The following is a 144,179-nucleotide window of genomic DNA, read 5'->3' on the forward strand; positions in this document are numbered from 1 at the left end:
GGCACATTGGAAGATTCCTGGCTCCGAGGTGTATATTCTGCACAAGTGGCGGAATTGGTAGATCTTACTAGGGCATGCCATGTTTCTGCGAGACTGAGAGTCACAATCTATACAGACAGACAATATGGATTTCGAATTGTTCATGATTTTGGTCAATTGTGGTTGCAAAGAGGTTTCCTGACCTCTACTGGTACACCAGTGAGAAATGGCGACAAGATAAAAGAGTTGTTGTACGTAATACAGTTACCTGAAGAAATTGCCCTGGTAAAATAAAGTGCACATCAGAAGGCACAGGATTTGATTTCATTTCATTGGGAAATGGATATTCAGATCAAGTCGCAAGGTTTTGCGTATTGAACTGTATATCGTTTAAAGACAAGTGGGAATTGATACCTGAAGAAGACAATACCTGCACAAGTTTTGCATTAAAAGTAATTGATATTTTGGAAGAACATTGCAAGATAATACAGACAAAGAAGAAAAACGACTTTGGGTTAAATTAAAATGTGTCCTAAAACCTGATGAAATTTGGATTTCTGAGGAGGGTCAGATGGTTTATTGTCTCAGATGGCAAGGTACTACCATGGCCAGGCACATATTGGAAAGGATGCCATGGTCAGACTATTCAAGATTGATTGGTTTAATCCTAAATTCAGGCAAGCAGCAGAGGCAGTATGTCATCGATGCATAGTTTGCCAGCAACTGACCGTGGGAAAAGGGACAGTGGTGAATCTGAGCCACATTGGAAGAGCAGGAGGTCCATTCAGCAGAATGCTATTGGATTTTATTGAGATGCCCACGTGTGGAGGTTTGAAGTACGTGTCAGTGATTGTGTGTGTCTTTAGTCACTGGATTGAAGCATACCCCAAAAGAAGAAATGACAGCCTCACAGTAGCAAAGCTGTTGCTTAGGGAGTTAATACCACGTTTCGGATTTCCGATCTCTTTAGAATCAGATAGAGGAACTCACTTCAATAATGAAGTGATTAAACTCTTATGTGCAGCACTAAACATTGAGCAGAAGTTACATTGTAGTTATCGCCCTGAAGCATCAGGACTAGTGGAACAGATGAATGGTACCTTGAAATCAAGAATTGCCAAGATGTGTGCCGCTACAAATCTGAAATGGCCAGACGCATTACCTTTGGTGTTGATGTTAATGAGAAACACACCTGACAGGAAGACAGGGCTGTCGACCCCTCGAAATACTCATGTGTAGAGCAATGAGATTGCCAGCTGATCCAGCCAATGCACTTGTCTATATTACAGATGATATGGTGTTGGACTACTGCAAGGGTCTGGCTGATGTGGTTCGCTCTTGCTCTCAGCAGGTGCAGGCCACCACCCTGACACCCATCCATGACCCAGATCACACTCTCAGAGCCGGAGACTGGGTCATCATCAAAAAGCACGTCCGCAAGACCTGTTTGGAACCGCGTTGGAAGGGTTCCTACCAGGTAGTGCTAACGTCTATGACAGCTGTGAAGTGTGCAGGACTCCCGAACTGGATACATGCAAGTCATATAAAGAGAGTGGTGTGTCCACCAGAGAATGAATAAGTGTTGTTGAGAGCACCAACAACAACGAAACATGTTGCCACACTTGAACCAGAACAGGAGCCAACTGAACCTGAAATTGAAACTGAGCTTGTGGAAGATGGGTCTATCACCTCTGTAAGAGATGAAAGTGAAGAGTTACGCGCAAGAATCTATCTCAGCGGACATAGCAGGAGAGCCTAACGCAGCAGAGGTTCTCCCAGAAGTAGACGGTGCTGAAAAGCAGACAGAGCAAGGGCCAGACCAAGAGGGTGAAATAGTTGAGACAGATCAAAGTCAAGGTGATTCGACTCCTCCTGAGCCCGATGCAGGTCCATCAAGAGAAAACACCATAGAGAAAGAAAAGGAGAAGAATCCAATCTTGAGAAGAATATTGACGGAAGGGACAAGGAAAGGAGATAATTGGCCTGAATCACAGATTTGGAAGAAAAAGGAATTGGTTATAAACGAAACAATAGAAGAAGAAGTGGATTCTATGAGAGAGCAAGAACTGAGTGAAGGAGAATCTGGTGGTGAACAAAGGTTGAAATGAAAGAGAATAGCAAGTCGAAGATACTCAGATCCTGAGTGGGCATATGCAGCTACCAATGAATGGTAACACGAGTTTATGTCTTTTCGTTTTGGTAGAGAAGTTCTGAGTCAGTATTTTGATGTAACCTGAAGGTGATTGAAGAACTGAATTGTTGAGCTGATCTGAAAAACTTAAGAAGAGACACTTGAAATAAAACTGAAAGAGACTTTGATAACCTGATATGACAATTCAAAACCCGGATGTGACAAGCTGCTAATCAGTTTTGACAAAGGAAAAAGGGGTTCCTGGATGTGAAACTGAATTGTGAAAAGAGAATTGTTCTTCATTTTATTTTTTTATTGCACTTATCCAAGAGTTACTTCTGCTTTCTGATTCTTTACAGATCATGGCTGAGCTAAATAACCAAGTTGGAACTATTAGGTATTGTAGATATCTGAGTGTCGGAGTGTCAGTTATGTGTGGAATAATGTTTATAATAATGATTGTGGGAATGTCTATTCATGATATGAAAAAGGATACTATTGCTTCTGTTCTTGAAACTACTACACTAACAGCTATAGAGAGGTTTAAGCTAGATGAGAAATACTTGCATGTATATACTAATGCTCAAGGAGAGCTTTCTTCTAATGTTTTCTACGCTTGTTGAGTGAGTATGTTGAGACGATGGATGCAAGGAATTGTCTTGTGTGTACACAAATTCCTTCATCATTAAAGGAAGGAGTTACATACCATAGTCTCCCTCTAACTTATGGCATAAGCTGCAGTTTGCTACTAAGAAGGTTCTATAACCAAGAGTATATACAATACTTTTATTTGAACTATAACTTAGGCCCTCATTACGACCTTGGCAGGCGGCTGAAGCCGCACGCCAAGATCGGACCACCGGGCAGCCGCCAATTCAGCCGCACCCCGCTGCGGCCATTTGGAGATCCCCGCTGGGCCGGCAGGCGGAAACCTAGTTTCCGCCAGCGGGGATCTCGGCCGCAACACAGGAGCCGGCGGTGTTGCGGCTGTGCGACGGGTGCAGTTGCACCCGTCGCGCTTTTCACTGTCTGCATAGCATAGCAGACAGTGAAAAGCTGCATGGGGCCCTGTCATTTGGGGCCCCTGCACTGCCCATGCCACTGCCAGGGGACCGTGACTCCCCGTACCACCAGCCTTTTCCTGGCAGTTCAAACCATCAGGAAAAGGCTGGCGGGCGGGGGACTCGTAATCCCCTGGGCAGCGCTGCTAGCAGCGCTGGCCTGGCAGGTTACAACCGCACGGGCCATTGTGGCGGGAAACCGCCGGCACCGGCGGTGCGACTGCGGCGCTTCCGCCACAGTCGTAATGACCTGGGCAGCACCGCTAGCCTGTTGGCGGTGCTTCCGTCATAACAGCCCTGGCGGTCTTGGACCACCAGATTTGTAATGACCCCCTTAGTGTTTTCATTTGTTCCTATTATTAGATATCTGAGTAAAATAGCTAAAGAGCATGATATAGTACTAGTTAGAGATTTCTTTGAGCCGACATTAACTTTTGGATCCGCATGCGCGCACAAGAACAATCTAACATGCTTGCTTACACCTTTATAAAAGAGCTTTATAGGGCATACTGATGATAGACAGTAGAAAGGCTTTGAAGGAGAAATTAGAGAAAGGATTGGAGAAAAGAACTTATACAAATGATTATGTTTACACTGCTATTAAAACCCAAGGGAAATTGGCTCTGGATGCATTACATGTAGGGAAGCTTTGTATATATAGGCCAAAATCATGCACTGACACTTTATTTGTGGGAACGAGTGAATGTAGGCATGTGTTTTTGTTTCAGAGTAAATGGACTTTCATCCTGAATGGTCAGGACCCTGCGATTCCTGGGATCTATTATATTTGTGGACTTAATGCTTGTTACTGTCTTCCTAGAGGATGGTATGGGACGTGCTATTTGGGGATAGTTTTCCCTAAAATATATCAGATAGATGACTTAAAGACGTTTCTGAAAATGACTGAATTACATCATAAGCGACAGAGGAGGGAAACCTCTTCTGCAATTGTGGGAGATATTTTTGGTGCAGTAATTCCTTCTGAGGGGGTTATTTTGAATGCAATCAAGAAATGGAAGTTGTCTACTATTGTGTATAACATGCTGACGAATTTTACAGGGGCAATACTCCTGTTAGATACTGAACTAGCTGCGGATAGAGTTATGATACTTCAAAATAGGCTTGCTTCAGACATACTTTTAGCAAAAGATGACGGAGTCTGTAGGATGATTAATGCTAGACATTGTTGTTCATTCATACCTAATAATGATAACGAGATAAGGGACTTTCTCACTAACTTAACTAATTCAAGTAAGGACTTAAAGGAATTGAAGGAACCAGGGGTTTGGGAGACTGTTGGAAAAGGATTTGCTTCGGTGGGCAACTGGTTTAGTCAAATTTGGAATGAGGCATTATTAAAAATTGTACCGGGAATATTAATTGTGATTCCTTGTATATTAGGATTATGGAGTATATGCAAATTATGGCAAAATTTTAAATTGAGGAGATCTAAAAATAATCGGAGGAAGGAAGAACAAAACAGGGGAAGAATCTATAGGGGAAATTTCAGAAGAAGGCAAAATACAACTGAGACAGAATTATGAAATGTTGACAAAGAAAGGTGTGATGACATATTTAGTCATCAGAGGAAGGAGTGCTGATGCAAATATGCTAATTAGAAAATTATTAATGATGTTTATGGGTTTTGATTAATGAAAAGCTCACAGAGAAATTAATTGTAGAGAAAATAAAGTGTACGTTTGAAATTGTGACCATGGGGAGTGGCAGCCATTTACACGAAGTTGTGCTAAAACAACTAAAGATGTGTGAATTAATGAAAATATATAAGAATAATGTAGTAATATGTCATATTGAAATGTATAACCTATGTCTTATATTGATTTGTAGAGTTAACTTAGCCGTGACTAAGGCTTATCTTTTTTCCAGGCCTCACGAGAAGGGCTGAATCACTAACGCGCTGTAGAGAAGCTGATGCATGACCTGTCCTTGAGCCACCCGATGTTAAAGTTGCTTAGCTAGAATTTTCTGCAATGTACCAGCGGATAGGAGATGATTAAGACAATTTGATACAATTATGTGTAGAGTTGGCTAAATGTACTTCCCAGGACTTGAACAATGGAAGCACTGACATGCAACATTTTCAATACCTGAAGAGCCGGATGATGAGAACATCGTATAGTGGACCAATCCGCGTCTTGTGAAATAACTAATATTAAAATGTATAGATTTAGTAAACTAATATTGTAGGTTAAAGTCATATCTGCTGACTGACTGACTGACCAATTTGGAATTAGGGGGATGGACTGGGAGACCCTAATAAAAAGTCATGACAAGGGGCTAAGATTTCAGAATGTAGGCAGATGCGGGAGAAATATGAGTGAAATGTTGATGACGTCAGGAGACACTGTTTGAGATTCTGTCATTGGGCTCATACTCTGAGGGCCTGGTGTGTTGCTGATCCACTTATGACCTGAAGATGAAGACTGACTTTGTTGCTGATCCATTCTGTGGATAGGTAGCTATGAAAATGTGACTGACTAACTTGTGCCTTTTCTTCTAGGTACCAACTGCGCTGTTTTATAGATTTTCACTTAGAAAGATGTTTTTCCAAATTCATGTTTTCCTAAATTGTTTTGCATGAAGCCCCACATGCTAATGCTAATCTTGGTTAGGTAGGCTTCCTAGGGGTGACGTTGACAGTAACAATTGACTGACAAACTAATTGCTGAACTCTGCTATTGATGTTGCGTAATCATTTACAGGCTTATGTTAAAGCATTCAAGCACATGATTTCTTAAGTTTTGATTAGATCTTGTTATTGATGTCCATTAATAATTGAATTCTGAGCTGGTTGAATAAAGTTTGATCAAAAAGATGATTTAGTATTGTAATCAATAGGGAAATAAAATTGTTTAACTCTTTACCGAGTTGTGGTTATTCATGAATAGATGGTTTTAGACATTGTCGATAATTATCAATGGTTTGTTATGCTTATTATTGATACTAGTGGCCACTACATAATTAGGATATTCCATGCGATTCAAAAGGTTCATCGACCTATACGCGCCCCCTTGTAAGTTTACTTGCTGAGGACCAGGCGCGCTAACAGTATCTAAGCATAAACATTTCAGGTGAGCAACAGTCAGCTTTGCTGGAGTATCTGACAGATACTCTGCACGACAAGAGCCTACCCTGCCAGTCAAGACCACCTCTAGCTGCCACTGCAGACTGTTTGAAGTCCCTTTAACTCTTGAGGCTAGTGCTATATTCCACAAATTCACTTCAGCAATTTTAGGCTTCTTTGACAACTCTGTTAAGTTTGAAAACGATACATTTTCAACAAGCTTGCTAATATTAAGTTTTAGAATATAGAAATTCGACAATAATATATTTTTAGCAAACCAAATCTCCTGCAATATTTATTGAGAAAATTCTCAGCAAAAACGCACAGTTGTAGGACCATTACAAACTTTACAAAGTGCAAATGCTATGAATTTCCTATAACTCTGATGCCCGATATTTATTTCTACAGAGCACTATTTAAAATCCACCTTCTCAGGCTATTTTGCCCAATAATTAGCAGAAATTGATCTGCCACTATGGTCAATTTGATGTAATTAAGGGGTGAAATAGCTGGAGACACTGTTGGGTCAGGCAGTTATTTTGGAGCTTGATCCAGGATTTGGACAAGAGGTACAATGTGTAAATGTAAGACATATAGGTGTGAGCCTGCACTGTAAGTTTGATTAATATATGTGTATAACTACATTTATAATAATATCCATTTATATAGCACACAATACAAAGTGAATTGTTTGTCAATAAATAATAAGTGTTTAGTAATACCAAAATTAACCCATTGCATCAACCATTGAGTTACATAAGATTGATTTAAAACATTCAAAGATTCATACTTCTGCCTTCGAGTTTACATGGGGTGAACACATTGCTCCTTTAGCTATTTACCAGGATTTCAATTTGCAACCTCCAGGTATATGTAACAAGATAATTAAACCACTAGGCTATCTTATATGAAATAGAAATCTGTAACCAAGACATTAACCACTCTAAAACTAGGTGGAGTTGCGGAAACAGAAGGTATCTAAGGGGACCAGTATCGCAGGATCTGGTCCTGAAGGATAAGGACTGGGTGGGGGGTGGGGGTACAGAAGAAGCCCACCTAGAAGGACCAGGAACAGGGCTCAGACCTAGAGGAGAGCCAGTTCAGAATTAGAGCTAAGTGGGGGGAGGGGTCAGAACCAGAAAAAGGAAGACCATGAGACTGAGTAGTAGGACCTGAGCGAGGAGAAGGGTATAGCGGTGGAAAAAGAGGACTTGGACCATGAGGAGAACAGGAACACCATTGTTGTAATGGATATATGATGAAATTTGTTTTTCACCCTGGCTCATCCTTGTCACCATGGCGCTCAACAGAATACTGGAAGCCCTAGGGTTGTGGTGACAGTTAGTCCTGAGCATGCGAGGAAGCTTCACGAATGTGACTGACACATAACATAGTACATTGAGCAACTCAGAATATTTGGCAGTATATTACTACAATGGGTCGAAGAGCACCGGCTAAGTGGCATCACAGGCACAGTGAAGTTGAAACCAGTGTTTCTAGCTGCAGCATTGCTTTTTTTTTTAAAGAAACACCAGGACGCACATTGGGTGGCTGTTAAAAGGAACGGCCAATGTTAAAACTGAAAGTACAGCTGAGAAGGTATCAGAAATCGGCAGTGTTTCAGGAAGTACAGCCGTGTGTGTATGGGCATCAGCAATTTGTTTTGTGATTGTGTTCTTGCTGTTATGACCCCATGCTATGAAGGCAGTACTTCACAACTCATCCTGTGAGCTCAGCGGATACATGTAAGGTATTTATGCGGCTGGCTTACTAGTGTGTAGTGAAAGCAGGTAGCATTTTAACTGCCATCCCAGTTTGGATTTGGGGGTGGATGCGGCCCAACCAGCTGAGCTGAGGCAGCTCATCTTTATAATCACACAAGTGCATGCCTTCAGAGCATGTGCATTTGATTCAGTGCATACCGGTTGTAATAAGCGCATTTTTATTCAGCGCCTACCTCTGAGTGTATGAGGGGGAGTACAGTGTTATTGCAGCAGTGGCAGCCATGAAATAAAAAAATACATTTACCTCAGACTTTGCGAGAGGCCTGCAATGGGCATCTACAGCAGCATCTACTGTACTGTGTCTCAGTTGGCAGGCTCCGCCCATAAGGTGGAGTTCAGGACATAAACACAAATGATGAACAGCTGTATTTTAGGCAAAAAAGAAAGAAGGTAAAAGAGGACTACATAAGTGCAGTAACTCAGGAGTTTTGAATGCTAGATTACTCTGCAAGTGTTGAGTTTTAGAAAAAGGATTTATACGTGCATTTTGAGATATATCCAGTTGTACATATATACTTGTGCAATTATTTTTTACATGTATAAAGTTGCTTGAGTATTACAGCACAGGACCACATTTACATGGCAGCTAATCAAACTGTAGCACCTCTTTCAATGCAATGTTTCTACCACTGGCAGGGGCACCTGCAATAGAATGGGAAGAGTGGATTGGAAACTTTGAAAAGTATCTGGAAGTCATAAATGGACTTAGGTATCCACCCTCTTGGAAGAAAGCATTGTCATTAAATGCTTTGGGAAACGAGGGACAACAAGTCTTTAAATGTGTGCTGGAATTGATGGGTGCAGATGGGAAAGCTATCGAAAATCCATATGTGGAAGTAAAGAGGAGACTGGAAAACTGTTATGAGAAACAGATCAGCATACTTATGCAGCTACATAAATTGTACATTCAGTCACAGAAAGTGCACGAGTCAGTGGATCGATTGGTAACAAGAATGAGAGAGCTAGCTATTAAATGTGATTTTGGCACAATGACTGATCCAATGATCAGAGTCCAATTGACTGTACAATGTTAAAATAAGAGAACGCTAGAGAGCCTCTGGGCAGCAAAAAACCCAACATTGCAGGAGGCAACTGCCATCTCAAAAATTGTTAAAGAATCTGATATGTGCATGAAAGAAATGCAACAGTTAGAAAATAAGCATGATGAAGGTGTTAACATGGTAAACAAGAAAGAAGGTCATACAACAGTCGAGCCCAAAGGAAAACAGTGTATAGAAGGGAAACATATTGTGATAAAAGATAAAAATCACAGTGGTTGTCAAACAGGGTTTAAAGAGTGCTACAGATGCGGGAGCCCGGTCATGCAGCAGAGTACAAAGGGTGTTTCTCTCAGAACAAAGATGGTCCGAAGTGTTGAAGAAAGGACATCTAGCAAGAGTGTGTAAGGATTTTTCTAAAAATAGACTGGCATGTGTATAGGAGGATGACAATACAAAAGATATAGGGGGTTATTCCAACTTTGGAGGAGGTGGTAATCCGTCCCAAAAGTGACGGTAAAGTGACGGATTTACCACCAGCCGTATTACAAGTCCATTATATCCTATGGAACTCGTAATACGTCTGGTGGTATATCCGTCACTTTACCGTCACTTTTGGGACGGATTAACACTCCTCCAAAGTTGGAATAACCCCCATAGTACTTTGCATCGAAGATAATGATGGAGGGACGATACATAGGCTGAGGGCAAAATTCACAGTAAAAGAAGTGCAAATAGAATTACTGGTTGATCCTGGATCAATGTATACCATCATCCCTAAAGATGTGTTAGAAGAAAAATGCCGTTACAAAGTTAAAACATAGTGATATACAACCTAAAGGGTATAGTGGTACGACCATACTCATAGAGGGGTCTGTCAAGCCACATTTTGAATTCAAGGGAAGAAAAGCAGTTGGGAAGATATATGTATCACAAGAAAGTCCATCTATTTTAGGCTGGATACAGCAATGTGATTTTCATGTGGTTTTAAACCCCAGGTCGGGTGAACAAGTATTGGTTGTAGAAAACAATGAGGGGGTTGAAGGTTATTTTGGAAAAATGCTCACATGCATTTAAGGGCAAGATTGGCATAATAAAGGGTTTTGTACATGAGATAAAATTAAAAGAGGATGCAAAACCTGTGAAACATGGGGTAATGAGAATTCCTATTGCAATTCAGAAGGATATAAAGGAAATGTTTAAAGACATGCAGAGAGAAGATATCATCGAACAGGTGGAAGTGTCAGGGTGGCTTTCCCTAACATTGGTTACAAAAACAAAGGGATTGAAAACTGAGAATCTGATGTGACTTGAGATCTTTGAATCAGTATATTGTGAAGGATAGTTTCCCTATGCCTAATATTTTGAAAACGATTATGAAGCTTAAGATTAACAATGCAAAACATTTCACTAGACTGAATTTGAAGTCAGCATACCACCAAATAAGGCTGCATCCCAAGTCCAAGAAATAAACAGCAATTATTACTATGGGTGGAGTGTTCCAATTTAAGAACCTACCGTTTGGACTGGCATCAGCTGCAAGCGTCTTTCAGAGTATGTGGAACAAATTATTTGATTATGTGCCTGATGTTCGGTTCTTTCAAGATGACATTTTAATTACTGGAGCATCGAGAGAAGATCATAATAGAACTGTAATTAAAGTTCTGAAGGTACTCAGTGAATCTAGATTAATGTTACCTAAAAGAAAATATTTTTTTCATTTATGGGCTTATTATATTATAATGCAACATTTGTGGATAATTTTGCTGAGAGAATGGAGGCTTTGAGAGAGTTGTAGAGAAAGGGGAAAGAGTTTGAGTGGAAAGAGAGACAGGGAAGTGCATTTGTAAAACATTAGAGTGAAATGGCAAAGTTAGGAATGTTAACTCCATATGCGCCAAAACACAAAAGCATTTTGACCATTGATGCGAGTGCACATGGCATTGAAACAATTTTGTCTCAAGTGAAGGATGGAGAGGAGAAACTTGTGACTTTTGCTTCAAGGTCCTTTATCAAAACACAACAAAACTATGCAGGAATTGAAAGAGAGGCTTTGGCAACAGCATGGGGGGGGTTGAATATTTTTGCACATATTTGTGGGGAGTGCATTTCATGTTGTGGACTGATCATAAACTTCTGATAACGGTACTGAGACCAGGGTGTACTGACAAAGTATCAATTTGCTTCTAGGTTGCAGGAATACAGGTATGAAGTGAAGTATGTAGCAGGATGGAAAAATGTGCAGGCAGATTGTTTCTCCAGACTGCTATTGAATGTTGAAGATGCTGAAGAAAAAGAAAGAGAAAAAGTTGGTATGGTAGCAGATGTAGTGGATGCGTTTGAAGGGGAGTTTGAGTCAATTTCTCAGGAGGAATGGCAGGCAACAGCACAAAAGGATGAGACATTCAAGTATTTGGTGGAGTGCATTTGTGAGGGCTGGAAGCGAGAAGGGGATGTCAGACCTTAACTATGGAATTTTGTTAAGATACAGGAGAAACTCAGCAGAGTGGTGCATGATACCTTAGTATTGAGAGGTGAGAAGAATGTGCCTCCAGAAGGATTGAGGAAGCACATGTTAGCACATGAAGGACATTTGGGACAATCTTTTACAAACAAATGTTAAAGGAGAAGTTTAGGTGGCCTGGAATAGATGGAGAGGTGAAAGGTGGGGTAGAAATGTTGTGCAGAGAAACTGAGAAATGATTGAAGGTAGGAGAGGAGGGAATGGGTTTATTGAGTAATGTTGGAGCTGCGTGGATGAAGGTATGTCTGGACAGCAGAGGCTCCATGGACTATTTAGTTGCGAGTAGAAGATTTGCTATGGCCATGGAGGGTGCATTTTTAAGGTGGCTGAATTCATGAGGAATGTGAAGATAGAAAGTGTTAAAATGTAAGAACAAATTTGTATGAGAGAAGGTTGTCAGGAATATTTATAAGACAATTGTACGCAACTTACGTCCAATGCTATGCAGAATGTCTTGAAAAAACATAGGGGATCATTCTAACCCTGGCGGTCCGAGACCGCCAGGGCTAAAATGACGGAAGCACCGCCAACAGGCTGGCGGTGCTTCCCTGCCCATTCTGACCGCGGCGGTAAAGCCGGCTGACCCCCTTACCGCCAGCCTGTTTCTGGCGGTTTACACCGCCAGGAAGAGGCTGGCGGTAACGGGCGTCTAGGGGCCCCTGGGGGCCCCTGCACTGCCCATGCCACTGGCATGGGCAGTGCAGGGGCCCCCTAACAGGGCCCCAGCCTGTTTTTCACTGTCTGCCTAGCAGACAGTGAAAAGCGCGACGGGTGCAACTGCACCCGTCGCACACCTGCAACACCGCCGGCTCCATTCGGAGCCGGCTTCAGTGTTGCAGGCCGCCTTCCCGCTGGGCCGGCGGGCGCTAACAATGTTAGCGCCCGCCGGCCCAGCGGGAAGGTCGGAATGGCCCCAGCGGTCTTTTGACCGCGGGGTGGCCAAATGGCGGTTCCCGCCTGGCGGGCGGCGACTGCCGCCCGCCGGGGTCAGAATGACCCCCATAGTACAAAACATGTATGAACATTACTATATAATTGTAGGAGACTGGCCTGGTTTGTAGTGGGTACCTAAGGTACTTAAACCTTATACCAGGTCCATTTACCTTTATTAGTGAAATGTAGGCAGTGTTCTAGCAGCTTAGGCTGTCTAGAGGTAGCTGTAGCAGAGCAGCTTAAGCTGAACTAGGAGACATGCAAAGCTCCTGCAATATCACTATAGTTACACAATACTTATACACAATAAAAGACTATACTCAGTGTTACCAAAAATAAAGGTACTTTATTTTAGTGACACAAGGCCAAAAATATCTTAGAGGCAATACTCCTACTGGAGGTAAGAGTTATACACAATATATACACTAGTAACCAAAATCAGGTAAGTAAACAGTTATGTAATAGTGCAAACAGTAGAAAATACAATAGATTGCAATGGGCTTATTCGCAACACAAACCCTATACTAAAATAGTGGAATGTGAATGTCGAATTCCCCCCTAGGCAAGTTTAGTGTGTAGAGGAGCACTGGGAGTGTAAGAGAACACCAAAGGTAATTAAAATACCCCACCCAGAGCCCAGGAAAGCAGGGGTAAAGTACAGCAAGTTTCCTCAGGGCACACTACAAGTTGAGATAAAGAATTTTGCAAGAACCAAGCAAGACTGCAAGCAAAGAACGATGGATTCCTGGACCTAAAGACCTGTGGAGAGAGGAGACCAAGTCCAGAAGTCAAAGAAGAGTCCAGGAAGGACAGGATCCCCTGCCAACCTAGAAGAAGGTGCAAAAGTAGATTCTCTGGTCAGAAGAATAGTACAAAAGAGCACCAAAGAAGATGGGTGTGGGTTTGTGCTTGGTGCAGGAGATGTCCCACGTCGAGTTGTTGGATGCAGGCTGTTTGTGTTGCTGTATTCCGCCAACAAGCCTAGGTTCAAGCAACTACAGGGTTTGCATCAAAAAGGAGCTACCTGGACCCAGGAGGGACCTGGAGGTCTCAACTCGGACTGAGGAGATAGAGGCAGCTCTCAGCACTTCAGAGAGCCCCCAGAAGACCAGGCAGCACCCACGGAAGTCCCAGAACACGGGGAGAAAGAAGATGGAAAGTGCGGTCATCACAGCACTACACTGGAAGGTCCCACATCACTGGAGAACAACTCAGGGAGCGGTGTGTCGCAGGATGGAGTGCTGGGGACCTAGGCTACACTGTAAATGAAGACATTTTGGAAGAAGTGCACAGAACCCCAGGGAGCTGCAGAAGACGTGGTACACAGGGGTGCTGTCGTAGCATAGAGAGGCAAGCTCTTACCTCCACCAAAGGTGGACAGCTGGACCTTTGGACAGTCTGGGCCACTTTGGTCCACCACCTGTGTTCCAGGGAGCACGCTCGTTGTCAGGAGAGGAGTCCCAGAGTACTGGTTGTCATCATAGAAGAGTGCCTGCAGAAGCAGGGAAATGACTCCGTCACTCCACGGGATATTCCTTCAGTTCTTCTGGTGCAGGGTGAAGACAGGCAGTCCTCAGAGCATGCACACCTTGAAAACTGTTGCAAATGCTGGCTGGAACTGAAGTTGCAGGTCACAGGAGTCATCCTGGATACTTTGTTGCAGTTACAACGGTTCCTAGAGCACTCTGCGGTTGGTCTGATGGTCAGAAGCTGAAGCAGAGGATGCAGAGGAATCCTGGAGGAATCTTGCAAACCGAATCTGAGGAAACACCCAGAGGAGAGACCCTAAATAGCTCCGAGAGGGGGGATTGGCTACCTACCCAGGTATGCACCTATCAGGAGGGGTCTCTGACATCAGCTTTTGGCACTGGCCACTCAGAGGTCTCCAGAGGGTCCCCAAACCTTGGAATCAAAGATGGCTATCTCCAGGGACTCTCTGGAGAAGCTCTGGACACCACCCCTGTGGTGGTGATTGACAGGGGAGTGATCACTCCCCTTTCCTTTGTCCAGTTTCGCACCAGAGCAGGTACTGGGGGTCCCTGAACCGGTGTAGACTGGATTATGCAAGGAGGGCACCGTTTGTGCCCTGCAAAGCATTTCCAGAGGCTCTGGGAGGATCCCCTTCCCGTGCCTGTAACACCTATTTCCACTGGGAGAGATTGTAACACCCCTCTCCTAAAGGAAATGCATTGTTCTGCCTTCCTGGGGTTGAACTGCTCAATCCCCAGGAGGGATGAAATCTGTCTGTGAGGTGGCAGCAGCTGGGGCTCCAGTGGAAACCTCAGAGAGCTGGTTTGGCAGTACTGAGGGTCCATGGGAGAGCCCCCAGGGTGCATGGGATTGGCCCCCCAATACCATATTTGGAAGTGTGAGAGGTTAATGCTTGGCATGTGGTCTTGAAGAATGGACGGAAGAGGAATAAAAGAAGAGTGGCTTTGTATTGCAAGAAGGTTGATAAAAGCAAGTGGAAGTGGAAAGGAAACAGTGAAAGAGAGCGGAGTTGTAGTGGATTCATGTCAATGAATGATGCAGGGATAAGAAGGGGAGGAGCAATTCATCAAGAATGTGTAAGAGGAATAGAAAATGAAATTAAAGTTAGAGGAGTTGATGAAGACGGAATGGAGACAAGCAAACGACGAAACAGACAGCAACAGATGCCAGTTAAAATTTCTGATTTTATAATCAATTGATGAAATGATTTTGGTTTGGAAGAAATGTTATGCCAATAAATATGATTAAGGAGATAGGATATATTTGTATTTATTCTTTTTTAAAGTTATCTCGTAAAGTTCAAAATGGTTATGTAGTGTAAACTACCACAGTATATTTTATTTAGAATTAGTAATGTTTCTTTAATATGTATTTCATTTCCTATTATGTAATCATTTCTGTGTGGTAAAGAAAGGGGATATGTTGTAATGGATATATGTTGTAATGGGCTTTTCACCCTGTCTAGCTCATCCTTGTTGCCATGGTACTCAACAGAATCCTGGCAGCCCTAGGGTTCTCGAGAGTCTTATGGTAACAGTTAATCCTGAGCAGGTGAGGGAGCTTCACGCGTGTGGCTGAGACATAATATAGTAAATTGATCAACTAAGAATATTTTGAAGTTTATTACTACAGCCATCATGCTGAGGAGGAGGGGGTGGTGCTGCAGTGCAAGAAATCCTAGCTATTACTTCAAACTAAATAGTGGATTTCACGCCTTAGGCCAATGGATCGACGCAACATCGGTTTGAGGGGATGTCATTAATGAATGTCATAGTAATAAAAAATAATCAAGGTATTTAATAATCTGAACACTAAACAATAACCACACTAGTTTATTAAGAAGGTTTATGAATTTATTTCCCTGTATTAACAATGCTGATGTCACAAGAATAACTCTCAAACATAAATGATAAGCATATAGAATCGATAATGGCTGATTAGAACGCCTTATATATCTGAGTTTAATCAAAGCAAGCAATCAAGTTATATCAAGTATTATAACACTGATTAACAACACCAATATTTGCAACAGCGATATATTATACATAAGGGCAAAAGATCAAAGAATGTCAATATAAATCACTAGCATGTAAAGATAAATTCCCTCACTATCCACAAATTAGCATTAACATGTTGGACTTCATGCCAAAATAATTTAGAAACACAAATTTAGAAAACCACACTAACTTGGGTTATTATAAAATAAATTATTGTCATCATGTAGCAATTAATCTGTAACTTCCAGCTGGTACCTGTAAAGCAAGAGACACATATAACAATACAATACAATACATTACCCATAGAACAACAACATGCAGTCTACTTCAGCAAGGGGACCCCATCAGGTAAGTTTCATAGGGTTTGGTCTACATCGACAGCTAGCCCCACATCGCTAATATGACTCGAACCTCCACTAAGAACTCCCTCAATACGCATGAATGAAGAAGGAAAAAGAATAATCTCTCCAGAACAGGTGACAGAATATTATAATAACTCTTGAAAAGTTTGTGATTGGTCAGTACATGGGGTATTATACAATTCAACCAATAAAACTACTATTAGATAACTAATAGTTTGCTGACAACATTATTAGCTAAACACAATTATAACAGTTTCTTCACCTCTTCCGTCTCGTTTTGTGGCTCCATTGTTCCATCTCATCGAACTTCTCATCTCAGGAAGAAACGTCTTACTTAGTATCATCTACTTCCATCCTCGAGGAAGAAACCACCCATTAGTGAGAATTTTAAACAATAGGACAGTCAAACTTGTGCAATGACTTAATAAATCTGACCTTGTAAGACATAACGCAGCAACCCACTAGGGGAGCTGTTTACACCTCTATAAGCTAATAATCACACTCTTTTAGGTAAGCATTGAACAACGAAAAATAACTGCAATTTTAACTGAAGTTTTGCTTAGACAGAGACCAAAATGAATTATGGTGACCATTAACAAAAGTCACCCGTTTTCACATGTTAGTTCATCAATGATTAGTACATTATTGATTACGAAGAGATCATTAAAAACTCCCACTCCTGCAGTGGTGAAGGATCATAGGTGGGGATGACCCAGAAGGAGAAGGACCAGGAGATTAGTGATGATTATTATGAGTAGAAAGGCCAGAAGAAGGATGAGGAAGTGGACTAAATACCCTATTCAGAACCAGAAGACTGAAATGTAGAACCAGGAGGAGGCCTAAAATAAAGAAAGGAAAAAAAGGTAGACCAGAAGGATAAGAACCTAGACCATGAGGAGGAGGACTAGGAGGTGTCTAAGCAAGATAAACTAAAGGAGGTGGAAAAACAGTAGGAAGAAGTGAAGGTATTCAGTGATTATTATGAGGTGATAAAGGTCCCAAAAGGGGAGAATGACCAGGTCTAGTTTAGCACCACGACTCAGAAGAGGACAAAGAAGAGGCGGTAAGGATGCTGTGTACTAGGAGCAGGAGAACCAGGGAGGAGTAGGAGGGCAGGACATAAAAGAGCAGGGTGACCGGGAAGATTAGGGCCTGAAGGACCAGGACCAGTGGAGGCAAATCCATCAGGATGAGAACCATGAGGACTGGGAGGACCAGGACTTGAAGGATTAAAACCACAATTAAAATTAGAATCAGAAATCAGAGGACCAGTTCAGGTGTAGGAAGAGGATCAAGAGGCTGAGCCATGTGATCATGATCAGGTGGAAGTGTGGCAATAAGAGAACGTCTAAAAGAAGGAGGAATATAATGTAGACCACAAGAAAAGGGAGGAACACCTGGGCTAGTAGGAGGAGAAGCAGGATGAGGAGGAGAATGACCAGAGCTCAGAGAAGGACCAAGAGCATGAGGATGACCAGAACAAAGAAAAGGTAGACTAGAACCCAGAAGAGGAACAAGAGGAAACCCAGGAGGGGGTGACCAGGAGTAGAAGGAGGAGGCACCGGATCAGATCGGACAGGCCTAGGAGGTGGGGTAGGACAAGGAGGATGAGTACAGAAGTTTAATATTCAGTGGGAGGAGAGGAAGAATCAGGAGAGGCAGAAGGACCAGGAAGAAAAGGACTGGGAGTAAAAGATCCAGAAGGGGAGGAAGACAAGGGCTTGGAGGAGAGCCAAGAAGAGGGGACCAAGAATGCTGAGAGGGAGGGACAGGAGGAAGTGGACTAGGAGGATAATTTGTAGGACATGGACCAGGGTTACTAGAATGACCAGGAGGTGTAGGAACAGGAGAATTAACAAGGACCAGGAGGACTATGAGGGTTAGGTTGTGAAAGGTCAGGAGAACAGGAAGATTTACCATAGAAGAACAAGGACCAGTGGTGCTGAGTTAATGCAGATGAGGACAAAGAGCAGGGCCAAAATGACCAGAACCTGCAGATCAAGAAGCAAGAGGTGCAAGATCAAGAGGACAAGTTTAGGTCCAAGAAGAGTAGCAGGACGTTGAGGATCTGGGTCATACTCTGGTAAACAGAGTATCTGATATTAATAGTTGCTTTTTGTTTACAACACCATACCACACTCCATCTGTTTTAAGCACTGCAAATAACAGATGCTTCTGTTATCCAATTTAATGGGATTGTATTTATCAGTATTAGAAGGATGAAAGACAGTACCTTTCTTTTGAGACTTCAAATTTATGACCTATAGCTCAACCCAGATCTCAGTACCAAGCCACATTGCTGGTTATGAGAAAATATTTTTAAATTATATCTCTCAGGTGAAGCACTCTAGTAAACCATCAACATAAGTGTGTGATAATGCAGTTTTAAATTAGAGTGTTTAAATACCACTAACACTAAGGCCCTTGTTACAATTTGTCAGGTAATAGTTGATATTGATCATACTTGATAAAATCTCACGCCACTAAGTCATAATTTGTTGGCTGTGATAAATACCGACCAATTACGAGTGGTTCCCACAATAATGGGAAATAACATGCAGATGTTGGCCCTTATCGCACGAAATACTAGTGTCCCATTATATCCAGACCATATTCCCCGACAAATATTAACAGGTTTGACCGACAGAAATGCATCCAGGGTTAGATATTTCACTAGACAAGTAACTTTTACTTACATTGTTGGGTGTCACTGCCCTGTCGATAAACCAGTAAGAAGTATGAACAAACAATTTAGCTAGGCAACCAGAAACCTAAAATGAAAATAAACAGCTGGTGATATTTCTTAACAAGAACTGGCCAACCTGGGCATGTGCTCTAAAACAGACACCAAAATCGTGATGTTTTCAGTAGAAAAGGTGTGTTTCTCCTAGGCTGCCTTTCAGGTCACTTCTAAAGTAATGTGGCACAGAAAGGTCAATGGTGCTGAAAAAATAAATTATGTTGACAGGGGTGTAGCTTTTTCAGCGCAGGGAGGGCTAGGGGTGTCACATATCCCTAAAAATGTGTTCTGTAGTAAATAACTGAGTCCAAGTCCTTAAAGTCGGTTATAATGAAGAGTCTGTCCAATGTCTCCTGGGATTTCTACATGCCCAAACTGACAAAAAAACACACACACACAATCTGTCTGTATTGTGAAGACTTTAAAGTTTTTGATTAGTTTGAAAAATGTTGTGTTTTAAGTACCCCTAACGAACTGTCCTCTGCCACTTAAGTCCTCATGTCTTGCTTCTCATGTAATGTTTTATATCCCTGCTTGATTGTTGGGAAATCTGAAGCTCACCCGCCCGCCAATCTTAGTGACCAAGCTATGCCTACGGATATTGATCAGCCTTGGTATAGGAGAAAATAACTATCGATTGAGGGAGAAAACCCCTGAATCAATTTATATTCCAAGGACTCGTGAAAACCAAGCAAGCACTTCAAGCTTTGAAAGCAGTCTTTCCCAAGTTAGAGTCACCATACACATCTGAACTCTTGCCTGAAATATAGAAATCTTTCTACAGTTCAAGTAGCAACCGAGTTCTCCTTAAGTCAACATTGCTAATGATCATCAACCAAAGACTTATAAAAAGCTAGAAAAAAAGATAAAGTTTTCCTCTTTCATATGAAAGAGACAAATGACGTGGAAAAAGTAAGATTTCTGAGGCTGATCGGCTGATATTATCTGTCACCCACCCTGTATGGTGTTTGAGAGACAAGGAACGGTAGTGTACAAGTCTTCTAGACAAAAACAAAACACAATAAAAAGTGGTTACCCCACAAGCCCCACAACAACAAGTGAGCCACAAAATGGAGGGTACGCGCAGAGAGAGACTCGCTCTAGTCTCTCCCCGGGCACATTCGGGAGAGTAGGAAGTGACGCCGGCAGGACAGGATAGACTGCAGGTAAGTGGGGGAGGGCCTAGGGGTGTGTGTTTAAAAGGGGTGTGGGGGGGATTTGCCTCTTTCCACGCCGACTATCGATCGAGACAGAATTTGGCATCGGGAAGGGGTCTTTAGTGAGGCAAGTGTCTTTTTCTACCAGCTCGAGACGTTGGGCCTTGCCGGATAGCTTTGCTGCGGCATTTCGCTGCTATTGTTTCAGTGCCATGGCAACAAGCCACGACGCTAAAGCGGTGAGGGCCGCGCTTCGTACCATTGGCGAAGCCGGCCGAGCCGACCTACTCAGGCCTGGCATTCTCTACCAGGCCTGGGTCGGCATGGTGCGGCCGACGCGTGCCAGATCGTGCCGGATAGCGGCAGTTGTAGCCACATGTTCTTCGCCTGAAAGGGGGAAGTGGGGGGCCCCAAAAGTGTAAAAAAGCTCCGGGGGGGCAGGCGCAAGGTGCTTCCAGCCCCCCCCAAGACCCTGTGGAGCAGGGTACTAAGCAGGCAGTTGAGGGGACGGTGGGGGAGACAGGTCCTGAGATTTCAGGGGAAGAGCCCCCTGGGGACCACCAAGACCTGCTACTTTTGGAAGGGCCTGAACTGGGCACAGTACACAGGGAATAATCTTTGCCTGGGCCCAGCACTGAGTGGGCCCCTTTAGATTTGTCTTGTCCCAGGGGAGGCACAGAACAGTTTATGGGCCCCGGGCCCCCATTAAACAAAAGAGGCAAGTGTGCGGCCAAAGTAAAAGGTGGGCCTGTCCAGGTCAAGACAGGGAACGGACAGGCTAAAAAGGCCAAAGCAAGGGCAGGGCTGGGGCCAGCAGGACCCGAGCTGGGGGGGGGGGGAAAGGACGGTTGGGACCTGGCTGAGGCTTGGTATTTGGAGACCAGGATAAAAGAACAATGCCGCATTGTAGCAGAGACTGAAGCAAGGTGGGCCCAGCTGTGCAGAGACAGGGATGAGGCAGGGGCACGAGACAGGCAGCTTAAGAGAACAGCTGAAGGTAATGTCGGGATGGGGCCCCCTCCTACTGGAATGAGGGTTGGCAGTTGGGTCTAGGTGCCACAGGTAGAGGACGGGAGGGGCCAGGTGGCTTGTGCGGCCGGAGGGTTGATCGGCGCAGAAAGTTCCAGTGGCGCACATGGGCACGTTGGGAAAGGACGGACAATGTCAGCATCTGAGGCTGCCAGAAAGAAGGTGACACCAACGGGGCGCAACACGGCCGCTGCACGTTGGTCCGAAGCACAAGAGGGTCTTTGGCGGCCTTCTCTACACCGCTGGATCGTGGGTTGCGCAGAGATGGTATGCGCCGTGAGGGCCCGGAGGAAGTCTCGGCGAATAATTCCCGAATGAAGGGTGGTGTTGCCAACAGGTGTGAGATGGATGACGAAGATGTTTTTGACCTCGGTTATGAGGAGCATGTGGATGAGTGGGAGGAAGGAGAGATTCGTAAGGCGGAGGTGAGCGTTGTCAAGGGGAGGGGTGAGGGCGCAAGTGCGGCACAACCCCTTCTTCTGCTTCTATTTTACAGGATCCTATGTCTGGTGATGGGCCACTGGAGGTGCAGCAGGGGCTGGCACGTGGTGGAGGGTCGAGGAAGGTTGCACAGCCTTTGGGGGCACAAGGCAAGGGGCAATGGTGGTTGGTTTGGGGGGACAGTGCTGGTTTCAGTGGTTCATGCATGCATAAATCCATAGGGGTGGACGATTTCTTGGTTTATGAGACAGCTAATGAAGGGGTAGTGCAGGGTGGTGACACGACAAAAGCCAAGGAGGCCAGCATAACAACAGGTAACGAAACAGGTATTCAGACATCGGGGGAGGTCACTGGGTCCTAAGACAAAGAAGGGGGGTGAACACAAGAAGCGGCTTCGATACATGGGTTTGGCCATGCTTTTGGGCTCACATGTATCGGAAAAAACAAAAGCTAGAATTTGGAAACACAACTATGTGGACGTTTTTAAGCTCCTACATAGGGACATACAGGCCAAAGAGGGATCCAAGGAAGAGGAGTGGGAGCTAGCGTGTAGGCTGAGAGTCCCAATCACGATGGATAATTGTATGTCAGCCTTTTTGATTTTTGCCAGCATATACCGCGAGAAGTTCCCAGATAGGGCCATAGTGCTTCTTGAGTATGTGGATATTATACGGAAGGCCCAGATGCATTTTGGAGGTTTTGCATGGCTGAGCTATGACGAAGAATTCAGGGCTAGGGTGAGCGTCAATCCAGATAAACCATGGGGTAACGTAGACCCTGAAATGTGGATGCAGTGGATGGCGTCAGCTCAATCCACGGCGTCTACACATACTGCAAGTGGCTGCCCGTAGTTTACAAGCCTTTTCAGGCCCGTCCCGCCCAGGGAGGGTGTATTGCTACATGCACTACGTGCAAGGTGAACAGTGGTGCAGGGTAAGGGCAATTAAATATACTATGGACCATTGGCCTCTGCTTCCATTTTACATTGGCTCACGACTCCATTTTGTTGAGTCTGGTTCTGTGCGTAAAGCACTGTTCTGTGTTTTTCCACAAGCTTTTGCAAACTGCAGGGTGGGGTGTTTTTCTCCTCAACTTCGCTCCATCTGCCTGGTACGAAGGGCACTATTTACATTCCGCAAGCTATCAGTTAGGTCAACAGGGGGATGCACCTGTACTCAAGAAGGAATGCAAGCTTCACCTTGGAGCCCTCTTCTGGGAACCTGGCCCGTTCCGAGGAGACGTCTCGAAGGGTGAACAAGGTACAATTGCACAATTTGTAAAGGAGGGGGCCTTTTTCTAGAAAGGACTCCTGGGCGTTAGTAAATACTATAAAGGTCAGGAGCCCTGATGGACTGGTTTAGGAACTCTCTTCTGGGTTGGACGCAACGCCAGGAGTCCCGAAGGAGACTACCTGTGCCAGTCGATTTGGGTTCCCCGGCTTTGTGTGCGGCGGAGGGATGCAGAATCTCTTTTCGGTGAAGCCTTTCAATGTATAAGCATTGAAGCATATTGTGTGTGTGTGTGTGTGTGTGTGTGTAATATGCACTTATTCTTGCAGTTTTTTTCGTGTTATTTTTCATTATATCACAGAGTGTTTATAGTCTCACAGTTATTCTCATGTTATTTTTTCATGATATGTTAGTTTGGTCAGTTTTGCTATATAAGAACTTGCCCCATAAATAAACTTGATTATTCTACTTACTAAGGTGTGCGAGAGTGATTGTTTCACATTGTGCCCTAAACTATCCTGAAGTGCATAGTTCTGTTATTCTGAAGAGTGAAGCAACACATTTTGGCGCAATCGATTGCAGGATTCGAAAAAAAGAAATGTTTAACAAGATCAAGGCGAGCTCAAAAGCAAGTTCTCATGTATCAAATCCAGACATAGAAATACTGGGGTAGGAAACTGCCCGGTATAAAATGTTAGCTCAGGAATGTTCACGTTGTGCTGGTTTGAGTGAAAATTGGTATGCGTGTATGTTGAATGCAGAACCTGAAAATGGCTTAACATGTTTACAAAAAGTGTTGGTGGACAAGGGAAAAGAGATTTGTACGTTAGGGAGGTGAGGCTGGATTTTGCTCTCTGTGTACAGAAAGTTGCAGAAAAATGTTTACTGTTACAGAAAGACCACGAGCAAATGGAGAAGGAGTTAGTAGAAGCCCGAAATTCCTCTACCATGTTAGGTTGTCAAAATAAATTGTTAAGTGATAAGCTTGAAATGTACCAGCTGGTTGCAGAGAGGATGGCAGTTAGCGTCGCTCAATATAAACACAAAAGACGAAGAGGGAAAGTCAATAAAAAGAAGGTACATTTAGCCATCTCTCAGGCAGGGTTAGCCTTTGACCCTGAATTTTCGGACGGAAACATCTGGGACACATCTGATTATTCAGATGAGTCCAGGGGTGATAATTGTCCAGATGTTAGTCAGGAAAAAACAGAGCACAGGAATGTTGTCCGTGCGCAGGCAATATATTGACAAAAGTTACAGCATAACCCAACTAACCCTGGAGGGGTGATGCTGGATGCTCTGGAGGACTACACACAGCAAGAACTAAGTGATTTGATAGACAGATTTCGACAAAGGTCAGGTGAAACATTGCTTACGTGGATGGTGCAAGTGCATGATATGGGGGGTCCAATTAGATCATGGCGACGCCCCGAGGCCTTGTATCTTAAGTACGGACCCAGTTATCCAAAATGAGTTTAGAACTTATCCAGGGAATGGTCCCATGACCAATTTGTTGTAGTTAGCGGCACACAGGTGTGGCCAGAAGTATCCGACAGAGTCAGATTGGCTGCCGAATGATAAACCTTGGTATACTTTGTGAGATGCAACACAGAGATTGAAGGAGGAAGGGATGAAAACAGCCATCTTTCTGGGTAATGCTCATAATTTGATGAATTAAATTCTAAATGTGTCTGTGTGAAACCGGCTCCTCCTACATACAAGCATGTCATTGTGACTTTGTTGATTAATCAGACTGGTAACCCACTGTCTCAGGTGGTAGAAGCCGTGCGTGTGTTAAGTGATTTAGGCAAGTGGATTAAGCCAGAGAGGAATTCGCAGTCTGAGAATCGTACTGATAACAACAGGGTGTCAAGGCGGACATGTTTCTGGCCTTGCTGAATGATGGGGTAGCCAGGGATGACATTGATGGGATAACCACCAAGGATATGTGGGATATGTACCGCAAACGCGGTTTGGATAAGAAGGAGGGAAGCAGGAAAGGGAACAAGAAAGATAACAAACAGGTGAACCAGAGAAAGGCAGGATTGGAGGAGCGCGAGGATGAAGAGGGAGAGAGAGAGAGAGCCCCGCAGCAGAGAAAGATCCCTAGATGATGGAGATTGGGAGCAAGAGCACAGAGGCTCAGAGGGAACCCGGAGCAGAGAGAGAGACCGGGAACTCACAGGTCCAGAGAGAACTCGAGGCAGAGAGTGGGAGAGGGAGCTAGCAAGCTCAGAGAGATTGCGAGGCAGAGACACGGAGGAGGAGCTCCCTGAGAATTACCGTAGACTGTGTCCAGATCTGATTTGGTCAGACTCTGATGTGCAAAAATAGACTAGGAAATAGGTCAAACTCCGGTGCAGGGATGGGCTCGCAAAGATAACAGACCACATGTTAAAGTAGAAATTGTTTGGAAATGTGGAAATGATCAGAAAGTTCGAGCCCTTGTTGACACCGGAGCGGAGGCCTCTTTAATTCATGGAAACTCAAGAAAATTCAAGGGACAGTACTTCACCATTACGGGATTGGGCGGAAAAGAAACCCCAGCAGTGTAGATAGTGGTTCCCATGAAAACAGGGGCACTCCCAAAGAGAGAATACACTGTCTTGATCATGCCCATTCCTGACTACATTATTGGGATTGACATTTTGAAAGGGATGACCCTATATTTGGAATATGGATGTTATCAATTTGGTTCCAAGAGATTTATATCAATAGCCGCCGTGAGGGTGGGGCTGTTGAAGATTCCTCCAGTAACACTTCCCCAGGCCACTAAGGTGTTTCAAATGAAACAGTACAGAATACCGGGAGGACATGAAGAGATTAGCCAAACTATACATGACTTGTTGGAGGCCGGGTGGTAATTCCCATCACCACTGCGTGGAATAATGCCCTCTGGCCAGTTCGTAAAAGTGACAACAGTTGGAGGATTTGCATTGATTATCGCCAGTTGAATAAATAGACCCCTACGCTGACTGCGGCGGTCCCAGACACCATTACCTTGATTGAAAACACACAGAAACACAGTGGGACCTGGTATGCGACAATTGACATTGCCAATGCTTTTTTCACTATACCAATAGCCCCTGAGAGCCAGCCCCAGCTGGCATTCCAGTGGGGGGGGGGCGCCAGTACACCTTTTGTAGGTTGCCCATGGGGTATTTACAAAGCCCCACCATCTGTCACCGGCTGGTGGCAGTGCGTATTTGGATGAAGTACCAGTGGTTCCCGGAGTGCAAATTTCCCACTACATAGATGATGTGATGATGCAGGGAGAGACACAAGAACAGGTGCAGATTCAGCTAGACAGGGTGGTGGAACATTTGCAGAATAAAGGGTGGGGGATTAATCCTGAGAAAGTGCAGGGACCGTCTCAGAGCGTGAAATTTTTGGGCATTCAGTGGAATCAGAGACACAGTGAAGTGTTGCCCAAAGTGAAACAAAAAATTAAGGAATTTGCAGTGCCGCGAAATCGGAAGGAAGCACAGTATTTTATTGGACTATTTGGGTATTGGAGACAACACATACCCCATTTGCCCCATTGTACAAAGTTACACGAAAGAAGAACAAGTTTGAATGGGGAGAGCAGGAGCAGCGCGCGTTTGAATTAGCGAAAGACGCCATTCAGCGTGCTTTGGATTTGTGGCCGATTCGGGAGGGAGACATCGAGCTGAATGTGACAGTCCAGGGGCAGCATGCTAATTGGAGTTTATGGCAAAAACAAGGAAGAAAGAGAGTACCACTGGGATTCTGGACAAAGAAGTTACCTGAGGAAGCAGAGCAGTACACTCCCTTTGAGAAGCAGCTGCTGGCTTGCTATTGGGCTCTGGTGGATATCGAGCAAATGACATTGGGACATAATGTGATTTTAAGACCTGAAATCCCCCATCATGCAGTGGGTGATGAGTTCTCCTAAGACTCACGGAACTGGGCATGTGCAAGAAGCCAGCATTATAAAATGGAAATGGTATGTCGAGGACAGAGCACGAGTGGGTCCAAAAGGAACTGCTGTTTTGCATGAGCAGGTAGCGCAGGCTTCCGTGAAGAATTCAGAAATGTTGCACAATGTACCTCCAGTGTGTGAATCTCCGGTAGGATGGGGCCAGCCGTTCGCCGACTTATCTGCAGATGATAAAAAACATGTGTGGTTCACAGATGGCTCAGCAAAATATGTGGGAGTGAAAAGGCACTGGAAAGCAGTGTCCTATAATCCTGTTACAAAGAAGCTTTTAACAAGTACAGGACAGGGAAAAAGTAGCCAGTTTGCAGAGCTTTACGCTGTGTATCAAGCTTTGAAACAAGAGCTACCTGGAAAATGTCACATTTATACAGATTCCTGGTCTACCGCCAATGGGTTAGCTACTTGGCTTCCCACGTGGCATGCACATCAGTACAAAATCCATAACAAGGAGGTATGGGGGAAGGAGCTATGGCAGGAGATCTGGGAAATGTTACCTCAAAGCACCGTGACTGTCTATTATGTGGACGCTCATTGTCCGACTGATTCTTTAGACCGATGGTTCAATTGTCTTGCAGACGATCGAGCCAAGATTCAAGAGGCTGAAGTGGAGGTGCAGAATTCTGATTTGGTAGGAATGGCTAAATGGGCACACCAGAAATGCGGACATCTTGGAGAAAAAGCTACTCACAGGTGGGCAGAGATTAGAGGGATGCATCTTCCCCAAGATTTAATTAAAACAGCAATCATTGAATGTCCCATTTGTCAGCATACACAGCACAGACCGGTCCCACAGGAGGTGAGAGGCCAGCTAGGCAGAGTAAATTGCCAGGACAGATATGGCAGATTGATTACATTGGACCGATGTCAGTGAGCAGAGGGTGTCAGTATGCCTGCACAGTGGTGGATACTTACTCTGGTTATCTCATAGCCTTTCCCTGCAAGCGTGCAACTCAGCAGAGCACCCTGAAAACATTAGATCTGTTGATTCTGTACTATGGAGTGCCGCTCCAAATTCAGAGTGATAACGCCAGCCACTTCAAGGGCAGACTTCTGCAGGACTATTGTGCACAGCACAACATTGAGTGGATTTTTCACATACCTTACTACCCGCAAGCAGCGGAAGTGATTGAGAAAATGAATGGGTTGTTGAAAGAACAACTTTCGCAAACTGTCTGATGGGACATTGAAGGGGTGGAGGGATAATGTGTACGATGCTTTGCAAATTTTGAACAACCGACCCCTTATGAATGCCGAGGCACCTCTCATGAGAATGCTCATGCCTGCTTTACAGATCAACCCATTTACAGCAAGCAATACCATTGTGTATTGGGAAACAGCTCCAGGAGCTTTGGCCCTATATCGGGCTACACCAGAATATGCAGGACTTGACCTGCATGCCTTACAAATGCATCGACTGAAGCCTAGAGACATAACTCTGATTGAAAGAGGGTTGGAATTCAGATTCCCCCTGAGCGTTATGGTCTAATCGCCCCTCGATGTGAGCTCGCCCTGAGAGGCATCCAAATTTTAGGAGGTGTGATAGATGCAGACTACCAGGGCGAGTTCAAAGTCATTCTCTTGAACAGTGGTGACACAGACCTAGTGGTGCAACCCGGTGATCACGTTGCGCAGATTGTAATCATGCCGGCTTATGGAGGTGTTGTCTAGAAGGGGAGTACCCCAGCCCTTCTCACTGTAAGAGGCAAAGGAGGGTTTGGATCTACTGTCATTGCCCGGCGTGGGCAGGCGGTTGTGGAGGAACATGACATCCATACTCACGTTTAACATCTCAATTGGAGATGTGTGCTATTCATTGACCTGTGATCCTATAAAACTAGGTAAATTTGCTCAGCTTAAACTGGAGAAAAGAGACAAAAACTTTACTGCTGCACAACAGACATTGTGCCACTCACAAAATGACATGACCTGTTTGAATGTAAATAATTCAATGTTCTGCCAGAATGTGGTGCTTGCTGTCAGCCACAATCGAAACATTAAGTTGCCTAAAGGTTGGCTGTTTTCATGTGGTAACATCTCTTTTACCTATATCCCAGCAAATCTACCCGGAGGGCCTTGTGCCTGAACACGCTTAGGCTTTCTCATGTTTCCTATGGATACCGCTCTACACCCATGCTGTGTCAGAGACACTATTCAATCGCCTGCAGACTGTGATTCTGAAATATCATTGCTTTCCAAAACAGAATATGTCAGTTTACCTGGTTCTATCATAGGGGTGCCAGGGCTCGCAGTGTATAATACCAGAGTTATTAATAAACTTGCATGTTTAGTAGTTAAGAATATTAATTATACATCAGCTGCTTTAGCTGAGCTGTTATTAGATGTACAGGGAACTAGAAAAGCCGCTTTGCAGAATTGTGTAGCTATTGATCATTTGCTGCTCAAGCACAACCATGGCTGCAGCGATTTTGAAGGGTTGTGTTGTTTTAATTTATCCGATCACTCCATATCAATCAACTCCCACATAGAGGCCCTGCATAAGTTAGTGAAGGGGGGAAACAAGATGTTGACAAGGGGTGGTGGGACTGAGTTTTTGGATTGCTGCCTGATTTAGGTCAACTGCGTTATATCCTTTGTGTAATCATTATCATAATAGTTATTTTAATTTCGTTGTGTTGTTGTATTCAGTGTGTGCCTAACCTTCTATCTCAGTGTCGCCCAAGAGCATTGCCATTTCAGCTTATAGGATATACTTAGCTGTTAGTTGTTCAAATGGTCCAAGGGTGGAATGTATTGCTACATGCACTACGTGCAAGGTGAACAGTGGTGCGGGGTAAGGGCAATTAAATATACTATGGACCATTGGCCTCTGCTTCCATTTTACATTGGCTCACGACGCCATTTTGTCGAGTCTGGTTCTGTGCGTAAAGCACTGTTCTGTGTTTTTCCACAAGCTTCTGCAAGTTGCAGGGTGAGGTGTTTTTCTGCTCAACTTCGCTCCATCTGCCTGGTACGAAGGGCGCTATTTACATTCCACGAGATATCAGTTAGGACAACAGAGGGATGTGCCTGTGGAGGAATGCAAGCTTCACCTTGGAGCCCTCTTCTGGGAACCTGGCCCGTTCCGAGGAGACGTCTCGAAGGGTGAACAAGGTACCGCTGATTGCACAATTTGTAAAGGAGGGGGTCTTTTTCTAGAAAGGACTCCTGGGCGTTAGTCAATAGTATAAAGGTCAGGATCCCTGATGGACTGGTTTAGGAACTCTCTTCTGGGTTGGACACAACGCCAGGAGGACTCATTGTCCCGAAGGAGACTCCCTGTGCCAGTCGATTTGGGTTCCCCGGCTTTGTGTGCGGCGGAGGGATGCAGAATCTCTTTTTGGTGAAGCCTTTCAATTTATAAGCATTGAAGCATATTGTGTGTGTGTAATATGCACTTATTCTTGCAGCTATTTTCATGTTATTTTTTATGATATCACAGAGTGCTTATATTCTCACAGTTATTCTCATGTTTTTTTTTCATGATATGTTAGTGTGGTCAGTTTTGCTATATAAGAACTTGCCCCATAAATAAACTTGATTATTCTACTTAGTAAGGTGTGTGAGAGTGATTGTTTCACATTGTGCCCTAAACTATCCTGAAGTGCATAATTCTGTTATTCTGAAGAGTGAAGCAACACAGAGGGGCGGGCATGGGTCAACAGACCCCAGTGTCCACATCAGGTGCATGCTGGAATTTCAATAAAGGCTTCTGTTCCAGGCAGCCCTGCAGGTTTAAACAAGACTGCTCCAAGTGTGAGGGTTGTCATCCTGTCACACAATGCTTTTCCCTCTCCAGCCCATCAGAGCAATGGAGGGCGTCCAAAGGACGAGGCATGCAGGGCGCTCCCGGGACAAAAGGGTCCTACAGCAATTAGGCTGGAGGCTCTTCTGCCCTTGCCACATAGTTATCCAGATACTGACAAGGCTTGTAAGTTAGAGTGGGGTTTTCAGGAGGGTTTTCAGGTGGGCTATCAGGGTCCATGGCTGAGATGGGCTGACAATTTACGGTCTGCCAAGGAGATGCCGCAGGTGGTGCGGGCCAAATTGGCAAAAGAGGTGTCGTTAGGCAGAATTGCGGGGCCTTATTATGATTGGTCAAGTGCGGATTTAATTATATCTCCTTTGGGGGTAGTGCCAAAAAAGGCCCCAGGTGAGTTTCGCCTGATTAATCATTTGTCCTGGCCGGAGGGTACCTCTGTTAATGACTTCATTGCACCCGAAGACACTAAGGTGGTTTACGCATCTGTAGATGATGCCATCAAGCTGGTCAGAGGGTGTGGGAAAGGTGCTGAATTGGCAAAATGCGATATTCAGTCTGCCTTCAGGCTGCTGCCAATACACCCAAAGGATTTTGATCTGCTGGGCATGCAACTTGACGGGCCATTTATGTTCACAGAGTGCTTCCTATAGGTTGCGCTATTTCATGCCCACTTTTTGAAGCTTTCAGTACCTTCCTACAGTGGGTTTTTGTCAAACAGAGTGGGCATCGGACGGTGACTCACTATTTGGATGATTTCCTGTTTGTAGGGACAGCCACTTTTAGGGCTTGTGGGCAGGCGCTGACGGCCTTTCAAGAACTAGCTCAGCAGGTGGGGGTGCCCTTGGCTCCAGAGAAGACAGAAGGGTTGCAATCAGTCCTAACCTTCTTTGGCATAGAGTTGGATGCGAACGTCTTGGTGGCCAGATTGCCAGCACCTAAGGAAAAGGAGATGTTGGAATTCTTGGGCACCGTGCGAGTGCCCCACAAGATTGATCTGCGGACAGCTCAGAAGCTGCTAGGCTACCTTAATTTCACTTGCAGGGTAGTATGTGGAGGAAGGACTTTCTGTAGGCGTTTGGGGTTAGCCATGTCAGGAGCGGTGCTTCCACACCATAGGATCTGAGTCTTAGTAGGCTTGAGGGAGAATATCAAGGTGTGGGAAACCTTTTTAGCGGATTTCAATGGTGTATCCATGATTTTCTGCGACGCCGATAGGGTGTGGAAAGTACAGATTTTTTAGGATGCGGTCGGAGCCACAGGCTTCGGGCTTTTCTGGGATGGGAGATGGTGCGCAGAAACATGGCCCGCGCAATGGCTGCAGCAAGGGAGGAACATTGCTTTCCTTGACTTTTTTCCACTTTTGGTGGCCTTGGCAGCATGGGGGCATGAGCTAGCTAATAGGATGGTGGTTTTTCGGGTTGACAACATGACAGTCCTTGATCTAGTCAACAGACAGCGAGCGAGGGACCTCAGAGTTTTGCTCCAGATTATGCTTCGTTGTTTATCAATAAATGTTCTCTTCAAAGCTGCGCACATACCTGAGGTATGCAACGAGATTGCAGATTCCCTGTCTCGTTCACAGTGGCAACGTTTTCGCACATTGGCACCAGGAGCTGAGCGGAACAAGACTGCGGTCCTGGCAGACATTTGGGAGTGGGGGGGGGCATGATGATCACTGGGCTGGTCGAGATTTCCTTAGCGGAATCCACTTGGTGGAGTTACAGGCTGGAGTTACAGGCTGGCATGGTAGGAGTTTCAATCCTTCGAGTTGTGTTCAGGCAATTTTTGGTTACAGAGACATGAGGGGCTAGAGTCACACGTGTTGCGTTTTGTGCTGTTTCTGATTGGGAAAGGTTTGTCCTCCGCGACCATTGGTGGCAAGTTGGCAGGGGTCTCCTTTTAAGGGAAACTCTTTTTTGGTTTTGATCCAGCGCATAACAATTTGCTGGGTAAGATGCTGAAAGGTTGGGGCAGGGTTAGGTCAAGTTCAAGTAGGGCAGCTAGAGAGCCCATCACTTTGGAGTTATTAATGGAGCTCTTGCATGTTTTGCTGGTATGCTGCACTGGCGAATACAAGTTGGCGTTGTTTCGTTTATGCATGGTGTGGATGTTTTTTGGGGCATTTCGAATGTCTGAATTGTTGGGGGTTGGGAGGAGAGTAGGTGTGAAGATTAAGGAGGTTTACCTGCATGGGGACCGTTTGGGGATTTGGCTCAGGCGCTCTAAGACTGATCAGTTGGGGAAAGGGAAATGGGTGTGGCTGGACAGAGGTGGTAATGTGGCTGCATGCCTGGTGTGGGAATGGTTGAGTTTTCGGGGTGTGCAGCCCTTGACAGGAGAGAGCGGAGTTTTTGTGCATAGGACAGGGGCAAAGATTACTAGTTTCCAGCTGTTGCAGATGTTAACGATGGCTCTGAAGCAGACGGGTCGTCACACCCTTGATTTTGGCACTCATTCCTTCAGGATAGAAGCAGCTACTGCTGCAGCCCAATTTGGTTGGAACTGGGCAAGGATTGGGGCAAAAAGTAGATGGAAGTCTAGATGCTGCAAGCGCTACGTGAGGCTGTACTAATGTTCTTGTTCTGGACCCATACTGGCTAGTTAGTTTAACTCAGGTTTTGGGTGAGGGTGTTAAATCTGGTGGCAACCTTTACAGTTCTTTTTTTTTTGCAGGGTGTGTGTCTGGCCCAGAGAAAGACAAGATGGTAACAGGGCTGGCCGGCCATTCCTGTATCCACTGTGTGGCGAAGTTTGCAGAAAAACAGATTTACGGACGGGCGCTGGGACTCCCTAGCAGACATCATGAAGTTTTCTGGTGGGGAAAAATGGCATGAGGTAGGGAAGTCTGCTTCTGTTTATTACTGCTAGTTTTCTGAACTGGGGTTTTCCTGACTTACTGTTAATTCATCTGGGGGAAAATGACCTTGTAAAGCTGTCATGGCTCACACTACTGAAACACATGCAGAGAGATTTGGAACACCTCAAACAAAGGTTGCATGGTACCTGCTTGGTATGGACTGAGTTTGTGCCCCGACGAGCGTGGAGCGGGGCAGTTAAGCATGGAGCCATGGAGCGGGCTTGCAAAAAACTGAATCGGGCTATGAGGGTTTTCTGTTGGTCACATGGGATAAAGTCTTAAAGCATGAAGATATCAAAGAACAAGATGAGGCACTTTTCAGGGCAGACAGAGTGCATTTGTCACAGTTGGGGAATGCATATTATCTAACAGAATTGAGATTACTGGTGGGGGATTTGTGGGGAGAGAAGATGTGGCTCAGAGAGCAGGCGTAGGACAATAAGGTTGCAGTAGTGTGTCCGTTTTTCCTTGGGTGGGGCAGCAAAATGCAAAGTGGATTTATGCTGGTTGGCAGTAGATGGGGGAGGGTGGAGAGCCAGATGCGGGCTTGGCCACCCTTCCAAGGGGAAAAACAAGCAGGTGAAGGATCAGAGTGTGGGGGATGCACGAAGCAAGTAGGGCATGAAAGGGAAAGGGGAGTGTCTAGGGGAGTGGAACGAAATGCGGGTTTTGACATGAAAAAGATGAGCGAGGAAATCTTAAAGGTTTGGGGCTCTGTTAAAGTTGGGGTGTATTTTGAAAGTTAAATGATGTAATCTTGTTTAAATCCTGTCCTAAATAAATGACCTTTTACACTAATGATTGGTGTCACTGAAGTATGTCCTGAGATAACACAGCCAGTCTCAATGTAGAAGATGAAACAGAGGGTAGATGTATAGTGTGTAAAACGTCTTTCACAAATGTACTCTGCAGAGAACGACTGTCAGCAACAACTAAACGGCGCCTAGTGCGACATCCCCCGCCCTCATTGCACCCTTCTCCATGCATTCGCATACTAACACTCTCTAAAAGTGCACCCCATATCTCCATAGACTCTCTCTGACACACATATCATTTATTATAGCTCTACTCACAGTTTACTCACACTCAGTTCTAGTCTACTCACACACAGTTCTGTGATCTGCATGATACACATTCTTTGCAGCAGGCACATTAACCCACCCACTACTTTATGATGAGTTAAAACTGTCACTAGAAAGATTTCGATCTATCAATAGTAGGAACATTAATCACAAGAGTTTCTTTAAATTTTTATTGTTGCTTGACAACTGCTGGACGCACAAGGAAGTTCATGTGCTTTTAAAACAGAAGTTAATTTTAAGCAATGCGCCCTCCGCCAAAGTTAGCACCAGGTGCAGCTGCACCGGTCGCACCGCCCTAAAGCCGGCATGATTCAGATTTAATATACAGCCAGGTGTGATGCAAATATAGACAGACGTAATCCAAGGAACATAGGAGATGACTAATATCTTTGTGTGGTGCTATGTGAGAGAAGGCACAGAAAAGCAGGAAAACACCAGATCCCCCAAAAATAAATTATGTTTCCCTTTATAGGGACAGAAGACAGTGAACTTTTCCTAGTCTTTGTCAGAGAACAAATCGGTCCACACTTGCCCAAACTTGAATAAGAGTGATGCCACCACTTTGCAATGCGAGGCCCATTCAAGTGGTGCATCGTGATTTGTGCTGATCTTTCTGGGTCTCTTAAACACTCTCTGAGTGTCGGAAATAAAGTACTTTGGGCTTCCTTTACATGGCCTTTCCACCACTGTTGTGAGAGAGATCAAGTTTTAATTTAAAACTAGTGGCATAGAAGTAGCATATGGCAGCTAATAAATTTGCAGTTTTATAAGGCTTAATAGAAAAAAATAATGTAGAAATGAAAATGTGCACCTTTGAATTCCCATGGACATTAATGCCTACCAGTCGTATTTTACATCATATTTAACATGAAGACACACATTTGTAATTCGAGTGAATTATAAAAAAATATTAACCTGAAAGTATTATTTCCAAGTACAAACAATAGAAATACATTGTATTATATGAATATGAATAAAACACACATTTTGAAATAAATGGATTTCCTAATGAATTATGTGCGTAGAAAAATAAATGTATGTTTAAATTGTTTTTACATAACATGAATAATGCTTGAAATTAAATAATTTACTTTGTATATTTGATTAGAATTTTGAGGTGCGCAATAGGTTTTATTACTGTATTAAATGTATTAATGTGCATTTAGGTTTCTTACCTTGACTAGACCTTAGGATTCATTTTGCAAGCAGTTATGAAAAAATATTTGTTTATTCTGTCTCCTTAGACCTAAATTCTTTCTCTAGGCAGTTAATGTAATGTTGAATGTTCTATTGTATTCTAGGCAAGAGACATGTTTCGGATGCAATAATGTAGCACTAGCTGTGGAATGGAGCAGGAGATCATAGTATTCATGTGAAAGAATATTGGTTTAGTTTATTGTGAATCGTGTGAAAGGAACTTAAGTTGCAAATAACTAGAAAATTTAATATTTTGGTGGAATTGTATTAAGTCATGCAGATGAAAATGAGAAGATCTCTCTTGGTTGCAAACTTGGTGGTACCATCTACAGTGATTGGATGCTGAGACTGACGCACAGAGTGAGACCACCTCAAGAACCTGCATACCTCAACCACCGCCTCACCTTCTACGTACCCAAAATACATCCACGTTCCTCCCAGCTCGCCCTCGTAGCGTTCCCAAAGATCTGGAAAAGTACAGCAGGAGGAAGATCCTTCTCCTACCTAGCAGCCCGGACATGGAACACACTTACCCTTAAGTTCAGGCAGACCGCATCACTGAAGCAGTTTAGGAAGATCCTCAAGACCTGGCACTTTGACTGAGCAGCACACCTACTTTCAGCACCTTGAGACTCTATTGGTGATTAGCTGCGCTTTACAAATCCATGATTGATTGTTTGATTGTTTGATTTAAGAACTAATGAATGAATTTTGATTATCTTTATTAGTAAGATTTTAAAAACTGAAGTCAGTTCCCTTCTGAACATTCTTGAAGTCAGTCCGTCTTGAGATCTCCTTAGCGTTAGTTCCATGTTTTCTTAAGTCTGTTGTCCCATCCTCTTCTCTAAGTTTCCCTGATGAGTTTCCTCATAATAATCTTAAATGCCATATTCTGTTAAGTGGTTCAGTACTAATAAGGCCAACTAATTCCAAACTGCTGATTTGCCCTATGTGCGGCTCGTGTTCTGCACTGTCCTAATGCGGCTGTCAAATGACATTGGAAGAAGGTGACTGTTCCTGTGGAATCATCCTGTATGCTGTCCCATGAGGAAAGGTATCATGAAATGTGTTTATTAGTTTCCTTTTAGCTTAGTCACTTACAACAGATTATTTTTTAAATGAGTTATCTTAGTTAGATATTTTCCAAAAAATTTTTGTCTTTCTTTTTTTCGTTTTTGCCTGCATGTGTTAGCCCATTCCCACACATGCAACTCACAATTCTGGTTAGTATTAGGAATAGCCCAGCTCTGAAATTGTTTCTCAAAATTTTATTTTGATTATTTACTGATGTCACCATTATCTGATTTGAAATCTGGTAATAATGTTCATATTGTGCTGCTGCTAATCTACATAATTATTTTGGAGTGTTGAACAGTATTGATGTTTAGTAGGTTGAATCTGTTCAGATGTTTTAGTCAGCCTATGGTTTTCATGTATGTTTATAACTTAGTTTTGTGCACCATTTACATAGCATTGATTTTGGGATTGTGATAGAGCTTTGTAACTTTGGAGTATGATTTAATGGTCAAATTATTATGGTGTTTTGTATTGTTCATGGAACAATGTCACAGATTTGTTGTTGAATGATTCTGACTACTACATTCTTCCCCACGTTTTAAAGATTCAGTCAAACTCAGGGGGTTAGATTGGTGTTGATGGTGTTTCACCACCCTCGAGCGCAGGTGGAAGTTGACCCTGGAACTGGAGAGTGGGAATTTTCCAGGGCCCCACCAGTTTTGGTACCAGAGGTTGGTTTTGTCTTGTGAGAAGGAGAGTCAGAACTTTCCCACATTGTGTGTTATTTTTGGTGTAGTGTAAGGGCTAATGAAATCTTAGCGCTGTGTACAGTATGTGTTTTGAGAAGGGTTTGTGCTTGCAATGCTTAGGCAAATTGCAGTGAAGTGTGATGTATGAGTGAAGTAGGAAGTTTGCACACTCCAAGGTAAATTAATAGGGAGTTTTTGCGTACTCCAAGTAAGAGAGTGGGGAGTTAGCGTCCTTCAAGTGAATGTTACACTATGTGCTCAAAAATTACCCACGTGTCTGTTGTTGTAATGGGTTGTGCGAGGCCTAACACTCTGTAGTAGTATTGCACAAGTGTATGGGGACATTTGGTTAATTTGTTGCCTGCAGGATAGATGTTGGTCGATTGAGGTCTGTCGAAAACACCAGTAGTATTTCCCTTTAGTGTGTGTGTTGTTTTTTGGTTTTAGGTAAATCCTGGGTGCACATGGACGATCCGTACTAATCGGAGTGAAATTTGCGGGTCAAATCTTACTTGTGTTTCTGAGAAAGCCACCACTGGAAGAGTAGTGGCTTGTGCGAAAGGCCACAGTTTAAATTTCTGTACAGCTTCTGACGTCTTTGAGTCCTACCCATAGGCCCTCATTCTGACCTTGGCGGGCGGCGGAGGCCGCCCGCCAAAGTCCCGCCGTCAGGTTACCGTTCCGCGGTCGAAAGACCGCGGCGGTAATTCTGACTTTCCCGCTGGGCTGGCGGGCGGTCGCCTTCAGACCGCCAGCCAGCCCAGCGGGAAAGAGGCTTCCACGATGAAGCCGGCTCGGAATCGAGCCGGCGGAGTGGAAGCTGTGCGACGGGTGCAGTTGCACCCGTCGCGTATTTCACTGTCTGCGCAGCAGACAGTGAAATACATGTAGGGGCCCTCTTACGGGGGCCCCGCGACCCCCCCTACTGCCATCCGGATCTCGGCGGTCCGACCGCCGGGATCTGGATGGCGGTAGGGGGGGTCGGAATCCCCGCGGCGGTGCAGCAAGCTGCGCCGCCGCGGAGGATTCAATGGGGCGGCGGTACACTGGCGGGACCCCGCCAGTGGTGCCGGTCCGACCGCGGCTTTACCGCCGCGGTCGGAATCCCCATTGGAGCACCGCCGGCCTGTCGGCGGTGCTCCCGCGGTCCTCCGCCCTGGCGGTCAAAGACCGCCAGGGTCAGAATGACCACCATAGTGTGCAGACAAGTTTTGGTTTTCATGCTCGCAATATTTGCATTTAGGTTTTGTGTGAAGAGTGTATGAGACAACACCGAAGTGAGTTGCTGCTGCTGAAAGGAGTGAGTGTGATGTAATTTGGTCCATCGCGGGACAAATCGGTTTGTATGAAAAATCTTTGCACGGATTGGTGGACAAAACTGCACTGATATAGGTTGAGAATGTTGTGTAGCCATTTTTGGTATAGCTCCATGCACGTTTTTTTCACATACTAGGCCTGCCGCTGTGCACTTTAACCTAGATGTATTTTATTCAGCTTTGCTTTATTATTGTTACTGTAGCCACTTTTACAGTCTTATTTTATTTTCTCTCTATCTGACAGTTTTTGCCTAGTCCAGCACTGTTCTCCAACAAGACGTTCTTGCTCACTCTGTACTTCTTTCAAGGCTACAGCAAGATAGGTTGACGGTGAACATGGTATAAGTTTAGCCTCTGACATTCATAGAAAATACACATCCTTACCTAGGGACATTTTCTTAGAACACCAGCTGTTGTATTATAAAAACACTTTTCTGTCCCTTACACGTCTAGATTCCAGCTAGAGAACCACGACTGTATGCTGATTGCTGAAAGCTTTGCTACAGCTGTTTTGCAGACTTCAGGACTTTGCTCAGGTATGGGGGATGATGTCTTCCCAGGGGAACTTGAAGGGCAGAATTAGAGCTCAACACGCTGTGCTCTATAAGTAAAGTATTAATGCTCCCGCAAAGTCAGATGAATTTGTCAGGACCAGAAGCATTAACAATTGCTGAAACCATAGGTCCAGTAGTCCTGTTGTATGCCCAGGGTAATAATGAGACTGGTCACCAGATTTCATAGTCAGTATCAGCAATGAATTTACCTTTTGGAACTAATGCAGAAATGGAAAGACTAAGCACTACTGTGCTACCCATGACTCCTATGAATTCTTTCAGTTCGAACCAGACACATAATGGAGTTGGTCCACTAATTGATGTGATATCACGTGTCCCCCATGCTCAATGGGATCATCTGTGATGGCTCAAGAGCAGGCTGTAAGAGCCCCATGCAATGCCCCACAGTTTGTGAAACGAAACAATGGTAATATCATTAGCTTACAAGAGTTGACAGCCCAAAAATTGACTGAATGGTTAGATAATTTGAGTGAAGCATCAGTAGCAGGAAACAAGCCAGAGGGAGACAAGACATTAAACATGGCTAGGTTAAAATTGGAGTTAAATGAAAAGATAGAGGTAACCCTTGAATTGGACAGATTTGATTCTTACAATGAGAATGAATTGCATTTCACGTGCAAGGATTTACTCTTAGAGCAGGACATGTTTATAAGCAATTAACTAATTTGGCTGAGAAATATGAAATCAAAATGAACAAATCTAAACATTTGAAGAAGAGTTACAGATTAGGATTTGAGAGACATTGCAAACGTGAGAACACTTGGAATGAAAACTCACATTATGGAATAGATTCAAATTATTCCGACATGGGGAGCATTAGATAAATGGGAAGACAGATGGGCAAAGAAACATGATCAAAAGAAATAGAATACTGTATCTTCAAATGATGTACAGCACGCTAAAGGAGCTGTAAACATGATGTCAATGAGAGAAATTCCAGGAGGGAATTTTGTTCATGTCCCTTGGAGTAGAAGTAACATATTGTCATTTACAAATGATTACCCAGTGTTGAGAGAGAAACCAGTGAAATGGTATCAGCCAACAGAGAGGTTTATTATGCTTGTGAAGTGTTTGTGGGAAGATCTGAGCACCTTATTTGAAATTGTAGGTCCAGCAGATTTGTGGTTTGAGTGTAAAAGGAGCATTGATTGGCCAACGTGTGAACTGCTGATAGATGCAGTAACAGGTGCACCGCCTGAAGAGGTGATGAAGAATTATTGACAGGACATTTCAATTCATGCTTATTGTGAGTGACTACTGAAAGCATTAAGACAATACAGTAGCACAGAAATTATTGAGCTGAGATACATGACCCATTTTGTGTTTAGATTCGTTCAAGGATTGAAGCCGGAGTTAGCAATATGATTAAGAATCATTTGATTTGCTGGCAAGGAAAGCCGATTGATGAGGTGCTGCAATATCCAAAATACTGTAGTGATGAGATTGATTTGAACAAGAATAGATTGAAGGAAATGGCAATGGTGATACAGATTAAAATCTGCTCAGGTAGGAGGAATGCAAGTAATACAGCAGCAGTGGAATGTGGTGCCTCATTTCAGAGGTAGAAGTTGTGGAATTTGAGTAGATCTGAATGCAAATGTGGCTAATGTTCCGAACATGAAGAAAATGCGTGCGACAACGTCGGACATTGGAAATGGGAGTGTCCCTTTAATAACGTAAATAATTTGGTGTAAGTTGGTAGTGTTCCGCTGATGGTGAATTTCAAAATGATAGAGTTCAAAGGCCCCAAAAATCTAAATATGAATGTTTCTATAGGAGCAGTCCAAAAGCAGGTTTCCCATCAAGTAGTACAATTTCCCTATCAGCAAATTCATGTCCCACAGCAGATGCTGATTCCCCAAGCTTTGATGGCACAGCAACAGGCGATGGTTCCTCGGCAGAACTTGAACCAGAGAGTAAATGCAAATACAGAACAGTTAATCACACAATGCCCATTGATTGATTTTAGTGATGATGAAATGAGTGAAGGATACATGAGTGAGGGTTCAGAAGAGGAAGAATATGTGATAGTTGACTCATTGGAGGTAGAGCAGCGTGGTCTTTATGTGGACACAAGTGTTATGGGTCATGATGTTTTATTACTGGTTGACACAGGAGCAACTCGTTTCACTGTCAGACCTGCATAAGTCCCAAATCTGCCCCTTTCAGGAAGAACAGTTCAAGTTGTAAGAGTAGCAAATCAGCATTTGGTAGATTCCATTAGAGAGCCCATTCCAGTTAAAATTGGAAACTTTGAGGGTCTGAACCAATTTGTAGTTTGCTAATCAAGTCCTGTGAGATTGTTAGGAAGAGACTTGCTATGCCAATTAAAATGTTTCATTACTTGTACACAAGCTTGGCTGAGGGTCTCTAAGAAGGTTGCACACAAAAGCTAGCATGGGCACAAGTGAAGGCTGAGCGAGGAAGACTGTTGTCTGATTTAGTCTGGCATCTGTCCTACTTCTAACTGTAAGAAAGGGCAGAGTTTACATGTCTGCTTTCCAGGAGGAGGCCTCTTACAAGAGTTTGGAGAGAAAAGACCATGCCTGCTGGGGTCAAGGTAATCTAAGAGAATGATGTAGAGGAGACTGCCATCTTGTATTTTACCCATTGTGCACCTATTCCTGACTTGCACTTCTGGACTCTAGTGGACTCTGTCCAGAGCTGCAGGACCAGTTTCCTGACTCTCCTAAGCAGAGAAGAGAATGGAACTACTAGGACCTATGACAGCAGGGCTCTGAGGACTTCAGTTGGACTGATCCTGCTATAGTGAATAGCAAGAGACAGCAGACCTCATGGGCTGGGTAGTATAGTGGTCTGTTGTGGAGGACCCATAGGGCACTATTGAGGAAGAGTCCTGCATCAGGGCATCACCTAGGCAGTGCAGTAGGGCAAATCGAGGGCCCTGACAGCTAAGCTGCTGTTTAAGGAGAAAGAAGCAGGGGTTCCAGAAGATGTGAGGAGGATGAATGAAAATTCTCCAAAAAATTCTCCACCAGAACCCACCTGGCTGCTGACAAAGCTGGGTAAGCACCGGAACCCACAGGCACACAGATCCTAGCAGCCATTGAGTAGTATAGACACACATTGGAAACCCAAATATCAACACCCCTGTGCTGGAAATAAACCTGCTGAGGGTGTATGTGCTCAAGGTAAACAAGTGCTCAATGGCGACAGAGAGGGATATGCAGTGACTGTCCACAGAAGTGGCGGACCTAAAAACAATGGCACACAATGCTGTGAATCACAGCAGGTGCCTGGAAGAGAAACCTGAAAACCTAAAGGGCCAGTCCCTGAGGATTAATTTCCAATTTGTTGGATTCCCTTAGCAAGCAGAGGGGACCACTTCTGAACTGTTTCTTGTTTCAGTGGATAAGCAAAGTTCTATGACCACAAGGCGTCCCTCAAGTCTTTGTGGTTAGAGAGAGCACACATGGTACTGGCCCTAATACCAGCTCCAGGTGCCCCTCCTTGGGTACTCATTGCAAAAATCTTTAATTACAGAGACCAGGTTGTGATCCTGTGGGCATTGCACATTGGCGACCCTCCACATGAAAACTGGTGGCTTGTAAGTACGGCCCACTGGACATAGTGGATCAGAGTGGAACTCTTGGCATGGAGACCACATCAGTGGAGCTCTCCCTCGACAAGACACAAACCTTGGCGTGGAGACCCTTGGAACCACAGCATAGAAAATGTGCTAAACACCCTGACGCATTGGGTCAAGTAAGTATGTTGCCACAAATGAGTTCTGCACTGACACAAAGGAGGCTAAGAAGAACTGAGGGTGAGCCTGTGGGGAGGTGCAGGGAGGAAGGGGTGAGGGGGACAGCAGAAATGGAGGGCTAAAGTCACACTGGACTGTCCGGAGTGGTCTCCTCCAGCAATGCTTCAATGCCAAGTCAGAGAGAGGAGAGCATAGGACCTCTTGAGGGCCTTTGCTTCTCTAACAAGTAGCCGAGACCTTCACACCTTGGTGGCTCCTGGAGTGTTGGGTCCCTGCACCATATTACACCATGTTTCGTTAGTACATAGTGATACAGCACAGTTGGCACCTCAGGATATACATTCTACCAAATATACTCCACTGTTTGGAGTGAGATGGGAAAGCACCAGTTAGTTATATGACAAAGTGTATATCCGGGAGAGGGAAGGAGAGTTGGTTAGTCTTTCTATATGCACTGTGTACACAGCATATAGTCCATGCGACATTCAGAGTACAAAACATACTGTTGCAACAACAACTGGCCTGTGGATGCAACTGCCAACAGAAATAGGGGACGACAAGTTTCCAGTCTGATGCTGCCAGAAGGCTGGGAAATAGACACTACAGACACAACAGATAGATATTAGGAATGTGCATTGTTTAAATGCCTACACAAAACCATACTGGACCTACCTGAGACGACATGGAAGAGGGATGTCAGTGCTTCACAAGATGTACGAGACAGATGACAAGGTGGGCAAAAAGAAGAAGAAATGCGTGGAAAAAAGTTTTCTTCCATGTATTCCTCATAAGCTACAGGTATCAACATATGGCTGGTCCCAAGAGTACCTTTCCAGCACCAACAATCAACAGTGGATGTGGAGGAGCCATATATAGTAGTGTATTGTGTACTGGATGGGGTGGAAGTATGACTGTTGAATTCATATGTCTTCAACACTGACGATAAGTGTTTCTTTGACACACAGTACCAATTTATACCCCATATATCACCTGACATTGAAGACTTTAATTCTGTTCTAGATGGCTATCAGGATAGACAACTGCCCAAAAACCATATTAAACCAGGAATGGCTGCAGCATTAGCTGATGTTATACAGAGACTTAATTGCATTGCTATCTGGCGAGCCCTACACTGTACAGATAGACAATATTCCTGCCACTCCCTTACACACAGCACCTATAGCCATCTGCACCATATTCTCATGACCGAAGGGCTTAGCCTTCGAATGGGGGATGCATGCAACCTAAGCAGATTCCTCTATGACCAGTCTCCACTGCTCTCCAGCTATGAGGGAAGTTGCCAATAGCTGCCGGTCATGGATGTGGTCTATAGATCAGCTATCAAAAATTGCTTAGAAGGATACCTTGACACAAACTAGGGATCTACAGATACCCAAGGAATGGAAGGCATTAAAGGTAGTCCTGTCTACAACTTATGGTATCAAACAACATTTGCAATGCTCCGGACATGGTAAGAGACTCAGCTGGCAGGCCTTGAGGTGCAGATGAACAGGACAGATGAGCAGATGTGACTAGACTGGCCCTTAGCCGAGGTATAGTAGAAATGTTGAACGCAGTGGACAGTCACACCCTCTGCGACTTTAGACAAATGCTGCAAGGAGAAGTGGAGACTACTTGCATGGCTGCTCAAACGAGAAGTCCCACCTCGTTAATACTGACTTTAAGTAGGTCAGATGATACAACAGCGATAATGCATTCTAGTATATGACACATTTTTAAAATATTACTAGAGAGGAGGAGCTGGCTGTGATTTGAGCATTGCCTTTGGGCAAGACACGAGTAGGGGATCGTTTTTCCCTCTGAGTTTTATCAAGCTTACGTGGTCATACTAGAGATAAATAACTGAAAGCATATCAAGAGACGAAGTGGATTAACCACTTACATGGTTTACTTAGAGATGCCACAACTGTCTTGATAGCTAAGCCTGATAAAGACTCGATGATGTTTACTATCCATAGACCATTATCTATGGTGAATGTGGACATTAAAATCCTCTCCAAGATACTGACTAATAGGCTAATGCCCAAGATGCGGTCATTGATACTTGAGGACCAGTGCAATTACATCCGAAGATGGAGCACACGCTTGAACATCTGCCAACTAGGTCTTGTTTGAGGAGTCCAGGAAAAAGTGTGCCCTAGTGTCACTCAAGATCAAAAAATCATTTGCCTCCCTAGGATGGGGTATATATATATGGTCCTTTTTGGTGGGAATTATCAGAGCTATGTATCAACAAACAAAATTGCTATTTACCCTGGTGAGATTAGCAGGAATGTAACATGGATAGCTACCCACACCAGGCCTCCGGTGGGTAAGTTTGATGTTCAGATACCTGGGGGTGTGGGTAACTCACTCAGCAGCACTGCAAGGGCTTAAGGCCTCAATATGCTTCTTTATAGCTCTACCACTCTCCATAATGGGTAGAGTGGCAATAACAAAAATGGCCTTACTCCCCCGCTGCCTATATTTGCTACAAAATTCTTTCTATTCAGTCAAGGGGGTTCATTTTTTAAGAGATAGCTAGCCTGCTGGTCCTTTTGGTGTGGGAGGGGAAAAGGAGTAGAGTGGGTCTGCCAGTCCTGAAGATGGACAGGGAGAAGGGGGGCTTGGGACCTCTGGATTTGTAGCATTACTCTATTGTGGCACAGCTGCAACATGTGGCGCAGTGGTGAGGGGAGATCCCAAACTAGGAAACCGCACTTACAGAGGAAGTAATAAAAGAAAGCGCTTTGCCAATTCAAGTGATCAAACACTCCTAGATTGATTCATCATATGGCTTTGGCCAGGGTGCTGGCAGTCAAGAAAATGTTATGTCTGCCCTTTTTTTTTTAGCAAATCCCTGATGATCGACTGGCTACAATTGTTCTGAGGCATGCAGAAGACCATAACATTAGTGGCGCAGAGCAATGGTGCGTGCCATACACTCGGGAACTAATACCCCAAGACCAAATTTAAAACATTTGATGGGGTGCTTGAGACTTTCAGTGTGGGAACAGGACAGTTCCTACAGTTTTCTAAACTGACACAAATGGGCAGAGGATTATGGGCTGGCTTTCCTAAGGTATGTGTTCTCTTCTCTACATTGGACAACCGCCTAGAGGGAGGAGATGGAATGAGGCTGGTGTCACGGCTTTACACAGCACTAAAGAATAACAGACCCCGGACCCTACTGCATGCAAGACAGGCTTGGTATGAGGACTCGCTGATGCCTTTGACAGATGCAGAGTGGGCAACGAACTGCACTCAGGTGCAAGAGATTGCGAGCAATGCATGGTTTAAACTAACACATTTTAGTTATCTCCATTGCACACACTTGACACCTGCACAATTGCTCAGAAGCTATATGACCAGACCCTTTATGTGCCCACGTTATGTAGAACATACTGCCATGTTCCTGCCCAGGACCTGGACGTGTAGAAAAACTTCGCAATACTGGATGGAGATATTATTGCAGTTTAAAAAGCTGACCCATCTCAGACTGACCTTAACCATAAAGCATTGCTTGCTCAGTTTTGTCCGAAAACCTAAGCATGGAAAAAAGCAGCACAAGTTTGCTAATTTGGGCCTCTGACTGCCAAAGCGCCAAATAGAAATATGATGGTTGTCCACAATCTCCAAATAGAGATATGGCAGAATAGGCTCTAGCAGAGAAAGTGTGGCTAAACGGGATGGGGACGGGTAAGAGGGTAGAGGATGATGTGACAAGCTGAGCCGAAATGTTGCAGACTTTGGTAGATGACAGACTGATGTATGGGAAACTGCAAACCCTAAGCCTTAGCATATCCAAGACAGATGGTGACTGACCCAAGACCCATAGCTCTCAACACTAAGGGAAAGACTGGGGCAAGACCAACACCTGAGAGGGAGTACAAATAGTTGTCCCTGGGCGGAATTGGATCAATCCTAGGGTAGGCGAAGTGGGGTATAAGCCAAGAGCAGCAGCATGTTGGCAGTGAGCTCATGAGTTATGTTGTGCAGTGTGACTCAATGCAGGAGGGAGATTTCCCAGTTGAGTATGTAAGTACAAATGCTATTTCATTGTTGAATGGCTAGAAAATGTAAATAAAAAGGATACAAAAGCAAAGTAAGTTCTCCTGGGGTCATGGTGTTTTTGACCCAGGAGACTTATTATGCTTTCTTAATGTTGCTGGGGGGCTCTGGATTTAATGACCCAGGAGATTCACTGTGTTTTTTTAATGTTGCTGGGGGGCTGCTGCACAAAAAAATGGTTGGTGGTGACCCTGCCTTTTCTAGGTTCCCAGCCACTTACATTACTGGTAGGTGCCCTGTTGCCTGCATAGGGAATCCAAATGTAAAGAAACGATGTGGCCACTAAGGGAGCCCCAAGGCCACCGTGGCCCGAGCCAGCTCCCCAGACAGCATCCATTATGGTGCTAGTAGGAGCTGGCACCATTCTCCTTTTCTTCCACCCAGTAGCTGTTTTCATTGCTCCTGCCCAGACATATGCAAATATGTGTTTTCTGCCTAGAAGAATGCTGACAGGGAATGACTACTCTCCATGGAAGAAAACATCAGTGTTCCAGGGCATGGGGTCTCTACGTCAATACTTACATCTGGCCCAGGAGGATGGGGTCCCTGAGGCCGGTCTTTGGAATGTGGAGGGGGACTGCTCCCCTAATTTGGAAATTGCCCCGGGGATGGCGACCGCAAAGCGAGGGAAAACGCAAAACCCCTTTTTTTATTATATACAAATGGCCCCCCTGGATGAGATCCCCAAGGCCTCAATGAGGCACAGAAAGGGGGTGCAAGCCCCATACACTTTTACAATTACGGCAGGTACCTGGGGAGGGGTCCCTTGGGCTGTAATCGGCTTGGGGGATGGGACCCACTCCCATCTCCCCCACAAAAAATCCACTGGAATAGGCTCCATGTGCCAAAATCATCTCAGTAAGGGGGTGCCATGCATACCCCCCTTCAAAAAGTTAGATTTCCCTGAGAGATGGGGTCATGGGGATTGTATGTCACCCTTCCTTAAAAAAAAGAAAAATATTATTTTACCCCTGGGCATTGGCCCTCCCTGGGGGTCATTTTATGTAAACAATAAAAAAATGTGTTTTTGAACATTTCAGCCACAAGGGCTGGATGATATTCCTACATTTTTAAAAAACTTTTACAGGACAGGGTTTTAAGTTCCTGGTTGTGTAATGGTGGCTGCAGCACTTCTTTTCATGTTGCTACAAGCCAATCAGTGGGCTTGCTCTGCAAAAGTCCCCTCAGCGAATCAGAAGGCTTACATTTTTTAATTTTAGCCAAATGGTCCAGATATACAAAGATTTAAAACCTCGCACCAAATCACAAAAAGCATGCTTTCAGAGCCAAGATATAGCTTTCTGCCAAATGTGCAATTCAATTCTACCATTTGGGCTGTAGTACTTTTGAAATTTCCTATTAAAATTGCATGGGGAAATTGCATTTTGGGATCACCCTTTGCCTCAGTGCCATCTTGATGGATTACCCCGAAACTTTACAGGAAGAACCTGATGTAAAAAAAAGAACACGTTTCTGGAAGGTTCTGTGAAGATCTGCCCAACATTTCCTACAGAAATGCAAACCTAACCATAACCATGACGACTGCCACTTGGAGGTGTATATATTACTCATTGGTGGTCCCCAGTAGGTAGTTATAGTTAGGACCTGGTTTCCATAGGAAAATTGTTGATTGACTTGGCTATATCTTTGGTGCTGGTGCTGGTGCAAGTTGAGTCTTGTTGTGCATGGAATGGTTTGGGGTGATCTGTGAAACGGGGGCAGAGAAAAGTAGGGGTCAAAAAAGTGTGTTTCCCATGTTAATTCTAATAGAGATTTTAGACAGGATTACAGCCTGAATCGCTGGACAGAATTACACCAAACTTGGCAGAAAGATAGCTCTTGGTTCAGGTAGCACGCTTTTTGTTACTTTGCATAAATCCATTCAGTGGTTTGTGAGATTTAAAAGAAAACATTAATATGTATGTCTAGGGGAACAAATAATTCACAAATAGTCCCAATCTTGTGCAGAGATTGGATTGGTTGCCAACACATCAGCTAAGAAGTGTTGGCAGCCATTTTGGGACTCGTGTTCAGGGGAGTCCCCAAACAAAACACACAAAACATAGAAAAGGGGGCAGTGTACGAATACCCTAACACCCTAGCCTCAGTCCTGTGGTGCCTGGGATCCCGCCAAGGCAAAAAAAGCATTTTTTTATTTAATTCCCAGCAATATTTATGAATATAAACAAGCATGGTCTCCTGCGCCTTCTATAATTGTAGCCCCAGGGTGGGCCTGGTCCCGGAGACATGCAGAGGTTATTAAAAAAATGAAGGGCCCAGGGCCCCTCTCCAAGGAATTGTTAATGCCCTGGGGACCACCACCTCCCCAGGACTAATGGCATGATTAAGTGCGGGGGCCACGTGGACCTCCACCTACCTGGGGCCAATTATTTTTTCAAAAAGAAGGTGGAGGCCACACGGCCCCCCTCCTGGGCCATATACGGTCCCAGGGACCACTGCCTCTCTGGGACTGGGCCATGCAGAACCAAGGAGGGCACTACGCTGAACCCCTCTTGGAGCCATATATGGCCCTGGGAAATGCCACCCTCCTAGGCCGGCACCTGCTATGTCCAGAGGTGCCCACCTTCAGGAGATAACTGTTTGCTTGGCAAAAGCAAACACTCCGCTTCCAGCAAGCGCAAGCTGTCAAAATGCCCCCACTTGCTGGAAACAGCATTTTCATCTCATTCCCTGCCCGCGTAAAGAGATGAAAGTATTGATGAAAGTATTGCTCCTATAAAAAATGACGCCAAATATGGCACAATGCAATATTGTCGATTTAATTGCACAATTTTTGGTGAGCTTCCTAACTCCAAATGCCCCCCTTGCACACTTTATGCTTTGTGCAGGCATGAGGTGGTGCAAGGGATCGTTAAGTGGTGCAATGCATGAATTGCTCCACTTTGTAAATATGGTGCACTGATTTTTGCCTTGTTGAGCCACATTAGCTTACAAAAATGATGCTAATGTGGCACAAAGATGCCCTCGGGCCTTGTAAATCTGGTCATAGTGTCCTAAAGAACAACTAGAGCATTAACAGTCTTACTTATGACAAAAGTGTAGCACACCTGAAGCCATCTTGATTCAATCAAACTGCTAAAACTTAAAACATTTAGGGCCATATGTACTAAAGCGTTTTCCCATAGACACAGAATGGGTAAAACCCTTTGAACCATCTGGCCCTTAATTTTGAAAGAAACACAATAGAAATTATGGTTAGTGTTGTAGAACGATAAATTAGGACACCTTTTAGGTCTACAGTATTTCATTAATATATTCTGACACTCAGACTGCAACATGCACTTTCAACATTAGCAGCAGACTGTCAGTTAGCTCCCTGGTCATCAGCAGCTTTTGAAGAGTATTCTAATGAGAATCTTGAGTGTTAACATTCTGAATTTATTCCAAAAGTGTGGCACATCTGAACACCATCTTGATACCGCCTGGTGGGAGGCAAAAACAAACACTTCCAGTAAGCGGGAGCTGTCAAAATGCCCCAGCTTTCTGGAAGCAGAGTTTTCATGTCTTTCCCTGCCCACAGACATGCAGGCAGGGGAAGAAATGAAAGTATTGATGAAAGTATTGCATTTTCAGGAGCTCCCTGCGTGCAGGAGGAATGACATCTCCCGCAGGTGGCGTGGAGCTGGCTGGCGCCATAGGGGCCTAGAGGCTCCCCTGGCTGTCACAGACCTGTATAGAAACAAATAATTAACCCTGACCTCCAAAACATGCCATTAACTAAAACTCATGCCCTCACCATGCATTGCTAATTATCTCTGATATTGCAGCACTCATGACATCTTTTATAACATCATTGATAATATCACTGTAACATTTGTTGTAAACGTTTTCATTAAAAAACTGTGCATGGCGGAGGCGTGAGTTATAGTTACCTTCGGGCACAAGTTATCATTACTTGAAATAACTATAACCATAATTGGTGAATTTCCTAGGTTTTGTACGAGTAAATTCAGAACCAAACTATAACGTCCCTTAGCCTTTGCTTTTTTCAGGGAATTTCTATGTTTTTTTTAACATAAAGTAATTTTCAATACTATTTGTTAACCATACCACCGCCACGCATGACCTTCAGCTGTGCGCAGCAACAGTTGGCCAGGCCCTGTGGCCAACCCCCTATAACCACCCAACCCTCTGCTGCGCACAGCCTTACCCATGCACAGTGGGGTTGGCCTCAAGGCTTCGCCTGTGGCCAGTTCCTGCGGCCAACCCCTTTAACCACCCAACCCTGAGAGAGAGAAAGTGAGAGTGAGAGAGAGAGAGAGCGTGATTTAGCTTCTTTGCAGCTTCTTTAGAAGTAGATCAGAAAGCCCCATATGCGAATGGAAAGGTAATAGGTCCCTGAGGTTCATTCTTGGTTGACACAGGAGCTACACACTCTACAGTGAGAACTGCAGAAGTTCAGAACTTGCCCCTTTCAGGAAAACGGTCCAGATTGTAGAAGTAGCGAATCAGTATTTGACCAATCCAATTACAGAACCAGTTCAGGTTAAAGTTGGCAACTTTAAGGGATTGCACAAATTCGTAGTCTGTGATTCAAGTCCGGTATCCCTACTGGGAAGAGACTTGCTGTGTAAAATCAGGTGCTCGATTACTTGTTCAAATGATGGAATCTAGATACAGACGAATAGTGATGACGAGGATGACCCAGCTCCAGAGACCGAGTGTGAGACCATAAATGATGAGTATCCCCTGATTAATTTCTTTCCAGTGTTCACAGTGAAGGAGCTTCCTTCCCCAGTATCACATGCCACAGGACATCCTTATAAACATTGCTCACATAATTGTAGAATTTGTAAAACAAGGGGTTTTGAAAGAGATGTTGAGCGGCCCATGTAATTCACCGATAATGGGATTGAAAAAGCCCTGTGAGAAGGTTTGAATTGTCCAGAATTTGAGAAAAATAAATGAAATTGTGATCAAATGTTGCACCATGGTGGCAGATCATGTTGTGATTCTTTTCCAGATTCCATGTGATGCTGAATGGTTCACCATCATAGACTTTTCACAAGTGTACTTTTCTATGCCTCTTCACGAGGATAGTCAATTTCTCTTTTGGTTCAAATTTTTAGACCGAGTTTACTTTTGGTGTCAAATTCCTCAAGGTTTTTCAGAGTCGTCTTCCATATTCAACCAGAGCCTGAAAAAGAATTTGGAGTCGTGTGAAATGCCTTTCCAATCGACTTTGGTACAGTACTTTGATGACTTGCTGATTGCATCCAAAATGACGATAGAGTGCAAGTATGACCAAATCACCTTGCTGAACCATTTGGGAAAGAATGGTCATAAAGTGTCTCCCCTTAAATTACAGGACTTTCAGAAAGAAGTGAAATACTTGGGTCACCAGATAGAGAAAGGAATAAGAAATATATCCAGAGAAAGGGTCACAGCCATTCTGCAGATGAGTCCCCCAGCCACACAGAGAGATGTCAGGATGTTTTTAGGGATGGTAGGCTACTGTCGCCAATGGATTCCCAATTTTTCAGGGGCTTCCAAAACATTGCAGAAGCTGACCCACAAGGAGGTTACCGATCCCCTAGTGTTACAACAGGCTTGCATGAAAGCATTTTCTGCGTTGAAAGTCAGTCTGTGTAAAGCTTCGGCTTTGGCTATGCCTGACTACACTAAGGCCCGTATTAATACTTTTTTAGTGCCGCATTTGCGCCGCTTTTTCACGCAAAAGCAGCGCAAACTTACAAAATACAATTGTATTTTGTAAGTTTGCGCCGCTTTTGCGTAAAAAAATGCCACAAACGCAGCGCTAACAAAGTATAAATACGGGCCTAAGTCCTTCACATTGTATTGTCATGAGTGCAACGCATGTTCTTTGTCTGTCTTGTCACAGTTCAATGGAGTTGTAAACCGCCCAGTATTCCATTTTTCAGCTACTTTGGACCCAGTTGCAGCAGCTTTACCAGGCTGTTTCCGTGCAGTTGCAGCAGTTGGACAGAGCCTCACACAGTGTGAAGGCGTTGTGATAAGACAATTATGGTCTCTCACTCAGTTGAAGTTTTACTTACCCGAATCAAAACCCAGTATCTGACAAGTTCAAGATTGACTTCTTATGAGACAAGTATTCTAGGGTCACCAAATGTGTCATTAAAAAGATGTACAGTGCTAAACCCGGCAACCTTTCTTCCGAATGAAAATGTAAAAATTGAGAAGTTGGAAGACGTTGAGCATGATTGTCTTGAAGTAACTGATCTGTACACAAAAAACGAGATCTGATATTAGAGACACCCGATTGGAAGACAATGACCAAATTATCTTTGTTGATAGTTCCTGTCTAAGAGACAATACCGGAGTACTGAGAGCAGGATATGTCTTGTGCACAATTACTGGTATTCTGGAAGAGTCCTGGCTTCGAGGAGTATATTCTGCACAAGTAGCAGAACTGGTAGCCTTTGCTAGAGAGTGCCATGTTTCTGCTCAGCTTAAAGTTACCATCTATATGGATAGCCAGTATTGACTTGGAATAGTCCATGACTTTGCCCAGTTGTGGTCACAGAGAGGTTTCATGACCTCTTCCTGTTCACCAGTGAGAAATGGTGAGAGAATTTGAGATTTGCTGCAAGCTATCCAGATGCCTGAAAAGATTGTCATGGTGAAATGCAGTGCATTCCTGAAATCGCAAGATTTTGTGTCAATGGGAAATGGATATGTGTGTCAAGTCACAAGGTTTTGCGCATTGAACTGTATATCATTCAAAAATAAGTAGGACTTGTTACCTGAAGAAGATGAAACATGTCCAAGTTATGCATTGCATGTGATAGATACGGTGGAAGAATTGATAACACTGCAGATTACTGTTGACAGGGAGGAAAAACAATCATGGAGCAAAATTAAATGTGTACAGTGACAGGATAAATTGTGGGTTTCAGACGAGGGTCAACTGGTCTTGCTGAACAGCCTGTTGTCTCAAATGGCTAGGCATTATCATGTCAAGCACATGTGAGAAGGATGCCATGATTCATCACTTTAAACACAATTGGTTGAATCCGAGGTTTAGATAAGTTGCTGAAGCAGTTTGCCATCACTGCGTCATTTGTCAACAAATGAATGCGGGAAAACGGACAGTGGTAAATGTGAGCCGCATTGGAAGAGCAGGAGGTCCATTTAGCAGAATGCAAATGGATTTTATTGAAATGCCTGCGTGAGGAGGTTTGACATATGTGTTGGTGATTGTCTGCGTCTTTAGTCATTGGATTGAAACGTACCATGCACAGAGAAATGACAGCCTCACAGTAGCAAAATTACTGCTTAGGGAACTGATACTATGTTTCGGGTTTCAATCTCTTTAGAATCAGATAGAGGATGTCATTTCAGCAATGAAGTAATTAAGTTACTGTCTAAACATTGAACAGAAGTTGCATTGTAGTTACCACCTTGAAGCATCAGGACTAGTGGAACAGATGAATGGTAGCTTGAAATAAAGAATGGCGAAAATGTGTGCGTCCATGAATCTGAAATGGCCTGACGCACTGCTATTAGTTCTGATGACAATGAGAAACACACCCAACAGGAAGACAGGATTGTCACTGCACGACATCCTCATGGGCAGAGCAATGAGGTTGCCAGCGGTTCCTGCAAATGCTCTTGTGAATATAAAAGATGATATGGTGTTGGACTACTGCAAGGGTCTGGCTGATGTGGTTCACTCTTTTTTTTCAACAGGTATAAGCCACCACACTGCAACCGTCCGAAGATCAAGGACACAACCTGAGAGCTGGTGACTGAGTTGTGGTTGGAAAACAAACTGGATACACGCAAGCCATACAAGAAAAGTGGCATGTCCTTTGGACAACGAAGAGGAGTTGTTGAGAGTAGCAATGACAACCAGAAAAGCCTCAGAGCCGGAGAGAGAAGAAAGAGGAACTGGAATCGGATCTGAACGAACTGAGGACATGTTGTAATATTGTTGTAATGATGAATACCTATGTATTTTAGCATATTAACTTATTATATAAACACTGTTTTACGTAGTTAACTAACTTAAATCCTACATGACAAAATCCTTACAATAATGTTTATATTTCATTTGTACTAGTGTAATGGTGCGCTCCTATGCTCTCCTGTAGAATGTTAGCTAATGGTACGACCTGGAGTGCACCTTAGAATGTTAGTGAGAAGAGTGCTGTTGGAGAAAAGAAGCTGTCAAGTGAGGAGGTGTTTTGCAAGGAGTACGTTCAATAAACTTGTCAACTACTTCTATTGGTTGCGAGTTATTACAGGACGGTTCAGTCACTCCTGTGAGAGACGAAAGAGAAGACCTCCAGGAGAGTGACAGTGACCCAATATCGATTGAGGCAGCAGGAGAGTCTAGTCAGAGGAGGGCTCTCCCAGAAGTAGACAATTTTGAGAAACAAACCGAGCAAACGCCAGACCCCCGAGGGGGAAGGAGCTAAGGCAGATCAGAGCCAATGTGGTCTGAATCCTCCTGGCCCAGTTGCAGGTCTGTCAAGGGAAAATCCTGCACAGCAAGAAGAAGTTTCAAGTTCAACACTGAAAGGAGCACTGACCAAGGGTCCACTGAAAGGAGATAAGTGGCCGGAGTCACAAGCAAAGAGAAAGGAAGAAGTTGTTGTGACAACAATCGAGGAAAAAGAAGATATGACTAGAAGAGAAGACCTTAATGAAGGAGAATTGAATGGAGATCAAAAGTTGAAAAAAAAGAGAATAGCAAGTCGAAGGTGCCCAGGTCCTGAATGGGCATATGCAGCAACAAGTGAATGGCAAATAGAGTTTTTATCTTCTTGTTTTGATCAAGAAATTACAGGTCAATAATGTGGCACTAGAAGGAACTAATGAACTGAACTGTTGAGACAAACTGAGAAAAGTACAAAGAGAAAGATACTGTTGAAAGTAACCGGAAAATACTTTTAAAAACCTCATTTGATAAGACAACCTGCTTTGACAAGCTGCTAAATTGATTTATGACAAACTTACTGTTTTTTGAGACAAAGGATCCTGGAAGTGAGACTGAAATCTGTAAATAATGGCTGAAAGAAGATTGACGTTTTTTGTTTTTTTATTTTCACTGCATAGTTTCTAAATTTTTCTCTTCTATTTTCTGATTCTTTACAGATCATAAGTAACATTAGTCAGCAGGGTAGGAAGAACAGGTGCCCGTAAATACATGAGTATTGGTTTGGCAATTGTATGCGTAATATTGTGGTTGCTATTGATTGGTGTGATGACTGTTCTTGACAAGAGTAAAGCCAACCATACTTCAGCTTTAGCATTAACAGCAATGGAGAAGTTTAGGCTAGATGAGAAGTATCTGCAAGTAGATAACGCATAAGGGGAACTTTCTTCTAATGTCATCTGTCGCTTAGCGATGGATGCGAGGAATTGTTTTGTGTGTACGCAGATTCCTTCATCAGTCGAAGAAGGAGTTACCTATCATAGTTTGCCGCTTACTTATGTGATAAGTTGTAGTCTTTTACTAACAAGATTCTATAATCAGGAGTACATTCAATATTTCTATTCCAACCACGATGTAGTGTTTTCGTTTGTCCCCATAATTAGAGATCTGAGTAGAGTAGCCAAGAACAATGACATAGTATTGGTAAGGGGTTTCTTCGAGCTTACATTAACTTTTGGGACAGCCTATGCGCACAAAATCAACCTGACATGCTTGCTTACACTGCTAGAAAAGAGCTTCTTAGATCAGACAGATGACAGGAGAAAGGCATTAAAGGAGAAGTTAGAAAAGGACTTAGAGAAAATAACTTTTAGAAATGATTATGCTTTTAGTGAAATAAAAACACAAGAGAAATTAGCTTTAGATGTGCAACACGTAGGGAAGCTTCGTGTATATAGACCTAAATCTAGTACTGCCACGAGTGAATGTAGGCATGTGTTTTTGTTTCAGAATAAATGGACATTTATGTTGAATGGACAGGATCCAGCAATTCCTAGTATATATTACATATGTGGACCTAATGCTTATTACCGTCTTCCAAGAGGATGGTATGGCACCTGTTACTTGGGGATAGATTTAACAAAGATGTTCCAACTTGGTGACTTGAAAAGATTTCCGAAACTGACAGAGTTACATCACAGTAGAGGAAAGAGAGAGTCTCCTTCTGGTATAGTGGAGATATATTTGGAGCAATGATTCCTTCAGTAGGAGTAGTTATGAATTCTATAAAGATTTGAAAGTTGTCTACCATTGTGGATAACATGTTGACAATTTTTTCTGGAGCCATGATCCTAATGGTTACAGAAATGGCTGCGTTAGACATTCTTATAGCAAAGGATGGCGGAGTTTGCAAAATGCTTAATTCGAGGCATTGCAGCTTGTTTATTCCTGAGAATAGTAAAGAAATTAGAAGCTTACTTACTGATCTGACTAATGAAAGTGCTGATTTGAAAGAACTGAAAGAACCAGGTGTTTGGGAAAAAGTTGGCGAAGGGCTTGCTTCAGTGGGAAATTGGCTCAGCAACATTGTGAAAGGGATAATATTGAAAATAGTACAAGGGATATTGATTATTGTGATTTGCATAATTGGAACATGGGGAATATGTAAATTATGTAGAATGATTAAATTGAAAAAAAATGGAAAAGATCAGAGGAGGGAAGAAATGAAAAGGAAAAATTTGTTTAACGAAAATTCAAAAAAGGAACAAAGACTTAAGGGGATAGAGATGACAACATTTTGAGCTGAAGCAAAGGAACATTTTGTGTGGGAACATTTAGTGTGATGGCACATTTAGGGGGTCATTCTGACTTTGGCGGGCGGCGGAGGCCCCCCGCCAAAGTCCCGCCGTCAGAATACCGGTGCGCGGTCAAAAGACCGCCGCAGTAATTCTGAGTTTCCCGCTGGGCTGGCGGGCGACCGCCAGAAGGCTGCCCGCCAGCCCAGCGGGAAACCCCCTTCCATGAGGATGCCGGCTCCGAATGGAGCCGGCGGAGTGGAAGGGGTGCGACGGGTGCAGTTGCACCCGTCGCGATTTTCAGTGTCTGCTTGGCAGACACTGAAAATCTTGGTGGGGCCCTGTTAGGGGGCCCCTGCAGTGCCCATGATATTTGGCATGGGCACTGCAGGGGCCCCCAGGGGCCCCACAACACCCGTTACCACCAGCCAGGTTCTGGCGGTCAAAACCGCCAGAACCAGGCTGGCGGTAAGGGGGTCAGAATCCCCATGGCGGCGCTGCCTGCAGCGCCGCCATGGAGGATTCCTTAGGGCAGCGGGAAACCAGCGGGACACCGCCGGTTTCCCGTTTCTGACGCGGCTGTACCGCCGCGGTCAGAATGCCCATGGATGCACCGCCAGCCTGTTGGCGGTGCATCCGCGGTCCCCGGCCCTGGCGGTAGTCAACCGCCAGGGTCAGAATGACCGCCTTTGTTTTTCTTGAACTGATGTCCTATTCACGTCACAGCTTGCTGAACCATATTGTCGACAGGTATAAGACAACATTACTGAGTGTTATGTCTATTTGCTTTTGTTTCTAGGTACAAACCGCTATTTTGATAGAGCCATAGTTAGATTATTTGCCAAATTTGTGTTGACTAAATTGTTTTGCATGAAGCCCAGACATGCAATTCTGATCTGGTGTTAGTTAGGGTCCTCACTGATAAAGTTTGTTATATGTAATAACAGTTGACATCTTTTCTTTTCTGAATCTAAATGTACGATATTTCGTTTGTGCAGCTACTCATGTTATTAATTTGTACTTCAACCTTAGAAGATCGCAATTCTTTCGCCGCTTTGGTCAGCAAGTATTTTTTTTGTATGTTTATCATTTGATTTTGAGATTAAGTTACGTGACATTAGCATTGTTAATATAGGGAAATAAACATTATAAATTTTATACAAAGGTGTGGATATCCATGACTGCAAGCAGTGGAAATTACTGACTCATACTGATTATTGATATAATTGAGTGTTATTTGTTATTAATTAGTATTGGTACGGGATATATGGTGGGAACTACTCGAAGCGCAGTCAAAACGTCCATTGGCCTATAAGCGTCTCCTTTGTAAGTTTACTTAATAAGGTATGACACTCTAACACTTATGACAAAAGTGTAGCATACCTCAAACCATTATGATTAAATGAACCAGGTAAAACTTAAAATATTTAATTTAGAAAGGAAAAAAAGGAGGAGATTTAATTTGTCATAGAAATCACTGTTAGTGCTGTAGAAGGATAAATTAGGACACGTTTTAAGTGAGTTCTCAAATATCTTCCACTTCTATTTCATTAAAACGTTCTGACATGCAGACTGAATAAACACGAACATTCAGCACTAGCAGTAGACTGACAGTTAGTTCTTTGGTGATCAGCAGCTTTATTAGAGTGTTCTAATGAGCAACTAGAGTGCTAGCATTCTGATTTTTATGCCGAAAGTGTGGAACATATAAAAACCATCTTGATGGAATCGAAGCAGAATACTGAAAGCATTTTCTACTGGAGATAATGCAGTAAATGAGAAGATTAGGGAGCTTCAAAACAAATAGGGACTACCAAGATGGCCACCAAATAATAATGAGCCCAAAAAGCAGCACAAACATCACTCAAATGCAGCCCAAGTATACCCAATGACAGAGGTATGCAAAACACTTATGTTTTTGTATTTTTTGCAGGTTTGTTTTTAGCAAAGTCGTGACCCGAAGGTATTGTAGTGCTTTACATGACACAAGGACACAATCCTTTTGGGCATGGGTAGATTAAGCGATTTGCCTAGAATCAAAGGATGTTGAGTTGATGCTGAAACTTAAACCTGGTTGCCCATTTGCAAAGTCTTCAGCTCTGTCCGTACCACTACATTCTCTCCCCTAAGTGTAAAATATTATCAAATGATCATCTTGATAAAAAAAAACAAATCAAGATAGCAAATAATTTAAAAATGCTTTGGCGCTATTTGAGAACTCCGAAAATATGTCCTCATTTTAGTTTTATTGTGCACTGACCATAATTTCTATAGGAATAAGACCTAATTTTTATAATTTATAAAGGAAATGCTTTAAATATAGAATGTTAGTAATCTAGTTATTCATTAGAATACTGTGGGGAGGCAGATGTCAGAGGCATGGACTTGGATAATTGAGGGTAGGGAGGATGGTACAGAGGTACCAAGTTGACCAAGCTGGGCAGGCAGGAGGGGCAGTTGCAGTACAACTGACCATGGAGGGCAAGGGAAAGGGGGCATGGGCAAAAAAACAGCCATGAATGACAGGCAAGAGAGGCTCTGGCAATATAAGAGACCATTGAGGGCAGAAGAAAGAAGCAGTGGACAGACAACAATACAGACCTGATTCAGACAGGAGACTCCTGTGTTCAGGCCCAAAAGGGCTTTCTTTTGTCTGTCTCCTGCCTAAACTTTCTTCTTTTTCAAGTCAATGGGGAAAATCAATTCCCTTGGATTCTTTTTTCAAGATCAAAATCTCTCTCTCTCACCGAGCTCAAAATGTTGGCAAGAATGGTACATTGGATCACTGAGGGCAGGAGGAATGGGGTAGTTACATGAATTGGGATAACAGAATACAGGAGGGAGATGGGCAGGGCCACTAAACTGACCTTACAGGGCAGGTGTCAGGATTTGCAGCATTACAATACACCCCACAGGGCAAGCAGGCTGACAGTGCAGCACAACGGGCCATGGAAACCAAACAAATTGGAATGGGACAGGGCCATGCACATGGACAACAGAAAACAGAGGGGAAAGAAGGAAGGGCAGCAAGCTGACAATACTGAGGCAGGCAAGAGGGAGAGTTGCAGTATAACGGAGCATGAAGGGCAAGAGGGAGGGGGCAGGGACACAACAACAGACCAGAAACGGCAGGAGGGAGGGAATATGGGCCTGAACATGGAAAACAGTGGGCAAGGGGCAGGGCAGAAGCTGCAAACTGACCATGGAGGGCAGGGAGGATGGACACTGGAAGCACAACACACCATGGAGGTCAAAAGTTGGACTATAAAGGCATACACACAGACAACAGAGGGAATGTGGGAGTGGGTCAGGGACAGCAAGCTGACCACACAGGGCAGGTTGGAGGGGCAGTGGCAGAACAGAAGGCCATGCATGGCAAGTTGGAGGGTTAATGGCAATGCAAAGTCCATGGTGGGCGAGAAGGAGGGGGCAGGGGCAGGTGCATAAACAAAGGACGATGGAGGACAGAAGGGATGGGTAGGGGCTGGACACAGGCAAGAGGGGGAAGGGGCTTCACAACAAACCACATGTGGTAGGCAGGAGGAGCAGTTGCAGCACAACAGAGCATGGAGGGCAGAAGGGAGCAGCAGCAAAATGGACCATGGAGGGCAGGAGGGAATAGGGCATGAAACTCGAACAGGCAGGGTGGAGGTGGCAGGGAAAGGCGGTAGTCATCTGACCATGCTAGGCAGGTGGGAGGGGCAGTGGTAGCCCAACAGAACACTCAGAGTAGATAGAAGAGGCAGTGGCAGGTCCATGGAACATGCTGGGCTAAAAGGAGGGGCAAGCACACAGACATCAGAGGGCAAGTGGAAGGAGGGTAGGGGCAGCAAACTAAGTACAGAGGCTAAGCAGAAGGGCAATGATGGGGCATAGAATTGCGCAATGGAGAGAAGGAGGAGTGGGCAGGGACATAAAGCTAAATGGAGGGAAGTGGCAGCACATCAGACCATGCAGGGCAAGAGGAAGAGGGCTGGTGCATGGACTCAGACAACAGAGGTTAGGGTGGAGATGGATGGAGCAGTAAGCTGACTGTCCAGGGCAGGTGGGAAGGGTAATGGCAGAACACCGGCTACACAGGGAAGTAATGAGGGAGCAGGGCGATGGACTTGGACAATGGATAGCAAGGAGGAGGGGGACAGGAGCAGCAAGCTTGGTTGGGAGCAGCACAATGCCAGCCCAGGTGTCCAACACCCCCAGCCCAACGTGCATTGTGATGAGAAATTTACTTAAAAAAAAATTTCAAACAAGAAATTCACTGAAAAAAACCCAAAGGTTACAGGGGCATTATAGTTAGGAAAAAAACTAAAAAAACCTCAGAAACTCACTAAAAAAACAAAGGTTACAGGGCGTTATAGCTAAGTTCATATTTTGCATGCACAAAACCATAGAAATTCAGCTATTACAGTTAGAGTTATTTCAAGTAACTATAGCTAGTGCCCTAAGGTAACTATAACTTGTGCCCTCGCAGTGCACTGCCAATTACCACACATAGTACATCACTCATGACATCTTCTATCACATTATTGACAATATCAGTGTAACATTTGCAGTAAATGTATTGATGAAAAAATTGTGCAAGGTGTGAGTTATAGTTATCTTTGGGCATAAGTTATAGTTACTTGAAATAACTCTATTAGCTGAATTTCTATGGTTTTGTGCATGTAAAATCAGAACGTAACTAAAATGTCCCTGTAGCCTTTGGTTTATTAGTTTTTATATATATATCAATATTCACTGAAAAAAACAAAGGTCACAGGGACGTTTTAGTTAGGGAATAGAACTTGAAAAAAACATGAAAATTCACTTAAGAAAACCAAAGGTTACAGGGCCATTATAGCTATGCTAACATTCTAAAAGTACAAAACTAAAACATTTCACTTGTTATAATTATCTCAAGTAATTATAACTCATGCCCTAAGGTAACTTAACTCGCGCCCTTGCCATGCATAGTTGCACAGTTCTTTTGTCAAAACTTTTACTGCAAATATTACATTGTTATTATTAATGATGTTATCAAAGGTGTCATGAGTGCCTTAATTTGTGGGGTGATTAGCAGTGAACAGGCAAATTTCTTTGGTTTTGTATGTTTAAAATGTTAGCCTAAGAATAACGGCATTGTAACCTTTGGGTTTTTTTAAGTGAATTTGTATGGTTTTTTAAAAAATTCGGTTTCCTAACTATGACGCCCCGGTAACCTTTGCTTTTTTTAGTGAAAATAATATATATATATTTTTTTTTTATATATATTTATATTTATTTAATACCTACTTCCGGTTCCCAATAGGTAGCTATAGTTAGTTTCCTTTGAAAAAGCATTGTTTGACTTGCTTATATCTTTGGCGCCAGTTGATGAATCCTCCCAAAATTTTCCAAAAGAATTTGACGCTCACTTCAGCTGCTGTCTGGGAAGTTTTAGGGTGATCCGTCATGCGGGCGCTGAGAAAAAGGGGAGGGTCAAAATGTGCTTTCCTCATGTTAATTCCCAAAGGGATTTTGAACGTTACTACGGCCCAAACCGCTGGACGGATTTACACTAAATTTAGAAGAAAGCCAGCTCTTGGTTCAGAAAGCACCCTTTTTGTGATTTGGTTTAAATCTGTCAAAAAAAAATTCTAGTTATTAAATGAAAACCAAATTTGTATATATAGGGATGGAATGCTCCTCTGATCCTCTGTGGATTCAAATGAAAAGCAAGGCCCTGATTGGCTGGCTGCAACCTAACAGCAAAGTTGCGGCTGCCATTTTGCTTCTCACATTTTCTGAGAGGTGGGAAAAAACAGTAAAAAAAATGTAAGGGGTCAGGATACAGGTATCCACAGGACACATGAAGGTCCCTCAAGGAGCCCTCATGGGAAAAAAATTGCCCATTTTGTGGATCCTCAAATTGTTGTCGGATCCTGCTCAGAACCTCCTCAGAGCAGGGAAAAAGCAATGCCCTGATTGGCTAACCGCAACCTGACAGAAATATTAATATGTACAATACAAAAACCACAGCAAATCACTGAAAAAACACAAAGCTTACAGGGACTTGTTTGTGTGCATGTGGGATGGTCCTTATATAAATGACACTTGAATAAATCTTGAATGCACAAAAAATAAGATCTCTTGCGATTGTTGATGTGTACAACAGAATTGTGAGTGAACCAGAATGGCCATCTGAACAAAATACTGCTGCAAAGATCAATGAATGAAACACTACAAAAAGTCTGAGATGGTAAACAAAATTAGTGTATTTGTATATCTGGCATAAGCAAAAACAAACACGCTTGTGTTTACAAATATCTGTGTCATGTGTGAAATGTGTGTTTTAAAGTAGTTAATTAGCATACTATGCCAATCTCGTTCTCACCCTAAACAAACCGATACTCCAAGCTGTCTGCCAGCGTTAACATATGTTTTGTTTAAAGAATGTTCAATATTTTCTTACATCACAGAGCAATTATGATACTAGTCATTCTGTTCTGAGAAGCGATGCATTTTTATCGGTTTGTAACAGAGATAGCATCAATACAAAATGCGTAAGAGAAAACTTCAAAACAATCATTCATTGTAAAACAACAAATAAGACTATTGGAGTGATGTTTTAGCCTTGTATCAATAAATTATAAAATTAGGTATGAGGGGGAAATAACACAGCAGCCTACATAAATACGTATATGAAAACATAACAGCACCACACAACAGTTTAATCATTTCATTCTTGGGCATATTTCCTAACAGCATCTAACAAAACTATTTTACTGTAAATCATTTAGAGGTTTTCTCTATTGTGGCTAACAGGGTCCGACTATAGAGCAATCAGGCAGTGCCTGGAGGGCTGATTTGACAGGTCAGTGTGTGGGCTGACTTTTGGATGTTTGTAGGCCTGTTTTATGGTCTCCAGGGCGGTTTTTACTTTTGATTTCCCTGATATTATAAAGCATTGTATGCAGCAAGCCCAAATGTATGCATTCTCTCATGCTTTGAAAAACACTTATAAAGCAGGACTTTACAAATTCAAAACGCCTCTAATTTGCAAACATTGACCACTGTTTAGCCATCTCCTTCACTATTGGGGCGTCAGCATTACTTTGGTGACCGGGCCTATCTTCTGTTCCAGTCCAACACTGTTGTCGAAGTAGGATAGTAGCTAGTGAGGAGTTCCCCAGCATTCCATTTATTCATCAAGGATACAGTGATGCAAGACTTGTAGGAATTGTAATTTATTCACATTTGTATATCTCCAAATAACCATAATTGATGTAGTGTAGTGCATTCTCTTTCTTTGTCCCTTTTCTTGCAGCACTGGGATGACCATTAAACTGTAATTGTATGTGTTTGATTAGGTAATGATTGCAATGTTAGTAGAAAGTTGGCTCAGCCTTGAGTTTAGAATTGGTTTGTGTAGAGTGGTGTGAGGGTGGATTGTATTCCTGTATTAACGAGCATCTGCATCATCTTGATTGAAAATGCAGTTTTATTCTTAAGACACAGCATGCCACAGAGCTATCAATCCTGCCCAGCAGCAACGACCACTGTCAGAAATCCATGACCTCAGTCACAACCCATGTCACAATGATTACTGTTAGACCTGCCAGCTCTTGGTGTGGTTTCCTCTGTCTTTTTACTTCTGACCTCTCGTTTTTGATCCTGTGCTGAATTTAGTTTTTAGTGCCTTTTAGTACTCTGGGCACTTTACCACTGCTGGCCATTGCTTCCTGTTTAAACTGTATTGGTGATTGGTTTGTTCATGATTGGCATATTCAATTTACTAGTAAGTCCCTAGTAATGTTCACTATGATTGTCCAGGGCCTGTAATTCAAATGCTACTAGCAGGCCTGCAGCACTGATTTAGCCACCCACATGAGTAGCCCTGCAAAGATGTCTCAGACCTGCTACTGCAGTGTCTGTGTGGGAAAGATTAAACTGCCACTTCTACCAGGCAAGTGCACCCACTTCTCAGGCCTAAACCTTCCATTTCACTACATGTAAGTCACCCCTAAAGTATGCCCAGGGCAACCCCATGGGCAGGGTGCAGTGCACGAAAAAGCTAGGACATGCACTGGTGTGGTTTACATGTCCTGACAGTGAAATACTGCTAAATTTAGCTTTTACTATTGCCAGCCCTATCTCTCCCAAAGGGTAACATGAGGATTGCCTTGAAATATCTTTTAAGTGCAATTTCCCATTGGGAGCAGATGGAGATTGGTGTTTGGTGTCACCGAACTCACAATTTAAAAATACACCTTTTGGCAAAGTTAGTTTTTGAACTGTGTGTTTGAAAAAAACATGTTTAAAAAGTGGCCATTTTCTTGTTTAGCCATTCTCTGGCTCTGTCTGTCTGCTGTATACACATCTGGGTCACAGTGACATTTGTGCTGTTTGTGCATTCACTCTAGACAGTCACAGAAATGGAGCTTAGGTGTGCCCTGCATTCCCTGATGGGTCTTTCTGAGCTAGTGTGGTTGGAGTAGCTGACACTTGCACCTGAATGGGGCTGTGCCAGTCCTCACACAAAGCAGTCTCCAACCCCCTGGAGTGTGTCTGGGGCCCGGGCAGGAACAAACATGGTCTTGGGCACCAAAAAGACTTCTCTTTGAAGTTTGCCTACCTCAAAGACAGAAATGGGTATAAGTACTGGGCCTCTAGCACCACATAGTTAGAACACTGCTGGACTGAAGATATTCTGCTAGGAAGAAGAGCTGGATGTTGTAGGAAAGACTGCCACTCTGCCTGTTGTCTGTTATGCTGGCCTGCTTCTTGCTGCTACTGTTCTGGGAGTGAAAGGGCTGGACTTTTCTTTCTGCATCCTCCTTTCCAAGGTTCTCCAAGGGCTTGAACTGAGCTTTCCTCCTGTTCAGAAGTCTCAGGACCATCACATTCTACATCTGCAGGCACTTGGGCTCTCTGGCTGAAAGTCCTGACTTGCCAAGTGGTGCAAGATCCAGTCAATGGGCCCTTGGAAGTGAGTACTGGTGACTTTAACGAGAAAATCCATGCATCGGCACTGAGCGCCGCTGTAAACTGACACATCGCTGGAAAGATTTGATGCTGCACCGCTGCTGAAGAATAAGCGCTGCGCCTGCTTCGCCGCTGTAGACCAACACAGTGCGTCTGGACTTTCCACACATGGTCCCTGAGTGCTAATTTCTTGATTCACACCACACCGAAATGAGGAACAAAGGCTGCATGTGTAGAAACCAACACATCACCATCCCTTTCAGTAAGGAACCGATGCATCACCTCTTTGCCACCAAAAGGAACAGAAAAATCAACTCCCCCGGCAGTAAGAAACTGATGCATCGTTTGCTTTTCCATCACCTCACCTCCCCTGCGCCTGTTCTCGTCTTTGATTTTTGACGCACTTAAGGTATTTTGCCCTAAAACAAATGTATCCATTGAATTCTATGGCCTAAACTTGCTTACACTTTTAAAAGTGATATCTTGACTTGTGTATGTTGGATTTTTATTGTTTTGGTATTGTTTTACTTAGATACATACTGGCTATGTTTCAAAAATGGTGTGTGTTGGACCTGGCTTTTTGGCAGGGACATCCCCAAACTTTTTGCCTCCTTCCTCCTATTTTTTCTGACCTGTTGTTGTTGGCTTTTGACCTCTGGGCACTTTACCACTGCTAACCAGTGCTAAAGTGCATATGCTCTCTGTGTAAATTGTACTACTGATTGGTTTATCCATGATTGACTATTTAATTTACTTGTAAGTCCCTGGTAGAGTGCACTACATGTGCCTAGGGCAGGTAGATTAAATGCTACTAGTGGGCCTGCAGCACTGGTTGTGCCACCCACCTCAGTAGCCCCTTAACCTTGTCTCAGGCCTGCCATTGCAAGGCCTGTGTGTGCAGTTTCACTGCCACCTCGACTTGGCATTTAAAGGTACTTGCCAAGCCTAGAACTCCCCTTTTTCTATACATAAGTCACCCCTAATGTGTGCCCTAGGTAACCCCTAGAGCAGGGTGCTGTGTAGGTAAAAGGCAGGACATGTACCTGTGTAGTTATATGTCCTGGTAGTGTAAAACTCCTAAATTCGTTTTTACACTACTGTGAGGCCTGCTCCTTTCATAGGCTAACATTGGGGCTGCCCTCATACACTGTTGAAGTGGCAGCTGCTGATCTGAAAGGAGCAGGAAGGTCATATTTAGTATGGCCAGAATGGTAATACAAAATCCTGCTGACTGGTGAAGTCGAATTTAATATTACTATTCTAGAAATGCCACTTTTAGAAAGTGAGCATTTCTTTGCACTAAAATCTTGTTGTGCCCTTCAATCCACGTCTGGCTAGGTTTAGTTGACAGCTCCTTGTGCATTCACTCAGACACACCCCAAACACAGGGTACTCAGCCTCACTTGCATAGATCTGCATTTTGAATGGGTCTTCCTGGGCTGGGAGGGTGGAGGGCCTGCCCTCACACAAAGGACTGCCACACCCCCTACTGGGACTCTGGCAGACAGGATTGAACTGAAAGGGGGCTTGGTGCATTTCTTAGAGACTCTTTGAAGTCACCCCCACTTCAAAGGCACAACTTAGTATAAAACAGGGCCTCTGCCCTACCTCATCAGACACTTGCTGGAGAAGAAACCTGAACCAGAAACTACATCCTGCCAAGAAGAACTGCCTGGCTGCTCAAAGGACTCACCTGTCTGCTTTCTACAAAGGACTGCTGCCTTGCTGTTGCCCTGCTGCCTTGCTGAACTCTTGCCTGGCTGTGAAAGTGCTCTCCAAGGGCTTGGATAGAGCTTGCCTCCTGTTCCTTGAAGTCTCAGGACCAAAAAGACTTCTCTCTTTTACTTGGACGCTCCATGCGCCGAAAATTTCGACGCACAGCTTGTTTCGCAGCGAGAAAAACGCCGCACTCCGACGCTAATCGACGCAACTCTCTTGGGATGATCGAAGATCCGACGCACGGCCTCGCAAGGACAACGCCGCCCGACCTCTAGAGGAGAAATCGACGCGACGCCTGCCGTGAGATCGTAATTTCAACGCGCAGCCCCGCAGATCGAAGTCTAGAGGAGAAATCGACGCCTGCGTGAGATCGTAATTTCGACGCACAGCCCCGCAGACCGACGCGCAGCCGGAAAACAAGCAGGAAAATCCACGCACAGACCCGGGACATCTGGTAATCCCCGCGACCCACAGAAAGAGACTGTCCGCGCGCCGGAAAACGATGCCCGACTTCCCCGCGTGGAAAATAACGACGCAAGTCCGTGTGTGCTGGGGAGAAATCGACGCACACACCCTTTTTCCACGCACCTCTTCCTCTGTGGCCCTCTGAGGAGATTTTCCACCAGAAACCAGGTACTTTGTGTTTGAAAGAGACTTTGTTTACTTTCTAAAGACTTAAGACACTCTCTATCACTTTTCAGTGATATCTTTACAAATTCGTATTGCAACTTTGATCGTTTTGACCTGAAGATACCCAGATAAATATTATATATTTTTCTAAACACTATGTGGTGTATTTTTGTGGTGTTATGCTATGGTGTTGTATGATTTATTGCACAAATGCTTTATACATTGCCTTCTAAGTTAAGCCTGACTGCTCGTGCCAAGCTACCGGAGGGTGAGCACAGGCTGATTTTGGATTGTGTGTGACTTACCCTGACTAGAGTGAGGGTTATTGCTTGGACAGAGGGCAACCTGACTGCCAACCAAAAACCCCATTTCTAACATTGGTGATCAGCGGTGAGGATAGGACTTGTGTTTGTGCAGTGACATACAGTAGCTAAGTATTTCACTACCTACCCACAGTTGAAGGTCAACTTGATTTTTCATCTTTTTTGCTTTTGGTTCTCTGATGTCCTCCTGGATATACTATTGATATTTTGGACTTTGGATTTTGGTTCTTGCCAGTAAGACTTTGTCAGCAATGAGATTGCTTACCTACTCATTCTTTGTGCCTACTGACCACCTCACTAAGGCTGACCTAAGGAAGCTTTGCAGAAAATGGGGCCTTCCTGTAGCAAGGAGATCTACTAAGGCGGAGATGCTACATGCCTACATAGTCTGGGGGGGAAGAAAGATGGGCAGAGAGTTAGGCAGCAAGAAACCAAATGACTAAGTACCCCTCAGATGAGGAGGAGGACTACTCACATGAGGAGGAAGACTACTCAGATGAGGAAAGAGAACCAGTGGGAGATGAATGGCTCCTAGCTCTAGAGCGGTGTATGGAAGAGCTAGATGAGCAGCTTGAAAGGGCTGAGGCAGCAAGTCTCTTAGCCCTGGAAGAAGAAAAGATTGCAGCTCAAGAGCTGAGCTGTAAAGAGCTGAAACTGGAGGCCGGAAGGGCTGAGTCCAGTTCAGATGGTGGCAGCAAAAATCTTGCATCCAGTACTGCTGAAGAAGGGCACAAGCCCAGAGATGTGGTGCCCAACTTGAAGAAGGGAGTTGACACACCCCAGGTGGTTCAAGGGTATGAGATAGTTCCCGTTATGCACAGGGTCCCTGAGAAGGATTGGGGAACTGGCACAGGGAGTCATATTCCTACTGGGGGGAGGGACACTTTACTGACTCTAGCAGAGAGTGACAGAGAAAAGGGTTCCCCCCTGGTGGACGTCCTGAATATAGAGTGTAGAGACATCCCAGAAGAGTATGGGTTGAGTGTCAGGGACAGACAGATACTGTCTCACCAGTCTCAGGAGGGTGAAGTAAAGTGCTTTTCCAAGGTTGAGTTACTGGGTGGTTGGGTGAAGGGTACTGTGGTTAATACATGTGAAGGGCAGAGTGATGTAATTGCTGGAGAGCATATGTCTGGTCCTTATTTTCCAGAGCTACGCCAACACCAGGTGGAGTGTGAGTTCTCTGACCCCAGGGAACTTACAATGGAGGCAGACTTCTGGGTGAGTACCAGAGAGTCTGAAGAGGCATTTGGGGGTGATCCTGAAGGGAGTGGTCTAGGTGGTTCCCAACCGAGTGTGGTGGGAAAGGATTGTAGTGTCCCAGGTAGGTCCCAGGTCCTAGAGGGTTCCATGAGGGAACACCAGGAGGGAAGCCTAGCCTGTACCGTAGGGCCACCTTTTGAGGGAAGCCCCGCAGTGTCAGAAGAACTTGGGGGGGGGTGACTGTAGCCAGCATCCCAACAGTTCTGGTGTCTGGCAGTACCCCTCCTAGTGAGGGGGTGCAGAAGTCCAGACATAGGGTTGAGAGGGGGTTGCAGACCCCAGTGGAGGACCTTGAGAGTCAGGGGACAGCTCTGAGAGCAGAGCCCCCCAGGAATGACCCAGGTGAAACCGTTTCTGGTTTGGGGGAAACCCAGACTCTGCCGGATGGGCAGAGGTCGGGAGACCTGCGCCAACCAGACTCTTGTGTGGCCCTTGGGGACGGTGTGTCCCTTGTGGGGGGTGAGAGTGCCCCCGAGGAAGTCCTGGAATGCCAGGCAAAGATTCAACCTCAGGGTGGTGACTCTGGGTTGGATACCCAGGTTCAGAGGTTAAACTCTGACCTGGTGGGAGGTAGATGTGCCTCCCAAGAAGTCCTGCTGTGCCAGGCAATTGTCCAACCTCAGGGTGTTGACTCTGGGTTGGATGACCAGGTTCAGAGGTTAAACTCTGACCTGGTGGGGGGTAGGTGTGCCCCCCACAAAGTCCTGGCATGCCAGGCAATTGCCCAACCTCAGGGTGGTGACCCTGGGTTGGGGAACCAGGCTCAGAGGTTAAACTCTGACCTGGTGGGAGGTAGGTGTGCCTCCCTGGAAGTCCTGGCCTGCCAAGCAATGGTTCAACCTCAGGGTGGTGACTCTGGGTTGGGCAACCAGGTTCAGGGGATAAACTCTGACCTGTTGGGGGGTAGGTGTGCCCCCCAGAAAGTCCTGGTGTACCAGGCAGTGGTCCAACCTCAGAGTGTTGACTCTGGGTTGGATGACCAGGTTCAGAGGTTAAACTCTGACCTGGTGGGGGGTAGGTGTGCCCCCCAGAAAGTCCTGGCATGCCAGGCAATTGCCCCACCTCAGGGTGGTGACCCTGGGTTGGGAAACCAGGCTCAGAGATTAAACTCTGACCTGGTGGGGGGTAGATGTGCCACCCCAGAAGTCCTGCTGTGCCAGGCAATTGCCCAACCTCAGGGTGGTGACCCTGGGTTGGGGAACCAGGCTCAGAGGTTAAACTCTGACCTGGTGGGAGGTAGGTGTGCCTCCCAGAAAGTCCTGGCGCGCCAGGCAATTGTTCAACTTCAGGGTGGTGACTCTGAGTTGAATGGCCCAGTTCAGAGGTTAAACTCTGACCTGGTGGAGGGTCAGTGTGCCCTCCAGGAAGTCCTGGCGTGCCAGGCAATTGTTCAACTTCAGGGTGGTGACTCTGAGTTGAATGGCCAAGTTCAGAGGTTAAACTCTGACCTGGTGGAGGGTCAGTGTGCCCTCCAGGAAGTCCTGGCGTGCCAGGCAATTGTTCAACCTCAGGGTGGTGACTCTGAGTTGAATGGTCAGGTGCAGAGGTTAAACTCTGACCTGGTGGGGGGTAGGTGTGCCTCCCAGGAAGTCCTGGTTTGCCAGGCAGTGATCCAGTCTGAGGGTACAGACCCTGGGCTGGAAGACCAGGTTCAGGGTGTCCCCCCGGACCTGGAGGGAGGGCCTACTGATAACAGTGCCCCTACCATGTTGTCTTCTGAGGAGGCCACTCCTAGTTGGAGGGTGCTGGACCCCAGAAGGGAGGGCAGGGGGAGGGAAGCCTCACCCCGGGCCCTAGTCCAACCTGAAGGTACAGGCCCCAGGTTGGAGGGCCAGTTGCAGGTTAACAGCCCTGCACTGGTGGAGGAATGGTACAGGGCGACTTCTGTAAGCACCCTGACCATGTTGGACTCTGGGGGTACCGCTCCAGGAGGGAGGGTACAGAGCCCCCGAGGGGAGGACCAGGTTCAGGCTGTCATCCCTGACCTGGTGGAAGGGAGAGTTGTTAAAGGGTGCCCAGCACCTGGGGCTACCGCCCCCCACTCTCCACAGCCACAGTGGTGGGAGAGCTTTGAGAGGCCTGGGGCCTGGCTCTCATTCCTGACAGCTGTCAGTAATCACTGTGGCTTGCTGTCCGGGTGGACAGAGTTATCCCTGGGGAGGGGACAAGTGTCACACCCCGGGGGTAGAGTGGGCAACACCACTGTGTTGGTCATGGTGGTACTATCCTGCTCCTGGGATACATCTGTGAGCAAAGTAAGGTTAGGTGCTGCACAGATGGGATCCGCAGGTAAGGAGAAAGGTTCCCCATGGGTTGGCTTAGTGGGCCCTGAGAGTATGGACAGAGTGATTCAATTGGAGTCAGGAAGGCGAAGAACTGGAGCATGCCCCTGCTGTTGTGGGCCTGGGTCCTTGTTCTGTCGCCTCAAACAGGGAAGTACATCAGGATAGTGATTGTTCTCCCCTGGCTTTAGGCTGGTAGGGGGTCATGTTGGACCTGGCTTTTTGGCAGGGACATCCCCAAACTTTTTGCCTCCTTCCTCCTATTTTTTCTGACCTGTTGTTGTTGGCTTTTGACCTCTGGGCACTTTACCACTGCTAACCAGTGCTAAAGTGCATATGCTCTCTGTGTAAATTGTACTACTGATTGGTTTATCCATGATTGACTATTTAATTTACTTGTAAGTCCCTGGTAGAGTGCACTACATGTGCCTAGGGCAGGTAGATTAAATGCTACTAGTGGGCCTGCAGCACTGGTTGTGCCACCCACCTCAGTAGCCCCTTAACCTTGTCTCAGGCCTGCCATTGCAAGGCCTGTGTGTGCAGTTTCACTGCCACCTCGACTTGGCATTTAAAGGTACTTGCCAAGCCTAGAACTCCCCTTTTTCTATACATAAGTCACCCCTAATGTGTGCCCTAGGTAACCCCTAGAACAGGGTGCTGTGTAGGTAAAAGGCAGGACATGTACCTGTGTAGTTATATGTCCTGGTAGTGTAAAACTCCTAAATTCGTTTTTACACTACTGTGAGGCCTGCTCCTTTCATAGGCTAACATTGGGGCTGCCCTCATACACTGTTGAAGTGACAGCTGCTGATCTGAAAGGAGCAGGAAGGTCATATTTAGTATGGCCAGAATGGTAATACAAAATCCTGCTGACTGGTGAAGTCGGATTTAATATTACTATTCTAGAAATGCCACTTTTAGAAAGTGAGCATTTCTTTGCACTAAAATCTTGTTGTGCCCTTCAATCCACGTCTGGCTAGGTTTAGTTGGCAGCTCCTTGTGCATTCACTCAGACACACCCCAAACACAGGGTACTCAGCCTCACTTGCATACATCTGCATTTTGAATGGGTCTTCCTGGGCTGGGAGGGTGGAGGGCCTGCCCTCACACAAAGGACTGCCACACCGCCTACTGGGACTCTGGCAGACAGGATTGAACTGAAAGGGGGCTTGGTGCATTTCTTAGAGACTCTTTAAAGTCACCCCCACTTCAAAGGCACAACTTAGTATAAAACAGGGCCTCTGCCCTACCTCATCAGACACTTGCTGGAGAAGAAACCTGAACCAGAAACTACATCCTGCCAAGAAGAACTGCCTGGCTGCTCAAAGGACTCACCTGTCTGCTTTCTACAAAGGACTGCTGCCTTGCTGTTGCCCTGCTGCCTTACTGAACTTTTGTCTGGCTGTGAAAGTGCTCTCCAAGGGCTTGGATAGAGCTTACCTCCTGTTCCTTGAAGTCTCAGGACCAAAAAGACTTCTCTCTTTTACTTGGACGCTCCGTGCGTGAAAATTTCGACGCACAGCTTGTTTTGCGGCGAGAAAAACGCCGCACTCCGACGCTGATCGACGCGACGCTCTTGGGACGATCGAAGATCCGACGCACGGCCTCGCAAGGACAACGCCGCCCGACCTCTAGAGGAGAAATCGACGCAACGCCTGCCGTGAGATCGTAATTTCAACGCGCAGCCCCGCAGATCGAAGTCTAGAGGAGAAATCGACGCGACGCCTGCCGTGAGATCGTAATTTCGACGCACAGCCCCGCAGACCGACGCGCAGCCGGAAAACAAGCAGGAAAATCCACGCACAGACCCGGGACATCTGGTAATCCCCGCGACCCACAGAAAGAGACTGTCCGCGCGCCGGAAAACGACGCCCGACTTCCCCGCGTGGAAAATAACGACGCAAGTCCGTGTGTGCTGGGGAGAAATCGACGCACACACCCTTTTTCCACGCACCTCTTCCTCTGTGGCCCTCTGAGGAGATTTTCCACCAGAAACCAGGTACTTTGTGTTTGAAAGAGACTTTGTTTACTTTCTAAAGACTTAAGACACTCTCTATCACTTTTCAGTGATATCTTTACAAATTCGTATTGCAACTTTGATCGTTTTGACCTGAAGATACCCAGATAAATATTATATATTTTTCTAAACACTATGTGGTGTATTTTTGTGGTGTTATGCTATGGTGTTGTATGATTTATTGCACAAATGCTTTACACATTGCCTTCTAAGTTAAGCCTGACTGCTCGTGCCAAGCTACCGGAGGGTGAGCACAGGCTGATTTTGGATTGTGTGTGACTTACCCTGACTAGAGTGAGGGTTATTGCTTGGACAGAGGGCAACCTGACTGCCAACCAAAAACCCCCTTTCTAACAGTGTGGAGTCCATTTTTAGTTTTTTCAAAGTGTTACTGTGTGTGTGTGTGTGTGTGTACAAATGCTTTGCACATTGCCTCTAAGTTAAGCCGACTACTCGTGCCAAGCTACCAAGGGGGTGAGCAAGGGTCATCTTAGCTGTGTGACTCCCTTACCCTGATTAGAGTGAGGGTCCTTACTTGGATAGGGTGCAAACCGCTGCCAATTAGAGACCCCATTTCTAACAATTACATACATGCACTCCAAGTTTAGCAGTGGCATGGTGACAGCACCACTTCTAAGAGTTTTTACATTCACCTAATATAACACTACTCCCTCCTTTACACTGTAAGAGAGAGAAAAATATGATGAGACCACATTGTTGAAGGTTGTTCCTACAACAAAACGGCACCTCACCATAGCTAATATGAGTTTAAAGATGCTGTAGACATAGAACAAAGTATACATCAGGGAAGTTGGCTCCAGAACATGACACTGTTGTATTCAAAGATAAAATCCTGCAACCTCACAAGTACACGCTGCAATCTTTTCCTTTCATACATGCTGTTTGTTGAAGATTTGGAAACTCCCGTGCCTTGGTTTCATTCTTCCACCATCACCCGCTCCTGTCACATCGTGACATATCTGTTTCCCTGCACTTCTCAACGTGCCATCCATCACCATTGCTGGAACACATGCGGTGGTCTTCTTCCCACCTCAGGTTCAGAAACTGCACATGTTCTGGAGAGATGCCACAACTTATCCCACCTACACTAGAGTTCGATCTTTGGACTCAGTGAGGATGGTGGCAATCAGATTCATTCAGCACAGATCAATAACATGAAAAACATAAACAATTCTAAACACCATTACCAATGCAACCACAAAATCAAACTCCAAACTGAATAAAAGTTTCAAAACTTTATTACAACCACAAAGACAACATAACACAGATGGTGTGCACAACTAGATTATAAACATACATGAAAATCATAGGCTGACCAAAACGTCTAAAAAGATTTAGGGCCAGATGTAGCAAGGGTTTAGCGAGTCGCAAACGGCGAAAATCGCCGTTTGCGAGTCGCAAAAGCCTTATTGCTATGTAGAAATGCATTTTGCGAGTCGGATCCGACTCGCAAAATGCATTTCCGACTCGCAAATAGGAAAGGGTGTTCCCTTCCTATTTGCGACTAGCAATGCTATGTATTTTCATTTGCGACCGCAATTGCGGTCGCAAATGAAAGCGCAGTTACCATCCACTTGAAGTAGATGGTAACCCAGGCGCAAACGGGAAGGGGTCCCCATGGGACCCCTTCCCCTTTGTGTCTGGAACAAAAAATAATTTTTCAGAGCAGGCAGTTGTCCAAGGGACCACTACCTGCCCTGAAAAATACCGAAACTAAAGGTTTCGTTTTTTTTTTCAAAGTGCAGCTCGTTTTCCTTTAAGGAAAACGGGCTAAACTTTGAAAAAAAAAGACTGCTTTATTTAAAAGCAGTCACGGACATGGTGGTCTGCTGTTTCCAGCAGGCCACCATCCCCGTGAGTGCCCTGAATCGCTATGGGGTCGCAAATTGCGACCCACCTCATTAATATTAATGAGGTGGGTCTTTGCGACCCCATAGCGACTCGCAGAAGGTGTCTGAGACACCTTTCTGCATTCCAAATTGCGAGTTGCAATTTGCGAGTCTCTGGGACTCGCAAATTGCAACTCGCAATTTGGAATTTTGCTACATCTGGCCCTAAGCCTACTAAACATCAATGATATTAAACATTCCAAGAGGATAACTAAAATTAACAGAATTATAATATGCACACTAAAATCAGATTTCAAAGCAGGTGATGGTGACATCAGTAAATTATCAAAATTCAATTAATAACAATCAGTTGTAGGGGTGGGTCATCCTATCCTTAATACAAAGTTGGACTTGCAGGTGTGAGGAAGGACTAACAAATGTGGGCAAAACTCAAGAAGAGACAAAATCATTTGGGAAAATCATCTAACTAAGATAACTCACTATAAAAATATACTGGTGTAATCAGCTAAACTGAAAAGGAAACAAGAAACCACATTTCAGATACATCTCTCCTCGTGGGACAGCAGACAGGAAAGATTCACTGAGTCTGAGCGTTCACAGATTTTCAGTATCAGTAGACAGCAACATCATGGCAGTGCAGAACACAGGCCACACATAGAACAGGTCAGCAGTTCAGAATTTATTAGGCATATTTGTACTGAACTACATAAGTAAATGGAGCAAATAGAAAGAATGACTTGGATGCCACAGAAGGTATCTAAGGGTCACAGGGACTTAGGAGATGAAAGAGAAGCACTACAGCAAGGTATCCTAGGAAGACTGACTAAATATGTAATAAGTCTCTCCCTAAATAGAAATGTCCACAAAGTTCTGATTGGTTGACTGTATGGGCCTATTGTGCACAAATTGATCAATATCCAATGAAAAATCATTGACAACAGCAAGTTTGCAACTATTCCGGTTTTCTCAGGGAGGATGCATCAACATCTTGATGAATTCATACAGTTCCAACAAATTATAACACTTATCCATCAATTGTAGCTTTACAATTCGCTCTCGTAGTACACAGAATGATTCTAACAGTTTTCATGTGAGTTTCAATGATTCTTCCTGTCTTCTTCAACAGCTGAAATATTGTTACATTTGTTAGAACTGAAAACAAATCCTCTGTCTTTAATACAATACAACCTTCTCTAACACTTCAGCAACCTCAAAAGTAATTCAGGTCAAAGGTAACATGAGGAATTTGCATTTATTCGACTACTGCTGCAAAAATGAATTTTCAGGCCTAGTCTAGCTAAGAAAGCCAAAATACATACTAATGCAATTAATACATATACATCGTATTGTGCACCTTCCATTTTAAATCAAATATGTAAAGCAAGTTATTTAATCGTAATTATTACATACAACATTAGTAACAGTTTAACATGCATTTATTTTTCTGCACACATGTAACTTGCATTAATAAAATCATTTAAATCAATATAAGTAAGATTACTTCATGTTCATTTAATACTCAGAATATACTTGTCATATCACGTTATTTCACTAAAATAATGCTTTTAATATTATTTCATGTCAGTAAGTCATTTGAACATAAATTCACAACATCTTTCATGGCAAACGGGATGTCCAAAACGAATGGAGGTCAAAATGTCAGCCATAATTCAAACCTGCACATTTTACATGTCACGCTAATTTCTCTGTTAGGCTTTTAAATGAAACTTTATAAGTTGCCATATGCTAACTTCTATGCCACTAAAGTATTAGTCAAATGTAATCTCTATCATCATTAAAGCATTACAGCGGTCTCCACTCCTTTCCAAAATTTCCTCCCTAAACCTGACTTTCCAAGGCCTCTCATTTACAATACAAAGCAACTCTTTTTTTTTCCAATTGTTGACCACTTTTTTAAAACTGCATCCCATATATGAACACTTAAACTTATTCACACCTCATCTTTTACATTTAAGTGTCATCCTCTCCAAACTGATGGGGCCCATCTTATCAGTCTGCAAGATAACATTTTTGCTGGTTTCTATTTCCATATCCTTACTACCATCCCACCATGTAGTAATCATTTTGTCGTTGGTTCTCTTTCCCTCATAACTTGAAAGGGTGTTATTCCGGTGCCAGAATTCTGTGTGGTATGATGTACCCATTACGTCACCTCTGGAGCTTACTTGACAATCTTCCCACCACTCAGTGCCATCTGAATGGTCCCTTTGATCAAGCGACTTAGCCATCCAACAATACCATTCCATTGAAGATAATTTATAGTGCTGTCCTTACATGTGTCACAGTGCCCTTTCCTCGGGATCTGCACGCTGCTGACCAAAAGGCCCACCTCCGGGCGTCACCAACTCAGAAAGCTATCAGAGTGCAGAGTATTGATGAAGCCAGGCGGGGGGAAGGGAATTAGGGAAGGGAACTGCAAGGAGGGAGATCTGAAAAGAAAATGGTTAGGACAAATATGCATGTACTCTTTCATAACAGTGTAAACTCACCAATTGACTCTGGAACAAAGGCGTCTCTGTGATATCGGATTTAGACCATTTGTGAACTGGGCGTAGCCCCTTTTTTTAATCATGGAACAAGAACGAACTGCAATCTCTGTACCTAAAGATGGCAAGAGCTTTGGACTATGATCATACTCTGAATTTTAACCATGTAACAATTATGCTTTCATAACATAAACATTTGATCTCAGCCTAGAAATGCACAAAGATTTAACCCCTTCGCTGCCAGGCCTTTTCCCCCTCCTGTGCCAGGCCTTTTTTTGCCTATTTGGGGCAGTTCGCGCTTAGGCCCTCATAACTTTTTGTCCACATAAGCTAACCAAGCCAAATTTGCGTCCTTTTTTTCCAACATCCTAGGGATTCTAGAGGTACCCAGACTTTGTGGGTTCCCCTGAAGGAGGCCAAGAAATTGGCCAAAATACAGTGAAAATTTCGTTTTTTTCAAAAAAATTGGAAAAAGTGGCTGCAGAAGAAGGCTTGTGGTTTTTCCCCTGAAAATGGCATCAACAAAGGGTTTGCGGTGCTAAACTCAGCAGCTTCCCAGCTTTCAGGAACAGGCAGACTTGAATCAGAAAACCCAATTTTTCAACACAATTTTGGCATTTTACTGGGGCATACCCCATTTGTGCAATTTTTTGTGCTTTCAGCCTCCTTCCAGTCAGTGACAGGAATGGTCATGAAACCAATGCTGGATCCCAGAAACCTAAACATTTCTGAAAAGTAGACAAAATTCTGAATTCAGCAAGGGGTCATTTGTGTAGATCCTACAAGGGTTTCCTACAGAAAATAACAGCTGAAAAAGAAAAATATTGAAATTGAGGTGAAAAAACCATCAATTTTTCTCTACGTTTTACTCTGTAACTTGTCCCTGCAATGTCAGATTATCGAAAGCAATATACCGTTACGTCTGCTGGACTCCTCTGGTTGCGGGGATATATAGGGTTTGTAGGTTCATCAAGAACCCGAGGAACCCAGAGCCAATAAATGAGCTGCACCCTGCAGTGCGTTTTCATTCTATACCGGGTATACAGCAATTCATTTGCTGAAATATAAGGAGTAAAAAATAGCTATCAAGAAAACCTTTGCATTTCCAAAAAGGGCACAAGATAAGGTGTTGAGGAGCAGTGGTTATTTGCACATCTCTGAATTCCGGGGTGACCATAGTAGCACGTGAATTACAGGGAATTTCTCAAATAGATGTCTTTTTTACACACACTCCTATATTTGGAAGGAAAAAATGTAGAGAAAGACAAGGGGCAATAGTACTTGTTTTGCTAATCTATGTTCCCCCAAGTCTCCCGATAAAAATGGTACCTCACTTGTGTGGGTAGGCCTAGCACCCGCGACAGGATATGCCCCAAAACACAACGTGGACACATCACAGAAAACAGAGCTGTTTTTAGCAAAGTGACTACCTGTAGATTTTGGCCTCTAGCACAGCCGCCACCTAGGGAAACCTACCAAACCTGTGCATTTCTGAAAACTAGAGACCTAGGGGAATCCAAGGAGGGGTGACTTGTGTGGCTCGGACCAGGTTCTGTTACCCAGAATCCTTTGCAAACCTCAAAATTTGGCTAAAAAAACACATGTTCCTCACATTTCTGTGGCAGAAAGTTCTGGAATCTGAGAGGAGCCACAAATTTCCTTCCACCCAGCGTTCCCCCACGTCTCCCGATAAAAATGATACCTCACTTGTGTGGGTAGGCCTAGCACCCGCGACAGGATATGCCCCAAAACACAACGTGGACACATCACAGAAAACAGAGCTGTTTTTAGCAAAGTGACTACCTGTAGATTTTGGCCTCTAGCTCAGCCGCCACCTAGGGAACCCTACCAAACCTGTGCATTTCTGAAAACTAGAGACCTAGGGGAATCCAAGGAGGGGTGACTTGTGTGGCTCGGACCAGGTTCTGTTACCCAGAATCCTTTGCAAACCTCAAAATTTGGCTAAGAAAACACATGTTCCTCACATTTCTGTGGCAGAAAGTTCTGGAATCTGAGAGGAGCCACAAATTTCCTTCCACCCAGCGTTCCCCCACGTCTCCCGATAAAAATGATACCTCACTTGTGTGGGTAGGCCTAGCGCCCGCGACAGGATATGCCCCAAAACACAACGTGGACATATCACAGAAAACAGAGCTGTTTTTAGCAAAGTGACTACCTGTAGATTTTGGCCTCTAGCTCAGCCGCCACCTAGAGAAACCTACCAAACCTGTGCATTTCTGAAAACTAGAGACCTAGGGGAATCCAAGGAGGGGTGACTTGCGGGGCTCGGACCAGGTTCTGTTACCCAGAATCCTTTGCAAATCTCAAAATTTGGCTAAAAAAACACATGTTCCTCACATTTCTGTGGCAGAAAGTTCTGGAATCTGAGAGGAGCCACAAATTTCCTTCCACCCAGCGTTCCCCCACGTCTCCCGATAAAAATGATACCTCACTTGTGTGGGTAGGCCTAGCGCCCGCGACAGGATATGCCCCAAAACACAACGTGGACATGTCACAGAAAACAGAGCTGTTTTTAGCAAAGTGACTACCTGTAGATTTTGGCCTCTAGCTCAGCCGCCACCTAGGGAAACCTACCAAACCTGTGCATTTCTGAAAACTAGAGACCTAGGGGAATCCAAGGAGGGGTGACTTGCGGGGCTCGGACCAGGTTCTGTTACCCAGAATCCTTTGCAAACCTCAAAATTTGGCTAAAAATACACGTTACTCACATTTCTGTGGCAGAAAGTTCTGGAATCTGAGAGGAGCCACAAATTTCCTTCTACCCAGCCTTCCCCCACGTCTCCCGATAAAAATGATACCTCACTTGTGTGGGTAGGCCTACCGCCCGCAACAGGATATGCCCCAAAACACAACGTGGACATATCACAGAAAACAGAGCTGTTTTTAGCAAAGTGACTACCTGTAGATTTTGGCCTCTAGCTCAGCCGCCACCTAGGGAAACCTACCAAACCTGTGCATTTCTGAAAACTAGAGACCTAGGGGAATCCAAGGAGGGGTGACTTGCGGGGCTCGGACCAGGTTCTGTTACCCAGAATCCTTTGCAAACCTCAAAATTTGGCTAAAAATACACGTTACTCACATTTCTGTGGCAGAAAGTTCTGGAATCTGAGAGGAGCCACAAATTTCCTTCTACCCAGCCTTCCCCCACGTCTCCCGATAAAAATGATACCTCACTTGTGTGGGTAGGCCTACCGCCCGCAACAGGATATGCCCCAAAACACAACGTGGACATATCACAGAAAACAGAGCTGTTTTTAGCAAAGTGACTACCTGTAGATTTTGGCCTCTAGCTCAGCCGCCACCTAGGGAAACCTACCAAACCTGTGCATTTCTGAAAACTAGAGACCTAGGGGAATCCAAGGAGGGGTGACTTGCGGGGCTCGGACCAGGTTCTGTTACCCAGAATCCTTTGCAAATCTCAAAATTTGGCTAAAAAAACACATGTTCCTCACATTTCTGTGGCAGAAAGTTCTGGAATCTGAGAGGAGCCACAAATTTCCTTCCACCCAGCGTTCCCCCACGTCTCCCGATAAAAATGATACCTCACTTGTGTGGGTAGGCCTAGCGCCCGCGACAGGATATGCCCCAAAACACAACGTGGACATGTCACAGAAAACAGAGCTGTTTTTAGCAAAGTGACTACCTGTAGATTTTGGCCTCTAGCTCAGCCGCCACCTAGGGAAACCTACCAAACCTGTGCCTTTCTGAAAACTAGAGACCTAGGGGAATCCAAGGAGGGGTGACTTGCGGGGCTCGGACCAGGTTCTGTTACCCAGAATCCTTTGCAAACCTCAAAATTTGGCTAAAAATACACGTTACTCACATTTCTGTGGCAGAAAGTTCTGGAATCTGAGAGGAGCCACAAATTTCCTTCTACCCAGCCTTCCCCCACGTCTCCCGATAAAAATGATACCTCACTTGTGTGGGTAGGCCTACCGCCCGCGACAGGATATGCCCCAAAACACAACGTGGACATATCACAGAAAACAGAGCTGTTTTTAGCAAAGTGACTACCTGTAGATTTTGGCCTCTAGCTCAGCCGCCACCTAGGGAAACCTACCAAACCTGTGCATTTCTGAAAACTAGAGACCTAGGGGAATCCAAGGAGGGGTGACTTGCGGGGCTCGGACCAGGTTCTGTTACCCAGAATCCTTTGCAAATCTCAAAATTTGGCTAAAAAAACACATGTTCCTCACATTTCTGTGGCAGAAAGTTCTGGAATCTGAGAGGAGCCACAAATTTCCTTCCACCCAGCGTTCCCCTACGTCTCCCGATAAAAATGATACCTCACTTGTGTGGGTAGGCCTAGCGCCCGCGACAGGATATGCCCCAAAACACAACGTGGACATGTCACAGAAAACAGAGCTGTTTTTAGCAAAGTGACTACCTGTAGATTTTGGCCTCTAGCTCAGCCGCCACCAGGGAAACCTACCAAACCTGTGCATTTCTGAAAACTAGAGACCTAGGGGAATCCAAGGAGGGGTGACTTGCGGGGCTCGGACCAGGTTCTGTTACCCAGAATCCTTTGCAAACCTCAAAATTTGGCTAAAAATACACGTTACTCACATTTCTGTGGCAGAAAGTTCTGGAATCTGAGAGGAGCCACAAATTTCCTTCTACCCAGCCTTCCCCCAAGTCTCCCGATAAAAATGATACCTCACTTGCGTGGGTAGGCCTAGCGCCGGCAACAGGAAACACCCCAAAGCGCAACGTGGACACATCCTAAATTTTGGAAAAAAACAGAGGTGTTTTTTGCGAAGTGCCTACCTGTAGATTTTGGCCTCTAGCTCAGCCGGCACCAAGGGAAACCTACCAAACCTGTGCATTTCTGAAAACTAGAGACCTAGGGGAATCCAAGGAGGGGTGACTTGCGGGGCTCGGACCAGGTTCTGTTACCCAGAATCCTTTGCAAACCTCAAAATTTGGCTAAAAAAACACATGTCCCTCATATTTCTGTGGCAGAAAGTTCTGGAATCTGAGAGGAGCTACAAATTTCCTTCCACCCAGCGTTCCCCCAAGTCTCCCGATAAAAATGATACCTCACTTGCGTGGGTAGGCCTAGCGCCGGCGACAGGAAACACCCCAAAGAGCAACGTGGACACATCCTAAATTTTGGAAAAAAACAGAGGTGTTTTTTGAGAAGTGCCTACCTGTAGATTTTGGCCTCTAGCTCAGCCGGCACCTAGGGAAACCTACCAAACCTGTGCATTTCTGAAAACTAGAGACCTAGGGGAATCCAAGGAGGGGTGACTTGCGGGGCTCGGACCAGGTTCTGTTACCCAGAATCCTTTGCAAACCTCAAAATTTGGCTAAAAATACACATGTTACTCACATTTCTGTGGCAGAAAGTTCTAGAATCTGAGAGGAGCCACAAATTTCCTTCTACCCAGCGTTCCCCCAAGTCTCCCGATAAAAATGATACCTCACTTGTGTGGGTAGGACTAGCGCCCACGAAAGGAAAGGGCCCAAAACACAACGTGGACACATCACATTTTTTTATAAAAAGCAGTGCCTACCTGTGGATTTTGGCCTGTAGCTCAGCCGACACCTGAGGAAACCTAGCAAACCAGTGCATTTTTGAAAACTAGAAACCCAGGGGAATCCAAGCCTAAAATAAATTTGCCCCCCCAACACCCACCCCCCCCCGGGAGCGACCCTTGCCTACGGGGTCGCTCCCCCTGCGTGACATTGGCGCCAAAAAACAAATCCCCGGTGCCTAGTGGTTTCTGCCCCCTTGGGGGCAGATTGACCTAAAATTGGCCAATCTGCCCCCAGGGGGGCAGAAATGTTCTAAATACAATTTGCCCCCCCAGGGGAGCGACCCTTGCCTGATGGGTCGCTCCCCATCTCTAAAAAAAGAAACAACCCAAATAAAAAAAAACACAAAAAAAAAATTGCCCTGGTGCCTAGAGTGTTCTGCCCCCCCCCGGGGGCAGTTCGGCCTAATAATAGGCCGATCTGTCCACCGGGGGGGCAGAAATGGCCTAAAATAAATTTGCCCCCCCAACCCCCATCCCCCCCCCGGGAGCGACCCTTGCCTACGGGGTCGCTCCCCCTGCGTGACATTGGCGCCAAAAAACAAATCCCCGGTGCCTAGTGGTTTCTGCCCCCTTGGGGGCAGATTGACCTAAAATTGGCCAATCTGCCCCCAGGGGGGCAGAAATGGTCTAAATACAATTTGCCCCCCCAGGGGAGCGACCCTTGCCTGATGGGTCGCTCCCCATCTCTAAAAAAAGAAACAACAAAAAAAAAACACACAAAAAAAAAATTGCCCTGGCGCCTAGAGTGTTCTGCCCCCCCCCCGGGGGGCAGTTCGGCCTAATAATAGGCAGATCTGTCCCCCGGGGGAGCAGAAATGGCCTAAAATAAATTTGCCACCCCCCCCCCGGAGCGACCCTTGCCTACGGGGTCGCTCCCCCTGCGTGACATTGGCGCCAAAAAACAAATCCCCGGTGCCTAGTGATTTCTGCCCCCTTGGGGGCAGATTGACCTAAAATTGGCCAATCTGCCCCCAGGGGGGCAGAAATGGTCTAAATACAATTTGCCCCCCCAGGGGAGCGACCCTTGCCTGATGGGTCGCTCCCCATCTCTAAAAAAAGAAACAACAAAAAAAAAAAACACAAAAAAAAAATTGCCCTGGCGCCTAGAGTGTTCTGCCCCCACCCCCCGGGGGCAGTTCGGCCTAATAATAGGCCGATCTGTCCCCCGGGGGGGCAGAAATGGCCTAAAATAAATTTGCCCCCCCAACCCCCCGCCCCCCCCCCGGGAGCGACCCTTGCCTACGGGGTCGCTCCCCCTGCGTGACATTGGCGCCAAAAAACAAATCCCCGGTGCCTAGTGATTTCTGCCCCCTTGGGGGCAGATTGACCTAAAATTGGCCTATCTGCCCCCAGGGGGGCAGAAATGGTCTAAATACAATTTGCCCCCCCCCAGGGGAGCGACCCTTGCCTGATGGGTCGCTCCCCATCTCTAAAAAAAGAAACAACAAAAAAAAAAAACACAAAAAAAAAATTGCCCTGGCGCCTAGAGTGTTCTGCCCCCCCCCCGGGGGCAGTTCGGCCTAATAATAGGCCGATCTGTCCCCCGGGGGGGCAGAAATGGCCTAAAATAAATTTGCCCCCCCAACCCCCCCCCCCCCCGGAGCGACCCTTGCCTACGGGGTCGCTCCCCCTGCGTGACATTGGCGCCAAAAAACAAATCCCCGGTGCCTAGTGGTTTCTGCCCCCTTGGGGGCAGATTGACCTAAAATTGGCCAATCTGCCCCCAGGGGGGCAGAAATGGTCTAAATACAATTTGCCCCCCCAGGGGAGCGACCCTTGCCTGATGGGTCGCTCCCCATCTCTAAAAAAAGAAACAACAAAAAAAAAAACACAAAAAAAAAATTGCCCTGGCGCCTAGAGTGTTCTGCCCCCCCCCCGGGGGCAGTTCGGCCTAATAATAGGCCGATCTGTCCCCCGGGGGGGCAGAAATGGCCTAAAATAAATTTGCCCCCCCAACCCCCAATCCCCCCCCCCCGGGAGCGACCCTTGCCTACGGGGTCGCTCCCCCTGCGTGACATTGGCGCCAAAAAACAAATCCCCGGTGCCTAGTGGTTTCTGCCCCCTTGGGGGCAGATTGACCTAAAATCGGCCAATCTGCCCCCAGGGGGGCAGAAATGGTCTAAATACAATTTGCCCCCCAGGGGAGCGACCCTTGCCTGATGGGTCGCTCCCCATCTCTAAAAAAAAAAAAAAGAACAAAAAAAAAAAACACAAAAAAAAAATTGCCCTGGCGCCTAGAGGTTTCTTCCCCCCCTGGGGGCAGATCGGCCTAATAATAGGCCGATCTGCCCCCAGGGGGGGCAGAAATGGCCTAAAATAAATTCCCCTCCCCCCCAGGGAGCGACCCTTGCCTAAGTGGTCGCTCCCTTTGCGTGAAATTCACGCAAAGAAAAAACTCCCTGGTGTCTAGTGGTTTTTACCCCCCTTGGGGGCAGATTGGCCTCATCAAAATAGGCCAATCTGCCCCCAAGGGGGGCAGAAATGGGCAAAATATAATTTCCCCCCATTGGGAGCGACCCTTGCCTAAGGGGTCGCACCCCACCCAAAAAAAAAAAAATGAAAAAATAAAAATAAAAATGGTCCCTGGTGCCTAGAGGTTTCTGCCCCCCCTGGGGGCAGATCGGCCTAATAGTAGGCCGATCTGCCCCCAGGGGGGGCAGAAAAGGCCTTCCCGAAAATATGCCCCCCTGGGAGCGACCCTTGCCCAAGGGGTCGCTCCCTTTTGTCAATAACAATAAAAAAAATAAAAAAAAATCCCTGGTGTTGAGGCCAATCTGCCCCCAAGGGGGGTAGAAACCACTAATCAAAATAGGCCAATCTGCCCCCAAGGGGGGCAGAAATGGCCAAAATATAATTTTCCCCCAAGGGGAACGACCCTTGCCTAAGGGGTCGCTCCCCACCTCAATAAAAAAAATGAAACAAAAAAACAAAAAACAAAAAAAAAATGGTCCCTGGTGCCTAGAGGTTTCTGCCCCCCCTGGGGGCAGAAAAGGCCTTTTCAAAAAAATGCCCCCCCTGGGAGCGACCCTTGCTCAAGGGGTCGCTCCCTTTTGTCAATTTCTAAGAAAAAAAAAAAAATCCCTGGTGTCTAGTGGGGTTTCAAAAGCCGGATTGCAAGCAATCCGGCTTTTGAAACCCTCGGAGGGACTTCAAAGGGAAGGAAATACTTTTCCTTCCCTTTGAAGCCCCTCCGGGCCTCCCAAGTGATTGAAAAAGAAATGCTTTTGCATTTCTTTTTCAATCAGCGCGACGAGGGAGGCCCCTGTGACACATCAGCGCGCGCGCGCTGACGTCACAGGGGGGGGTGGGGGGTCAGGGGTGGAAGGGGAAGGTCTTCCCCTTCCATCCCCGACTTGGGGGGGGGAAGGGGGGTGCACGGGGGCGCGCTAGCGTGCCCCCAAGTTCCCCTGTGCCATGGATGAGATGATCTCGTCCAAGGCACAGGGGAACTGTAGCCTTGGACGAGATCATCTCGTCCAAGGCACAGAAGAGGTTAAATATGTATCTCACATATTGTACTTCCCAAAAAACAATGAAACTACAGCTTGCTTTTCTCAAGCGCTTTCACATTTGCAACTGAGGACTGAAATGTTTTACTAATTGAACTTGAAGTGCTTTGATCGTCATGCATGAAGCGCTTTACTCATTATGCCAGGGGCGCTTCTACTTGTTTTGCCTGAAGCGCTTTGCTCGTTGTGTCAAGGGGCGCTTTACTCGTTTTGTCTGAAGCGCTTTGAGCGTCGTGCCAAGGGCACTTTACTTGTGTGTCCTGAAGCGCTTTGATTGTCGTGCCAAGGGTGCCTTACTCGTGTGGCCTGAAGCGCTTTGATTGTTGTGCCGAGGGTGCTTTCCTCGTGTGGCCTGAAGCGATTTGATTGTCGTGTCAAGGGCGCTTTACTCGTTTAGTCTGAAGCGCTTTGCTCGTTGTGCTAAGGGGTGCTTTACTCGTGTGACTTGATGTGCTTTGATTGTCGTGCCAATGGCGCTTTACTCGTTTGGCCTGAAGCGCTTTGATCGTCGTGCCAGGAGCGCTTTACTTTTGGTCTAAAGCGTTTTGCTCGTTTTGCTAAGGGGCGCTTTACTTTTGGGAGTAAACAACCCCCTTCAAGATTTGACTCACCAAGACCTTACTGATACGAGTATGACCTACTCATTTTGAATTCACCATGGAAACAAGGATACTCTGACATGCTGCCACGCTGCCATGCAGGAAATCTGCTTTCTTCAGAGGAACTCCCCATGAGGTCCAACTGCACCGAAGTCTTCAAAATAGTGAGCAATGTGCTTGGGTGTGGCTGGGCTTTAAAGGCCTGCCACACTCCAAGATGGCCACTGCCTCTAAAAACTTGGGAGTTGTAGTCCATTTGTAGAATGGCATTGATAAGTGCATCTTGTCCACCGAAGTCCTGACCCTGCAGCTACATCAGCTTTACCACAGGGCAGGCGACGCTGATGACCATTTCTGGAGCAAGCGGGGATGACAAGTGGCGCGCATGATGCACCGCAAAGACGCATAGCAGAGGTCAGAGCGGGTCCTGGACCGCGCACAGCCTTATTCCTGAAATTACACCCCTTTCTCAAGCGCGGTCCAGGACCCAGCTTATCAGGGTGGAGGAGATGGAAGCGTCGCACCAAACGTGGTGCATGAACATGCCGTGCAGGTTCCCATAAGTAGTTTTCCGGTCCGTATCCCTTCCAGGACACTAAATACCAAAGGGAAGACCCAGGATATCGGGAGTCTAAAATAGCTCCCACCTCATACTCCCAATGATCTTGGACTAGTAGAGGAGCAGGTTGTGCGACACTTGAGGGCGAAGCAGGTTTAAGAAGTGAAGTGTGAAACACTGGATGGTTTTTCAAGGACAATGGCAATTTTAGTTTATATGTTACAGGGTTCACTTTTCGCAGAACTTCATAGGGCCCTATGAATTTTGGATGAAACATGTTTTTATTTTTTAATACAAATTTTTTCGTGGAAAACCAAACTCTATCTTTATCTGTATACTGAGTGCCAGGCTGGTGTTTTTTGTCATAGTGCATTTTATAGTTAGTCTTTGCCTGATGTAAATTTGCTTGTAGTTGTGAATGTATTCTTTTCATGTGTGTTAACACATCCATGACTTCTGGAGTGGTTTGCGTAGAAGCGGGTAGCGTAACTGGCAAAATGTGTGGATGACACCATGTAGGAAAGTACCATCTTGTCTGGCATGTTACTCCCATGTTTCACTGTATATATGTTGTTTTAGTCTATGTGTCACTGGGACCCTGCCAGGCAGGGCCACAGTCCACATAAGTATGTGCCCTGTATGTGTTCCCTGTGTGATGCCTAACTGTCTCACTGAGGCTCTGCTAACCAGGACCTCAGTGGTTATGCTCTCTATGCTTTCCAAATTTGTCACTAACAGGCTAGTGACTAAATTTACCAATTCACATTGGCATACTGGTACACACATATAATTCCTTAGTGTATGGTACTGAGGTACCCAGGGTATTGGGGTTCCAGGAGATCCCTCTGGGCTGCAGCATTTCTTTTGCCACCCATAGGGAGCTTTGACAATTCTTACACAGGCCTGCCACTGCAGCCTGAGTGAAATAACGTCCACGTCATTTCACAGCCATTTACCACTGCATTTAAGTACCTTATAGGTCACCTATATGTCTAACCTTCACCTGATGAAGGTTGGGTGCAAAGTTACTTAGTGTGTGGGCACCCTGGCACTAGCCAAGGTGCCCCCACATTGTTCAGGGCAAATTATCCGGACTTTGTCAGTGCGGGGACACCATTACACGCGTGCACTGTACATAGGTCACTACCTATGTACAGCGTCACAATGGTAACACCGAACATGGCCATGTAACATGTCTAAGATCATGGAATTGTCCCCCAATGCCAGAATGGCAGAATGACAATTCCATGATCCCCCGGGTCTCTAGCACAGAACCCGGGTACTGCCAAACTGCCTTTCCGGGGTCTCCACTGCAGCTGCTGCCAACCCCTCAGATAGGTTTCTGCCCTCCTGGGGTCCAGGCAGCCACGGCCCAGGAAGGCAGAGCAAAGGATTTCCTCTGAGAGAGGGTGTAACACCCTCTCCCTTTGGAAATCGGTGTCAGGGCTGGGGAGGAGTAGCCTCCCCCAGCCTCTGGAAACGCTTTGATGGGCACAGATGGTGCCCATCTCTGCATCAGCCAGTCTTCACTGGTTTAGGGATCCCCCAGCCCTGCTCTGGTGCGAAACTGGACAAAGGAACCAGGGGAGGTGCCCAGAGCTCCTCCAGTGTTTCCCAGACCTCTGCCATCTTGGAAACAGAGGTGTTTGTGGCACACTGGACTGCTCTGAGTGGCCAGTGCCAGCATGTGATGTCAGAGGCTCCTTCTGATAGGCTCTTACCTCTCTTGGTAGAAAACCCTCCTTCCTTGGTAGCCAAACCTCCTTTTCTGGCTCTTTAGAGTCTCTGCTTTGGGGAATTCTTCAGATAACGATTGCAAGAGCTCATCAGAGTTCCTCTGCATCTCCCTCTTCACCTTCTACCAAAGGATCGACCGCTGACTGCTCAGGACGCCTGCAAAACTGCAACAAAGTAGCAAGACGACTACTAGCAACCTTGTATTGCTTCATCCTGCCGGCTTTCTCAACTGTTTCCAGGTGGTGTATGCTCTGGGGGTAGCCTGCCTCCTCCCCGCACCAGGAGCTCTGAAGAAATCTCCTGTGGGTCGACGGAATCTTCCCCCTGCAACCACATGCACCAAAAGACTGCATCACTGGTCCTCTGGGTCCCCTCTCAGCAGGACGAGCGTGGTCCCTGGAACTCAGCAACTCTGTCCAAGTGACTCCCACAGTCCAGTGACTCTTCAGTCCAAGTTTGGTGGAGGTAAGTCCTTGCCTCCCCATGCCAAACTGCATTGCTGGGTACCGTGTGATTTGCAGCTGCTCCGGCTCCTGTGCACTCTTCAAGGATTTCCTTCATGCACAGCCAAGCCAGGGTCCCTGACACTCCCCCTGCAGTGCACAACCTTCCGAGTTGTCTTCCGGCGTCGTGGGTCTCCCTTTTGTGACTTTGCGTGGACTCCGGTTGACTCTTCTTCTAAGTGCCTGTTCAGGTACTTCTGTGGGTGCTGCTTTCTTCTGTGAGGGCTCCCCGACTTGCTGGGCGCCCCCTCTGTCTCCTCCTCCAAGTGGCGATATCCTGGTCCCTCCTGGGCTACAGCAGCACCCAAAAACCTCTACCACAACCCTTGCAGCTAACAAGGCTTGTTTGCGGTCTTTCTGCATGTGAATACCTCTGCAAGCTTCATCGTGACGTGGGACATCTATCCTCCAAAGGAGAAGTTCCTAGTCCTCTTCTTTCTTGCAGAACTCCAAGCTTCTTCCAACAGGTGGCAACTTCCTTGCACCCTCAGCTGGCATTTCCTGGGCTCCTGCCCACTGTCGACACTGTCGCGACTATTGGACTTGGTCCCCTTGTCTTACAGCTACTCAGGTCCGGAAATCCGCTGTTGTTGCATTGCTGGTGTTTGTTCTTCCTGCAGAATCCCCCTATCATGACTTCTGTGCTCTCTGGGGGTAGTAGGTGCACTTTACACCTACCTTTCAGGGTCTTGGGGTGGGCTATTTTTCTAACCCTCACTGTTTTCTTACAGTCCCAGCGACCCTCTACAAGCTCACATAGGTTTGGGATCCATTTGTGGTTCGCATTCCACTTTTGGACGATATGGTTTGTGTTGCCCCTATACCTATGTGCTCCTATTGCAATCTACTGTAATTCTACACTGTTTGCATTACTTTTCTTGCTATTACTTACCTAAGTATGGTTTGTGTACATATATCTTGTATATATAACTTATCCTCATACTGAGGGTACTCACTGAGATACTTTTGGCATATTGTCATAAAAATAAAGTACCTTTATTTTTAGTACTTCTGTGTATTGTGTTTTCTTATGATATTGTGCATATGACACCAGTGGTATAGTAGGAGCTTTACATGTCTCCTAGTTCAGCCTAAGCTGCTTTGCCATAGCTACCTTCTATCAGCCTAAGCTGCTAGAAACACCTTCTACACTAATAAGGGATAACTGGACCTGGCACAAGGTGTAAGTACCTCTGGTACCCACTACAAGCCAGGCCAGCCTCCTACACGCCATATAAACCATAGAAGGGAGTTGAGTTTATTAAAGAGTGCTGAGAGTTGTTATAAGCCAGTTCTGCAAGCCACATGAGATCCAGCCAGGTTTTTGGAGACTTTGTTGCATAACATCGTAAATATAGTTTTAGAGTTTGGTTCAGTCTCTCTGTTTGACCATCCGTTTGTGGATGATAACTAGTGGATAAGGTTTTATCAATTCGAAAAGCCTTGCACCATTGCTGCCAAAAACGTGCAGAAAATTGAGGTTCTCTATCAGAGAGGATGACTCTTGGAAGTCCATGAAGGCTAACAATGTTTTCTAAGATGATAGTTGCTAAAGTGTTGGATGTTGGGAGACCTTTACATGCAATGAAATGAGCATATTTGGTAAGAGTTATCTACCACTACTAAAATGGTTGAATATTGCCTTACTTGGGGAAGTCCAGTAATAAAATCCATAGAGAAATGTACCCATGGATGATTGGAAATGGGTAGAGGTGTCAATAGACCCTTAGGCTTGCTATGTTCACTTTTGCATCTTGCACATACTTCGCATGATTGCAACATTTGCTTTAAGTCATAAACAAATGTAGGCCACCAAAAATACCTTTTCATAAATTCTAGTGTTTTTTGAGGACTTGGATGACCTGTCAGAGGATGAGTATGTAACCAATTTAAAGCTGTCGCTCTTAGCTCTTCAATAGGCAGAAACACTCAAGATTCGTGTAGAGGTAGGCCTTGTTGAATGGACCTTTTGGTGTCTTGTTGCAACCATTCTTGCCACTTGGTGATATGAAAATGATTATGATTGGGATGAAATAATATTTTGGTCGCTATTAAACACAACACTTTTGAAGGCGTTATATTAGGCATGGGTTTTTGTTCAGTATGTGTGATTGAAGACTCTTGCCTAGACAATGCATCGGCCTTGCAGTTATCTACTCCTGCTCTAAAAGTCACTATGAAATCAAATTCTGCAAAGAATAACATCCATCTCAGTTGCCTGGGAGTTAGTAGTCTGGCAGAGCTCATAAATTGTAAATTTCTATGGTCAGAGTATACAGTTATGGTGTGTTCTGCTCCCAACAGATAATGTATCCATTATTTGAAAGCATTGCAGATTGCTAGTAAAAAAAAATTCGCAATGGTGTAAATCTGTTCCGCTTCATTTAGTTTTCGTGACACATGTGCTATGGGATGCAATTGTCCAGTTTCTAGGTGAGGTTGGGAAAGGATAGCCCCAACAGCGACATCGGATGCATCGGCTTCCACAATGAATGGTTCCTCCACATTGGGATGAGCTAAAATGGGAGCTGAAGTAAAAGCCTTTTTTAACTCTTGAAATGCCTTCTCTGTCTCTTGGGACCAGTTGAAGACGGCCTTTTTCCTTAGCAATTTGGTGGTTTTTGCTACCTTTTGGGAGAAGTGATGGATGAAGCATCAGTAAAAATTTGCAAAGCCCAAAAAACATTGAATGTCACGTACTGATCTAGGTGTGGGCCATTCTGTTACAGCCTGAATTTTTCTCTCAGTCATTTGCATGCCGTCAGGTGTTAAAATGACTCCCAAAAATTCTACTTCTTTGGTATGAAATTTGCATTTACTTAATTTGCAAAACAAATTATGGTTTCGTAGAGTTTGTAACACCTTTGTTACATGTTCTTCATGAACTTCTTCGGAGTTTGAATAGATCAATATATCATCAATATAAACAATGACAAAAATGTTTAGGTATTCTCTCAGAACATCGTTTAGGGAATATTAAAAAGCTGCTGGGGCATTACATAGACCAAACGGCATCACTAGATACTCAAAGAGACCATAACGAGTTTTAAAAGCCGTTTTCCACTCATCTCCCTCTCGAATTCGAACTAGGTGATAAGCACCTTGTAAATCAAGTTTGGTGTAAATAACTGCTGATTTTACCTGATCTAATAAGACTGGTATGAAGGGTAGTGGGTATTTATTTTTAACAGTAATCTTGTTCATCGCTCTAAAGTCAATACAAGGTCTCAATTCGCCAATGACTTTGGGTACGAAAAACAGCGGAGAAGTCGCTGGAGATTGTGATGGCCTAATTAGCTCGTTGGCTAAGCATTGATCGAGGTATTCTCGTAGGACTTGGTTTTCGTTCTCCGATAATGCATAGATTCTACAATTTGGCATATTTGCGCCGGGTACAAGATTGATCAGGCAGTCGTACAACCTGTGAGGTGGTAATGAGCTTGCTTTCTTTTCACAGAAAACATCAGTATATTTTGAATACTGTTGTGGCAGATCAATTTCCTTCTCTGCTGCAGTAGCAATAGAGTGTTGAGGATTCCCTTCTTTGTCTCTTCTTGGTTGAAGACACTTGTTTAAACAAGAGGGACGAGAAAAACGCAAAACCTGGTTGCGCCAGTCTATGCATGGATTGTGTAACATTAACCACAGCATTCCTGAGATAAAACCATATTGGGGTGCTTGGATTATGTCGAAGCAAATTATCTCACAGTGGTTCAGATTCCCATAATTTTTGCAAATCATTTGCATTCGTGAGGTTTGAATAGTAACAGGGCCTCCTGCCAATTCACTACCATCGACTGCATAAACAACTTCAGGAACCTTTTTCTTGACACTGGGTATTTGCAAGTATAGTGCAGTTTGTTGGTCCACAAAATTTCCTGTTGCCCCTGGATCAATCAATTAGAACTTGTACAGTATAACGTTTTCCCTGTACAGTTAGTTGTGCTAGAATTCGGAAATGTTTGACATAACAATTTGTACAAGAACACACTGAAGGGATCGTCAATTTGCCCAAGAGGTCCCCTTCATTTTTTCTTGGGTACTTTAGTTTTTCCTGTGTATTTTCCAAAGCAACTGCTATCTTTTTCTTTGACACAAGTGTTGGATCAAGTTTACCTTTGGGTTTCACTTGACATTCCTTTACGAAATTATCCTTTTTTCCACAGTACAAACACTGTCCATTTCTTCATCGTATGTCTTTCTCCTCTTTGGTGAAAGGTGGACGAATAATTCCGATATCCATTGGTTCTATATTAGGGTCTGAGGATAATTGAGGGTGTCTAAACCTTTCCTTTCGCCAGTTTGGCCTTTCCCATTTTTTCCTTACTCCTTTTCATTCTGTGAGTCTATGGTCTAGCCGCAGGGTTAGATTAATTAAATCAGTACACGTTTTCGGTTGCGGTTCGATTTGGCCCAAAACGTCTTTCAGTTCGTATTTTAGTCCTTGATAAAACACTGCTGACCTTTATTCCTCTGGCCAAGCGGTTTCCATTACTAACCGGTTGAAGTGTGACAAATACGTTATCAAGTCTTCGTTTCCTTGGCGTAACTCTAGTAACTCTTTGTCTGCAGACATGGTAATTGAGCACCTGTCAAATACCTTTTCAAATACCTCCACAAAACGATGTCAATTTTGCTAAAGGAGACTATCTAATTGGACTAATGGCACTGCCCAACTAGCTGCATCACCATTCAGATAGGATATAAGGAATGCAATTCTAGATTGTGGATCCGGAAAGGCACTGGGACGGCACGTAAAGTGTAGTTCCACCTGTGTGAGAAAAACTTGAACCTTATTGGGATCCTCAGAAAACCTTTCTGGTGCAGCCAGAGGAATTTGTGTTGGCACGTTCACGGCTATGTTAGTAGGTGTGGAATGCGTAGGACGAGACTTAGGTTCTGACCCATCCACCTTACACTGTAGCTGGGTTACTTTGTTAACTAAATCATCTGTAACATTTTTTGAGTCTGTTAAATCCCTTTGCATTTGAGTGACTACTTGCATAAGGGTGTCTAAGGTGGCCATTTTACGCAGCTCACGTACAGACCAAGAGGAAAGTATAAACTTGTGGGCTCACTATTCTGTTACAATGTCCTTTCCTCGGGATCTGCAGGCTGCTGACCAAAAGGCCCACCTCCCGGCGACCCTAAACTCAGAAAGCTATCAGAGCGCAGAGTATTGGTGAAGCCAGGCAGGGGGAAGGGAATTAGGGTAGGGAACTGCAGGGAGAGAGATCTGAAAAGAAAATGGTTAGGACACATATGCATATACTCTTTCATAACAGTATAAACTCACCAACAGACTCTGGAACAAAGGCGTCTCTGTGATATCGGATTGAGACCCTTTGTGAACTGGGCGTAGCCCCTTCTTTGAATCATGGAACAAGAATGAACTGCAATCTCTGTACCTAAAGATGGCAAGAGCTTTGGACTATGATCATACTCTGAATTTTAACCATGTAACAATTATGCTTTCATAACATAAACATTTGATCTCAGCCTAGAAATGCACAAAGATTTAAATATGTATCTCACATATTGTACTTCCCAAAACACAATGAAACTACAGCTTGCTTTTCTCAAGCGCTTTCACATTTGCAACTGAGGCCTGAAATGTTTTACTAATTGAACTTGAAGCGCTTTGATCGTCATGCATGAAGCTCTTTACTCATTATGCCAGGGGCGCTTCTACTTGTTTTGCCTGAAGCGCTTTGACCGTTGTGTCAAGGGGCGCTTTACTCGTTTTGTCTGAAGCGCTTTGATCGTCGTATCAAGGGCGCTTTACTCGTGTGGCCTGAAGTGCTTTGATTGTCGTACCAAGGGCATTTTACTCGTGTGTCCTGAAGCGCTTTGATAGTCATGCCAAGGGTTCTTTCCTCGTATGGCCTGAAGCGCTTTGATTCTCGTACCAAGGGCGCTTTACTCGCTTTCTTGCTTAGCCTGAAGCGTTTTGATTGTCGTGCCAAGGGCGCTTTACTCATTTAGCCTGAAGCGCTTTGCTCGTTGTGCTAAGGGGTGCTTTACTCGCTTGGCCTGAAGCGATTTGATTGTCGTGCCAAGGGCGCTTTACTCGTGTGGCCTGAAGTGCTTTGATCGTCATGCCAGGAGCGCTTTACTTTTGGTCTAAAGCGTTTTGTTCATTTTGTTAAGGGGCGCTTTACTTTTGGGAGTAAACAACCCCCTTCAAGATTTGACCTTACCGATACGAGTATGACCTACTCATTTTTTAATTCACCATGGAAACACGGATACTCTGACATGCTGCCACTCTGCCATGCAGGAAATCCGCTTTCTTCAAAGGAACTCCCCACAATGTCCGATTGCACCGAAGTCTTCAAAATAGTGAGCAATGTGTTTGGGTGTGGCTGGGCTTTATAGGCCTGCCACACCCCAAGATGGCCACTGCCTCTAAACACTTGGGAGTTGTAGTCCATTCATAGAATGGCATTGATAAGTGCATCTTGTCCACCAATGTCCTGACCCTGCAGCTACATGAGCTTTACCACAGGGCAGGTGACGCTGATGACCACATCTGGAGCAATCGGTAATGACTAGCAGCGCGCAAGACACGCTGCAAAGACGCAAAGCAGAGGTCAGGGTGGGTCCTGGACTGCGCACAGCCTTATTCCTGACAACATGCCTCACTTAATGAACTTTTAAGAACACTTGCAAAGTCTTAGTAGTAAGCTGTGTACATTTGTCTGCGTCTAAGAACTATGGACACAGAACCTGACAATTTTACAGAAAACCCCCAATATCGATTCCATTGTGATCATTCTTACAAATTCAACCTACATCCATTTCGAAAAAACATTTGCCAAAATTACTGCATACCTTTTCAAATCATTCAGCTAACCCATTGGATCAATGCAAAATATGCTCTCTTTCCACCACGATCTCACTACTAATTCATGCCCTTACAGTTCACCACCAATTTTCAATATTTTCTCACTTTCAGAAGCAAATCAACAACATTCAACCCATTCTTTCATTGTATCCTTCCTCTCTGGCCATAAAAACAGTTTTAAGGCACTTTTCATAAACGTTTGTCCCAAGTGCCCTTCATGGGCTAACTCCCCTAATCTCATCCTCAATGTGCACGAAGTAGTATACTTTTCACCCCTTAGTACCAAATCATCAGAACCTCCCAGATTTACTTTGTCTTTTAACTTACTAAAACAACATAGAGGGGGATTTAGATCCCCCTCTATTTTCCATTCTATTATATACACTTCTCCACTCCAGAGAGGAGCTGTGGCCTAGCACTACAGATGTCAACTTTGGAACCTGGGGACTCAGGTTAAAAAATTGCCCTTTGCACTTGGCTCAACATATGTGAATCATTCAATCTACCTGTGCTTATAATGTAATGTGAGAATTGTATTTGTAATCCCCATTTGATGTACAGTCTTAAAGATTGTTGGCCATTCCCCCAAGTGATGTACAGCACCCCTTTGCTGCTGAGCTAGGATTGCACTATATAAATACCAATATGTACTTTCAAAATACTTCCTTTCTCCATTTGTCCCTTGATATGACTCCACACTTACCCTCTATAGCATCCTCTACTTTTGCCATCATACACTCCAGCAAATCACTTTTGCCCATCTTGGAGTCCACATCCTTCTACTTCAGTGGCATTCTTGACAGACCAGTCACATGCTTTATATATTCCGTGAATTCCTGTAGCCTTGTGACAAACCTTGCCAGTGTAGCTGAAATGTTGCTTGTCCCTCCTCCTGTGCCCCCAACCTCCTGGCAGAAAAACCTTTAGCAATGATTTATGTTGATTTCCTGATCTGAAATTCATTCCCCACAAATAGGTATGGATATTTTCTATGCCCAAAGCTGTTGCTAATGCCTCCCTTTCCATACCAGAACAATTACTGTAAATCACACTTAGGGACCTAGAGGCAAAAGCAACCAGTTTTTCTACTCCTTTCCTTATTGGGGATAACGCTCCTTCAACTCCATGTTACTGTCATCAACTGTTAGTATACTAATAGACTTCACATCCAAATGACTAAGAATCTTTGCATTTGTTATCTCCTGTTTAATTTTCTGAAACTCTCCCGCATGTCGTTCTGACCATTTGAATTCTTTACCCTTCTTTAAAAACTCTCTAATGGACCCAGAGAAAAACTCATCCCCAAACTTAGTAAAACTCATTCAACCCTATGAATGAGCAGAGTTGATATTCTCCCTGGGATGAAGCTGCTGATTGGATGGATATCACCAAATAAACTTTTAGATTAGCTGTCCCTGAGAATGAGTACCCTAAATGTTCAATTTCCTGCAATATAATTTGAAATTTTTCTCTCAGAAGAGAAAATTCAGCTTCACCCTAGATTTTGAGAACTCCTCCCAAAGCTTGATTGTGTTCTGTATTGGTAGTTCAAAGTATAAGAATATAATCTTGAAGGAAACATACATTGATTAAATGCTAAACAGGCTGATCATCATCTATTGAAAGATACTGGATACTGATGCAAACCCAAAGGAAAGTCCCATAAATTAATAAACCTTGTCCATGGTAATGAAGTCAGTTTGCAGCTTGGACTTTGGAAGATGTTGAATCTAATGATATACAGGCTTTAAATCCAGTCTTGAGAAGCCCTGAGTATTGTTTAATAATAAAGCCATCTTTTGATGTTTGGCAGGAGAACACAATCCATAATTATTTCATGGCTGAGGGTCTTTAAATCAATGCAAACCTCAAATAGCCATCACATTTAAAAAAAAATCAATATCATCATAGGCAAAAGGTAATTGGATGCTTCCACTTCCTTAATGGTCCCCTCTCTCGCCTTATCTTCAAGCATATTTCAGCCCTCATTCTCAAAGGAACTTTTTCTCATACTGTGTCTTACAGGAACAGCCCTCTCTTTCAGTTTAACTTCATGTATCTACCCTCTATGAGCTGCCAGGTTCTCCTGGACCACACTGGAAAGTTTGCTTAATATACATTTTAGAAGTTCACCACTCTGCAGTAATAATACTTCTATCGATCTGTTATCCAAGACAATATGAATATCACACTGTTGCACCAAGCCCAAAATCGCAGGTCCACTCTGTGTTATGTACAACTTCCCTTTGGGAACTTGTCCCATGAATCTATATTTAGAAATCCTGTACCCACTTAAATTTATACTGCCTACAACATATCTCTTTTGGAACCAATTTAGTCCTAGACCATATACTCTCTTGGAATTATTGTTGTGAGGAAAGCAGTTTATAATATGGTGTGACTGTGGGGCTTCACCAGGTAATAAACTTGCTAACCCTTCCTGGGTCCAGTCAGGCTAATTTATAAGACCTTAGTACAGCCCTGGATAGCTCTGTCTTTGAGAAGTCAGAATTTAACAAATGAACAAGTGCAAAACATTTAGAAGTACTAAAACATTTCAATGAGAAAGGAACACGAGACAAAGGAAATCCCACACCAATTTGTAAAAAAAAAGAATTTATCTTTATGAATTTTTAGACAACAAAGTAAACAAATTCACCAGAGGGCTCCAGAGATATAAATTATTAAGCAGATGGTAAATCAATGCTTTCACTCCAGATGCAAATAAGCATTGGTAGCTACCTCCTTTACTGGTTACTTATCAGTAAGCTTTTGAAAATGTTTGAAAACTTTTTATAAAGTTGTGGTCCGGGTACTTCAGCCGTTTTGGGTGACCATGTCCGACAGGGAGCAAGTCATGTGGGCTAGTAAGGCTTAGTAGGACAGTTAACTTGCATTCAAGGCAGTCTCCAGTCGAGTTTCAGTATCTTTGGGTGAACCTCCATAGACATCAATGGAGTGGACCTGGTTCAGGGGATAGAAGATGCTGAAGATGCTGTAGAATGCTGTGAATGATGCTCCGGCTGACGGGGGTCTTCCTGGGGCCATCCCTCAGACCACCAACATGGTGGGATGACTTTTGCCACAGCAGCTGATGACTCTCAAAGATTAGTTGAAGTCTAACCAAAAAACATTTGCCACTGGTTTATTGGTCTCTGGTCACAGCGAAAGCAGCATTTTCCTTTAACTGTGGATAATGTCCATCTTGGGAGACCAAACTGCACCCTGATGACTCTCCTGAGTACAGAAGACACCAGTGCATATTTTGAGCTGTGATCTGACATTTTGTGCCACTTTTATGGACACAACTTGCCTCTGAGGAAGTAGTGACTGCTAGCCAATGGGCTACAAGGTCCCATCCCACCTGATGACGACTTCCCGCAAAGTGTGACATCTATCCCAGAGTGCAATATGCTTCCCACTGCCAGGATGACAGAACTCCTCTCTCAGTTTGTGAAGCTTGGTAGCCCACCCTAGAGGTGTGGTACTTGAGGCTACCCACCCATGGGAAAACCAGTTGGGGGACTGTTTCCCTACATTCTGTTCCCAATGCCAATCTGTCTACAAAAGTGCAGCCCCGATCATGTGTGTCCACCGTTTACCCTTCTAAGGTGGCTTCCCCTTTGAAGTTTGCCTGCGGCCAACCTCCTATAAACACTCAACCCTGTATTGTGCATGTCTGCCAAGGGTTGGGTCTCAGCAGCAGTTGTCAAGAAAGAACCTACTTGTCACAGGCACTACATGAGGTACTAGACTTAAAAAAGGGCAAGGATGCAAACACCACCATCAAAGATTACAGATAACTTTTCAAGGTGGAAATGCAGATTAAACACGTTTTCTTTGCTTTGGCCATGCACACGAAGTTGGAGTGATTAGAACTTTACAGAAATGGAGCTTCAACGAGGGCACCTGCTTTGTTTGTATGTGGAAGAAGCCTGACATAGTATGATGGCCAAAAAAAAAGTTCACTTAGTGAAATTGCCTGGGAGGGAACTTAGCACACAAAGGACATTTCACAAAATGCACTAAGAAAAATTAAGCATTTAAGACAAGCACAAAAAAGAATGAATGGCAAAAGTGGATGTGGTTAAAAGCCCACAGAGATATTACACAGGCCAGAGCGCTTGTGCGCTCGACCCTAAAAGATGCCTAGGAGAATTTACAGCTGAATCAGTGCCTTGTTTACAACAGCAAATAGGGTACTGGGGCAGCTGCCACTTGATGTAATCAAAAATGAAAAGGTCATAAATGGCAGAAAATCGCACTTCCGAATAGTGTCCGTAGTGGTAAATGTACAAAAACAATACAGTATAATGGGTGCATGCGGTCAGGTGCCCTATTACCTGAAGGCACAAGAATAGTGCATACGGAAATACACAGCATATAATAAACAAATATGACCACAGCACTTAAGAAAGTACAGGTAAAAGCTTGCGTGTAGCAGCTTTGTTAATAAATTGTTCAGTACTCTTCTTGGTGTTCCAGAAGGTCGTTTATTTGGATTGATTCTCGTAAACCCAGAGATATAGTGAAACAGGCACAGCCAACACGTGTTTTGTCACACCAGTGACTTCATCAAGGCTCAACTGGTAGTATAAGGTTGGAATATCCAAAAGAGGCAAGTTAAGGTGGCACCTGGGGGACTGTGTTCTTAGATGTAGAAAGAGGAAGTCCATTCAGTTTGTACTGTTAATAGGTCATCCGGTCTCTGAGTGAAATAGGTAGATTAAAAAACACTTTTCTCTGAAGCGGCTATGCCCCTGTTACCTTCCACTGCTGGTGCTGCTTCCTTTCGTCTTTGAACAAGTGGGAAGACCACGTGCCTGGGAAAGTGGAGTCCTCTCCCTCTGTCACCAGGGTTGAAGTCATTCAGCGGAGAAGACTCCGCTTTCCCAGGCACGTGGTCTTCCCGCTTGTTCAAAGATGAAAGGAAGCAGCACCAGCGGTGGAAGGTAACAGGGGCATAGCAGCTGCCACTTGACATGGGCTTCTTACGGTCATATAATGATGCAGGCCAACTAGGACCTGCTTTTTGCTTTTTTCAGTCACTGAGCTGGGGACAGATTGCAGCTGGTCTACTGGCTTATTCGAAGATTTGCACAGAAAGCTGGGGAGCTATTAGCTGCTCTATTGAAATATGTAAAATATTAAAAAACAGTCTTTCTTTTTTAATGTTTTACAGTGTTTCCAAATACTGGGAGAAATTTTAAATGGCCACGGTAAACACCTTCTATTGCACGTCAAAAACGTAATAATGCAATTTTAAATCTGTTTGTTGTGGCAGATTTTTTCTTAAACAGCCACTCGCTCAACTCCTACATAGCTCCTACCCCACCCCACCAATCAGTGCCATTTGCATTGCCTTCCACAAACACTACCATTGTTCACCTACTCCTCCCCTGCCACTGTGCTCCTTTCTAAAAATCTGTTTCCATGCACTTTTTTTTTTTACCACTTCAAAATGAGCATCCATATTGGAGCTGTAAATAAAAGAAATGGTAGTGGGGTCATGGCGTATGTGCCTGCAATGTTGGTGATGTATGCATGTGTATAGTCATCATGCTGGGCTGCCATAGCATCATGACGCATACTTAGCATGTGCAATGATGTATGTGCGAGAACACATCATGAGTTTTTTGTTGGCCAGTATTGTTCAGTAAGAGCAAGGAAGGACTTTTTGTTTTTCCTGATGATGCACCTATTGGCTATGACAACTTTCCCAATGCTTGTTTTTGAAATGTTGGCAGGACTCCAGGGAAGCTGACGTTTTCTAATTATTATTATTATTGTTACAAGAGGCAAATCCCTTCTTACTTTGAGCAATAAAGCCAGAAAACTCACATGCCCACAGATAATCAAGAGTGCACAAATCCCTCCTTCCAGGGTTAATAAGGTGGAATAATCAAATATGGCCAGTTACTCAACACAGCAGGGGGCAGAAAACATGTTTTGCCTTAGAGCAAGGCATGGGCACGAAATAACGTCAGCACCATTGGTTAAGTAAGCGGGTATGAATCACACCTTAGATAAGGCAGCCGGCACTAACTACCACCTTTGTCCTTTGATGAGGCAGTGGACAGTACCAAATATCACCCGAAGGCAGTGTTGGGGACATAAATAAACCCTCCATGGCCACAAACCAATGAAACGACAAAAAACGTAGACAAACCCTTCCTTCCTGCACAACTTGGTGGAATGTTCAGTATTTTTTAAGGTATTCATGCAGAACGTTGTCTATGGTGGTTTCCATATTATTTAGGAAAACCATGGGACGTGGAACCTTCCATATAAGCTGAGTCTTTTCATCATACCAAAATGGTCATGCTGTAAACTGAGGGCCAGATTTACGGAGCTCTTGCATCGTTCCAATGCCACATTAGTGTCATTTTTTTATGCTAATGTGACGTTGGAAGGGGAAAAGTGCTTCGCCATATTTACAAAGTTGCACAGTGCTTTCATTGTGCCACTTTGTAAGCCCTTGAGCCACATTATACCTGCGCCAGGCATAATAATTGAAGAGGGGCATTCCGGCGCTGGGGGGGCATAAAAATGGCGTAAAGAAATCTATGATATTCCTTTCTGCCATTTTTATCTGCATCTTTTATTGTCTGCTAAGTGCAGGCGTTAAAAAGAGCCTCCCATTGATTACAATGGGCCTTTGGGTGTTTTGCAGGATTAGCGTAATCATTTTTTAAGCTAATCATGCAAAGCGTCAAAAATTATAACACTAGTCATCCTAACTACCATGGTGGTGTTAGAGGGTGCTAGGGGGTGTGAGAAAAGTGGCGCTGCACTATCCCCACACCTCAGTGCCATAGGTAGCAGCATTTTGTGCTTTTGCCAAATAGATCTTAATAGCCAGAGAGAAGGCTTTCATGGCAGTACATTTGTGTAAGCGCAAAATGGCAACTGATCTAGGTTGGAGGAGAGACACACTTATCTGATCTTCCCAATGTACTTGTTTTGGAAATCCTCAAGCTCAAATAGTCTATCGAGCTGAGTTTATCCAAAGGAACCCCAGCTATAGTGATAGTGCATCTCGTTGCTGGTCCTGGGCTAAACACCATTAATTTGGTTTTGCTGAGATTCAGTTCCAACCCACAATCCGCACAAAATGCTGTAAACTTATTAACAAGGGTCTGGAGCCTCACTGGAGTCTTAAAGATGACGGTGGAGTCATCCGCAAAGAGTAGTATAGGAATTGTTTGAGCATTTAGGGAGGGAGCATCGTTCTGGCAAAGAAACACTGCTTGAACCACCTTGTTTATGCATAAAGTAAATAGTGTTGGTGCCAGGATGGACCTTGGCGGACCCCCTGCTGGATGGTGATATGGTCTGTTAATTCTCCCTGGTTACCCCATCTCACCTGAGCATATGTGCCCTTGTGTAGTCACTATAAAAGATGGGTTATGTTCCCTAGAGTACCTATTTTGGGTAAAACACCCCACAATTTCTCTCTCAGGACCATATCAAAAGCAGACCGAAGATCCACAAAAACAACATATAGATTTGGTTTGGTAAGGGTTTCATATTTCCAATAAAGAAACGCCAACCTGAAAACTTGATCCACTGAAGTGGGGACATCACATGGTGGGCATCAGCCCAATCCAACAACCTATCCAAAAGCTGTTTAGCAAGAAATTTTGGGAGATTATCGATAAGGCTGATGGGTCTATAGTTAGCAGGAGAGCTCATTACACCCGTCTTGTAAATGGGTATTATTTCGGCCCCTTTCCAGGTACAGGGCATTGGGCCCCTGGCTGCTATTGCATCGGATATCATATCGATATACCTGGACCAGATTACTGGCTCAGAATTATATAAATCCCCCAGTATTTTATCTGGACCTGGGACTTTAAAAGATTTTAGGGAATTGATTGCAGCAATAGTTTCCTCCAGAGTAAAGACAATGTGGTCGTTGTAGTTATGGGTGTCTATTCCTGGGTCATCTGGCAATAAATGCATTTTAGCCAGCTGCTGGGGGGAGGAGTCGTGGGTTGAAATATTGCAAAGCGGAGCATAAAGATTAGAAAAATGGTCCACCCAACTCGCTGGTTGAATATGGGTACGAATAGTGCTCCTACCCTCTATATGTCTACTAGAAAGTAACTTCCGAAAGGTCACATTATCATTATGTCTAGTTGAATCAAGCAGATTCTGCCAGATTGAGTCTTCCCAACTTTTCTTTGCCTATGCTAAAGCCCTATTATAGGCTAGTCTGGCTGTTCCAATCGCCCCCTGTGAACGAGACACAAAAGCTGACTTTAATGCACATTTAGCCTCAGAGCAATCCTTATTGAACCACTCCCTTGTTTTATATGTGACAGTAGTTTGCTTGGTGGTAACCTTCCTATAGAAAGTATTCTATAATTCATGTACCAGCATCTCATGGATGCTGAGAATTGGGATATTTCTGACCTCATGCTCTTTGTAGTTAGCCATGGCATCACCAAACAATTTATAAATCTCCTTGATCAAATACGAAATAGACAACACTTTTGGACAGCTAACACATTTAAAATTATTAGCCACAAGTGGCTCTGGGACCATAGTATAGTAGGTGTTCTGAGACCTCCTAAATTCACCACTGTTTAAGGTAAGGAGCGAAGGGTTATGATCACTGTCATGGTGAAAGTCAACCCTCATGTCTTCCATCATCGGCCACATCCTAACATCCACTAGAAAATAGTCAATAACACTAGTAGACTGGCCATGCTTAAAGGTGGGAGCGATACTTGGATGAGAGCGCCTACGACCGTTACAAGCCCTGAGCCTATGCTTAAAACACAGTGATGTCAACTGAAGGGCAGCACGGAGTGAATACACAATTGTTCGCTCGTCAATTGTTGGATATCCCAATGTTCATCCTCTTCCGCTGTTAAATCGCTGTGTATAAGAAAGGGTTCAAATGTACAATTCATATCCCCAACCAATAAGTTAGTAGAAAAATGCAAAGTATCCGTAAATTCAAGTAGCTGAGCCAAAGTCTGAGACTCTATTCCCGGCGACACTGACCTAGCATATACACTGATAACTGTTATTTTAAAACCTCAATTAAATTCACGCTGTATGTAGGAGGCTGGCCTGGTTTCTAGTGGGTACCTTGGGTACTTACACCTTACACCAGGTCCAGTTCTCCCTTATTAGTGAAATGTATTAGTGTTCTAGTAGCTTACGCTGCCAGGTAGCTATAGCAAAGCAGCTTAGGCTGAACTAGGAGACATGCAAAGCTCCTGCAATACCACTTATAGTTACACAGTACATATACACAAGTAAAGACAATACACAGTGTTACCAAAAATAAAGGTAGTTTATTTGGGTGACACAAGGCCAAAAATATCTTAGAGGCAATACTCCTTCTGGAGGTAAGTATTATACACAATATATACACTAGACAACAAAATGAGGTAAGTAATTAGACATAGGATAGTGCAAACAATAGGAAATGTTATAAAAAGCAATGGGAGAAAATAGGTCTAGGGGCAACACAAACCATATACTAAGAAATTGGAATGCGAATCACGAATTCCCCCCTAGACAAGTGTAGTGTGTAGAGAATCACTGGAAGAGTAGGAATACAGCAAAGGTAAGAAAACTACCCCACCCCGAGCCCAGGAAAGTAGGAGTAAAGTACTGAAAGTTTCCTTAGGACACACTTCAAGTCGTGATTAGAGTTATTGCAGGAACCAAGCAAGACTGCAAGCAACAAATGGTGGATTCCTGGGCCTGAAGACCTGCAAAGGAAGGAGACCAAGTCCAGAAGTCGGAAGAAGTTCCAGGAAGGACATGAGCCCCTGCTAACCCAGAAGAGAGTGCAAAAGAAGAGTCTCTGTTGGATGAAAACTGCAGAAATGCCCCCAAGGAAGATGTCAGCGGGTTCCTGCATAATGCAATGGATGTCACACAAAGAGATGTTTGATGCAGGCGAGTTTTGGCGCTGGATTCATCCAACAAGCCTTGGTTCCGACACAGTTGCATTTTGCGTCAAAGTGGCGGTGTCTGGACCCATGAGGAACAGAGGGCCTCAACTCTGCGTGAGGAGGAAGAGGGGGCTCGCAGCACTTCAGAGAGCCCTCAGAGGATCAGACAGCATCCACAGGAGTCTCAGGACATGGGGATACAGGAGGTGCAAAATGTGGTTGGTGCAGCACTACAAAGGAGGGTCCCACACCACTGGAGGTCAACTCAGCGAGTGAAGCATCACAGGTTAGAGTGCTGTAGAGCTGGGCCAGGCTGTGCATCAAGGAATTTTGTAAATAGTGTACAGAGGCCTCAGGAGGTGAAGAAGACGCGGTGCACAGGGGTACTGTCGTTCTCGGGGAAGGCAAGGTCTTACCTCCTCCAAATTGGGACAGCAGGACCTCAGGACAGTCTGTGTTGAACTGGTCCACCCTTTGTGTTCCAAGAAGCATGCTCGTCACCAGGAGACGAGTCCAAGAGAACTGGTAGTCAACTTAGAAGGTGCCTGCCTGAGCAGGGGAGTGACTCTGTCACTCTATGGGAGATTTCTTCGGTCCTTCTGGTGCAGGATGAAGACAGGGAGTCCCCAGAGTGTGCTCACCGTGGAAATTGTTGCAGTTGCTGGCTGGAGCTGAAGTTGCAGAGGAAAAGCAGCTCTTCTGGATACTTTGTTGCTGTTACAGCGGTTCCTGGAGCAGTCTGCGGTTGATCCAAGGTCAGAGGATGAAGTAGAAGTTGCAGAGGATTCCTGCTGGAAACTTGCAAGTAGAATCTGAAGAGAACCCACAGGAGAGACCCTGAATAGCCCTGAGAGGAGGATTGGCTACCTTATCAGGTATGGACCTTTCAGGAGGGGTCTTTAACGTCACCTGCTGGCACTGGCCACTCAGAGGTTTCCAGGGTATCTCCACACCTTGGAATACAAGATGGCTGAAGTCTAGGACACACTCGAGGAGCTCTGGGCACAACTGGGGTGGTGATGGACAGGGGAGTGGTCACTCCCCTTTCCTTTGTCCAGTTTCATGCCAGAGCAGGGACTGGGGGTCCCTGAACTGGTGTAGACTGGCTTATGCAACGAGGGCACCATCTGTGCCCTTCAAAGCATTTCCAGAGGCTCTGTGAGGCACCCCCCCTGTAACACCTATCTCCAAAGGGAGAGGGTGTAACACCCTGCTCCCAAAGAAAATGCTTTGTTCTGCCTTCCTGGGACTGAACTGCTCAGACCCCAGGAGGGCAGAACCCTGTCTGTGAGGTGGCAGAAGCTGTAGCTGCATTACAAGCCTCAGAGTGCTGGTTTGGCAGCACTGGGGGTCCATGGTGGAGCCCCCAGGATGCATGGAATTGGCTCCCCAATACCAGATTTGGAATAGGGGGACAAGTCCATGATCTTAGACACTTTACAGGGCCATATTCGGAGTTACCACTGTGAAGCTACATATAGGTATTAACCTATGTGTAGTGCACGTGTGTAATGGCATCCCCGCACTCACAAAGTTCCGGGAATTTGCCCTGAACTATGTGGGGGCACCTTTGCAGGTGCAAGGGTGCCCTCACGCTTAGTAACTTTGCACCTTCATTAAATGAAGGTTAGACATATAGGTGACTTATAAGTTACTTAAGTGCAGTGAGAATGGCTGTGAAATAATGTGTGCACTATTTTACGCAGGCTGCAGTGGCAGTCCTGTGAAAGGTTTTCTCTGAGCTCCTTATAGGTGGCAAAAGAAATGCTGCAGCCCATAAGGATCTCCTGGAACCCCATACCCTGGGTACCTAGGTACCATATACTAGGGACTTATAAGGGGGGTCCAGTGTGCCAATTGAAATTGGTAAATGAAGTCACTAGCCTATAGTAGAGAGAGCATAAGCACTGAGGTTCTGATTAGCAGAGCCTCAGTGACACAGTTAAGCACTATACACAACACACACATTAGGCCATAAACTATGAGCACTGGGGTCTTGACCAGCAGGATCCCAGTGAGACAGGCAAAAACATACTGACATACAGGTAAAAATGGGGATAACATGCCAAGGAAGATGGTACTTTCCTACACAACTCCCCCCAAACGAGGGACAATAAGGCTAACCTTTCCCAGATGAGTCTTCATTGTCTAAGTAGAAATATCTGGAGAGTCCATCTGCATTGGAGTGTGTACTCCCAGGTCTATGTTCCACTGTAAAGTCCATACCCTGTAGGGAAATGGACGACCTCAACAATTTAGGATTTTCACCTTTCATTTGTTTAAGCCATAATAGAGGCTTGTGGTCTGTTTGAACAATGAAGTGAGTGCCAAACCAGTAGGGTCTCAGCTTCTTCAAGGCCCAGACCACAGCAAAGGCCTCCCTCTCTATGGCAGACCAACGCTTTTCTCCAGGGGTGAACCTCCTGCTGATGAATGCAACAGGTTGATCCTGGCGCTGTGAGTTAAATTGTGATAGTACAGCTCCTACCCCTAATTTAGAAGCATCTGTTTGGACAATGATTTTTTGGGAGTAGTTTGGGCTCTTCAAGACAGGTGCATAGCACATTGCCTGCTTAAGCTCCTCAAAAGCTTTCTGACAGTTAGCTGTCCATAATACATTTTAAGACATTTTCTTACTGTTGAGGTCATTAAGAGGGACAACAAAGGAGCCATAGTTCTTAATTAACCTCCTGTAATACCCAGTGAGAGCTAGGAAGGCTCTGACCTGGGTCTATGTAGTAGGGGGAGCCCAGTCCGTAATGGTCTGAATCGTCCCCTGTAGTGGTTCAATCTGTTCTCCACCTACCAGGTGGCCCAGATAACCCACTTTCCCCTGCTCTATCTGGCACTGTGAAGCCTTGATAGTTAGGCCTGCCTTTTGCAGGGCCTCCAAAACTTTCCAGAGGTGGACCAGGTGATCATCGCAGGTGGAGCTAAGTAAAGCAATATCATCTAAGTATGCCGCACTGAAAGCTTCCAAACCTTGGGGGACTGTATTCACCAGCCTCTGAAAAGTGGCAGGTGCATTTTTCAAACCAAAAGGCATAACAGTGAATTGATAATGCCCTCCTATGGTAGAAAATGCAGTTTTTTGCTTCACCATCCTCTGACAATTTGATCTGTCAATACCCTGCAGTCAAATCAAAGGTGCTTATATACTTGGCAGATGCCAGTGTATCTATTAGCTCATCTGCCCTGGGCATACGGTGAGCATCAGTTCTGGTTACTGTATTAAGACCCCTATAGTCCACAAAAAAACGCATTTCTCTCTCTCCTTCTTTGCTATGTGGTTTGGGGACAAGCACCACTGGGCTAGCCCATGGGCTATCAGAAGCCTCAATAACTCCTAGATCTAACATTTTCTGGACCTCAGTTTTTATGCAATCTCTGACATGGTCAGGCTGCCTATACATTTTACTTTTGACAGGTAAACAGTCTCCAGTGTCAATTGTATGTTCACACCAGGTAGTTGTGCCAGGTATGAGTGAAAAGAGGTCAGAAAACCATCCTAGGAGCTTTTTGCAGTCCTCCCTCTGCTCAGCAGTGAGGCGGTCTGCAAGAACCACTCCTTCTACTATGCCATCAGTTCAGTGTTGAAGAAGAGGTCAAGGAGAGGGTCACTCTCTTCCTCCTGCCCCTCATCTGTGGTAATGAGCAAGGTTAAGTCAGCCCTGTCATAGTAAGGTTGAAGGCGACTGGCATGAAGCTCCCGAAGGGGGCTTCTGGCAGTGCCCAGGTCCACCAGATAGGTGACCTCACCTTTCTTGTCCACAATGAGATGGGGTCCACTCCATTTGTCCTGGAGTGCTCTTGGGGCCACAGGCTCCAATACCCACACCTTCTATCCTTGTTTGTACTTTGTCAGGACAGCCTTCTGGTCATGCCATTGCTTTTAGAGCTCTTGGCTGGCCTGAAGGTTTTTAATGACCTTTTTCATGTACTCAGCCATTCTAGATCTTAGGCCACATACATGTCTTGCTTTGGAGGTTTTAAAGGTTGTTCCCAACCCTCCTTAACAAGAGCAACGGGACCCCTAACATGGTGACCAAATAGGAGTTCAAAGGGGCTGTAGCCCACTCCTTTTTGGGGTACCTCCCTGTAGGCGAAAAGGAGGCATGCCAAGAGGACAGCCCATCTCCTTCTGAGTTTCTCAGAGAGTCCCATGATCATGCCTTTGAGAGTTGTATTAAACCTCTCACCCAATCCATTTGTTTGTGGGTGATAAGGGGTGGTGAACTTGTAGGTAACACCACACTCTATCCACATTGCCTTGAGGTATGCAGACATGAAGTTACTACCTCTGTCTGATACAACTTCCTTAGGGAAACCCACCCTGGAAAAGATTCCCAGGAGGGCTTTTGCCACTGCAGGTGCTGTAGTAGTCCTTAAGGGGATAGCTCCTGGATACCTTGTGGCATGGTCCACTACCACAAGGATGCATCTATTGCCAGAAGCTGTAGAAGGGTCAAGGGGGCCAACAATGTCAACCCCTACCATCTCAAAGGGCATCCCAACTACTGGCAGTGAGATTAAGGGGGCCTTTGGGGTGCCACCAGCCTTGCCACTGGATTGGCAGGTGACACAGGAGCGACAAAACTCCTTTGTGCCTTCTGACATATGAGGCTAGTGAAAATGTGGAACAAGTCTGTCGCATGTTTTACTCTGGCCTAAATGCCCAGCCAAGGTATTGTCATGAGCTAGAGTTAGGAGGAATTCCCTGTACTGGAGGGGGATAACCAGTCTCCTGGTGGCACTAGGTTTAGGGTCCCTTGCTTCAGTATAGAGGAGATCATTCTCCCAGTAAACTCGGTGGCTGTCATTGACATCTCCATTCTGCTGTTTGACAGCTTGCTGTCTGAGACCCTCTAGAGTGGGACATGTTTGCTGTGTCACACTCAGTTCCTCCCTGGCAGGCCCCCCCTCTGCATCCAAAAGCTCAGATGTATCAGCTTCAAGCTCCTCTGGTGTAGGTTCTGCACAGGGATAAGACTCCTCCTCATCAAAAGGGGAATCATCTGGAGAGGGAGGGATAGTGGACAAGGGCTTGCCCCTCATACCCCTAGTTTTTTGGGAGCACTTGGTCCATTGTTCCAGGATCCAAGTTTCCCTATCCTCTTTGCTTCTTGGCCTGAGCCCTAGTAAGAGCAAAGATGTGACCAGGAATGCCCATCATTGTTGCATGGGCCTCCAACTCCACCTCAGCCCAAGCTGAAGTCTCCAAATAATTTCCTAGTAGACATTCTACAGGTAAACCAGTTTTTCCATCACCATAGTGACACTGGCTCCTGTGTCCCTGTAGGCCTCAACCTGAACACCATTTATTAGGGGTAGTTGCTTGTGCTTATCCATATTAATGGGACAAGCAACTAAGGTGGCAAGGTCATTGCCACCATCAGAGACTAAAACAGCCTCAGTAGGCTCCCTAACTAGACCAACCCCCACTACATTACCAATGGTGAGCCCAGCTACACCATTTGACTGGCTATTAGTAGAGCTCTTCCCACCACCACTGCTATTACTAGGGGCACTAGTGAAAGCAGTGGGAGTTGTGGTGGTGGTGGGAGGTTTGGTGTTTCTTTTTGGACAAGTGGGATCACTTTCCCAATGACCTTTGGCTTTACAGAGATAACACCATGGTTTTTTCTGATTGTGAGAAGAGGATTTGGACCCACCTCCCCCAGAGGATTTTTGTGGGCCTGATGAAGACTCAGAAGATTTTTTATCTTTGTCCCCACCCTTGTCATGAGACTTTCCATCCTTCTTCTTGCTCTCTTTGTCACCCCCTGTATGAACCTTTCTGTTCACCCTCGTTCTGATCCATTTGTCTGCCTACTTTCCCAATTCTTGGGGAGAGGTCAGATCTGAGTCCACAAGATACTGATGCAACAAGTCAGACACACAATTATTCAATATATGCTCTCTCAAAATCAAGTTATATAGGCTTTCATAGTCAGTCACCTTACTGCCATTTAACCAACCTTCTAGGGCCTTCACTGAACAGTCTACAAAGTCTGTCCAATCCTGTGATGACCCATTCTGGTCTCCCTGAACTTTATCCTATATTATTCAGTGGTTAAGCCCAGACCATCTAAGAGGGCACCTTTGAGAACATGGTAGTTATCTGCGTCATCTTCTCTGACAATAAGGAATCTGCCCCTCCCCTTGCCAGAGAAAGATAGCCACAGGATAGCAGCCCACTGAACTTGAGGGACCCTCTGAACTTTACAGGCCCTCTCAAGTGCAGCAAACCACTTGTATATGACATCTCCATCCTTGCAAGGATGGACAACTTTATGCAGATTGTTTTAATCAAGTGAGGGTTCCCTAACATTAGAATTCCTGAAACTGCTGCTGCCACCATGGGGAACTAACCCCAAACCCTGCCTTTCCTTTTCCACAGCCAGGGATTCCCTGTCTAAGGCCAACTGTTGCTGCTGTAGCCTCAGTCTGGCCTTCTCTAACCTCAGCTTTCTGAGTTCCCTATCTAGGGACTGGTCCTCAGGGTTAGAATTGTGGGATACCTCTGAGACAGAAGTAACTTTGGAATTTGCAGAGGCTGATCTTTCCCTAACTGGAGCCACCCTAGTGAACTGGCCTCTAGGTGTGAAGGGAGCCCTACTATTGTGTGAACCCTTCCCAGTTACACTAGGGGGTTTGTTAATAGAAAGATCAGTGGAAGGACCATCCCCACGATTATCAGTGTGCTCTTCTGAGCCTGCCTGGTAGGAATGTCCTCCACCCCCCATCTGACTGATCCTGACCAGTGCTGAATTCCTGGTCATCCTTCAGGAGGAGATTAAAGAGGAATTCCTTATTGGGGTTCTTCCCAATCCCTAAACTTCTTTCAATACAGACCCCATCAAACTTTTTAAGTTCAGATTTTCATATGTTGTTTTCACAACTCTAGGGGTAGCTTCCACATAAGACATATTGAAAGAGAAAAAGTTTTGGAACGTAAGTAAAAAGTTAGTAGTCTAACAGAGCTAACTTTTTAGAGAAAAGAAGAAAAACTTTTCAGAAACTTTGTAAAGTTTAAAGAACATTTTAGAAAGTGAGAAATTACTTCTAGGTATGAATTATGTATGGCTCTAAGTATTGGAGCAAGCTTTTCTTATGAAATGCACTAGTAACAACGTGGTAAACAAATGGCAAGTACTTATCCCACCGCTGCACAACCAATGCAGGAGGCTGGCCTGGTTTTTAGTGGGTATCTTGGGTACTTACACCTTACACCAGGTCCAACAATCCCTTATTAGTAAAATGTAGTAGTGTTCTAGCAGCTTAGACTGATAGAAGTAGCTATAGCAGAGCAGCTTAGGCTGAACTAGGAGACATGCAAAGCTCCTGCAATTCCACTTTTAGTTACAAAGTACTTATACACAAGTAAAGACAATACTCAGTGTTACCAAACATAAAGGTAGTTTATTTGGGTGACACAAGGCCAAAAATATCTTAGAGGCAATACTCCTTCTGGAGGTAAGTATTATACATAATATATACATTAGACACCAGATTAAGGTAAGTAATTAGACATAGGATAGTGCAAACAATACGAAATGCTATAGAATGCAATGGGAGAAAATAGGTCGAGGGGCAACACAAGCCATATACTAAGAAATTGGAATGCGAAGCACAAATTCCCCGCTAGACAAGTGTAGTGTGTAGAGAATCGCTGGGAGAGTAAGAATACTGCAAAGGTAAGTAAAATACCCCACCCGAGCCCAGGAAATTAGAAGTAAATTACTGCAAGTTTCCTTGTGACACACTATAAGTCGTGATTAGAGTTATTGCAAGAACCAAGCAAAACTGCAAGCAACAAATGGTGGATCCCTGGACCTGAAGACCTGCAAAGGAAGGAGACCAAGTCCAGAAGTCAGAAGAAATTCCAGGAAGGACAGGAGCCCCAGCCAACCCCTGAAGAGGGTGCAAAAGAAGAGTCCCTTGTTGGACAAAGACTGTAGAAATGCACCCAAGGAAGATGTCAGCGGGTTCCTGCATGATGCTATAGATGTCCCACCAAGAGAGGTTGGATGCAGGTGAGTTTTGGTGCTGGATTCGTCCAACAAGCCTTGGTTCCGGCAAAGTTGCGTTTTGCTTCAAAGTGGTGCTGTCTGGACCCAGGAGGGACCTGCAGGCCTCAACTCTGTGTGAGGAGGAAGAGGGGGCTCTCAGCACTTCAGAGATCCCTCAGAGGATCATACTGCTCCCACAGGAGTCCCAGTACATGGGGACAAAGGAGGTGCAAAATGTGGTTGGTGCAGCACTACATAGGAGGGCCCCACGCCGCCGGAGGTCAACTCAGCTAGTGGAGCATCACAGGATAGAGTGCTGGGGACCTAAGCCAGGTTGTGCACAAAGGAATTTTCAGGAGCTGAAGAAGACGCAGTGCACAGGGGTACTGTCGTTCTCAGGGAAGGCAAGGACTTACCTCCTCCAAATTGGGACAGCAGGTCCTCAAAACAGTCTGTGTCAAAGGGGGTCTACCCTCTGTGTTCCAAGGAGCACACTTGTCTCAAGGAGAGAAGTCCAAGAAAACCGGTCATTGACTTAGAAGGTGCCTGCTTGAGCAGGGGAGTGACTCCGTCACTCCACGGGGGATTTCTTCGGTCCTTCTTGTGCAGGGTGAAGACAGGGGGTCCCCAGAGCGTGCACACCATGGGAACTGTTGCAGTTGCTGGCTGGAGCTGAAGTTGCAGAGGAAAAGTAGCCCTTCTGGATACTTTGTTGCTGGTTCATCGGTTCCTGGAGCAGTCTGCGGTTGATCCAACATCAGAGAATGAAGTAGTAGTTGCAGATGATTCCTGCCGGAAACTTGCAATGAGAATCTGAAGAGAACCCACAGGAGAGACCCTAAATAGCCCTGAGCGGAGGATTGGCTATCTTATCAGGTATGGACCTATCAGGAGGAGTCTTTGACGTCACCTGCTGGCACTGGCCACTCAGAGGCCTCCAGAGTGTCCCGACACCTTGGAAAACATGATGGCTGAAGTCTGGGACACACTGGAGGAGCTCTAGGTACCACCCCTGGGGTGGTGATGGGCAGGGGTGTGGTCACTCCCCTTTCCTTTGTCCAGTTTCGTGCCAGAGCAGGGACAGGGGGGCCCTGAACTGGGTGTAGACTGGCCTATGCTCGGAGGGCACCATCTAATTTCCAGAGGCTGGGGGAGGCTACCCCTCCCCAGCCTGTAAAACCTATTTCCAAAGGGAGCGGGTGTAACACCCTGCTCCCACAGGAAATGCTTTGTTCTGCCATTCTGGGACTGAGCTGCTCAGACCCCAGGAGGGCAGAACCCTCTCTGTGAGGTGGCAGCAGCTGCAGCTGCATTGCAAACCTCAGAGAGCTGGTTTGGCAGTACTGGGGAGTCCATGGTGGAGCCCCCAGGATGCATGAAATGGGATCCTCAATACCAGATTTGGAATAGGGGGACAAGTCCATGATCTTAGACACCTTACATGGCCATATTCGGAGTTATCATTGTGAAGCTGCATATAGGTATTGACCTATGTGTAGTGCACGTGTGTAATGGCATCACCGCACTCACAAAGTTCTGGGAATTGGCCCTAAACTAGGTGGGGCCACCTTTGCTAGTGCAAAGGTGCCCTCACACTTTGCACCTAGTCTTCATTAAATGAAGGTTAGACATATAGGTGACTTATAAATTACTTAAGTGCAGTGAAAATGGTTGTGAAATAATGTGTGCACTATTTCACGTAGGCTGCAGTAGCAGTCCTGTGAAAGGGTTTGTCTGAGCTCCTTATGTGTGGCAAAAGAAATGTTGCAGTCCACAAGGATCTCCTGGAACCCCATGCCCTGGGTACCTAGGTACCATATACTAGGGCCTTATAAGAGGGGTCCAGTGTGCCAATTGAAATGGGTAAATTAAGTCACTAGCCTATAGTGACAAATTTAAAAGCAGAGAGAGCATAAGCACTGAGGTTCTGATTAGCAGAGCCTCAGTGACACAGTTAAGCACTATACACAACACACACATTAGCCCATAACCTATGAGCACTGGGATCCTGACCAGCAGGATCCAAGTGAGACAGTCAAAAACATACTGACAGACAGGTAAAAATGGGGGTAACTTGCCAAGAAAGATAGTACTTTCCTACACTGGACACCTAATATATCAGGGGAATCTCTTTTTAGTGCTGAGTGATCGCACTGCAGTTTCTTGTTTAACAATATCAGTAGACCCCCCTTGGCCCGACCAGTGCCCCCATCTGCAGATTGGGTCACCACATAATAGGATAAAAAAACATCCAGGAAAACTGGGCCCTCGGCCCAAGTCTCCTGGAATATGTTTATATCCTACTTGTTTATGAAGGTGGCCCACTCGGGTCCAGCAATTTACTACCTAGCCCAGCCAAATACCATGACATAATAGATAGTTCAGTGCTATTTTACAAGGCTCTCGACCTGTGACACTGAACTTTTCTGCAATTGACAGACTCATCTGAAACCCTACACCTGCCCGCAGAGACCAAAACTGAGATTGTAGGATAAGAATCAGTGAATAGTCAATCAACATCTGTTAGTGTAAGGGGATTGTTTGCTGCCAAGATCGGGGCATGATTTTGGCTAAGATCACACTTCTCACCTGCTAGGCCCCTACATATTGTGGGTAGACTAATGGCGGGCTGGGAGAGTTTAAGTCTAATACCAACCCTCCCTAGGATTCCTAAGGTAACAGGCTTGGAGTTCCAAATCAATGAGATTATCCACTAACAATTTATCCACAAGACAAAGAGAAATAAAATCAAAATTTGATCCTGGCTGGCTATGTCTTCATACCTCTAAAATATCTGCTCGAATAACAGAAAGGCAGTTATGCTGAGCTCTCAACCAATAGATGACCTTGTTTATCAGAGAATCCTGTTTCCGAAGACCCTGGTGGCAACTTAGGTACCTCAACCATGTAGGTGGTGCCTCCTATTCTCCCCATACCTTGGGCCTGTTTCTTAGATGTTGGCAATCTCGTTTCAACCTGTTGTAAGGCACAATCTAGTGGCCTAATTTGGTATATTGTAGAAGTGGCTTCTCCAGCTGGCACCAGGATACCAGCCGCCCCCTGGGGGTCCCTTGTATGCTTGACAAGTTGGACTTCGGCGGGGCGGTCAGACCCAGCATGGTGCCTACCCTTGACATCAAAACTGAATTTACATCTGCCAGCCTCAAGAGGGGCCTGTGTTCCTTCTATATACGGAACAGATGAATTAGTAGGAGGGGTAATAATTACAGACCATAAGTGCTGATTGCCTATTTGTAACCTAGGTTCAGACACAGCAGTTTCATCTTCTTCAGATAACAGTTCCCACTTGTCTTTGAATAATATACAGTTCAATGCGCAAAACCTTGCGACTTGATCCGTGTATCTATTTCCCAATGATACAAAGTCCTGCGACTTCAGATGTGCACCGCATTTCACCTCGGCAATCTTTTCAGGCATTTGAATAGCATGTAACAATTCTTTCATTTTCTAACCATTTCTCACTGGTGAACCAGAAGAGGTCATGAAACCTCTCTGTGACCACAACTGGCCAAAATTATGGACTATTCCAAATACATACTGGATATCCATATAGATTGTAACTTTCAGCTGAGTAGAAACAGGCCACGCTCTAGTAAGGGCTACCAGTTCCCCTACTTGGGCAGAATACACTTCTCGAAGCCACAAAGCTTCCAAAATACCAATAATTCTGCAAACAGCATATCCTGCTCTCAGTGTCCCTGCATTGTCTCTCAGACAAGAACCATCAACAAAGATAATTTGGTCATTTTCTTCCAATCGGGTGTCTCTAATGTCAGGTCTTGGTTTTGTGTGCGTCAGTGGCCTCAAGACAATCATGCTCAACATCTTCCACTTGCTCAATTTTGACAATTTCATTTGGAAGTAAGGTTGCTGGGTTCAGCACTGTACATCTTTTCAATGACACATTTGTTGACCCTAGAATACTCGTTTCATATCTGGTCAACCTCGCACCAGTCAAATATTGGGTTTTCGTCCTTGTGAGTACAATCTCAATATAGTGAGGGACCATTACAGTCCGGGGATGTCCCATCACAATGCCTTCACACTGTGTAAGACTCTGACCAACTGCTACAAATGCACGCAATCAACCCGGTAAGGCTGCTGCAACTGGGTCCAAAGTAGCTAACAAATATGCTACTGGGTGGTTTACACCTCCATGGACCTGTGTCAAAACAGACAAAGAACATGCATCACGCATATGACAAAACAATGTGAAAGTTTTTGTGTAATCAGGCATAGCCAACGCTGGAGCCTTGCATAGACTCTCTCTTAATTCAGTGGACGCTTTCATTCCAGCCTGGTCTAGAGCTATGGGAACAGTGACTTCTTTATGAGTCAGCTTCTTCAATGGTCTAGAAATGACTGAATATTTTGGAATCCATTGGCGACAATTGCTTACCATCCCTAAAAACATCCTGACATCTCTCTGTGTGGTCGGGGGATTTATCTGCAATATTGCTGTAATTCAATTCAATTCAAAGAAGCTTTATTGCGGCTACAAGAGCCAAAAAAGCGCGAGCAGTAATAAATACAAGTAAATGCACGTAATAAAATAAAATTGCAGGTAAATATGGTGATAAAAGGGAGTAAAACATAAATAAAAATTAAAATGGAATAAAAATGAGATAGAATAAAATGGAATAAAATTAGATGAAATGAAATGAAATGAAATGCACTGTGCAGGATGTTGGGACAGTCTTATTTGGAGTCTTTGTCCAGGAGAGTTTTCCCTCTAATAAGCCAACTAGCTCCGAGGAATTTGGCGATAGCGATCACTAGCGTTGGCCTGGTGTCTGATCTAAGGATTCGCAGAGCTAGCGCAGAGCAGCGTGCTCCCAGTAGTCTGCATGCCGGGGCCAGCCATTTCCTACGGGGGGCAGTATACGCGGGGCATGCAAAAAGGAGGTGAGGGAGATTCTCGACGGGGGCTTTGCAAGCAGGGCATGCGGTGGATTCGTTGCGTGACCAGCTGCTGGTGAAAAGACTTAATGGGAGTGTTCCAATGCGGAGCTGGAAGTACAGTTTCCTTTCCCTTGGGACCGTGATTAGGTCCCAAAAAGATTCGTACTTGCATGACTCTTTTAGGTTGGCAAAGTCACAAGATAATGTAGTGTGGAGTGCAGCCCGAGTGTCTTCGTTGTTGGCCATTTGCCAGTAAAGTTTCTTTAGTTCGCTTTTCGAGGGAAAGACTGACGCGGCTGGTGAGTTCCAGAGATCATCGAGCCCGATAGAGTGAAGTAAATCCTTGATGGATCGTAGCCAGGGGATTCTGTGCAGGTGGTCGGCTTTTAGGATGACCTGTAGAGCTTCGGTGAAGATGTCAAGTTCCGGAGTGGTCCAGAGACGCCGCCAGTACAGCAGAGGTCGCAGGCGGGCTTTGTGACCAATGCGTTTGATGCCGAGGTCCTTGAAAAGAGGGAACAGTGGGGTGCTTAGCGGAAGGGACACAAGGTTTCTTAAGAAGTTGTTTTCAGCGATGGTTAGGTCTTGGGTTTTGGTATAACCCCAAAGTTCAGCCCCGTAGAGTGCTGAGGAAACTGCCTGGGCTTCGTATAACTGTAATGCTGGGCGAATTGGTTTTGTGTGTGAGAGGTGGAAATTTTTTAGTAGAGCCCCAGTTGTTTGTCTTAATTTAAGGGCTTGTTTTCCTATGTGTGGCTTCCAGGACATGTTGTCAGTGAGTGTTATGCCCAGGTAGCTGAAAATGCCCACCTTCTCGATTGAGGAGCCCTCTAAAGTAAATTTCCCTTTGAAGGATCTGTGGGGATTAAGGGTCATTAGTTTGGTTTTCGTTGCGTTGATTTCGAGTCCCTGGGATGAACAGAAATGCTCGAAGCACGCAAGGAGTTTCCTTAGACCACTAGGGGTCTTAGATATCAAAAGAGTGTCATCGGCAAAGAGTAAGACTGGGATTTTTTGTGTGCCAAGTGAAGGTGCGTCAGCCTGCAGTCTGAGGAGGGAGGGGACAATTTCGTTGATGTACAGGGAAAAGAGGGTCGGGGCAAGTACGCAACCTTGCCGCACACCCCTAGAGACGTGGATTTTATCGGTAAGTTGGCCCTTGTTGCCCCACCTGACTTGTGCGTAGTTGTCCTCGTGGAGTCGTATCAAAATGGCAAGGATGTGTTCCGGGATTCCCATCCGAGAGAGAGTGACCCACAGTTTGTTGCGAGGTACTAGGTCAAAGGCAGATTTGAGGTCCACGAAAGCTACATAAAGGCTGCCTTTATCAATGAACACTGTTTTCCAATATAATAATAGGAATCTGAGGGCTTGATCAGTGGTGGAAATCTTCTTTCGGAAACCGGCTTGGAGGGGGCTAAGGATATCGTGGTCAATTATCCATTCTTCTATCTTCCCTAGGAGGCAGTGGCAGAAGACTTTTTGGACACAGTCAATTAGACTAATGGGTCTATAGTTACAGGGAAGAGATCTGTTGCCCTTTTTAAAGATTGGAATAACAATGGCCGCTTTCCAAGAGTCGGGAATTGGCGCCCCAGATGCTATTGCGTTAGCTAGAATGGTGAGATATCTTGACCAGGATGCTAGGTCTGTTGAGAATAGGTCTGCTGGGACGCAGTATGAACCAGGGGCCCTGCCGCGTTTTAGAGTGCTTAGAGAATAAGTAATATCACTTTGGGAGAACAACAGGGGTGCTGCGGTGGTTGGTGCTAATGAGTGAAGTAGGAGGGGACCCGTACAAACAGAGGTGGGGCTATCATGATCAGGGGAGTACAGACTACTAAAGTGGGCTATCCAGTCTCTTGGGGCAATATTGGTTGTGATGTCCAAACCACTGGTTTCTGGGCCTCGCGCTACCAGGGACCAGAACAGACTATAATTTCTCTCGCGCACAGCGTCGCTGAGTGCTGTCCACCATTTGCTATCTTGATCACGCTTGGCTATGCATATTGCAGATTTATAGGACTTCCTAGCTACGCGGATGGCGATGGGGTCCTTGGATTTAATGGCTTGAACTAGGCGCTTGTTTAGGGACCGGCACGTTTTGTTGAACCAGCGGTGCCTGGCTTTGGGTCGTTTGTCGTCGTGGGCTGGGGAAGCTGAGAAGTGGTCCGCGATATCCCTGAAGCAGGAGGTGTGGATTGAGCTAATTTCCTGATGGGGTGTTGCAGAACCCGCCTCTAGGTCCCTTAGTGTGGATTTTAGGGTGTTGTTGGCAGCATTGATGAGTGCGGGCCGGGCCACAATATTGACCCATTTTAGGTGTCTTTTGTTGTTGGCCAGGTTAATACCCTCGGGTGCTACTGCTGCGGGGTTAGACGTGGCTGGGAGGTTACCTAGGGCTAATGTGTGGACAGAGAGAGGGTTGTGATCACTTTCGGTCCTTTCGATGATTGTCATATCGATGACTAGAGGCCATAATCTTATATCGAATAGGCAATAATCGATTCTGCTGGTGTGGTTCGTTTTGTTGTATGTGTGACTACCGTTGGTGTCTGAATTAGTTCTGCCATTTAGCGCCCTGAGTCCAAACTCCATGGTCAATGATTTAACCTGAATGGCAACCGACGTCCACCTTTTGATGGGTGGAATTGACAGGGCGGGGATAGACCAGGCTTGATCTTCCTCGCGGGTGGACCTGAGATCGTCCCAGTCAAGGGGTTCGAATGTGACGTTGAAGTCCCCAGCCACAATGGTTTTATGATGGCGGGGATAATTTTGTAAGAGGGCTACGAGGGCGCTGAGGGTTTTGGAGACTTGACCCCCCCTGACCCCTCGAGCGTAGATATTAAAGATGTTCACCACAGAGTCAGGCCCAAAGGATAGACGAAGGCCTAACAGGTCGGGAGAGGCGGTAGGTAGCTGTGATAAATGGCAGCTAAGCGATGTTTTGATCCAGATGGTCAGACCCCCTGAGGGCCTGCCTCTCGTGCTGGCCACAGCGGGGATGTGGAAATTTGAGTAGCCTGTTCGGAAGAGTGGGTCGAGTGACCATGTTTCCTGTAGGAGACATATGTCATGTTCGTCAATAAATGAGGAGAAGGATGGAAGGGGAAGAATAGATTTCAGACCTGCCACGTTCCATGAGACAAGTCGTACCCCAGATTGTGACTGAGTTGTCCTGCCTAAATGCCCGGGGTTTGTGAAGTTGGCTGTCGGGGGTTGGTTTGGCAGATGTGGCTGAGGGAGCAGAGATGGGTTGATACCAATGTTTGCCCGTGAGGCTTGTGATGGTTGGTGATGTTCCTCTGTTGGAACAGGCCTGGTCCTGATCAAGGAGATGCTTGCCGGCCTAGACAGCAGCTCTAGGTTTGGTGGGCAATGTGCCTGCAAGATGGGTGGAGCATCGTTGTCATGATTGCTCGGTGAGCCGGAAATGGTCGCCGTGTCATGGGTAGGGGGGTGAATACATGGACAGACAGTGGTGGGGTAAAAGGAGGATCTGGGGGTGATAGATGTTGGAAGGTTGCAAGGTTTGCCTGCATAGATTTTAGGTGGGGCTGTGAGTCAATCATGTTTACCAAGAGGGGATAGGTTTTCTGCCGAGTGATAACTCGGGCATTCCTCGTGGAGCGTAGGTGACCTGGGCTGTTTAAACTGGATGCGTGAGTGTGCAGGTGGGCTTGTTCTTGCGTCTAGGGCCACCAGATTGTTCGCCATGGTCCTGTTCTTGAGTGTCAGTTTTAGGATATCAAAGTGAGTTCCCGGGTCTGGCCGTCGTACTACGGTAATTAGGTCCTCACGTATTATGGATCGGCAGCCTCTAACATGGCGAATCCAGTGGATTGCCTTGTTTTTGATAGAGTCTACCCCTTCCTTGCGCGCCAATGTGGTTAACTTGGGAACGTTAACCATTAGAACTATATTACCTAAATGGGACTGGTCAGTGGCTGGTTGCGTAGAGTATTTTGAGGCGGTGTTGCTCATGGGCTTGAGGGTATTATGATAGATGTCTAGTGAATTTCCTGTGCCTAAATTGTGGAAGAGGGGAGTCTGGTGGGCGAGTTTGTTGTGATGCCTGATAGGATTGGATTTTGGGCAAGGTTACTGGTGGTCGTGTTATTTGCGTGGGTTAGCTGTTTTACTATTGCAAGTAATGAGTTAACCATATGCTTGAGTTCTGTGACTTCCTTCCTTAGAGCTTGTATGTATTCGATATGCTGTGGGGTTACATGAGGAGAGTGCGTGTTGGTTGCTGCTGGCCCATCTGCCAGGGTGTCTGGGTTGATGTCGTCGCGTGATTCAGGGAGGTTGGTTAGGGGATTGAAGCGGTTACTGAGCTGGATGGAATCGTTGGTGGCAAGTGGTAGGTCTTCTGCTAGGGAGGGGGCCGCATGGGTGATAACGTTCCTATTTTCACCCACCCCTGTAGAGTCAGTAACTTGTTGCCCACGTTTCACGAAAATCTCAGCGATTTTCATGGAACCTTCCTTCCTGCTAGTTAAAGTGGGCCCCTCCCCAGTTGCAATAGAAATGTTACCCTGGGGGCTAGTTAGTATTCCGTTGCATTCGCCTAGGAGAGAGTCGATTCTATCCATAACGCAGTTGCTAGCTGCGTGCTTATGCCTTTTCCGCTTGGCTTTTAGTACTGCCCCGGCCCCTGCCTCTATTGCTTTCCTTTTGCCCATCTGGTGTTAGTGTAGGTGCAAGGTTAAATGATAAGGTGTCAGATTAAATGGAGCAGCTGACTGGGGAGACAGAGTAGGAAATAACAAAAGGGACTGAGTACAATATGGCCTTCTTGGGAGATAGATGTTAGGGGAGTGGCCCAGCCCAGCCTCTGTCAGCCGCTGACGGGCGCAGGACGGGCCCGCCCTTGGCCCGGGCTTCGCCCGGGCGCCGCCCGCGCGCGTCCCGCGCTGCGGGAGCGCGAACGAGTTTTTAAAGGGCTCCTGCCCTGCCTCCAAGTACACACACAGCGCTTCCCGCGACGGCGGGAGCGCGAACGAGTTTTTAAAGGGCTCCTGCCCCGCCTCCAAGAACACACAGCGCTTCCCGCGACGGCGGGAGCGCGAACGAGTTTTTAAAGGGCTCCTGCCCCGCCTCCAAGTACACACAGCGCTTCCCGCGACGGCGGGAGCGCGAACGAGTTTTTAAAGGGCTCCTGCCCCGCCTCCAAGAACACACAGCGCTTCCCGCGACGGCGGGAGCGCGAACGAGTTTTTAAAGGGCTCCTGCCCTGCCTCCAAGTACACACACAGCGCTTCCCGCGACGGCGGGAGCGCGAACGAGTTTTTAAAGGGCTCCTGCCCCGCCTCCAAAAACACACAGCGCTTCCCGCGACGGCGGGAGCGCGAACGAGTTTTTAAAGGGCTCCTGCCCCGCCTCCAAGTACACACAGCGCTTCCCGCGACGGCGGGAGCGCGAACGAGTTTTTAAAGGGCTCCTGCCCCGCCTCCAAGAACACACAGCGCTTCCCGCGACGGCGGGAGCGCGAACGAGTTTTTAAAGGGCTCCTGCCCCGCCTCCAAGTACACACAGCGCTTCCCGCGACGGCGGGAGCGCGAACGAGTTTTTAAAGGGCTCCTGCCCCGCCTCCAAGAACACACAGCGCTTCCCGCGACGGCGGGAGCGCGAACGAGTTTTTAAAGGGCTCCTGCCCCGCCTCCAAGTACACACACAGCGCTTCCCGCGACGGCGGGAGCGCGAACAAGTTTTTAAAGGGCTCCTGCCCCGCCTCCAAGAACACACAGCGCTTCCCGCGACGGCGGGAGCGCGAACGAGTTTTTAAAGGGCTCCTGCCCCGCCTCCAAGTACACACACAGCGCTTCCCGCGACGGCGGGAGCGCGAACGAATTTTTAAAGGGCTCCTGCCCCGCCTCCAAGTACACACACAGCGCTTCCCGCGACGGCGGGAGCGCGAACGAGTTTTTAAAGGGCTCCTGCCCTGCCTCCAAGTACACACACAGCGCTTCCCCTATTGCTGTAATTCTTTCTCTGCATATCTTTCTTGATCCCTTCTCAATCTGGTGACCCAAGTGTTTCACTACCTTCTGACAATATTGCAAACTTAAGGGGAGACACTTTGTGACCATTCTTTCCCAAATGGTTCAACAGGGCAATTGTATCATGCTTGCACTCATCCCTTGTTTTGGACGCAATCAGCAAGTTATCAATGTACTGCACCAAGGTCGATTGGAAAGGCAATTCCAACTACTCCAAATTCTTTTTCAAGGTTTGATTTAATATGGAAGGTGACTCTGAAAACCCTTGGGGAATTCTGCACCAGCAATAAACTCGATCTAGGAATTTGAAACAAAAGAGAAATTGACTGTCCTCATGAAGAAGCACAGAAAAGAAGGCTTGTGACAAATCAATGACTGTGAACCACTCGGAAACATTATCACAGCTGGATTTGATACCACAGGACAACATTTTACGCCAATCTCATTTATTTTTCTAAAATCCTGGACAATTCAAACTTTCCCACAGCGCTTCTACAAACCCATTATTGGTGAATTACATGGACTGCTCAATCCTTCCTTCAGAACCCCTTGCTTTACAAAGTCTTTAATTATCTGAGCAACCTTCATGAGGACATTTTGCGGCATGTGGTACTGTGGAATTTGAGGGAAAACTGCATTCGGCTTCACAGTGACTTTAATTGACTCAACTCCCTTTATCAAGCCTACGTTTTTTCCTTTCAAATCCCACACTTTCTCTTTAACCTTTACCTGCGTATCAGGAGGAAGCTTTTTCACTGTGAACATCGGTAAAAATTGAGTCAGAGGGTATTCCTCATTTGGAGTTTCACCTTCTACCTCTGGGGCTTGGTCATCTTCATCATCACTATTTATCGGTATCTCAATTGAACAAGTTCTCGAACACTTCGTTTTACACAGCAAGTCTCTTTCCAGTAGGGATACCGAACTTGGGGCCAGATGTAGGTAGGGAAAAATTAGCGACTCGCAATTTCCGACTCGCTAAATGGTATCCAAGAAGAAAAAGTGACTTCATTTTGCGACTCGCAAATAAAGTCGCACCGCAGATTGCGAGTCCGCGCTAAAAACGAACATGCAAATTGCGAGTGGGTGTCGCAAATTGCGACTGTGCTGCAAATTGAATGCAGGTGCAGCAGAACACTCTGGAAAACACTTCCTGACTCTTGATGATGACATCACAGCCAGGAAGTTTACTAATACACCTGGGAGGAGGGAGGACCACACCCATTTTAAACTGCTGAACTGCAAACAGGAGGAACAGCAGTTACCATGGCAGACACTCCTAGAAAGCGCAAATTGAAATTTGCTGAAAAAGAACTGGAGGTGCTGACTGAGGAATGCTGCCAGCACCATGAACAACTTTTTGGAAGGGAGGCCCTCAGTGTGCCAGAGGTGGAAAAGAAAAGGATTTGGGCTGAAATACAGGACAAGGTCAACTCCATGGGTGTGAGCCACCGGAGTATCGAAGAATTGAAGAAACGGTGGTATGACCTGCGCTCCCAGACCAAGGAGAGGGTGGCAGAGCGGCTCTGGGAGATGAGGGGCACTGGAGGGGGACCATCCACTATACCACCACCCACACCCCTGGAGGAAAGAGTGGAGGAGACCTTGGAGCCAGAGGCAGTGTCTGGGATGGGAGAGCTGGACACGTCAGAGTCAGGACCATCAACCGGTGAGTACCATGAGACATGCATGTACACCCATATCTGCCATACCCCCACCCACCTTGTACACAGCAGCATGCACAACCAAAATAGCTCCATTTCAGAGTAGCAACCACCTGCATGGTGCATTATGGGCACTGTAGTCAAGTAGGCAGTTGATAGGCAACAGTTTATTAGGAAGTAGATAACAGATGGTAGATACTGACAGTGTGTTCCCTATGTCCCACAGGTCTCCCACACAACACCACCTCCAGCCACAGGTCAGCCACCAGCCTGCACAGGACTCAGGACCAGCCACCACAGGGACCTGCTCCACCCAAACACAGTCCCCTCCTGATGCACCAGTGGCAATACTGGTGAGTGAGCGAGCACCCGGTCCCAGCCACAGTGCCGGTGTACAGGACACGGAGCCTCCAGTGCGTCGCAGGCGACGTCTAAATGTCCCTCCAGTGCCGCAGGCTGAGTCAGTGGACGCCTCCATGTCGGCCCCCGAGGCTGCACTCCTACGTGGTCAGCGCTTGCAGACACGAGAGATAAGGAACATATCAGGGGCCATGCAGCACATGGAACAGAACCAGAACACAGGGCTGCAACTGGTACACATGGAGCTGCAACAGCTAAATACCCATGTTGGCGACCTTGCACTCTCAATGAGACAACTGGTATCAGAACTTATCACTGAGAGAGAGGGTGCGAGGCGCCGCGACAGGCAGCTCATCCACCGGCTGGACCGCATGTCTGCCTCCATTGTCAGGCTGGCTGTGAACACCACTGGCCTGTCACGGCGCACGGTCAGCCTCCAGGTGGACATGGGCCACTTTGCCAGTGATGTGGCACGTGGGCTGGGATGTCTCAGCCACGCAGTAGATCTAATGGAGGCACGACAGGTGGCTAGGGGTGCGGCAGACACGCCGCAGGACTGCGAGGAGGGCTCCACCGTTAGCAGTGTCTCAGCCAGTGACACCAGGGTGTTGCGCAGTGGTAGCGCAAGGCAGGGCACTGCTGACACACCAGGAACCAGCCATGCTGGGCGAGCCCGGCGTAGAGTGTGAGCTACGTACTGTCCTGGAGTAGAGGCACATGAGGTTAATGTGTCCTCATGCCAGGTGGACTTTTACAGCCCCTGAACTGTAGTTAATGTAAATAGTTTTTTTGGTGCACATTATGATGGGTTCCACATTGACCTGTGTGTATGTCTTCAAGGTGTATTCAGCTATACCTAGGAGGTATCCGTCTCCAAACTCCCCACGTTCTAGGCGTTGGTGTATCCCATTGTGCCTGAAAATGTAGGAGTCATGTGTGCTCCCTGGAAATTTGGCAACCATGTCAGTGATAACATAATGGGCGTTACATACCACCTGGATGTTCAGTGAGTGGGTACACTTCCGGTTGCAGAACAGATATTCCAGATTTGCAGGAGGGCATATTTGTATATGTGTCCCGTCTACACACCCTATGACATGGGGGAAGTTGGCAATCCTGTAGAATTCAAACTTGGTGCTGTTGATTTCTGCCTCATTCCTGGGTAGGCATATGTATCTGGACATGTGTGTGAGTATGGCATCTAGGAATGCTCTGAAGAACCGTGAGAGTGCACTTTGGGAGACCCCACCTGCCACGGCAATGACCTCCTGATAGCTACACTAGGCCAAGAGGTGCAGTAAGCATAGCACTTGCACATGTGTGGGGATGGAGCAGCCGCGCACAGTTTGGCGTTGAAGCTGTGGATTGAGTAGATCTATTAAATCTAGTATTGCTGCACTGCTAAGTCTGTATTTTTCATATATCTCCTCCTCAGTTTGTTGGAAAAGTGTCTGCCTGGTTCTGTATATCTTCTCCTGTCTCTGGCTCCTCCTCCTCATCTGCTGTGTGGCGTGGGCTCTCCTCCTCCTTGCTATCACATACATCTCCGCCATCTTGAGTAACTCAGGTGCCTTCTGGGTCTCCTTTTATACTTTGGTTCTGGTTACCACCTGCTCTGAGTTAGTGGTAAATTGGAAGTACAAAATGGGCTTTTTTCGACTATTGCATATGGTTTGCGACTCGCAAATTGGGGTCGCTATTTTTGCGAGTCGGTAATGGCTCGCGTCGCATTTTGCGAGTCGGAAATGGGATTTTTGCATCCCGTTTCCGATTTTGCGGGGTCGCAAATTGCGATTCGGGCCATTTGCGACTCGCAAAAGTTTGCTACATCTGGCCCTTGAATCGCAGACTACGAATTTGTGCAATCCCTGAAAGTTGCTAATCTCAACTTGAACTGGATTGGTAATTGGGTTTGTCAAATACTGGTTTTCTACTCCCACAACCTGAACTGTTCTACCTGAAAGGGGCAAATTTGGAACTTCTGTACTTCTCACTGTAGAGCGTGCAGCTCCTGTGTCAAGCAAGAATGAAAATGTATGACCCAAGACCTTTCACTTCACATAGGGTCCTCTTTGATCTACTTCTAAGCAGGTTGCAAGCACACATGGCTCCTTATGTGAACTGTCACTCGTCCAATCATCATTTATTCTATTCTCACTGTATAGCGGTAGTTGGTGCACTGTGTTACTACTTCGGTTAAGCCTCTGACCTGTGACTTGTTGAGAAAGCACCATCTGTTGCTGTTCCCTTGTGGCTTGAGGTATTTGAATTTGCTGTCTAGGTACCATGGGAACCTGCTGTTGCATTGGCAGAATCTGTGACATTTGTACACGTGGCATTTGCACCTGCTACGTGTGCTGAACATTTTGCACTTGATTCACATTATTCTGAAAATTTGGATTATGACCTCTCCCTCTTAGTCCTCTCACATTCTGGAATGAATTGATGTCATTACTCTGCTGAACGACACCTTCCTGCACCATCATCGGAGACTCCCGTTTCCAATGTCCAACGGGTCCGCAAATGTGACATGGCAATAATTTTTTCATCCCCTGCACATCATTCTGAACCACTACAGTACCTAAGTCTGGACCACAATTCATATTTCCTCCACAACTTCTACCTCTCATCTGGGACTGAAACATCATGTTCCCCTGCTGCTGCTGTGGTAACTGCTGTGGAAAATTCCCTTGCACCCCTGTTTGAGCTGCTCTAATCTGCATCACCATCGCCTTCTCTTTTAACTTTTTCTGCTTTAACTCAATCTCATCACTACTGTATTTTGCATACTGCAACACCTCATCAATCGGCTTTGCTTGCCAGCAAATCAAATGTCTCTTAATCATCTGGCTTATTTCAGGTCTCAATACTTCCACAAATCTGAACACACAATGAAACATGTATTTCTTCTCAATTGCTTCTGTTTCACTGTAAAGCTTGAACGCCTGCAACAATCTTTCGTAACATGCATGTATTGACTCTTTTGGTTCCTGAGCTGTCCTGTCAATCCTCTGCCAATCAATATTCTTTGGTGAAATTCTTGTTATCAAAAACTCAATCACCTTATAGTAATAGTTCATTACCTCAGGAGATGGTGCGCCTGTATTCTTGTCTCTCTCCGGTTAGCTTGTGAGCCGATCTACACTCCTTTTACACTCAATCCACAAATCAGCTGTAACCACTGTCTCTAGTAATGTGTTCAAGTCCTCCCATAGGCACTTTGCAAGTTTCACAAACCTGTCTGTCTGCTGATACCACTCTGCTGGCTTCTCTCTCAATTTTGGATAATCATTTGTAAATGACAGAATGTCACTTCTGCGCCACGGGACATGAACAAAATTCCCCCCTGGAATCTCTCTCATTGGTAAACTTTTCACTGGATCTTTATCATGCTGCACATTTGCAGTCAGCTCCAAAGATCCCTTTTTCTCTTGTCTCTTTTCCTTACCCATCTGCCTTCCCATTTGTCTAATGCTCCCCAGGTCTGAGCACTTTGAAGCAATTCCTTAAGGTGTGCCTTCATTCTTCCTGATCTCATATGTTCAAAATCTTTAGCTTCAAATTCTAATCTGTAACTCTTTTTCAAATGCTTCGTTTTCTCTATTTCTATGCCGTACTTCGCCGCAAGTCTGCTAGTATCTGATGTGCATTGCTCACCTCTCCCGTAACAAATATCTCAATTCTGCCTCTGTGTAGGATTCTAACCTATTCACCCCCATAGTTCCCTCAATGAGTTTACCCGCTTCCATGCTTAGCCTAACACAATTAAAATACTCCTCTCCCTTAGGAGCACTCAGTGGTGTATTCAGCTTGTCTGACCATTCGGTCAACTGCAGAGCTGTGAATCCTTGCAAAGAACTGTTACTTGCTTGGACTGGTGGCACCTGCTGTACAACTACATTCGGGGTCTGCGGTGTCAATAATTTCAAACTCTGACTAACGTTTGACCGTGCCATAGTATCTCCAACTGGTACAAATGGACTAAGGTCTAGTAATGATCTTGATCCATCAAAAGTCTGTCCCACAGGAGAGACTACTCCAGCATTTTCATTATTTCCTCCCCTCATTATATTAAGGTTCATTGCTCCCTGTTCACCTACAGTAGGTTTCTTCTGTGCAAATAAGGGTACAGCTGGACCAACAGTAATAGGTAGCAATATAGCATATGGGGCTGTTCTGGCATTTACACTCTGTGGGAGAGTAACTCCCGTATTTTGATTCATCATTGGAATCATATCTGACTGTGTCCCTGCTACTCGAGTAAATCTTGGCATTACCTGCGGCTGCACTTGGGGCAGTAAAATTGGAGTTAGTTCAGTCTGAACCAACATCAGTCTTGGGTAAATCTGTTCGGTAGGCACCATTAAGTTCGAAGTTGTTTCCATAATGGGCACATCAGGATAAATTCTCTGAACCTGTGGCGGTTGTACCTGATTTTGTACTACAGGAGTAGTGGGCACATTTAGGCCACTCTGCATCACATTTTGTGTCAGGCTAGCATTAACCTGCATCGGACTAATTGTCCCATTAACCTGTGTCAGAGCTGTGGAATCAGCACTGATACTTGGACCACCCTCATGTACTGCATATGGTGGTAGGCGATCTCTCAATAACTGTGTAATAAACTCCCCATTGTCTGATTTCTTCTTCACTGTTGAAGACTTTCTAGCCTCCCTACTCTCGGACAGACTTCTATTAGTCTTCCTAGGAGCTTTCCTTCCTTTCTGCTCATTGTCCTGCGTAATTGCCGGAAACAACTTAATTCTGTGCAAAGTCTCCATCCTCCAAACTCTCTAAGCACTGTCTTACCTAGCCTCTGCTAAAGTCTTTTCTGCCTTTCTCATCCTCCTCTTGAATTTCTGTTGCTGTTGCTGTCTGGCTACTAACTCCCAAATCGCTAAAGCCTCAAACTGTGCTGGTCTCGGAAGGGGCTTCGATTCATACAGCACCATCCTTAAATGCTTCAAAACCCTCAAATTGAACGTCCCATTTGTAGGAAATGCCATGTTCCCATCCTTCTTGGTCAATTTGCACCATTGCTTCAGCCAAACACATGGCGCAACACCCTTCTCTTCCATTACAATGTAAGCTGGTGTACCTTCTGGATGTGTAGCCTTGCCTACACTCGTTGTAATATATGTATCTCCCCTTAAGGCATTCTTTAAAGCTTTGAAAAATTTCATTTTTTCTACCTTTTTGTTATTCAAAATCAAATCAGGAAGTGACTTTTAACCCCAAGATTCCTTTCACCTACTTTCTCAACCATTTGACACTCACGGACGGCTGCCAATCCATGTGAGACCATTCTCAATAGCTGACCTATCCCAGTGCGGCTCCAATGATGTCACACTCACACATACTGCGGCTGACAAAGTCTTGCGGCTTGTCCTCCCAAACTCAGATTCACAAGAACTAATGCAAAAATTGCAAGCTCTAATCAAAAAACAAAAAACTAATCGGCGGATTTATTACAGGAAAAGCAACACAATCGCTTCAGAAACCTTATGGATTTTTTACTGATGGCTCTTCCCGCACTTACAGCTACTCCCTTTTTCTCGCTCTCCCAGATTCGCAAGTACAATTCGACCCGCAAATTTTACTCTCAACTGATCAATGGGTCTGTCCTGGTGCACGTAGGACTAGCCAAATCTCAGTTTAAATTTTTCTTCCACTCACTTTACTCACACTCTGACTTGTTGACCACGCCAGATCAACCTACTAAACCAGACAGATTACAACATAAAACCAAGAGTCTCATACACTTTTCAATATGCTCCGGAGTCTTAGATCACACAGGGTCCGTACATCAACAACCACATGGACGATTTGTGAGCACAAGCGCCACACACATGTGAAGTCTGATGACTTCCCTACTCTCACACTGCAGAGTATGCACACTCCTTCTATAACTTCATTGGAGCATGCAAGCTCCCTAAAACCCTCACAAACCTCACAATTCACCTGAGATTTGCATAAGCTGTGCAAACGCAACCTACTTCATTCACACTGTCACTAGAATGCCGAGAACATCCTCAAACAACCATTAGCAGGATGTAGGATTCTGAGAAAGTCATTTTGGGATTTAAGGGAACATAATTTTCTCTCCAATTAGCATCACTGAAAAATAAAATCCAAATCTCAATAATAATTAACTCTCAAAGGACCAACTCATCAAGCTGCTACCATCTCTGGGAACACCTAAACCAGGCTGTAATGGAGACGAAGATATCAAGGGGGGGAGGGACAGGGAGTTTGAATGGTCCAGTGTACAGTCTCCCAATAGTAATGAATATATACGAAATACACTGTTGCAAAAAAGCTGTCAAACTAGGAGACCAGTAGTCTCAGGAGCAAAGGCCCTCAAGCATCACACTGGATGACTAGCATCATCATCAGGAGTTTCTCCTCGCCAGGCCGGCGCTGTAATGCCTGGTGGGCACCCTGACGTGGGGGCTCTGAACTGTACTACTCTGATAGTGACTGGTGGGTTCAACTATCCAGATGCTTACAATTCGGTACCAGTACACAATAGAGAGGAGAAAAAGGGTTAAAATTGGTTATTCATCCAAAAAGCACCATCATATTTTTAATCAGTTACACAGGGATGAAGATCAAGGTTAAAATCAAAAATTGAAAGTAACAGATTGAGATGTAATGCTCAATAACTTTAAAAAAATACTGCAGAAGACTCTAAATATTTATAGGACCTCTGGGTTAAGGTCAACATGTTTCGGTTCTGGTGGTCCAACCGGATCCATTGACTCTTCATAAGGACCAAACATAAACAAAAAAAGTTTTTATCACCTCATCATCAAAAACAAACTCACAAATTTGAGTAGATAACACCGGTCACTTGTCTTTAAGTAAACTGGTTTGAACAGGTCACCCTAGAAGACAAAAACAAAGGGAACATCCGAACAATACCCAAAATTTAAAATTATAATGATTAATTACATATACAAGTGATGGGTCATAAAAAAGAATGTGGATCTTGGTTACCATCCCCAAATAGAGAACGGGTTCCTTGAGAAGCACGTTTCAAGGACTCAAAGTGACACTAAGCATAGTAAATAATAAGGAAATCAGTGTCTAATGTTACAATATATAAAAACCGAGAAAAACTATATCCAATGTCATGTAAAGATATTTATAAACAAATTATAATGACACTCCGAAAATAAGGAGGAAACAAGATGAGTATGTACAATTATATATCAATAATTGTCTATCCATGTACAGTATTACATCCAGTCAAGATGTAACACATCGTGTCACATAACAAAAAAGGCTAGCGTTAATCCCTCAAGAAGCCAGGAACGAAGAATTATAAACCTCGCCCCAAACTGTCAAACCAGTAAAATGTTGATGCCCAAGGCACCCACGCCGTACTTACATATTAATCACGGGTCCACAATGGTGGACCTACCCTCTGTAACGCGCGCCCGAAATCAACTGCATCAGGCGGCGCCAGAGTATTAAATAGACGCCGCGGAACCATCTCTCCAGGTTTGCGCGCGTCTAATAGCATGGAAATAAATGAAGGGCTACCGTTTAGCCCTGTGATATGAAAATGAAGGAAGGACTACCTTCCTATCGAGCCGTGTAAATACATACTCAGAAAAAGGGGCATGGAAATAAACGAAGGGCTACCGTTTAGCCCTGCGATATGAAAATAAAGGAAAGACTACCTTCCTATCGAGCCGTGTAAATACATACTCAAAAAAAGGGACTGCAACCAAAATGGTGATAACGAGGTAACCAAACCATACACAAATAATAAAGCATATGCAATTAGCACACCTCAAAAGGAGATTAATCTAAATCTATTCATCTCTAAAAAAGGGGGGGAGTGAAGGTTGATGAATATAAATAACAAATTGTAATGGAGACGGACCTTCACCTCTCTTTACCAACACTGTTAACACCTGTTACTCTATACCTGACGTCTATTATGAGCTCTTAAGGAGACTAACCATCAGTCTCTTACCATCTCTGTTAACACTTGTTACTCTTTACCGGTCGTCTATGATAAATTCTTAAAGAGACGAACCATCAGTCTGCTACCATCTCTGTTAGCACGTCTGACCTTAATAAGTAAACTTACAAGGGGGCGTGAAAAGGTTGATGAATCTTTTGACTCCCAATTAAGATGTTCTTATCATAGCTCCAATACATAATCAATAACCAATACACAATAGTCAATATTCAACAACAATCAATAACAATAATAATCAATGAAGTCAGTAATTGTCACGATCCATAACCTTTCAGTCATGAATAACCACACCTTTTAGTAAAAGTTAGAATATTTATTTCTGTATGTTAACAATGCTAAGGTCATGTAGATTAATCTTAAAATCAAATGGAACACATAAATGAACAATACTGGCTGTCCAAAGCGGTGGAAGAAACGTAATCTAATAAAAGCTTGAACTACAACACATTCTAGAATTACAGTGCAAATTAATAACAAAGTCAACTGCATCAAAGTTATTACGAACATTCAAATTCAGCAGAGAAATTCATCAAGCATTATTCCCTGTTAGCCCAATTTCATTAGTGAGGATCCTTAACTAACACCAAATTAGCATGAGCATGTTGGGCTTCATGCAAAACAATTTAGCAACACAAATGTGGAAAAACATCTAACTATGGCTCTATCAGAACAATGCAGTTGGTACCTAGAAAGGAGAAGCAATTATGCATAATAATCAACAGTCTACTTCATTATACCTATATTCAGTATGGATCAGCAAGCAGCGTCAGTCTTTGTCCTCAGGACATCAGTCAATCAGCAAGGCATCAGGATTCAGCATCAAAGTTCAGAAAGCGCAAAGTCTTTAAGCAACTCGCAAGAATAGAGGTAAACCCTCCAGAAGAAAAGAGAAAATGGTGCATCTTCTCCCTGTGCGGTGTCGTTAAATCAAAACTACTAAAACTACTTCCCAAATCCCTATTGGTCAAATAATCGCATGTTCGCTCTTTGTCCAATAAAACTAAAACTCCAAATCTATGAATTCTACTATTACTCTGTTCACATGTCATTGATTGCTTTGTCCTGCAATGTCCTCATCATCCGGCTTGTCAGGTACCAATATTGTTGCAGATTCCACTCCAGTCAGTATCTCCATTGTTCTTCTACTGAGAAAGTCAGTCTCACACACATTACACACATAATGACATTGCCAAGAACAGCATGTTCTAGCAGTCGGTTCTCATGAGAAAACTTCCTCAGCTACAAGCACATAATACAAAATAAAGGGAAAATCATAGTTTGACTCTCTAGGACAGCCATTTATTGTTAAGAAATATAGCTTTGACATGAGGCCCAGCAAACTAGGCAAAGACATTGGCTAAGTTAAGGCCTACAATTTTTAAAGCTAGAGCATAATGCATAACCCTTAATATGACATACTATTACATTAGTCAAACATATAGTCAACATTTCACAATAATAATTCACTAGTAAGTACACTTCGTGAACATTAGTGGCCACTCTTCGCAATCACATTTTCAAATGCATGCATGATTTTCTCTACATTATTATTTCTTTCTACACAAATCCATTTTTCAGAATAAATTAACACTCTTTAATAATTTGTATTAATACACCTGCGCTAGCAAAGTACAGAGACAATAATACACCTCGATAATTTCTGGAGATGGAGCTATGTGACAAGAAAGAGAGAGACCTGTTTTAGAGTGCTTATGCTCTTTGTTAAGGGCAGAACCCCCTACTACCATTCGTTTACATGTTTTGAGCCCTACTCCAGAGACCTCCAGTGCTGTTCCCTACTCCAGAGACCTCCGGTGCTTTTGCCTGTCCAACTTCATCTCCGAATATTATGCTCCATCTTAAAGAAAACCCTTAATAAGGCTGCACAATATGTTACGGTGAGCTTTGTGACACTGCATCTGTTCTTTACTTGAATAGCTATTCCTTACCGCTTTACAAACTTAACAGCCGATTTCTGATGTGAAAATTATACATCTGACTCTATCCTGCGAGATTGCTCCGTTTCAAAATCTGAAGGGTCTTATTACGAAGAATGAAATATTGCCAAATACATTTGCGTTTGCAAGAATGAATCTCCCCAGCAAATGTTATTATTGTGACAAATGTGGTGATAAATCTGAGCAATAACTTTTTTCGGAATTCGAAATATTACCCACAAACAATATACTTCCCTCATGAGCTTCGCACATACATTTTTAAGCTTTGGAATACATATATTAATAATGTGTGCACATACATGCATATATATTTATAACCAAAGGTACAAAACTGAGTGAAATGATGACAAAATGAGCCCAGGGTGAAGAAGCGCCCTGCTTTGGGCCTGGAGTGTCATAGAGGATAATGGATTGCAGGGCCTGTGGGCACTGGCTGCCTTCAGGGTACATGGGCTGATGGACTGTCAGGTCACCCAAGCCTGAAAACAGCATGATGATTTGCTGTTCTGGAGAAATTATGCTCCTGGACCCTATGCTAAACCAGGAAGTACGGGAACATTTCCGGGGTTTCTTTTGAGAATTGCCTCTAAACTCAGATGCCTTTTAGAAAATATATTTGCGGAAAACATCGTCTGTAATGAATCACTGGGGCTCTTCTCGGCATTGGGCGTCTTTCTCGGGAGGCTGGAAGGGTGGGGGCTGGTTTTTCAACGACGGGCCAGTTTTGCAGGCAAAACGGAGGTACTCTGGTTAGTAATGAGTTATTTTGTGTATGTGAGTTATCACCAAAAACTGTACAGTTGCATTGAGGACTTGATTCATGATGAAAGGTCTGATTCTAGCGTATTTAATGATTTCTTTCAGATGCATGTCATGATCGTGGAACTATCCAAAATGACGCGTAGGAATTTGCTAATTTCACAATCATGGGGAGGATTTTTAGGGCTTGTATTTCAGTGATTCAGTTAGGATGGAGGACTCAAATTTAAAATTCATCCACAGCATCCTATTAGCTAATATTGGAAAGGCACTGATTCAATTGGTGATTCGTACAACTTTGAATTTGGTATTACCCATACTATCATGTTTTTGGTGGGGTTTTGCAAATTTGAAACTTCATAAACCACATTTAGACCTAATATCAGTACCGTGGGACATTTAAAAAAATGCCTGTAGGAGGCTGGCCTGGGTAGTAGTGGGTACCAAGGGGTACTTACACTCTGTGCCAGGTCCGGTTATCCCTTATTGGTGTAGTAGGGGTGTTTCTATCAGCTTAGGCTGATAGAAGGTAGCTATAACAGAGCAGCTTAGGCTGAACTAGGAGACATGCACAGCGCCTACTATACCACTGGTGTCATATGCACAATATCATAAGAAAACACAAAACACAGATATACTAAAAATAAAGGTACTTTATTTTTATGACAATATGACAAAAGTATCTTAGTGAGTACCCTCAGTATGAGGATGCCAAATATACACAAGATATATGTACACAATACCAAAAATATGCAGTAATAGCAAAAGGAAGTAATGCAAGCAATGTAAAGTTACAGTAGATTGTAATAGGAGCACATAGGTATAGGGGCAACACAAACCATATACTCCAAAAGTGGAATGCGAACCACGAATGGACCCCAAACCTATGTGAGCTTGTAGAGGGTCGCTGGGACTGTAAGAAAACAGTGAGGGTTAGAAAAATAGCCCACCCCAAGACCCTGAAAAGTAGGTGTAAAGTGCACCTATAACCCCCAGAGAGCACAGAAGTCGTGATAGGGGGTTTCTGCAAGGAAGATCAACACCAGCAAAGCAACAACAGTGGATTTCCGGACCTGAGTACCTGTGAAATAAGGGGACCAAGTCCAAGAGTCGCGACAATGTCGAGAGTGGGCAGATGCCCAGGAAATGCCAGCTGAGGGTGCAAGGAAGCTGCCACCGGATGGAAGAAGCTTTGGTTTCTGCAAAAACGAAGAGGACTAGGAACTTCCCCTTTGGAGTTTGGATGTCCCGTGAAGAAGCTTGCAGAGGTGTTCCCACGCAGAAAGACCACAAACAAGCCTTGCTAGCTGCAAGGGTCGCGTTAGGGTTTTTGGATGCTGCTGTGGCCCAGGAGGGACCAGGATGTCGCCACTTGGATGAGGAGACAGAGGGGGCGCCCAGCAAGTCAGGGAGCCCTCACAGAAGCAGGCAGCACCCACAGAAGTACCGGAACAGGCACTTGGAAGAGGAGTGAAGCGGAGTCCACCCGAAGTCACAAAAGGGAGTCCCACGACGCCGGAGGACAACTCAGAAGGTTGTGCACTGCAGGTTAGAGTGTTGGGGACCCAGGCTTGGCTGTGCACAAAGGAAATCCTGGAAGAGTGCACAGGAGCCAGAGCAGCTGCAAATCACGCGGTACCCAGCAATGCAGTCTAGCGTGGGGAGCCAAGGACTTACCTCCACCAAACTAACTTGGACTGAAGAGTCACTGGACTGTGGGAGTCACTTGGACAGAGTTTCTGAGTTCCAGGGACCATGCTCGTCGTGCTGAGAGGGGACCCAGAGGACCGGTGATGCAGTCTTTTGTTGCCTGCAGTTGCAGGGGGAGGATTCCGTCGTCCCACGGGAGATTTCTTCACAGCTCCTTGTGCAGAGAGGAGGCAGGCTACCCCCAGAGCATGCACCACCAGGAAACAGTCGAGAAGGCGGCGGGAGAAGCGATACAAGGTTGCAGTAGTCATCTTTGCTACTTTGTTGCGGTTTTGCAGGCGTCCTGAGCAGTCAGCGGTCGATCCTTTGGCAAAAGGTGAAGAGAGAGATGCAGAGGAACTCGGATGAGCACTTGCATTCGTTATCTAAAGAATTCCCCAAAGCAGAGACCCTAAATAGCCAGAAAAGGAGGTTTGGCTACCTAGGAAGGAGGATAGGCTAGTAACACAGGTAAGTGCCTATCAGAAAGAGTCTCTGACGTCACCTGATGGCACTGGCCACTCAGAGCAGTCCAGTGTGCCAGCAACACCTCTGTTTCCAAGATGACAGAGGTCTGGAGCACACTGGAGGAGCTCTGGGCACCTCCCCTGGGAGGTGCAGGTCAAGGGAGTGGTCACTCCCCTTTCCTTTGTCCAGTTTTGCGCCAGAGCAGGGCTGGGGGATCCCTGAACCGGTGTAGACTGGCTTATGCAGAGATGGGCACCATCTGTGCCCATCAAAGCATTTCCAGAGGCTGGGGGAGGCTACTCCTCCCCAGCCCTGACACGTTTTTCCAAAGGGAGAGGGTGTAACACTCTCTCTCTGAGGAAGTCCTTTGTTCTGCCTTCCTGGGCCAGGCCTGGCTGGACCCCAGGTGGGCAGAAACCTGTCTGAGGGGTTGGCAGCAGCAGCAGCTGTAGTGAAACCCCGGGAAAAGCAGTTTGGCAGTACCCGGGTCTGTGCTAGAGACTCGGGGGATCATGGAATAGTCTCCCCAATGCCAGAATGGCATTGGGGTGACAATTCCATGATCTTAGACATGTTACATGGCCATGTTCGGAGTTACCATTGTGACGTTACACATAGGTAGTGACCTCTGTATAGTGCACACGTGAAATGGTGTCCCCGCACTCACAAAGTCCGGGGAATTTGCCCTGAACGATGTGGGGGCACCTTGGCTAGTGCCAGGGTGCCCACACACTAAGTAACTTTGCACCCAACCTTCACCAGGTGAAGGTTAGACATATAGGTGACTAATATGTTACTTAAGTGCAGTGGTAAATGGCTGTGAAATAACGTGGATGTTATTTCACTCAGGCTGCCGTGGCAGGCCTGTGTAAGAATTGTCAGAGCTCCCTATGGGTGGCAAAAGAAATGCTGCAGCCCATAGGGATCTCCTGGAACCCCAATACCATATACTAGGGAATTATAAGGGTGTTCCAGTATGCCAATGTGAATTGGTGAAATTGGTCACTAGCCTGTTAGTGACAATTTAGAAAGCAGAGAGAGCATAACCACTGAGGTTCTGGTTAGCAGAGCCTCAGTGAGACAGTTAGTCATCACACAGGGAACACATACAGGGCACACTTATGAGCACTGGGGCCCTTGCTGGCAGGGTCCCGGTGACACATACACTAAAACAACATATATACAGTGAAATATTGGGGTAACATGCCAGGCAAGATGGTACTTTCCTGCAATGCATCGTTTTCGTTTGCACCCATTTTTCATTCATTAGATTTTATAATATTAATTCAAGCATAGTCGGTACACAACGAAAAATCATCGTAAGCTGCAGCTCAATTTTTGGTTTTGAGTATCATGCATTTTTGATAATCAAAATTTTTTATATTCCTATATAGAGGACCCTACAACACCGGTGACACACTAAATTTGCTCACCTCAAATATCTGTTTTTCTTGCAAAGTTTTTAAGCATAGGATTCGAATAGTGCCATCCATGTTGACCTAGAAAGGGCCAAAGGGTCTGATTAGGAGTTGGGCAGTTGAACCGCCACAACTCCAATATGGCGGTGGTGAGGCGATGGTCAAGCCGGCAGCACCATTGCCATATTACAATGTTTCCACCAGGCA

This window comes from Pleurodeles waltl, chromosome 3_1, assembly GCF_031143425.1.
Source record: "Pleurodeles waltl isolate 20211129_DDA chromosome 3_1, aPleWal1.hap1.20221129, whole genome shotgun sequence".
NCBI lineage: Eukaryota > Metazoa > Chordata > Amphibia > Caudata > Salamandridae > Pleurodeles > Pleurodeles waltl.